The 144,179-nt window shown below is 34.3% G+C and overlaps 5 protein-coding genes, 1 long non-coding RNA gene and 1 other non-coding gene across 7 annotated transcripts; 2 read left to right on the top strand and 5 right to left on the bottom strand.

Annotated features, from left to right (window-relative positions):
- The first annotated feature begins 23,424 nt into the window (after positions 1-23,424).
- LOC120277528 (histone H1-like) lies at positions 23,425-24,230 on the top strand. Its single transcript, XM_039284388.1, has 2 exons — positions 23,425-23,545; positions 23,635-24,230. The coding sequence occupies exons 1-2, from the start codon at positions 23,459-23,461 to the stop codon at positions 24,022-24,024; spliced, it is 477 nt and encodes a 158-aa protein (XP_039140322.1). The 5' UTR covers positions 23,425-23,458; the 3' UTR covers positions 24,025-24,230.
- A 20,438-nt stretch (positions 24,231-44,668) lies between these two features.
- LOC120278338 lies at positions 44,669-44,774 on the bottom strand. Its single transcript, XR_005541674.1, has one exon. It is a non-coding gene; the product is annotated as a small nucleolar RNA R71 (small nucleolar RNA).
- Positions 44,775-63,874: 19,100 nt separating this feature from the next.
- Positions 63,875-64,498, top strand: LOC120277669. Its single transcript, XM_039284525.1, has one exon. It carries the CDS (start codon positions 63,875-63,877, stop codon positions 64,496-64,498), a length of 624 nt encoding a protein of 207 aa, XP_039140459.1.
- Positions 64,499-77,866: 13,368 nt separating this feature from the next.
- Positions 77,867-78,461, bottom strand: LOC120276714. Its single transcript, XR_005541358.1, has 3 exons — positions 78,424-78,461; positions 78,225-78,329; positions 77,867-77,924 (listed from the first exon to the last, which is right to left on the bottom strand). It is a non-coding gene; the product is annotated as an uncharacterized LOC120276714 (long non-coding RNA).
- An 11,945-nt stretch (positions 78,462-90,406) lies between these two features.
- LOC120276712 (E3 ubiquitin protein ligase DRIP2-like) lies at positions 90,407-98,963 on the bottom strand. Its single transcript, XM_039283391.1, has 7 exons — positions 98,588-98,963; positions 97,448-97,541; positions 96,210-96,546; positions 95,319-95,734; positions 95,146-95,196; positions 91,854-91,926; positions 90,407-90,895 (listed from the first exon to the last, which is right to left on the bottom strand). The coding sequence occupies exons 1-7, from the start codon at positions 98,820-98,822 to the stop codon at positions 90,722-90,724; spliced, it is 1,380 nt and encodes a 459-aa protein (XP_039139325.1). The 5' UTR covers positions 98,823-98,963; the 3' UTR covers positions 90,407-90,721.
- A 686-nt stretch (positions 98,964-99,649) lies between these two features.
- Positions 99,650-103,208, bottom strand: LOC120277914 (exocyst complex component SEC15A-like). Its single transcript, XM_039284780.1, has 2 exons — positions 103,084-103,208; positions 99,650-102,289 (listed from the first exon to the last, which is right to left on the bottom strand). The coding sequence occupies exon 2, from the start codon at positions 102,272-102,274 to the stop codon at positions 99,905-99,907; it is 2,370 nt and encodes a 789-aa protein (XP_039140714.1). The 5' UTR covers positions 102,275-102,289; positions 103,084-103,208; the 3' UTR covers positions 99,650-99,904.
- Positions 103,209-108,010: 4,802 nt separating this feature from the next.
- LOC120277369 (magnesium transporter MRS2-I) lies at positions 108,011-117,943 on the bottom strand. The gene is made up of 11 exons (XM_039284184.1): positions 117,561-117,943; positions 117,400-117,429; positions 116,719-116,860; positions 114,925-115,046; positions 113,492-113,566; positions 110,304-110,531; positions 110,150-110,194; positions 108,924-108,968; positions 108,789-108,818; positions 108,563-108,682; positions 108,011-108,479 (listed from the first exon to the last, which is right to left on the bottom strand). Exons 1-11 carry the CDS (start codon positions 117,789-117,791, stop codon positions 108,393-108,395), a joined length of 1,155 nt encoding a protein of 384 aa, XP_039140118.1. The 5' UTR covers positions 117,792-117,943; the 3' UTR covers positions 108,011-108,392.
- Positions 117,944-144,179: the final 26,236 nt, after the last annotated feature.

Genomic DNA, 144,179 nt, shown 5'->3' with positions numbered 1-144,179 from the left:
AAAAATGATTTTATAGTTTAAAAAACTTGTACTAGGGCATCATGAAATAAAATAATGATATAATATAGGACTAGAATAATTAGTATACATAGATTAAATAGTCATTCTTTCTTTCATAACCTTCAAGTTCAAACCATATAAACCCCTAAATCCTAAAAACTATAAAATATTATAAAATACTAAATCTAAAACCTTTAAATCCTAAACCCAATTATTGTAAAACCTTATACCTAAAATCCTAAAACTCTAAACCCTAAATCCTAAACCCTATATGGTAAACCTCAAAACCCTTTTACGGTTTAGGGAGGAGGTTTTGTGGTTTGCCATTTAGGGTTTAGGGAGGAGATTTTTGGTTTACTCTTTACGTTTTAATTAGGGTTTAGATGATGAAGAGAAACTAAGTTTTGTTTAGGAAAATGAAAAATATTAGAAGAGAGAAAGAATGATGTGGATACCAATGTACTTGGTGTCCATGTAATTTTGGAAAGCTATTTGGGAACCCCCTATCATGTAAAAATTTCATTACTCCAATTTGAATATCAAAATTTAATAGATAATTTTGCATGCCAAAAGGTTAGAAAAGTGAGTTTTAATTGAGGTTTTGGATGAATTGTTGGTAAATTGATTTTTTTTAAAAAAAAAATAGATTGAAGAAAGGTCTCAAGTCTCTAAATATTTTTTCTAAGTTTAATATTTTATTTTGGAATTATTAATCATTATCTATATTTTAATTATTTAGTTTATTAAAATGATTTTTTATTACAATTTTGCCTAGGGCTCCATTTTTATGAAGGCAAGCCCTAAATTCTCCTTAATAGGAGGAAAACTCTTTTGAGATCAATAATGATTATTGTTCTCTAAATGTGAGGATCAAGATCAAAGATATTGGATTCTTGAAGAGAAGCTCTTTGTAATGTGGAGTGACAAGCATCTCTATCTTTGTTACTTCCTTAAGTAAGAATGTGTTCGCATGATATGAGAACAACCTCAACTACCTAAATGTAGAAATCAGATGATAAAGTGCAAGTAACAAATTAGACAAAATGTTTAGATAACAAGAAACATAGGTTCCTGTAGATGCTGACATCAGATTCTTCTTCTACTTATCTTAAGGATATCTACTAAGAAAGATGAGCTGATAATATAGGTCATCAAACCATATTATAATGTATATATTCCTTAGATTCTCACTATTCCACTTCTAGTAGGGTTTAGGACACTGCTGATCAAAACCTACAATGGTACATTGGATCCTATTGATCATCTTGAATCTTTCAAGGTGATGTAGCTTCTCCATGGAGTTCTTGATGACATCATGTGCAGGTTGTTCCTAGCTACATTGCAATGTGATGGCTAATCGTGGTTCTCCAACTTACCATTAAAGTTCATATATTCTTTTAAGAAATTAAGAAAAGCTTTATCAACCACTTTGTCATATTAGCAAGAAGTAGAAGATAGCTCTTGCTAGACCAATGAATATGAAGTAGTAGCAAGGAGAGAGCTTGTGGAATTACATATTTCACTTTAACCTTGTGATACTAGAAATTCCAAGCCTTAAGAAGACTTTTATCATAGCCAAGTTAATGGGAGGGCTTCATCTATCACTTTTATACTATTCTTTGTCTGAGAATTAGCTAAAAATTTGGAAGAGTTCTTTATTAAAATTGATAAGTAAATTAACGCCAAAGTTGTGATATCGGTGGAAATTGATATACCAACCTATGATCATATCTTCAATTGAGAAGCCAACCAAGAAACTCTTAGATAAAAATTAGACCTCCCAAAGGAGAAGGAACAAGGCATTCCTAATTAAGATGGTGGTATACTAAAACATGTTTAATGATTTTATAATTCCAAACCGGGGGAGATCGTATTCTATCCTTGCCTTGTTAAAGAAGAATATTATTCTAGGAAATGAAGGTCAAACTAGAAACCTCAATTCCAATTAAAGTGGTCTATATACTACTACAGAGATAGTCCAACCTGGCAACTACAAACAACCAACTTAGGGGCAAGCTGCATAGAAGAACATTCATCACCCAACACCTGAGAAGATACTAATAGTAGCGGTTTTGAGGAGTTCGTTAAGATTAATTTCCCCCAACTTTTTCGCATTTGTTCATGTGTAACAAAGAAGTCCCCATTAGAGATATCAGATAAGAATCAATATTTTATATATAAATAAGGGATTTTTCTTAGAAATGTTTAATCATTTCTTTCTAGAAATAGTAAACTAAAAGACCATCTTATCTCTATCTTTAAAGAGATAGTCAGGTGCGCTAATAGCCCAACCCATGTTCTCCCTAACTAAGGTTTAAAGCAATGAATTATCATAGCTTGAGGGCCTTTGTTCTCTAAGAGTAGCTTTATAGTCTACTTTAGAGATATCTTCATTAGGATATATGAGAACATACTCCTTGGATATATTGGAGCCCTCTTTCATACACCCAAGTTATAATTAGCCATCTAGGCCTCGATATTGGTGGATCCTAGTACTTAGTGATCTTCCAAGCAACGAAAGCCTCGATCTCATATCAGAACTTGTATGCTCCTTTATACCATTTGCCACTTAGGGGTTGTTTGGTTAGATGTAAGTAGCTGTGATGTAAAAAGTTTTACATGCGAAACTTGCTTTTGGGTGTTTGGTTAGATGTAAAAGTTACTTTTACATGGGAAAAGGTTTACATGAAACCCTTATTTTACAGCATTTTAACCCACAACAACTTTTGCTATGAGTTAAAATCCTGTAAAACAAAACTTTTATAGTCACCATCTCACACTCTCCAACACTGTTAAAAAGCTCCACCCTTGACGATGATCTCTGCCACCAGCGACGGCCTCCGGCACCGATCGAAGAGTTCCTCCACCATTGGCGACGAGCAGGTAGGCAAGATCTGTCTTTCTGTCACACACTCTCTCTCTCTAGATCAATAGATTTGCTTTCTACCTCTTAAAGGTTTTTGGTTGATTGTAATGTGTGCAGATCTTGTGAGGAGAAAGAAAAAAGAAGAGATTGAAGGAACCTGTCAAGATCTCCTCACAGGTAATTGATCAGATCTCTGCTTTCATCTCTTGATTTTAGTTGGATCTATGGTTTAATTGAAAGAAAAAGAAGAGATTGTTGTGATTATTGTTGCTCTTACTTCTTGTTGATCCTTGGCTGAAAAAGAAGAAGAAATAAAATCACAAGACACTGAAAGAGGAAGGATCATGCATTGAGCTTTTCTGGATATCCCACTAGTTAGTGTCTTTGATTTTTTTTTTTTCTCATACATCTCTTACTGTTCACAAAATAACCGGGTTGAAGAAACACTGAAAGGTGTTGAAAAAAATGAGAATTAAGAGATGCTTGAGTCGTGCTTATTAGCACTGTCCTAAAGAAACTATTTCGAGATACTGAAATATTTCCCCAGGATAAAACAAGCTTTCCTCAAGATCTCTATCTCAAGGGATCATGAACAACAAATTATTTATATATCCAGATAAGTACTCACTTAATTTTTTTTTTAACGTTAGAGGGCTAATAAAATTGAACGTTAAAGATCTAACGTTCTCCTAAAACTTAGATAAACATGGGAAAAGTGGTAAAAGTTAGTTGAGTGATAAATAAAAGTGGAAATTGCCAAAAAAAACCCTTTAAGTTTGTAAAATTGCCAAAAACACCCCGTTAGTTTTGCAATCCCTAAAAACCCCCTCCTTTTAAACTCTATGTTTTTCAAACCCCCAAACCCTGTAACGGATGTGAACGGAGTGAGTTTCAAATTTTATGGACGAAAATGCCCTTGCATGGGGAGTCGTGGCTGCAGCCATCTCGGCGATTTGACAGGAAGTGGGGTGATTTTCCGTAGGGTAACTCCGAGAGACAAATTTATTGGAGCCGCTTTACTTTGCTTTTTTTCTCAACTCGCGTCTTCGACTCTTCCATTTCCAAGTCGTCTCCGAGTTGTCTCTACTGCGAAAGCCTCCGTATTTGCAAACTTTTTCCTTTCCACCGGTATCTCAAAGGAGAAGTCCCCCACGCAACTAGTTGGCATTTCATCAGTTTGCAATCTAAGGTATTGAGTATGGTTTTATGTTAACTGTTCTGTTACAAAGAAAGATTTTTCGGTTTTGTTTTGTGTTCCTGTTTTTGTTGGAAGATATTGAAGTCTGCAGGGGGATTTCTCGGCTGGGGTTTTGTTAGTCTGCCGGGAGATTTCTCGGCTAGGGTTTTGTTTTGTTTTGCATTTTCGTCTGTATACACTATCGAAAAAGTTTTTTCGATTGTTATGATTTGTGTAATATTTATAATGTACATTTCCCCTTTCATTTGATATGGTTGCAGTTTTACAAATGAGGTTGACGTTTAAGAAATGAGATGTTACAGTTTAAGTTTTGTTGTCGCTGTTTAAGTATTCTCGTCTCTGTTTAATAAGCTGGGTCTCTGTTTAACATTTGATATCTCTGTTTAATAACTGAGAGGTTACCGTTTAAAACCTTAAATTTGCGCTTAAACTTTTGTGAATACTGCATGTTGAATGTGTTGTTATTGTCGCAGGCTGGTGATTATGGCGGTCAACCTAGTTAATGGGCGATGCTATTTGACACCGGTAGTGGAGACTTTAGCTGAATTGAAAAATAACATGACCCCTCGACACTGGGAGATTATTCGGACGGACACCGCTTGCGGCGTTCGACGACCGGAAGCTATATACCAAGAGAGGGCCCTTCTTGATTCTCTTTTTGCAAATGTACGATGGTCGCACCAATAAATTCGTGGATCGGGGAAAAGCTCGCTGAGTTTCGGACCTCAAGATGTGGCCCTCGTTCTTGGTCTGCATTGCGATGGCGACGCAGTGGTCTTTCGAAGAAGAAAAACCCGGTCAGCGTCGAAGGGAGGTATCTATCAAAAACCTCACGAGAGACACGGAGACTCCATCAAGAGCACTCGTGCAACTTGTTCGACTGGAGGGAGAAGAAGATAATTTTTGTCAAACTCCTGATGGTGTACCTCATGGGTACAGTCCTCTTCCCAAATACGTCATGCTCGGTTCCGAACTGGATCGTTGATGGTGTACCTCATGGTGTACCTCATGGGGCGATACGCATGGGCGCAGGCGACGCACAAGTGGCTTATAGAGGATATTCCACAGCAGCCGCTCGAGTGCAAGATAGATGCTGCGGGAAGAAGACCAACACGAGGTACATTAAGGGTTGCTCGGTCGCGCTTAACGTCCCTGGTTTTTATGAGTGACCGAACAGGGGAAGAAAGTCCGTTTCGGCAAGATCCCAAGGATGTTGTGCTACGGTGAAAGTACTTACCGGAAGCAAGCGACGGTAGAAACCAGCTTGTCATCGCTCGATGGAAAAGAGGTAATAAATCATGGACAATGTTTAACATAAGTCTTTAATGTTTAAACATTTTATTTCGCGTTTAACTTTAGTATTTACCGTTTAACTGTTATTCATACTGGTTTAAATATTTTGTTCTCCGTTTAATTATATTCTATAACGTTTAAATATATAAACACTCTGTTTAAATATAGTTTTTATAGTTTAAAATGAATGATTTCGCTGAAATTGTTTGGTTTACATATATTAGTTTCCTGAGCTAGTTTCGGCAAATGCTGAAGAAGAAATATTTGTTGGGGCCAACCGACGGACGGATGCTATTGCTCCGGAACCACTTGCTCGAAGGCAGGATGAGAGGGCAGCCTCTATCGTGCGCGCTGGACGCCGTTCTCCTACTTCCAGCCCACCACGCGCACGCATTCCTCGACGCCGGAGAAGCCTTCCCCTACCCCGGCAGATTGCAACAACCCCCCCTACCACGACAATGACAGTCCCCCCAATTGTGGCAGCCCCTCCGACAGTGGCAGCCCCACCGGCGACATTAGGCGAAGATGTCACCGTAACTCTTATGCAGGCATGCCAGATATTGATGACCGAGTTTTCTCGGCTTGTCGCTCGTGTTGAGGCACTGGAAGGACGTTCACAACCGGCTGCGTCATCCCTCCAAAGAACTGAAGCACCCGGGACGAACGAGGCGTCGGAATTTGACGACGACGACATCATCGGGAAGTTCATTCCAAGGCGGCCACATTCGAAGAGACTTGCGAAAAAGAGGAGAACAATACTGCCTCTGTCTCCACCGCCGGTCGACGATGAAACAATAGCAACACCATCGGCGGTCGATGTCATTCATCGAGTCTCGCCGTTGATGACATGGCCATGACGGTGGAGGATATCGTAGATGATGTGGCCGTTGCCGCAGTTGAGAAGGTCGTTAACTCTCTTCTTGATGAATCGATGGACCCGTGGAACCGGGTCACGAGATTGCGGCATCAAAGATGGACACAATACCTGAAGATCAAGAACAAGTTAAGGGTGTGTCTCCCAATGATGATGTTGTCAAGGCCACGGTTGAGAAGATCGTTGAATCTATTGCCGCGGGCCGTGGCGGTGCCGACAAGACACGCATCCAAGCAGGACACAATCCCACCACAACAAGAACCATGTAAGGATGTGTCTGCAGTTGATGTTGTCGCCGTCGTCCCCACATCGAAGCCAGACACAATCCCACAACAAGAACAACCATGTAAGGATGTGTCTGCAGTTGATGTTGTCGCCATCGTCCCCGCATCGAAGGAAGATGATGCTGAAGACCCCGACCGAGCAACGAGAGAGATGATCAAGGCTAATCAAAAAAATGGGACCCGGACGGCTCGAAAGCTTTTTATTCAAGAAGAAGAAATGGGTTGGCCTCGTCAGCGTTTTAACAAATACTGAGCAGGAGTTGATGAAGATCTTCCTCAACTGCTCTATGGACGGGTAAGTTTAAAGTTTTTATGATATTGTTTAAAGGTTTTGTTATAGTGTTTAACGATTTTCTAATAGTGTTTAATGGCTTTATGTTATCATTTACTTTGTCTGCTTAACGTTTAATTATATATAATATCATTTAAATATTTACGATATGGTCTTATTATATCTGTTATCGTTTAACCTCAGCACTGTCGTGTGGAGGAATGACGCTGTGAGCACCACACGCGACAAATTATACACGCTGCTTGAGGGGAAGGAGATGGTCACTGATGATGTGATGGACGCTTTTCAGATGCATAATACAAAAGTCGCCGAGCAAAAAGCCATATCCTTACAAGAAGCGCGCTCCATCACCGAGACCGCTATACTGCTTTATGTCAAAGCAGACGACGCACTATGAAACAATTATGGCTATGGTCGGGGATGCCGTGCCCTAACCTCGCATGAAGTTCAAATTATCATCCTCCCGATAATCATGAATGGCCACTTCCATGTCGTCGTCTCCCGGACAATGATAAACAAGAATACAGTCATTATTCTTCATGTCCTGGTACGATAAGGACGCGTTGGACATGGTAAGTTCTTTAATTATGTCCGATTAATATCTGTTTGGTATTTAATCGGTATTCTAATCTCGACTTGCATATCTCGACAGCAGAATTTATTCGACAATTGTGTCGATATGGAGTTCGGAGAGTCGGCGACGGCAAAGTACCCGCTCGTGCACGACTTGAAAACCCCACGCCAAAAACAAGGAAGCGTCGATTGCGCCGTCTATGTCATGCGGTTTATCGAGCAATTACTTTGGGGTGAGAAGTTACGGCCACTCGCAGATGGATCGCTCCTTACCTTAGATTAAGGTATGTTACCCGCGATACTTAAGGAGGGAGGGCAACGGTGTCCATGACAAAGGGGGTCGTCACAAGTCGATTAAATTTTTGTTTTTTTGAAGAACATGTCCCGTATATCTCAATATCAATTTTGTTTTCGAGTGTAAACTCGGACAAATTCAATTCATTGTTTTTTTGTTTTTCAAGAACATGACTTGTATATCTAAATGTAAATTTTTGTTTGTTTTGAATTGTAAAAGGTGTTAAATTCCATTCGGGCTTTCATTTCATTGTTTAATTTACGCTCTAATTGTGTACATTTCACTTTCATTGTTTAAATATACTATATATCGTTTAAACATCGATTGAAATATTTCAACTTACAGATGTATCCGCTTTAAAAATAACAATGTCTCGCTTTAAATACATTCAATTCGGGTTAAAGAGTAAGAGTTTAAATATGGAAAGTTGCCCATCAATACACAATGTTTCCCTGTCATCGTCGGCTTATTTACAATGCCTAGTCGGCGACAGTTTCATTGCAAGATCGTCGATTGTGACCGGATCCATGGCAGCGGCTGCAATGTAACTCGCGGACATCTAGGACGCTTTCGGATGCGACGCCGAACCTATGCCACCACCGCAAGTGTGTGACGGGTTGATTGTCTTGATTCTGAAAGTATTTTTGTTATACTCTTTTGATGCATGAAGGCGCCAATGACAACCATCGGCAGCGCATTCCACAGTCACCCGATGTTTTTCGTTCTTTATGAATTTGAAGTCAAAATTCCTTTTGATTGCCCGATTTGAGTACATCCCTCGAAATATTCGACACCGCCAAAACGTTGTCCAATATCTAACGACAAGACTTCGTAATGATTTGACGAGAAGGAAGACATCCCACGCCGTGGTCACCATGGGGATGAATCGGAGCACTCGCAGAATCGAATTCATCGCCAACACTTCAGTCAAATGAAAAGATCAATATGTTAAGCGGAGAATATAATGTTTAAGTGATAATGACAATATTTAAACGTTAAATTAAATACTTAAGCGCTTAACTAATAACGTAAACCACTAGTACAATATGTTAACCAGTGACGGACATATTTAAACACTAATGGCCCCGCATAACCCGGAACAATTAAAAAGAGAAGGAACTTACAACGAGTAAAAACTCGCTTTTCATTAGGATTCAGCAATGGCACATTTTTCTGCTCCCTCGACGACAAGATCAACTACAAAGACATTTGAAGATGGAGTGCACGTGACACATCCACTGGAAGTCAACATCGCTTTTCTATTGGGCAAACCGCTTTTATATCCATCCGTGTGATGAACTTAACCCTCGACAAGAGAAACTTCGAGACCCCATCGCTCACATATCTCACCTAACACCAACTCCCAAGAAGTCTCGAGCCGTGAACATTAGCACTCTTCCCTCCCCGCTGAATCTAGCAATACAACAAAAAAACTCTCCATAATATATCGGCCGAAAACCAAATCGTATAAAACCAAATGAAATGAAGAACAAAAAAATAAGTCAAGAAGAAGAAGAAGAAGAAGAAGAAGAAGAAGAAGAAGAAGAAGATGTAAACAACAAACAAAGTGAGTCGGATAGGGCAAACAAAAAAAGTGCATATATATATATCATCGCCGCGATGAAGACCAAAAAAAGTGCATAGAGGTTAGACTAGACGTGATGTGATTGGGCGGTATTTTTTCCTCCATCAGAAGGGCAAAAAAGGAAAAATATATGCCATTGTCGCGATGAAGACGTATTGTCATCGCTCGACATGAGTATCTATTTAACCGTCAAGTTTTTTATGTTTAAACAGATACACATAGTGTTTAACATAATGGTTACCGGTTTAAATAAAGTCTATATCATGTAAATAATACGTAAAAACGCTTTAAATATAGTGACTTAACTGCTTAAAAATATATGTTATTGTTTAAATTGAATGCTTTCACCCGACATCGCGTTGAAGATGGGTACCTCCTCGCCAATCGCTTTAAACATCTTTACGTATTTTCTTAAACACCGTTGTCATTGTTTAAAGAGTAACTTGAGTATTGTTTAACTATTTCTATTGTTTACAATGACGTTCTTTTGTTTCCCATATTGATTTTACTAGGTCTCTGTTTAAATTTTAGAAGTTCACATTCAAATAAAACATTCGTTTACAACATTTACAAAACATTTACAAAACATTTACAACATTTACAACATTTACAAGGACTTTGGACACTCACGACTCGACCCTCGTATAACGAAACAGGTGTCTGTACATTCGAATGCTCACAGCAGTTGCATAACATGCGCATCAACTTGAACCTGCACAACATACAACATTAAAAAAAAGGTTAAACAAACACATTCATGAAAACGACTATTAATCAATGTGTCATGGTCGGACTTAAGCGAAGATACTGGTAGTTAAACACAGAACGCCATAGTTGTACACTGACGTAATGTTCTTAAACAGTAACAAAAAGTCTCAAGTGATAAATATCAACCTCAGTCTTTAAAGGATGTTTCCCGACCTCCCTCCTCTAGAATCCTCCGCAATCACACAATACGTGAAAACTTTCTTTTCTTACCCAAGTCAAAAAGCTCGCTTAATTGCTTCCCGTCATCCATCGCTGGAGAATCCTCTGCATTCAGGCAATTATGCGAGTATTTCGCTTGGGCAAGAAAAAGATAGTTTCTAACTTGTTGCGTGATTACGGCTGATTGATTCTCAAGATAAGGAAGGAGGTTCACGAAACATCCTTTCAGATAGAGTGGTTGTCCATGGGAAGAGGAGTAAGAGGAGGAGGAGGAGGATGATGATGAGGACGACGATTCAGAATTTAAACGAAAAAGATCACCGTTTTACGTAGAGACTTTGAGAATTTAAACGTTAATATGAAAAGTTATACATGTAAAGATAATGTTAAACGGAGATGACAAGTATTAAACGGATATGACAATTATTAAACATATTAGTAATATATTTAAACGGATAATAGCAAATAGTTAAACATTATTTAAAATATACAAAAAGATAACAATAAACGAGAAGAACTTTACAACGAAATGAACTCGTTTTCAAACGGAGTCTACAATGGCACATGCTCTGCCTCGACAATAAAATCGAATACAGCTCATTTGAAGATGAAGTGCACTTGACCAATCCGATGGAAATCAACTTCATTTTCTGTTGCAGAAACCGATTTATATATTTCGGGTATGATAAACTTCACCCAGACTACCACAAATGAGATGCCATAATAAACTCCGGCTGAATGGTCAAACTGATAGCAACGAAGAGATTCTCACCAGACATGCAACCGGCGAATCGAAGTCGAACAACTCAAATGAGGGAGAAATGAGGAGAACAACAAGATGTAATGCAACTCCCTATACATTGTCTCATCGAAACCAAGCGAAAAGCCCTGAAAAGGTTGAACATGATGATTTGGCGCTTTCCTTTCCCACCATTTTCAAGGCCAAAAATGGGATTTCACAACATGAACCCATTTGAAGTGAACGGTAGGGGGTGATAGGGAAGTTAAACACTAACGGAAGGGCTGTCCGGGGTGTGTAAAAGTAGGAGGGGGTTTTTGGGAAGTTTTGAAAATTACGAGGGGTGAACAGTAATTTTCCCTAAATAAAATCTTATCAATAATAATAGATTGAGTCAAATTAAAATTATATTATTAAATAAATAAATATAAAATATCATTTGATAATTCAAAATACTTATTACAAATAAATATTATCTTTTGAAATATATTCAAAAAATACAACAATCCCCCACATATTTCAAAAGAACTAATGACACGGGTAAAAAGTTCTGGAACTATATGGGTGCAACATATTAGTTTAGTGTCTTTTAGACTATGAACTAAACCTAGATTAATGAAGTATGACTTAGTGAATTTTTGGTGAAATATGATATTTCTATGAACCAACAATTCTTGTTGTATGTCAGAGACTTCATCAATCATATTGCGATCCCATAATTTGCTGTTCAACGCGTTCTTGCGTAAATAGGCCATACGTGTGCCTGGTTATTCATGAGAGCTCTAAAGATTTGGCCAAAAAATCTTATAGGAGCGGCCCCACTCCACTCTCATATAGGTGAATTCATCAAGTGTATCCTGCTTTAAATACACCATCTTTAAGGATTATGAATTCATTAAGAGTTCTTTAACTCATCCTCACAAATTATAGCAGTCAAAGCACTCACTATAAAAAGAACTTAACTTGAAGTGCTGCAAAGTCAATATTGACTTGTTATTACCCATGTGAACCTACTTCATGGGGTCTCCAATCATATAGGTTGGGTTGCCATCTTTATTGACTACTTGTAGGCCTAAGTCCCATTTCCCTAAAAGTTTGAAGAACTAATTTTCTTCCCGTAGGTTTAGTCAGAGGATCAGCTAAATTGACTTCTGACTTCACATATTCAATGGGAATTATTTCATCTTTCAACAGCTGCTTTACAACATCATGTCTCAATTTCAAGTGTCTACTTTTACAATTATAAGACTTATTTTAGCAATAGCAATAGCCGCTTGACAATCACAGTGTATAGACATAGGAGGTAATAGATCCTTCACTGAAGGAATGTTAGCTAAGAAGTTTCTTAGCCAATCAGCCTCAGACCTTGTCAGCTCTAAGGCTACAAATTCTGATTCCATAGTTGATCTAGCAATGATTGTTTGTCTAGTTGATTTCCATGTTACTGCACCACCACCAAGCGTGAACACATAACTACTAGTGGATTTTGTCTCATTTGAATCAGAGATCCAATTAGCATCACTGTAACCTTCTAATACAGCGGGATATCCACTATACAGAATACCATAGTTCATGGTACCTCTCAAGTATTTCATTAGTCTAACCAACGCATACCAATGTTCACGATTGGGATTTTGAGTATATCTACTCAGTCTGCACACAACATATGCAATATCAGGTCTTGTAAAATTCATTAGATGCATCAAACTCCCAATAATCTATGCATATTTAGAATGAGCAACTGGGTCACCAAGATTTTTCTTCAATTGAGTATTTTAGCATCATAAGGAGTACTCACTGGTGTCACATCAAAATTTTCAAACTTCTTAAGAAGTCGCTCTACATAATGTTCTTGTGACAACATAATACCATCATCTCTCCGCATGATTTTAATACCCAATATCGTTTTTGCTTCACCCAGATCTTTCATATCAAAATTAGAAGATAGAAAATATTTGGTACTTTTTACAATATCTAAACTAGTACCAAATATGAGCATATCATCCACATACAAACTAATGATCACATATTGATCATTACAACTTTAATGTAAACACATTTATCCACTTCTACAGATGAAACCCATCATTTATCAAAATTTGATCAAATTTCTCATGCCACTGTTTAGGAGCTTGTTTTAGGCCATAAAGAGATTTAACCAATTTACAATCTTTATTTTCATGTCCAGAAATAACACATCCCTCAGGTTGAACCATATAAATTTCTTCTTCTAAATCACCATTCATAATGCTATTTTAACATCCATTTGATGAACATAAAGTTTATGGATAGAAGATAATGCAAAAAGAACTCGAATAGAAGAAATTCTTGTCACCGGTGCAAATGTTTCAAAATAATCAATATTTTGCTTTTGAGAAAATCCTTTTGCTACTAAACGAGCTTTATATTTATCTATGGAGCCATCTGGATTATATTTTCTTTTGAAGATCCATTTACAGCCAATTGGTTTTGCACCAGAGGTAAATCTACTAAAACCCAAGTTTTATTTTTCATAATAGAATCAAATTCATTTTCAATTGCTTCTTTCCATAATATGGTATCGGAAGAAGAGATAGCATCTAAATAAGTTAATGGATCATTGTCAACAAGAAAAGTTTGAAAATCATTTCCATAACAAAATTCTTTTCTTGTCCCCTTGCTCCTTCTTAATTCCTCATTTAAGGTAATTTCTGTATTAGTCTCAACTGGTGCATGAGAAATTTTATCAGACTGTGGAAAATTATGTTCAAAGAATTCAGCATTCTTTGTCTCAATTATTGTATTGCAATCAAGTGCATCACTTTTTAAAACAAGAAATATGTATGCAACATTATGCTCAGCATATCCAACGAACATACAATCAGAGGTTTTAGAACCTATTTTTCTCTTTTTAGGTTCAGGTGATAACACTTTAGCAAGACACCCCCACACTTTCAAATATTTCAAATTGGGTTTATAACCTTTCCATAACTCGTAAGGTGTTTTGCCAGTTCTTTTATGTGGAATCCTGTTTTGTAAGTGACATGCAGACAAAATGGCTTCCCCCCACAAATTGTTAGAAGCATGAGAGCTGATTAACATGGAGTTCATCATTTCTTTTAAAGTTCTATTTTTCCTTTTAGCTACTCCATTAGACTCTGGTGAATAAGGAGGTGTTATCTCATGTATTATGCCTTCTTGTTCACAAAAATTATTTAGAAGTAAATAATCACCGCCTCTATCGGATCTAATTCTTTTAATTTTCCTATTAAGTTGATTTTCTACTTCAGTTTTATATGTCAAAAATGCATTATAAGCATCATCTTTATTTCTAAGTAAATAGAGTTTAGAGTATCTAGAATAGTCATCTATAAAGATAACATAATATCTTTTACTTCCTCTAGTCATAGTTTGCTTTAAATCACCTAAATCAGTGTGAATTAAATTTAATAATTCAGTTTCTCTATTGACAGTTATACAAGTTTTCTTTGTTATTTTGGCTTCAGCACATATCTCACATTTCTCTAAGTTATCATTATGAATGCCTGATAGTAAACCAAGTGATTGCATTTTCTTTATATAACTAGCATTAACATGCCCTAATCTAGCATGCCATAAATAAATTAAATCAACAATATAAGCAGAAGAAGATGCATTCTCCATTATAACATTTGAAATATTAAGTACAAAAAGTCCCTGGTTACAATAGCCTTTTCCCACAAATACATTGTTCTTAGTCATTACAATTTTGCCATACTCAAATGACACTTTTACCCCAATTTTTCCTAACAGAGCCACAGAAATCAAATTTGCTCTGATATTTGGGATATGCAGTACATCATTAAGGGCTAGTTTTTCCTGAAGTGAACTTCAAGAGCACTTTTTCCTTATCCAAAGCCTTAGTAGATCTTGAGTCTCCAAGGTAGACCACTTCTTCATCATCCCCTACTGGTGTATAGGAGGAAAATGCTTCTCGATTTGCACATATGTGCCGAGTAGCCCCAGAATCTACCACCCATTCTTTCACATTAGCTACAATGTTCACTTGAGAAACAACAACAACAATAATTTCATCTTCTTCAGCCAAATTAACCTTAGGAGGATTAGCCTTGCTTTTCTCATTTTTATATCGATTTCTGCATTGAGGAGCATGATGATCAGATTTCCCACAAACAAAGCAAATTCCTTTCATTTTCTTGAAATTGGGATTATTAGGCTTGTAATTTTGGGACTTATGTTTGTACCTTTTATTATTGCTTTGCACCAAATGCGCTTTGAAGGTCATCTCCTTGGCTTTGGCAGCATTCGACTCCTTTCTGTTAGTGTCTTCAATCAGTATGTGAGTCACGAGCTCCTCAATAGTGAAGGCCTTTTGCTTGTGCTTTAAGCCATTCTTGTAGTCACTCCAGGAATCAGGCAGCTTTTCAATCAGCACTCCCGCAGCAAACTTTTCTGGCAATATGATTTCATCACTCTTCAAGTCTTCAAGCAATTTTTGATATTCATTGATTTGAACTTTCATCTCCTTGTCATCAGTCATTTGCCAGTGGTAGTATTTTCCTACGATGAACTTTTGCTTGGTTGCATCTTCAGCAGTAAACTTCTTTATTAATGCTTCCCAAATCGTTTTAGCTTCCTTATAGCTGCAATAGATGTCGAATAGTTCATTAGAAATAGTCTGTCAGATAGTGTGACGACATACCTTATTGGCATGTTGCCATGATTCTTGTATTTTCGCATCATCGGTTGAAGGAGGTTGCGGATCAGTTAGAGCATAGGCAACTCCATGAACATCAAGCAGCCGAAATACACGTTCTTGCCGCCTTTTGAAGTTATTGTTTCCAAAAGCTTCGATCTTGGATATGTCAGGAAAAGGCTTATCATATGGTAAGTTGATTGGGACAATATCTTGTTGAGATTGAGGTGGTTGAGCAGTATTGGAAGAAGGATTAGCAGAGGCCACAGTTTCTTTAGATTGTTGGAAAATGAGAATTAAGAGATGCTTGAGTCGTGCTTATTAGCACTGTCCTAAAGAAACTATTTCGAGATACTGAAATATTTCCCCAGGATAAAACAAGCTTTCCTCAAGATCTCTATCTCAAGGGATCATGAACAACAAATTATTTATATATCCAGATAAGTACTCACTTAAATTTTTTCACCGTTAGAGGGCTAATAAAATTGAACCTTAAAGATCTAACGTTCTCCTAAAACTTAGATAAATGCGGGAGAAGTGGTCAAAGTTAGTTGAGTGATAAATAAAATCTTATCAATAATAATAGATTGAGTCAAATTAAAATTATATTATTAAATAAATAAATATAAAATATCATTTGATAATTCAAAATACTTATTACAAATAAATATTATCTTTTGAAATATATTAAAAAAATACAACAAAAGGCATAGAAGGTGACTGCAAAATTAAAAAGAGCAAAATGACAATGTGTTAATGGACTCAAGCGTGCACTAGCATGTGGTTTTGAATGTTAGGATGGAGATTAATGTGAGGTGCTCTTGTAAAAAGTTTGGGTCTTTACTAGGTCAACTCAACCCTTTGTAGTTTTGACCTTGGGACTTGGCAAATTTGACCTTGCTTCTGTATTTTAGGTGCTATTTATTGACTCAATTGGACTCTTGGGAAACTTGGTTACAATAATTTAAATAATTAGACTCTTGAGAAACTTGGATATAATAATTTAATCTTGGCTGTTAATCAAGAAATGCTCCAGATTTTTGCAAAAAAAAAAAAAAAATCTTAATAATTTTTATATTTCATTTATCTCTTTGAGTTATTTTTTTGCATCCTATATATATATATATATATATATTACTCTATTGGTTCTAATTAATCCATAACCAAGGTTTTAATCATGCTTGAGGTTGCATAGATATATAAGTGTGAGGTGATGTAATAGAACAAGTTCAATTAAATCTATATACCAAACTCATTAATATATACAAGATAATGGTCTAATAGCAATGAATAATGATAAAAGGTTATGCTTTTCTTTCATTCTCAATAAATTTAAATGAAAGAACTAAATACAATAATTTAAAAATAATTATATTAAACAACTCGTATTGGATTCTCTTTAGATTGAACTTTTAAAAAAAGTATTTATAATTATTTAATTATATAAAAGAATAATATAAAGATGAGTGTTGTAATAGTAATAAAAGCATTACTTTTTGCATTACTTTATCTGATAGGTATGATAGTATGGGTTTTTGGTATAATGATATTTTTCCCTATATTATGAACTTGTTTGATCTGTATTAATATTTTTCCCTGTATTTTTTTAGTATATTGATATTTTTCCCTATATTGATATTTTTCCCTATATTGACTACCACAACATGATTTATAGATGGATACAAATTTTGAAGATGAATATGCTGCAGTTGCCTCCGCTGTGTTTGTTAGTATTCTAGCTTTAATGTGGTATAGAGGAAGAAGACTTAATTTGCCATAGGAACCTTACTACAATAGAGATGAACAACGCACCAATTATATTTCAAGAATTATAAATAGTTCTGATGCCGCTAGTATATCAATGCTAAGAATGAGACGAGCATCATTTTTTAGACTATGTGATATATTAAAGACGAAAGGATTATTATTCAACACTTTACATGTAAGTGTTGAAGAGTAAATGACCATGTTCCTTCATGTTGTTGGGCATAATGTGAGAAATAGAGTCGTTGGAATGAATTTTTTACGATCTGGAGAAACTATTAGCCGATATTTCCACAATGTGTTGCATGCTATTGGAGAACTTCGCGGTGAGTTAATCATATCACCTAACACCGCTACTAGCCCGATCATAGCACAAGATTCAAGATTCATGCCATATTATATGGTAAAAAAATTTTACAATTAATTATGAGTAAATTGGGTAGAAGAATTACTACGCCTGCTAATTTTTCATTACTAATTAGGATTGCATTGGAGCATTTGATGGCACACATATTCATGCCTCTATTCCTAATGATATTGTGGCACGTTTTCGTGGGAGAAAACCTTATCCCACTCAAAATGTATTAGCTGTAGTTAATTTTGAATTACGATTTACATATGTGCTAGCCGGTTGAGAGGGCTCAGCTCATGATACACTTGTTCTTCGGAATGCCTTGGAAAGAGAAGATGGGCTTATAGTGCCCAAAGATATCATGCCATTCTATAAAAATTAAAATATTTAACCTATTACAATTATGTAATAATTAGGAATTTTTTTTTGTTATAGGGAAATATTACCTTGTTGATGCAGGGTATTCTACACGACTTGGTTTTATATCACCTTTTCGTGGTGTTCGATACCATCTTAAAGAATTTAGTGCACATTCTCCATCAAATAGCTAAGAATTGTTTAACTATAGGCATTCTTCTTTGCGTACGTCAGTAGAACGAGTTTTTGGAGCATTAAAAAACCATTTCAAGATTTTGACGTCTAGGCCATTTTTTCCTTTTGAAACACAAATAGATATTGTGATCGCATGTTGCATTTTACATAATTATATTCTACAAGGAGGTAGTGATATGTACGTACCAAACCTTGAAGAGTGGGGACCTTATTCAAATGTGCGTGAGATAAGAATACAATCCCAAGTCCGTGAAGAAACAAGATAATGGTTAGCAATACGAGAAACAATCATGAATGGCATGTGGAGTAATAGATGAAACTAGCTTCTTATATTGTAGTGCTTTTTTTTTAAAAAAAAATGTGTACCTTCATGCAATATTTCTTTTTTTCTTTTTTTTGCATTATGTTTGTAAGTTTTGATGTTTGCTTGTACAAGGAAAATTAAGTATTGTTTGATATATCTTCATTTGTGAGTTATGATTTTTTTGCATTATATTGTAAGTTTTGATGCGTACCTTCATTTGTGAGTTTTTTTTTACATATTACTTCTTGTAAGTTTTGATGTGTACATTCATTTTTGAGTAATGATTTAAAACAACCTTAAGATGAGTATGTTGTTCTTTGTGAGTGTGTTGTCTTCATTAATTTTATTAAATATTAATATTTTTAAATAATTGCATTTATGCTAATTACTCATTATAGATGGAATCTCAAGATATGACACCAGAAAGCTATAACTTGACTGGGAAGAAAGCATCAACTAATATTCGATGGACTACAATGATGACATCTTTCATGCTAACATCTCTTGTTGAGGAAGCAAATCTTGGGCTTAAATCTGATGAGGGATTTAAGAATGTTGCTCTCAACGCAATTGCAAGAGCTGTAAGTGCGAGGTTCAACCTAGCTGTAAGTGCGAGGTTCAACCTAGCTGTGAGTGACACACATGTCAACAATCGTCTTTGGCATGTAAGAAAAATATGGTTAATTATTAAGAAAATTAAGAGTTTAAGTGGTGTGTCATGGGATGATGTGGAGAAAAAAATAGTCGTGGGAGAAGAGAAATACCAAATATATATACAAGTAAGTCATACATTGTGGTTAATGATTAATAGTTCATATTACATTTTGCACATTAACCCTAATTGTAGAATGCAATGTTTATTATACAGGCGCACCATGGAGAGGAGATTTATATCAATAAACCAATACACGATTATGATGAAATGACTATTGTATGTGGGAATAATCAAGCAATGAGGTCTTTTGCAAAAACGGGTTCTCAAAGCTCTAGGAGCCTAGGTGCACTCATGGATCAACCACCAACATCACCGGTAATTAATCTTGACAACCAAACCCAAGGATTTGATGATTTTGATGACTTTGCACCAAATGAAACTCCTACTAATGACACACCAACGACCGCCACTTCCACCGCAAAAAAAGGTAAAAAACATGCGAAGCATGCTAATGCGGATGAAAAAATCATGCGAGATGTATAAAGTTTGAACTAGGAAGAATTGCAAATGCGCTAGAGGCGGATGAGAGCAAATTTATTAGTAAAGAATTGCTTGATGAAATCATGACCTTAAGTGCTCACTATAGTAAATACGACCTTGGATGAGCATATGACTATTTGCTCCAAAATCTCCCTTTAGCAAATGGATTTATGAATAAAACCCATTCTCTTCGGTGTAATTGAATGGATGACTTTCTTGATTGTTTGAGGGATGATCGCCGAGCATGAGTTAAATTGGGCAAATATTAGGTTGTGCTTTGTTTGTTGTTTGGACAATATTATGTTGTATTTTATTTTGTTGTTTAGACAAATAGTATTCATGTTATATTTTATTTTGTTAAACTCGTGGACCAATGTTGTATTTTGTTTTGTTGAACATATTATGATGCTAAATTTGGATTAATGTTGTATTTTTTAGGATGTTACATTTTGAATAATGCTAAAATGTAATATGAACTATTAGGGTTAATGTGCAAAATGTAATATTAGGGTTAATTGTAACCCCGATGGTGGGGTTAGCCGTAACCCCGATGCCGGGGTTATATCTCCGATATCGGGTTTAGTTACCCCGATGCTGGGGTTATATTTTTTTCTCATTTAAAATCCTAGTAATAACATGACTATAAAAATAGTAATTTATGCTTTATTTAATTTGATATTATATTTTAAAATACCAATTGTTATTTAATTTCGATAAGAAAATATATTTATGGCATATAATTAAATTGTATTATATTTTTTAATTTTAATAAATCACCACTAAATTAATTAATTTTTTAATTAATCTTAATCCTAATTAATGCGAGTTAAATAATTAATAGTTTTTGAAGATAAAATTGAATCATAGGATATAATTAAAATTTTTTATAAATAATATTAAATAATTATAGTATATCATTATAGTCTTAACAATATGTGATAGGGGTAATCTTACCACTTCACTTACGTGGTAATTATACCTCACAACTTACATCAAACCAAACAAAGAAAAAACAAATACAGTATTTCAAATTACAGCAAACCAAACAGATATGATGTAAGTTAAAATACAACATTTTTACTTACACTGTAATTTCACTTAGATGTAAGTTAAAATACTGACAACCAAACAACCCCTTAGTGTGAAAGGTCTTAATCTCCATATGAACTCTTGGGACTCTTGGTACTTTGACATGGTAGTTTCTGTTGGTGTTGTTGCTCTAAACTCTCCGCTATCTTTTCTATTAGAGTCAGCTACACTGTGTATGTGCATGGGGAGGCCAGCGGCTGATTGGATGGAGAAAAGTAAAAGCTGAATTTGGATTGGATGTTAGCAGACTTTTCTTTTAATTCTCTGTTGTTACTTTTTGTTTCTTTGTACCTTTTGTATGCTGCCTAACTGACAAAGTTGTTTATTTTTAGTCTCTTTATATTCAGTCATGTAGTCGATGCTAAAATCAAGCTCAATAGAAGAAGCTTCATTAGCTATCGTCTTTCTTCCAATATACAGAGAGCTGTGAGGAGAAGAGTGCAACTATCTTTCCTCCAAATATACAACCTTGTCTTAATCACTTAGAAACCTACAGTTTCGGTTGTCTCCTTAATAGCATGATCCTTATTTTTTTTTTCTTGTGGGAGCAAGCATAGGTTCCTAAGGTAATCAGTAGTTGATTGACACTTTTTTAGACTTCTCTTCACCTCGACTTTCTTCTTTGGAGCCTTACAATTTCCTATAAAGCCTATGCAAGTGACGTAGTTATTGTTGCTTGGCTGTATCAGCCATGCATAGGAAAGCTTGCCAAGGATAAAAGTTAAAAGATGCACTAAGAAGAATTGAGCAAGAAAGTTAGTCAACAAGAAAGGTATATACCTTTGTCTCGAGAATGACTAGCAAGAAGACTGCCCTCATGTCAAATTAACCATCAAAGATAGAATAATTTGAATCTAATGTGTTAACCTCAAGAGCATTCAATGGCATAGTAGGGTTGATAAAAAAGTGACTGCACCTCAACAGTCCTCTTCTCAAGAAGGCTTCTTTTCCTTGGAGGATTTTCAAGATAGAATAGTCAGAATTGGAGATTTTTTTTTTTGGTAAGAGCTAAAGAGGATGCAATCACATGAGAGGCTGTTCTCCCTCACTGGTCATAACTAAAAAGACTAAAAACAAGTTAAGTACTAACAAAAAAAAAAAAACTACATGTAGATTGGCATAGCAAAAATTAAAGTAATAGAGTAACAATAGTGCACTTAGATCCTTAGGCACAAGAACGTGAAAATAGATCCATGGTTTTACACTCTATTTTTGTTATAAATGATGTCTGCAACTAAGATTGTTGTAAAGTAATTAGTCGCAACCTACCTGGTCATTGACTCTACTTATGAATTGCATTTGGCCTGATGTGACCAATACCCCTTAAAATGGCATCTCAGTATATTGTTCATGCTCTTGACATGTTCTCCATCTTATGTTCGTAATTCAGTTAAATGACAATTGGTAAGTGAAGCATCTAGCCAATTGGAAGTGGTAATCAATTGGCCAATTTTCACATTGCCATAATGGGCCCCTTAGCTTGATACACACCTAGATAACATTCCAACATTTAGATAATCAAAATAGCAGCCACTTTGGCTTGATGACCATAATCCATGCCATCATGATAGATAAAAATCAAAATTAACTAATAAAAACCTTTCCGGCAATCAAGCCTAAGTTGTCAAAAAAGAGTCATATCTACCTTAGGTAAGGAGTAAAAAACTAAAACCTTAATTAATTTTCTCTATTGAGCAACAACTTATCTTACACATTGGAGAATCCACTAAGCTCAAACGCTTAGAAGATTTTGCTACTTGTGTTTTTTTATCCTCGGTAGAAAGTCCAATTCACCTGTTTAGCCACTAGGGTTATGCTAAGAAAATCAAGAAGAGACTCATCTCTAGCCAAGAGTTGCCTCCAAACCTACTGATGTTATTAACACCACCTTCTTCTTCTTCTTCTTCTTCTTCTTATTATTATTATTATTATTATTATTATTATTAGACCCATCATTCACGATTTGCTCCGTCATCAACTTATTTATACATAATTTTTATGTTATCCACAAATTTTTAACAAACAAATTTTTTCTTCAAAAGCAAATGATTAACGTCTTGGTTCCTCCATGTTTCATACAAGCATCGCAACCCACATTTTCCGTAACCCAAGTTTTGGTTTTCAACTCCAAAACTCACATAAATCCTTGGTCAAACTAATACAATTTCAACATCAAAATCTTCCCAAATCACTAAACCAAATAGCATAAATCTACTTCCATTCAAAACCTAAAACCAAGACCTTCAAATCAAATCAAACATAACTAAATTCCGAAACTCCTACACAAAATTATTATTAATCAAAATCCAAAAAGAAACACACAAACATTGCTAAATAACCACTACTTCCAAACCACTCTCCCGTTGGTGCCCCTCAATCCATCGTTAACCACCATGACCATTGTCAACCGTCGATTTTAACCTAATCTAAAGGTCCAAATTCAAAGAAAAGTAAAAAGACCAAAAAAAACAAATCAATCCAAAGATTAAAACTTAAACCAATCAAAAACCACCACTTGGCAATCAGTCCTTCATTCCCCTCCTCTATATAAACCACCAGCCCCTCAATCTTTTGTCTCATTCATCTCGCAGTGCATCAACAATGGCGGAATCGAAGCCAACGACATCAGCAACGAAGGCGGCCAAAGCGAAAGCAAGAAGTCCTCCCTCTCACCCTCCTTATCTCCAGGTAATACTACGATCTCAATTGCAAACCATCTCATCCTTGCTGTTATTTGATGTCACACCTAATTGTTCTCTTTTTTTTAAAAACCCTAGATGATCGGAGAAGCAATCACAGCGCTGAAAGATCGCACTGGATCAAGCCAATACGCGATTGGAAAGTTCATTGAAGAGAAGCACAAGGCCAAGCTCCCTCCCAACTTTGCCAAGGTTCTTCTCATCCAACTTCGCAAGTTCACCGCCTCTGGAAAACTCATCAAGATCAAGAACTCTTACAAACTTCCGTCGGTGCCGAAGAAGTCAGCGGTGGTGACTAAGACGAAGAAGCCAAAAGCATCTGGGAAAGTGGTGACGCCAAAGAAGAAGAAGGTGGTTTCAGGATTGAGGAAGAGGAAGAGTGTGAAGTCGATTGGGAAGTCGCCGGTGAAGAAGGCTGGTGCTGCTGCTGCTGCTGCTGCGAAGAAGAAGATGAAAGCGAAGAAGTGAGGATTTGTTTGATGTGTGTGTTTCTGTGCTTTTTCTAATAATGTTGGGAGTGGTTTGTAAATTTCTTGAAAAGTTAGGGTTGTCATTGTAAATGTGCTAAACATTTAGAATATAGTTTTAAGTATTGTAGTGATATGATTTGATCTTGTTGGAGTCTTATCTAATCTTGTTATGAAAAACTGATCCAATGTTTTTGGGGTTTGTTTTTTTGGGTTATTAAATTTTTTTTTTTTTGGGGTTATTTTTGTATTATGATTAAAATTATTATTTTAATTATTATTTTAATTAATTTAGTAAACTTTAGATTTTTTAAAATGATTTTATAAGAAGTAAAATTTTAATTATCTGACCCACTAAGACCCTTATCCTTTCATGTGTAATTGTAAAGCGTCCTCATCTTTCTAAGAACTGCATGTGAAATTATGATTTGTCCTTATTAATATAATATTTATTACTTCCAAAAGAATGCAGTTATGCACATAAACAAAATGCTCAAGAGAGATTATGACATTGAATGAAGGGTATTCATTAAAATCATTTTGCAGAATATTGTCTTAAATTTGAGGAAAGTGCACTTGACTGCAATATATATATATATATATTTTTTTTTTTTTTGAACAAACACTTGACAGCAAAATGTTAAGGGTCTTGGCATGTATTTAGGACTAGGGTTCGTTAAATTGTTTTATATTTTATGCATTTCTATCTTATTTCTAGAGAAGAAAGCTCTCGATGGTGGAAATAGCCCTAGTTTGCCAAATCATCAGAATATTTTTATTTCTCTATTATTTGTTTTTAAATTTTTTTTTGTATTATCTTTGTGGATAATGCACAATAACTGCTAGCAGAGTCTAGATTATTTTTGTGGGCAACTTGAAAAAGTTCAAAATTGAAAAGTTTTGATCATTCAAGTAGCATTAAGTTGCACAATAACTAGTAGCAGAGTTTATATTATTTTTGTGGGCAATTTAAAAAGTTCAAAATTGAAAAGTTTTGATCATTCAAGTAGCATTAAGTTGCACAATAACTAGTAGCAGAGTTTATATTATTTTTGTGGGCAATTTAAAAAGTTCTAAATTGGAAAGTTTCATCATTCAAGTAGCATTATGTTGTGGCAAGTCAAGGTGTGTGCTACTTCGTTGTAGCAAGGGTTGAAAACGTATTATTTACTAAAGCTAAGTTGTCCTATCAATAATCAAATGGTTTATTAGTAGTTGGATCCATATTAAAATTTTTTATAAGTGGTGAGAGTTCAAATGAGTAAAAGTATATTTTTAAAAATATAAGTAGTAGTTGTGTGTGTGGATTCTAGCCTTATTTACTCTGTTAAGACTTGTACACACCGTGTCTTTTGTAACTGCTCAACTGTTGGTCTTGAAAAACACCAAGTTAGTCTATGGAGATGACCAAGGACTGATAAGAAGATATGGATTTGACAGCTCTGCCAGCAATAAAGTTGTGTTTGTGTGATAAGGTCTTGCATGAGGTATTCAGCGAGGCAACCATTGTTTGTGACTCAAGTTGTAGTCATCTTATAGACCAATTCTCAGCCAGTTTGAATCATCACTTGTATATATTGGGCACGTTAGAAGGTACTTCAATAAAATTGCATCACAAGTATATATTGTGCATAGTTTTTGGATTCCGCATATTCATACCATATGTGCAGAGATTCATATTCGTTTGATACTTATGACTTATGGTGTTGGTACTCTCTTAATTGGTAATGATGCCAGATATAAAGCCCTCAAAAGTGGTACTATCAAAATCAGGACGTTTAATGTTATTGTTAGAACATTGAGTGAAATTGCACACGTTACTGATTTGAAGGAAAATCTTAATTTCTTTAGTTACTTTTGATTCTTTTGGTTATGGTTTCTCTGGAAAAGTGGAGTTCTAAAGACATCTAAGGGTGCTTTGCAGTGATGAAAGGTTAGAAAGCTAGGAATTTGTACATGCTAATTGGGAATACAATTTTAGGTGGAGCAATAGGCTCCACTCCTACAAAGCCTAGTAAGGCTGATTTTTTGTTTTTATTTTTTTTTATAATTTTATTTCTTTAGCAAAGAGCTCAAAGAGCTAATTTTATTAGAAAAAATAAAAGTTTTACAAGAGTATTGATTACAATCCAAACTAAAACTGAAAAGAAACAAAGGACTGCAAAAACTAAACCAAGACACAACAACAAAAGAAACAGAGAAACGACTACAACACCAACATCAAAGGAACACAGCAGCAACAATAAAGAGAAAAAACAAAGAACAAATCTAGAAGTGAAGACTGGAATTGATAAAGGCTCTCATAATCCAACGGGGAAGATCACGACCATCATGAAACAAATTTAATACATGAAGATTAAAGGGATGATATTTTTTTATGGCACAAGAGGGTTGGTCATTTGTGTGAGTGAGGTATGATAAAACTTTATAAATTGAGGGTTGCTTAAATGAGTCAGATCTTGTAAGCTTGATTTTTTAAGTATTATTGTTTGGGAAGCATTGTAGAGTTAGCTTCAAAAGAGCATCTCATACTATAGTGAGGGTGTTCTTGATCATATGGATAATGATGTTTGAGAACATGGTTTAGTGGCATCACAAAGTGGTTCACATTATTTTGTCTCTTTCATTGATAATTGCCATGGGAAATTTTGTCTGAGTCATTCTCATGAATCTCAAGTTAGAGGTGTTGGAATTTTGAAGTAGTGAAAAGCATAAGTTGAGAATCAAAAGTGAAAAAAAATCTTTGAAATGATAATATGATAGAATTTAAGAATTTGGAATTTATAAAGTTTTGCAAGAACTAACTTATTACTAGGCATTTTGTACTAAAAAAGCCTCCTAGGAGGACGAACAAAACTTTATTGGAGACAGTAGATGTATGAGAATGAGTGCATAGTTTCCTAAGAGTTTTTAAGCTAAGATAGTTAACAATGCTTGATGTCATCATAAATTGATCTCTTTTCTTCGCCATTGACTTCATCATAATTGATCTCTTTTCAAAGGACAAAACAACAATTTTTTGGGTTGCTCTCTTCTTGATTTGCACTCGTACTGAAAAAGTTATTAATTTACTATGATTCTTTTTATATTGCTCTATATTAATTAGCTTTGCAATAAAAAAAATTCAAAGGATAATATTTTTCAATTTCTCCTGCCTTTTATTATTCACTATTTAATTTTGTTATGATTAATAAAATTATAAATTTATAATTATTTTTTTGATTTCAAAATATATTGATTAATAAATAATTATCTAAATATTTAAAATAAGAAGTTGGGCTTTTCATAATTAATTCACAAAACTTATTTATTCAAAAGCTAAAACAACAAATATTAATTCATTGTCAATTAATATGAATTGGCATTGTTGTAATTTTTTATTTTAATGAGAGGCAATTATGTATTTTGGCTGTGCTATATCTCATTGAAATTTTTACATCATGGTTTTGGTGGTACAAAAATTTTACTCTCCCCTAATTTTATCTTTTTATGCTGCATTCCAACCTTATTTGCAAATCAAAAGAAAGACAAAAAGTTTGGTAATGTTGTAGCTCAAAATTTTGCATATTGAATGAACTCATAATTTTCTTTGCATTAAATGTGGGAAGTGGTCACTAATCTTATTACCAAGGAGCAATTTATAATTATGATTGTCAGGATGTGCCTGATATGTTGACTAATCTAGTTTCCATTGACAAGTTCAAGCATCGCTTTCATTACATCCATCTTTTCTCTTGTTAATCTTGTAGTGGTGGTGCATCCCTACACATAAATAAAATGTATGTTGTACAACTTTGCACCTAAGGGAGATGCCTTCATGAAGTGATTCGATGGTATTTAAGCTAAGGTGTAGATTGTTTTATGTTGGCTTAAATTTTGGAAGGATGCCTTTATTACAAGATGCATGATGTTAAGTCATAATTGCTTGTAAAAAAAATCTCTCTACAATAGAGATACGCCATAATTTGTTGAATCACTAGAAGATTTCGTGTCTCTATTTTTTATTTCTTTTTGTTTTCCACCTGTTATTAAATTTCTATTGGTGTGAATATTGCTATTAAATATTGATGAGTATAATTTGCACTTAATATATAGACCTTCTTTAACTCATAATGAATTAAATTTGAATTATTTTGAACCAATTTTACTCATAATCTTATTGTTATTGCATTGTAGGAAAGAAAGAAAATGATTTGAAGGAAGAACATGTAAAAGGCACAAAATTGGAGGAAGAAGAGCAAAACAGAAAATCTAGCGCCTAGGCGCTAGCATGCAGCGCTTAGGCGCTACAACATCAAGAGGTGCAAAACAGAAAGTATAGCGCCTAGGCGCTACAGTCTTTGGCGCCTAGGCGCTACCCCGATTTTTATGTTATAAAAGGGGCTAGGGTTGAGACGAAAAGGGAGGAGAATTTCGGAGATCAAGAGATCGGGAGCGAAGTTTCGGCGCGGATTCATTGCCAGGCTTTAGTTTTTAGTTTTTCTTTGTTTATTTTATTATGAACCTTGTTAATATGTCGAACTTTGCAATCATTATGTTCTAAATACTTTTTCTAGGGCTACGATGTAGCCAGACTATAAAACCCTAGATTCATCTTTGTTTAATTTAATTGATGTTTGTTTCAAGACTATGTTGGATATTTTAATCTATGCTTAATGCTTGTGATTGCTTGATCACCAATTGCATGATTATTAATTTGATTTGAGACCGAGAGGTGATAATTGAATTAGGTCTTGGTTGAAATATTATACAATCATCATAAGATAGAGATATTTATGAGGTTGTATGCATCATTTTAAATTTCTAGAGCTTAATGAGTTCCATAGGTTCACAGTTATCTCAGAGATGATGTTAACTTATCTAGTGGAATATGCTATTGATGCTTGAGAAAGATCAATATGTAATTTAGAGAAATTTGATGACAATATAAGAAACAAACCTTGATTGATTGAATTAGATGATCTAGGTGGAATTAGTCTAGGTGAACTCGGAAACCCTAGAATCTCTCGACATTGATTTCTCCTTATCTCTCTCTCTCTCTCTAGTCCTTGAATTATATTTTCTAAATTAAACTTCTTCAATTTCATTAATCAAGTAGAATTAGGGTTAGTAATTTTGGTAATTAATAGGCTCAATCCTCGTGGGAACGATACTCTTTTATCATTATATTACTTGTTTGCGATAGCGTATACTTGCGTTATATAAATCATAATCAACAAATATGGGAGGTGTTTTCTTATTCTAAGGAATATGTATTTGTCTTAATATAAGAAGATTAATTACAATCGCTTGCGAAGATATTCTCCCATTTTAGGAAATCTGTATTTGACCTAATATGCCCTTGTAAGATAATGGAGCTAAGTGCAACACCAATATTGGAAGATAGATAAGCAAAAGTTGAGTAGGGGAAAGTCTTTTATTAGAATATCAGTTAGCTAATTATGAGAGGACACATGTAATGTGGAGAACGCTATACTAATTTGTGCGAATAAAATGATAGTTAAGTTCAATGTGTTTCATGCTGAAATAGAAACATGATTAGTATAGCATAGGTTTGTACCATCATTGTAGATGATTATTGGAAGTGTCGAGCAACATGAATTTCCTTTAAGAGGGTTATAAGCAACAAAGTTTAATAGTGATGTTAGTAACAACATGATACTCAGCTTCTATCAATGATTGAGAAATGGAATATTGCTGCTTAAAAGACCATAAAATTGGATTTTGACCAAGAAAACTAATAGAATTTGATCATTATGATGAGTGCCCCAATCAGCATTGGAAAAGCCATAGAGAAAGAGAGTACTGTTGGTGAAGAAGAAAACCATGTTTAGAGGTGCAACAAGGAATCTAACTAAGAAGACATTTTAAGGCTTGTCTTTGATGAAATATGGGACAAGACATGAATTGAGAAAGCTTATTTATGGCAACACCAATGTTGGGCTTTATAAAATGGAGATGTTGAAACTTGACAAGAGTTTTGTAAGTTTTAATATCATCAATTAGAGCAATGTCATGAGTAGCAAGAAAGAAATTGGTAGAGAATGGTGTAGCAACTTCATGCCTCGACATTAGTCATTTTTTGATAGTCAAGGAAAACTTGTATGCATTTGTGTTGTGATAGAAAAAAACTAGAAGTTGATCTATTAATTTTAATCCCCAGAATATAATGACCCTTGATAGAGAAGCAAATACCAAGCCGCTTGATAACTTAGGTAAGCATAGTAAAATCATTCCCAGTATATATATATATATATAATAGTGGTAGCATGATATGAAGTGAATAGACAATGATCATGGTGCGAGCAATATAAGCTAGGAAAAAGAAAATGCTATTTAATTTTACTATACCATGCCTAAGTTGTTTGTTTGAGGCATTAAAAGCCTCGTAAAACTTGCAAGCATATGAGGGATGGGTAGAGCTAGAGATTATAGGTGGTTAAGCGATGTACACATCTTCAATATGTTCACCATGCAGAAAAAAACATTGTTGACATCATCATATTGTGTTAGAGCTAGGCTCTATATTTGGCATCATTTAATATGTGTCAATAGTGACATAACAACTGAAGGTGATGTGGCAAAGCGTGATGACGTGGAAATTATAATGAGATAGCATGATGATGTGTCAAGAGATGACATGAAGATATGAAGTTATCTTTAGAGGAACTATTTTTTGCAAGAAAATCAAGTTGGAGGATCTCTCTTGAAGTACAAGCAGTGGCCATATGAAGACAAATCTATATTTAGCAAGTAAATCAAGCTTAGGAGATCAACTATATAGAGGCCAAGATCTCATTGAAGCTGTCTATGTGTGGAGCTATTTGAAGAAACAACTATACATGGAGAAGATTAGAGGCAAGATCATGAAGAGCTAAACTTGGATGAAGGAGGATTAAGTTTGGAAACTAGATGATTATGAGAACCAAACTTGGATGAATGAAAATCAAGTTTGGAAAGAAAAATTTAAAGATCATTTGAAGATTTTTTGAAGACTATCTTTGGTATGATAGAGACGTTCCATATGGGGTGTGACCCTTGCGAGGGTATTGCTAATAAGATGTGAGGATACGAGCTAGTTGCTAGTAGGTCGAGATCGGGAGGATTTGATTACATTGACTAAGATTTGAACACAGTGAGGAAGACTAGAGGCATCTACAGGTCTCATTGTAATGGAAGCTACGACTTCGTCAAGGCTAGTAGGTGGGCCGCATTGCAAGTTCGGTTACAACAGGAGTTGCAACGTCTAATTTGGGAAGGTATACAAATTAAGAGCTGCTGAGATTCTAAAAGAGGGAGGTGCTATATTTGGGATATTGAGACGTCTATATAAGAAACCTTACTCTAAGATTTAGGAGGAGCCACAGGAGAGAACCAAGTATATAGGTGAGTGAGAGTGGGCATTGGACAATCTAGAGAGGGTTCTTGTTTATTTTTGTGAGGTTGAGTGTGAGAGTTGTACTCATTTTTATTCCTCTATTTTAGTGGATTTTTATCTCCGGGCTTGGCTCCCCATACGTAGGCACATGTTGTCCCGAATTGGGTTACCAATTTCTGTGCCTCCTTTTTCTTTGGTTTCTGTGTGATTGTGTGAGTATTTGCATGAGAGATAGAGTGATTTCTAACCCACGATACACCCGTCGGAATGAACATACTGTATAGGAAAAGAATAACACAAAAGACAATATGTTTGTTAATAATTGAAATTATACTTAATCTAGAAAATTATCTTGCTCAAACACCCGTCGACATGCTCATGTTACAGTCCACAAGAAAATTATCTTGCTTAAACATTTTAAAAGGTTTTCCAAAGTATGAGCATCTTAAACCAAAATGTCTAAGATGCCTACCTGAAATGATATTGAAAACCTATAACACACAATTGCAAAGTCAGGTGATATACTAAGTCTTGAGGTCCAACATGGTAAAGAACAAAAAATAGGTAGTCATGGTTTTAATTTTTGTTCTAAATTTACAGCAGGTTCCATGCAATATCATTTGAATAATAGTTTATTAGCAACAATATCAGCTGATTAAATATGGAAGTAAATTGACTCAACTTCCAATTCATTATGTTTCTTGCAAAGTTTTAAACATTGCCAAAGAAAGTCTTACCTTCTCAAACCAACTCGTCCGTCTGCAATTCCCTTAAAAACATAAAAAAATATATTAAGTGATATGATCAAACTATCATTAAATTCAAGGAAAATTATTAGTTATACACTTACTAATTATATGTGAAAAATCTTTAAAAACTAAATCCACCAATGCTTACATCATTAGTATCCAACGATTCTAACAAAAGAACATGTTAAATAAATAAAAAATTTAATCGGTATGGAAAATAATGTAAATATATTAAAAAGATACAATACCTACAGTGTCTAGATCTTCAAGATCGTCCAAATTATAGGTTAGATCATTAAGAGTTATAACTTCTACAATAATAGCAAAATGTTAATGGAAAGATTGATAATAATTTGTATACAAATGAAATAATAAATAATATACCTAGAGGATATCCTAATAACCAACTTTGTGTACACATCAATGCCTCAATGGTATTTGGCTGAAGATGATTTCGATGAGGAGTCAACATTTTTCTACTCATGCTAAAAGAAGAATTTGAAGAAATTGTGGATATAGGAATGACATGAATATCCCTCGCAATAGCCTGCAAGGTTGGAAACTTCATCCCATTTACCTTCCACCATACCAAAATATCAAAGTTTGTTTTTGAATTAATCACCACATCATCTTCAAGATAATGATTTAAATCTGTTGTCACCATTACTTTAACCTTTTTCTTCTTTGCCTAAATGCTAAAAACTTTTCATCATCAAAATTAGCATTAACTTCTTTTGAAGAAACATTACTCTCATAGTACTCTTATCCTTAGAAGTATCATAAGCTTTCAACAACACAAGTATAATATCTCGAATTTTCTCAACTTTCTCATTATATTCTGAACCAAATATCTTGGAGAAATAAACTTCAATTGTATAAAAAAAGGATACGAGGATCTAAAACTGAAGTAATTGCCATCTTTTCATGTACTGCGCCCCAATACTTGTCATACTTCTCCATCATCATCATAGCCATTTTACTAATCATAGCATCATCATCATCAAGTACCATTGGTTCAAAGCTACCTTATTTGACAAAATTTTCTAAAGAATAAATTTGCAGTTGGATATTTTGTGGCAGAAAAGATTTCAGTGGTTGTGTAAAATATTTTTAGCTTCTCACATATTTTTTTAGCAAACTCCCAGTCAGTTTCATTTGGTAAACATTTGAATTGAGATTCACATTGTCTTAAAGGTAAAAATACATCCTTATGGATAATAGCAGTTTCTAACGTCATATATGTGGAGTTCCATCTAGTTGGGCAATCTAAAATCAATTTTTTGATATTTGAGAACTTCAACTATTTTGCCGTTTCTTCAAATTTCTCAACCCTTTTAGGTGTAGCAGACCAATAAACAACACCATCTCTAATCTTCTCAATCCCATCCTTAATAACATCAAGCCTATGTTTAACAATTATATTCAGAATGTTTGCACAACAACGCATATGCAAGAAACAACCAGACAACATCAAATTATTTTCTTCTAATTTATTTTTAACCTTAACAATCATAGCATCATCAGTAGAATAATTGTCAACCGTAATAGATGATAATTTCGGACAATATTCCAATCCGACATATATACATTGAACCAATGCTTGAGCTAACACTTGACTAGTATGAGGACATGGCACATACATAAACCTATTTACAAAAAGAAAGTAACATTGTGTGAGGACATGCCATATTAATTTAAAATATTTACAAAAGCAAGTAACATTGTAAGTAAAATTGACTATATAATTAATTAATTATTTAATAAGTCATAAAACATACCCCAAAAGTTGACTTTGTAATATGCATGAGTTATCCATCAAATGTGCGGTAACCACCATATATATATATATATATATATTTGGTTGCTTGAAGTCCACATGTCAGTTGTAAGTGCAATTTTACTCTTATTTTTCTCTAAGAATTTGATTGCCTTTGCTCTTTCAAGCTTATATAACTTCAAAATATCACTTATAGTATTGCACGTTGGATCTTTGAACAATGGTTGTAGAGAACCACAAAACTCCTGAAAAGCATGATGATCAACCATAGAGAGAGGATAACCATGAATTGTGATCATTGAAGGCAACCTATTTCTTGCCACATCTTGATCAAAGGCTTGACTTTTGAGATCTTAAGTCATAACATCTTTTGTTAATATCCTTTGTCTTGTATCCATATTGTATCTCCTTGTACATGTTTTTGAATGGTGGCGTAAATGATTTGTTCCCATCTTTGCATTGGCCAACAACTTCTTGCATTGCTTATATTCAGCCTTAATAATCCCATTCATTATTTTCTCGGTAAAAGTTTGCCAAAAATCACTAACTTTTCGATTGGAGTTTTCTTCATTGGTAGTTTGAATATCAAAAGCTTCAATTGGCACTGCAATTGAACTATGTCTGTGTGGGTTTTCAGCCTCAAATGGGGTAGGAGTTGACTCTTGCGATTCAAATTCTACTGGAATGAGATGAGTCCTTTCACTTGTTGATATATTGACAAACTATAAAAAAATTAACATCAAAATTTAGATGAGAAAACCAACTATATGTACTAAATAATAAGAAAAACAACTTCATAGCAAATAATAACAAATAATGTACGAAATCAAAATTCAAATTCAAAATCCAATGAAGAATGTGAATTTATACCCTGAACCTTTGGTTCAACCCTTGTTGAGGAGGTTCCAAAACCAATTAAATGAAAATTGAAAATGAGAAGGATCGGGGGACAATTAGCGGTCTCTCGGACTCTGATGAACTCTAGTCCCTTTTGTATCGGAGAGGTGGATGTAGAGGAGGAGGGAGAGGAGATGAGAGAGTTTGAGGCAGTAGCTGCGATGGAGACTCCGGTGAGTCCTAAATGGAGGTTGAGTGCGGCGGCGAGGGTGATTCCGTGAGTGGCTTTGATGCTTTGTTATGCCTTGAAACCAAACCAAAGAGGGCTAGCTGAGAAGAGTCAAGAGTGTCCGAGTGAGGGGTTAAGGATTTGCCGATTTGGGGGATTTTGTTTTGTTGTTTTTTTTGTTATTTTTAGGGATTTTGTTTAGTATTTAAAATTTGGGGAGATAAACTATTTTAATTTTGTTTTTTAAACTAAATCATGAAATTTATATTATTATTTGATATGTATAATAATTATCAATATTATAATTGGAATAATTTTATTTATTTATTTTTAATTGATCTCATTTAAAAATATTTTAAAATAATTAAAATAAAATATTTATTGGCCAAAAAGATAAACGCATATTCATTTTTTTATAATGCTAATAGTCAATATTAATGTTTTAAAATTTTTTAATACATAATTGTTTATCTTAAATGATATGTTCACATAAAAATTATATGTAACAAATTGATTTATACAAGATAACAATTTGATTGATTTTCATTAGCATCTATTTATAATTATATGTACCAAAACTTTAAAAGAAAATTATAATTTAAAAAATATTTATAAATAAAAATATTGATAATTTAAAAAATTGATAAATATTTGATATAAAAATATTGTTGAAATATAAACTTCAACTAATTGTAGATTATTAGAGGGATTGTATTGCAACAACATAAAAATATTTGTAATTTTGTTTTAAATTAATTACAAATTATTCAAAGGATTGACTTGCTAAACCACGAAGGTATTTATAATTTAATCCTAAATTAATTAGGATTTATTGAAAAGAACAATTTATAAAAAAAATATGTAGTATGAATTCATTTATTATAGTGTTTTTTATTAATTTATGAAGGATAAATATTATTAAATGAAATTAGAGAATCATCATAATTATGAGAGAATTTATAAATAATTTTTAAAATTTAGATTCAATGTGTTGTTTTTAAAAGTTTGAGGAACAATATACTTCATTAAATTTCAATTTTCAAACATTATTATCAAAATGATCACAATTATGTTGGTGCAAATATTATTTTTAATATATATTTATCTCTCCCGTGTATAGCTTGGGCATAACACTAGTAAACTATTATGACATTATTTTTTTTATATTTATTTTATAATGTTTATTTTTTAAAAAAATTTAATTATAATTCTTAATATACATCCAAAATTCAATTTTGATAATATTATGCTTTATCAAATATAAATTTAAAAATTAAATAAAATCCAAATAAATGTATTAAGAGTAAATTTAAACTATTTTTTTTCCCATGAAAATGGATCTTAGGTTAATTGTTGGGTAAATGTTTAGCTTTATAAAAAAAATTATATATATATATATATATATATAAGAGTACGGGTATGGGTATGGGTTTTACCCGTATCCTCTTCAACAGGTAAGGGTATGGGTAGGGTAGAGGCATACTTTTACCTGACTCGTTTCCGCTAAAAAAATAACGGGTAATGCCCTTACCTGTATCCGTACCCGATCAAAGAGGGTAATACCCTCTTTGAAGGGATACGAATACGGGTATACCCATCGGGTAAAGTACAGATTGCATTCTCTAGTTGGGTATGATATCTTGGTTTGGCCATGCAACATATAGTTCAAGGGTGGAGTAAGGAAGTTCAATTTCAACAAAATCAACTTAACGTGTGAGATGGAATCTGGATGTTTGAGGATCATAACTTTGATATAGACTTTAGTTGAGTGAATGGCCAAGAAAGACATATGGAGTACAGTGAGGTTGTAATTTATGAGAAGAAATTAAGGGATGCAACCAAAGAAAGCATAGGCAAGTAAAGATTCTTGCTTTACTTTAATTTGGGAAAGAACAATAGAGGCGAAGGTAGGGAGAATCATTATGAGCTTTAAGAAAAGCATATGATCATAATTTAAGAGGGAGATGAGTAACATAAAGAAGTGTCAAACTTGTCTCTACAATATGGTGATGTTGTCTCTAGGCTGGCATTGTGTTTAGGGGTATATAGTGGAGTAAGAAAATGAGAAATGCCAATGATTTTAGGGTGGAAAATCTCCTATATACAAGAGCCAAATGTTATAATAAGGGTATGAAAATTTTTCTATGATGGCTGTAAGTTTTTTCATTTATTTTTCTTTTTTGGATAAGGTGGACAAGTCATTCATCTTAACCAATGTTATGAGAGGGAGTTAATCCCTCAACCTCTTACTTGGAAGGGAAAGAGAGTTACCATTTACACAAAAAATATTTTCTTTTAAAGGGATAGAAAATATATTACTTTATATCTTCTTTTAAGAGGATACAAAAAATATTACTTTAGATTTGCTACTTTAGATATAAACGATATATACTTTATATAATAATCAATAAACATAAGATAATACTGAAACCCATCAATAGACTAGATAGGAGAGACACTGCAAATGTTCGAATAAATGGACTGAAGAGGTTTTATACATTTTATAGATGATATAGAAAAGGAAATTTGTGCATTTTATTGCAATTGCAAAAATCATAAAAAAAGCTAGCTAGTATATATATACATATATATATATATATATATATATATTTAATAAAAGTGGATAAACCACCTATTTTATTAAAAAACAAGTACAAAAGAAAGAAAGCAAAGGAACATTCTTCTAGTAGTGGATACAAATTAATAAAATGTTAGTTTGATACAAGAAAACGGACAAATTGATAGTTGACAAATAGGAATATTCATCCAAGTGGCATGAGCAGGAGGATGGTTAGCTGCAAAGCTTTTGGTTTTATCAAGGGAAATTGAATAAAAAAATTTTAAGAACTTATTTGAGAACTTAAACGGATGGATGATTGAGATAATGATGTTAATTTAGAGTAGAAACTTTGACAGTTGTGAAGGTGGCTGACAGATTTGTTGAAGGAGAGAGTGAGTAGGCTATTCATAGACACTGTCCATTGGTTTCCCTTCCACTATATGTGCCTCAAAACAATAAACTAGTAATGTAAAATACCATTTATGGGTATTTCAATAGAAATATCAAAACAGGTTATTAGTTCTTTCTCTCATTCTTGATCATATTGTAATGGGATGATGAATCTATTCCTTAACCTAAGGATTCAACTAAAATATTCTTAATTAGTACAATATAGAAGACGTTATCTTATTCTAAGGAATATGCACTTGTCCTAATACTCTTCTTTCTTAAACAAATTTGTTGAAAGCTCTTTTTTTCCATTGATTCCAAGATTTTGTCATTCATTCTCCTCTTGATCATCTTCTATTACTGATTTAATATTATATGCTTTTGATTCAATTCCTTGAAATCTTCCACCAGAAGTGGGTCCATCCTTCTTATGAGCATCGGATGAAGTAAGACTTTATCTTCTGAGACCATGGGAAAGAAGTTTCTTGCTTTATAATATATCAGTTTTTAGTAGCATTTTAGGGCTAGGGCAATAAGCTGAGACCCTGGCTTAGATAGTTGGTGATCTTGAAGGCTCGAATGTGGAATGAAAAGAAGACTTGAAACTGTTGGCAAGGAAATATTTGATGTTTATTAAAATAGGAATTGGAACAACTCATAGGATGTTTGAAAAAAAAAATAGATCATTTATATGACATTGGTTATTATTTTGATTTGTTAAGAAATAATTATTTTGCAAGGGTCAAAGATCTTGAAGGTGTGTCTTCCATTTCAATACTTGTTCAAATTAAAATAAAAACCACTCTTAGTATTGTAATTAGTTGACACACCAACAATAGTAAGTCAGATATTCTTCATGGGATAAAGAACAAAATTTTCTAGAAAATTTGATTGTTTATGTGGATTAATTAAGTCATCAAGGGTCATTAGTGAGCTTAAATTCTCTCCATATATGGCCTACAACAATCTCAAGTTGTTTTCTAATTGTTGCACCAGTAATAGAAACAAATTCAAGTAATCAACCAAATTTTATATAAGATCTCTCTCTTCTTTTTCCTTGTGTGTGTCTTTGCCTCCATGGTTTTAGATAAGTGCACTAATACCATAATGAATTACTTCAATACAAGTTCTTCCCATTTCAATATTTGGAAAAAGAAAATATTTTAATGTTATATTTTTATTGCAGATCATATGTTCTTTTATCTTATTATTTCTGTCATACTTTCTCCAATTGGATCTCTATTTTTCCTATAATTCCTTCTCAAATTTTTTATTTTGGAATGAATTTTTTGGGAACCACCTTCACATTAGAAGGATGGTAACTTTTTCCTTTGCAAAGTGAAGGATTGAGGGATCAACTCATTCTCATCATTGATTTTTCAAAATGAATTTCTTCCAAACTGGTTTATGATAGAAGAATAAAGTTGCATAGTTTATTAATGTAACCAACTTGGCGATTCATGTTAGTGATAACAATTCCAAAGGAGATGATAAACGTCTTGTAAATTTTATTATGTATCAAGAAAGGAATAAGGAAAAGAATGAAGCAAGAAACTAACCCTCCTCAAATTATAGCGAAAAAAAGGACAAAGAAAAAAAAATACCACATTCATTGATTGAAAAAAGCAGGTTATCATACAAGAAAAGCAAAATGGGTTCATAACAGTGTGTGCGTGTGGCTGTGAATTGATTCTTGGGCAATAAGCATAAGACAATGTCATTGGATGATATTGAAAGAGTAGTGATCAATATACATGGAGAATGTGAGATCATGAAAGATCATGAATTATTCAATAGCAGCTTTGAAAGCACAAGGAATAAAGGTCTTTATTGGATGTATGTATCTAGCAAGCTTTGTTGTTTTAGATTTATATGTTCATCATTAATATTGTTAGTTCCTCCGGTGTGGTTTGTGGGTATTAGGTAACACTTAAGCACTCATAGAAGTCTCACACAAACCAATAAAGAAAGAGCACACAAACAAACACAAGGAGACACACAACGTTGGTAACCCAGTTCAGCGTCCACTCGCCTACGTCTGGGGGGCCAAGCCCGGAGATAAACAATCCACTTAAAGAGGTAAAAATAGATGAGTACAAACACTTGTCACTCACACTCTCAATAATAAAGATCACTACCCTCTCTAGATTGTCTGGTGCTCACACACTCTCCTCAAAGAGTCACCCAAGAGTCACACCTACAATCTACGAGCAAGGTAGCTTATATAGACGCCTCAACGTCCCAAATATAGCACATACCTCTTTTAGAATCCCCTGACTACTAATTTAAAAAAACTCGCTGAAATTAGTCATTGCAACTCCCGTTGTAACATGAATTGCAACATGGCCCCGATCACGACTTGATCGAGTTCGGTTACATTGCGGACGACCTCAAGACCCATCAACCTCCCGGTCATGCTTAGTCTGAGTCGATGCAGCAAAATCTCCCGATCCCGACTGCCGGCAACTAGCCTACCTCCTCAGTTCCTCATCACTCAGTCCCCTCGCAAGGGGTGCACGTCTTTGTGCGTCTTCCATGAAACTTGCCAAACTTAGTCTTCAATTCACCTAAATTTGGTCTTCAAAGATTCTCCAAACTTGATCTTCAATTCACCCAAGTTTGGTCCTCAAATCTTGCCTTCAATAGACTTCAATCAATCTTCATCAAGGATTCTTCAAATCATATCTTGAATTAGTCTTCGTTCATACCATGAATAGATCTTTCTTTAATTAAGCTCCACCATATTTAGTCTTCAATCATATCTCTCTAAGTATGGTCTTGATATGATCTTGTCTTCATGTTTCCAAGAATAATTCCACCAAGATCTTCAAGATAGCTTCACCATGATCTTCAAGATATTTGGCTCCATGTTAGAGACTTACTAAAAATAACTCTACCAAGATCTTCAAGATGTTTGCCTTGCACTCCAAGTCTTCTTGCCATGTCACCATGCTTGCCACATCATCAATTATGCTTTGTCACCTTAGTTGCCATGTCACTTGGTCTAGGTGTCAAATCATGCCAATAAATAGTGCGGTTGCACTAACAAATATTAATTGCATTTATGAAATGTAAAACATTAATATTTTAACATAAATATTGAATGCTTAAGCGAATGAGGATAGTGAATAATAATTAGACATTATTGGATTTGTAGAAATAATGAAAATTATCATTATTTTTTAGATCATTGATTCATAGAGTGGGTGATTTTTTTTTAAATTTTATTTACATATACAAAGGTTCAAACTTGAAACTATGTGCGTAAGCAACTCAAGTCTTTACCACTTGGATCAACCTTCATTGGTAAACTTTGGCATTTTTATACAATGTTTTTAGAATGATTAAGTGAATGTGGAGTTTGCATAATATGAAAGGGAAAAAAATATTTGAAATGTTTTTTAAAAAACATTTTAAATAAAATATTAGCCAAGCCAAAGGCTAAGGAAGTTTAATAGCTATAATTCCATGAAAGCCAAGAGGGTATAGACATAAAATCACAATGCTTGAGAAAAAAAATATAAATATAATTCTAATCCATATATTTAATAGTTTAGGTTTTAATAACTAAGAAACATCAAGATGCAACAGAAGAACATCCTAGAGATCATTTCTCCAACATTACATATATTGTCTTTGTAGCATGAAAATTGGATTTAGCCTTTTGAAAACTTGAAATAAAAGTTGAGGAACAAGTCTAACTAATTTCAAATCATGATTAGTTTTTCACAATGGCATTTGGAATTAGGGAATATGGCAAAAGAGTCCATGGTGCTAGTGTCTCTATTGCTGAAGACAGAACTTTTCTACGGTAGGAGAGGGTTATCACAAAATTTTCTGCCGGGGCTCCCAAATATATGTGCACTCTTTTTGATAATCTTGCAGGTAGCCAACAATCTATCAATTCATGCAAGGTCAATGTAGAACTCATTCGCCAGCCACAACATAAAATCTCCACCTGCCACAAGTTTAAGAGTTTGTCTATTCATGATTATTGAGAAATAATACATTATAATAGAATAAATAGGATTGATAACATCACATAAACAAGTGATGAGTAATTAGTTAAACCTATATACTCTAAATTCTAAAGATCACTTGGAATCTGTGAAGTATTCATAAAATAATTGGTTTTAAGATCTCATTTATATTTCAAACATTTTCTAAATGATTTGCCTTGATAAATATTGACATGACCAATGCAATAGGTTATATATATATATATAAAATTAATAAAAGCTCAAATTAACTTAAAAGATAAATCATAATTAATACCGAGTCGAGAAAAGCAAGGATCGAGCAATTTAAACCTTCACATAATTATTTCTAGAAAATTAGCTAGTAATTAACTTTGTAAAACATTGCTAACATTCAAATAAATCAAATTAAAAAAAAAATAAAGAAAGAGAGTTCTATTAAATAGTTATCAAAGTATTTTCTTTATGTCTAAACAACTTACCTCATTTTCATTCTCAAGATTGAGTTTTTTTTAGAGATATTTTTGGAAGAGAAAATTTGGTTCATTGGCATCTCTGAGACAAAAAAAAACAATACTTATAACAGGAGCATTAACTAGAAGACCATTAGATTATAGAACATTAAACAATAATATCTTTAAGATAAACCCATTTGCGATGATTATAAAAATTTTACTATCGAAATATGCATTATTTCATGTTAATTATTTTAGCATCAAATTTGTTCCCATGAAACAATGATCTAGGTATGTTGGTGGCATGCACAATAGTAAGCTTGTCCATATTAAAGTCATATATTGGTGTCATGGTTTCTGTTAAGTCTGATGATGTGGATTGGCATTATATGACAAGTAAAATGGTGACATGGCATAAGAATGATGACGTGGCTAGAAATGACTCATCAAAAGAAATGGTGACTAGGATGATGATGTGGCAAAGGATGAGGTCATGACATGTGATGAAGATCTAGGTGGAGATTTTATTGTTGCACATACAAATCACATTACCAACATCATGCATTTTTCCTAGTCTTTATGATTATTATCCTTTCTTTTTGTACAAACTACTCCTTCTAGTTGTTTTAATTGTAGGAAGCAGGAATTGAACCCTGGAGACTGTAGAGATACATAACTTGCCTGTGGACTGCGAGAAGTACCTGTGGTCTGTAAAGTGACTGAGGCCTAGCTTTTATCTTTTGGCTATAAAAAGGACCAAAGGGGCTTTCGGGTAAAAGGGAGAGAGGGTTAGGAGGAAAAGGGCTGGCGGCTAGAAAGGTAGAAAAGAAAATCTGAAGATTGGAAGGAGGCTGAAGGAGGAAAAGAGAGCTGAAGATTGGAGAACACACTCCTGTAGACATCATACGGAGTTTTTCAGCCTTGTTGTGCTGCTTTTTGTGAAATATATATTCTTTCTAGTTGTCTTTGTGACTGAGATGATGTGTGTGTGAAACTTTACTTAGGTTTGGGATTAGCCCAAGGTGCTATGTGTGTGATGTGTTGATACTTTATGTATGGATCTCTTATGTTTAATGGTAGATTTCTTGAGTTGATTTCTGATTTGTGTACACAGCTTGTGATTGTGAAAGCATTGCTTGCTATCTTAGAGATCTAGGTTAACTGAAAGGATAACTTGGGTCTTAAAACCTCATTAATCACACTGAACCTGCTGAAAGGTAGTTCTTAAGGGCTTATTACTTAATCACTGTATTTATTCAGGTTTTGAGAAGGGTTCATCTACCACGAAAGTAGGAGGTAGCCTTGATCAAGCCCAACTTGTTATCTCTTGAAAGAGAGTGACAAGTAGCTTAGGATGAATGCCCTTCAAGAGATCTACCCAAATCTAGTCTAGATCCAACACATCATTTATGTTAAACCTTGTGGTGAGTTCCCAAACCTAAGTCTATTTTAACCTGAAGCATAATCCATAGCCCTGTGTTCCTCTCGGCCTTGATTGTGTTTTATTCCCTGCTTCTTGTTATTTCCAATCCCTATCTTTTTAATTGTCTAGATACCCCTTTGTTGCAATAGGTTGGTAATCATACTTGGTCCTCGTGGGATCGATACTTATTTACTATTTGGCAAAACCGTGTGCTTGCGGTTGTGCAACAAGTTCTTGGCGCCATTGCCGGGGACCATAGTGTTGATATTAATTGATTTGCAACCTGGTTAGACTAGGCATTTTATTCTCTGTTTTTCCAAATTAGTCCAATTCACTTAACTTGTTTCGTTTCTTTGCAGGTTAATTCTCATTCTATGCAAAGAAATCGAAGTCTTGGAAGTTTCTTGGAACCAAATCTAGAATTTGAGAAGGGTTTCCGACTTCAATATCAAAGGAAAGAAAAGCTTAAAGAGTCCTCACAAGTATCAAACATGGAAGATAACAGTAAAACTTTGAGAGATTTTGCAGCCCCGAGTGCCCAAGGATTGCAATCCAGCATTGCAAGACCACCTGTTGAAGCAAACAATTTTCAGTTACAGCCAGCACTTATGTCATTAATTCAGCAGAATCAGTTTGGAGGATCACCAGTAGAAGATCCACACCTGCATCTCTCTGTTTTCCTTGAATACTGCGACACTGTTAAGCTCAATGGAGTCCCACAAGATGCAGTTAGACTCAGACTTTTTCCTTTCTCATTACGGGACAAGGCTCGAGCTTGGTTACACTCATTACCTGAAGGCTCTATCAAAACATGGGATCAATTGCTCCAAATTTTCCTTTCTAAATATTTCCCGCCAAGCAAAACAGCCTAGTTGCGGAACCAGATCACTGGTTTTTATCAAAAGGATGGTGAATTGTTGTATGAGGCTTGGGACAGATTCAAGGAGCTTATGAGACTATGCCCACACCATGGCTTGGAGAAATGGCTAGTTGTTCAAACATTCTACAGTGGATTAAACTATAACTCTCGCATTTTAGTTGATGCTATATCAGGAGGAGCTTTGATGAACAAAAAAGTGGATGACGCTTATAATTTGATTGAAGACATGGCTCTCAACTACTGCCAATGGGTAAGTGAAAGAAACACAACTCCAAAACCTGCAGGAAGACATGAGGTGGAGGCCTTAAACCTAATTGCAGCCAAGGTGGATGCTCTAACTCAAAAATTTGACAAACTGAATGCAAATGCTCCAACTATCACCAATGTCACATGTGAAATCTGTGGTTCTATAGGACACTTAGCTACAAACTGTCAGTTGATCGCATCCCCATCTTCAGAACCATCCATGGAGCAAATGAATTATCTAAACAACTTTAGTCAGAGACCTGTCAATGATCCATTCTCTAACACTTACAACCCTGGTTGGCGAAATCATCCTAATTTTTCTTACAAGAACAATCAACCTCATTTTGAGCAAAATTTCAGCTCTAATGTTCCTAGACAGCCACCAGGATTCCAGCAGAGAATTTCCAATCCACAACCTGTGCAAAAATCAAATTTAGAGGCTTTGCTAGAGAACTTTGTTGCAACATAAGCCAAGCAAAATGAAGAGTTCAAGCAACAAGGTCAAGTCATGAATGAAGCAATTCGGCAGCTTACTTCTAAGGTTGATTCCTTGGCTACCCACAACAAAATGCTGGAAAATCAGATTGCTTAATAAGCTAGTTTTTCATCCAGACCCCCAGGGATGTTTCCAGGAAAACCAGAAATTAATCCAAGTGAGCATTGCAAAGCTATAACTCTAAGGAGTGGAAACAATTGGAAGATCCCAAGTCAAAACAAGCTGAAAATGAAAACATTGGGGTGAATCCAGTTGAAAAAAATGATATACAACAGCAAATGGCTGAAGAAAATAGTGGAGATGCAGAGATAGTTGATGAGGCACCAAGATACACACCCCCAAAACCTTACGTGCCACTAGTGTCATTTCCACAAAGACTAGCCAAGGCCAAGTTGGACAAGCAATTTCCACCAGTGCCACCAGTCTCCTACAACATGTTGTCAAGAATAGCTGTTACAACAACATCCAACTGAAGGTTCAGAAGAAGAGCAGAAATCAGCAGTGTTGGAAGTGTAAGAAAAGGGGTCATCTTCAAAACAACTGTGAAGAGAAACATGAATCTGGACCTGACAAAAATGAAGGTTCCGTTAAGAAAAACACCATCAAATATGTTAGCTTCAAGACACAGACTGAATCAAATCACCCTAGTCAAAGAAGACAGAATAAGTCTGGGCATAATTCCTTGTGCGGAGTTGCATACACCTCTGCAAGGAAACCCTCAAGAGAAGACTGGTATTTTGATAATGGATGTTCAAGACATATGACAGGTAACAAAAGTCTTATTCAGAATTATAAACGGTGCTCAGTTGGGGAAGTTACGTTTGGAGATGGGCAGAAGAGTGAAGTCGTAGGTAAAGGAACACTATTGTTACCTGGTCTACCAGATTTGAAAAATGTGCTACATGTAGATGGGCTGAAAGTAAATCTTATGAGTATCAGCAAGCTGTATGATCAGAATATGATTGTGAAATTCACTAAAGACAAGTGTAGTGTATATGATACTACCGACAAGTGTATCCTAACAGGTGCAAGGTCTTTAGACAACTGCTATCTTCTTCAAAAGTCATATCAATGTTACAACACCTCTTGCAACATGACAGAAGTCTGGCATCGGAAGCTTGGGCATGTCAACTACAAAAGTCTAATAAAGATTATCGAACTTGGAGCTGTAAGAGGGATACCCAAGTTAAAAAAGATAGAGAATAAGGTTTGTGGTACTTGTCAGAAGAACAAACAAAAATAAGTTTGGAATTACTACACATGGACTTGGTTGGTCCTACACAAGAAGAAAGTATGTCAGGAAGCAGATACATATTTGTTTGTGTTGATGACTACTCCTGATTTACCTGGGTTGAGTTTTTAAAAGATAAGTTAGAAGCATTTGTAGTATTCAAGAAGTTGTGTCTTCAGGTTCAAAACGAAAAACATCGTCAGATTGGCAGAATCATAAGAATTAGAAGTGATCATGGAAAGGAATTTGAAAATAGTCATTTTTCAGAATTTTGTGAAAAGCATGGGATACATTATGAATTTTCAGCACCAAAAACACCTCAACAAAATGGAGTAGTCGAACGAAAGAATCGAACTCTCCAAGAGATGGCCAGAGCTATGCTGAATGATAAGAAACTTCCAACAAAATTCTAGGCAGAAGCAGTAAATACAGCCTGTTACATTCTGAATAGAGTTTATCTTCGTCCAGGTTCTGAGCAGACTCCATATGAAGTGTGGAAAGGCAAAAAACCTAATCTCAGATACTTTTATGTGTTTGGAAGCAAATGCTACATTCTGAATGACAGAGAACAACTGGGAAAGTTTGATGAAAAGAGTGATGAAGGAATCTTCTTTGGTTATTTCATAAACAGTCGTGCCTATCGTGTGTTCAATTCATGAATTGAGAAAATAATGGAAACCTACAATGTTGTTGTTGATGATATTTGTGAAGAAGCAACTGGCTATGAGTCTCAAAACATCCAGGCAGAGCCAGATAACCATCAGACCATCATTTCCAATGAGGATGATATTCAGCAGCATGTTGCAACACCTGTTCCAACACTAGGTATATCACCTGAAGTTGCTCTTGAAACTGCCAGACAAATGGAATAAACAGATGTTGTAACTCAAGAAGACACTACCACGGAATCCAATGAAGACAGTGAAGAAGACAATGATTGAGAACCATCATCCACAGTAAAGAAGAATCATCCAATCCAGGATGTGATTGGTAGCATCAATGAAGGAAGACGCACTAGGAACAGTAAGAAGATAGACTATCAGGAGCTGGTAGGATACATGTGTTATACCTCACTTATAGAGCCAAGGAACGTAACTGAAGCCCTGAAAGATGAATACTGGATTGTGGCTATGCAAGAAGAACTGAATCAATTTAACAGAAATAATGTCTGGGCTCTTGTTCCACTGCCAGTAGGTGTGAATATCATTGGGACAAAATGGATCTTTAAGAATAAAACTGATGACAAAGGGAATGTTACCAGAAACAAAAGCATGATTGGTTGCTCAAGGTTACTCCCAAGTGGAAGGGATAGACTTTGATGAAACCTTCGCCCCAGTAGCTCGTCTCGAATCCATTAGACTAATGTTAGCCATTGCATGCAGCATGGGATTCAAACTCTATCAGATGGATGTCAAAAGTGCCTTCCTAAATGGTTTTCTGAATGAAGAAGTATATGTTGAGCAACCAAAAGGGTTTGAAGACTATCAGCATCTTGATCATGTATTCAAGTTACAAAAAGCTCTCTATGGATTAAACCAAGCACCCAGGGCTTGGTATGAACGTCTCACAAAATATCTGCTTGAAAAAGGTTACCAAAGAGGAGGCGTTGACAAGACCTTGTTTAATAAGAAGATCGGGTCCAACATTATGGTTGTCCAAATATATGTTGATGATATTGTTTTTGGTTCCACATCACAGGACCAAGTTGATCAATTTGTTTTACAGATGCAGCAAGAATTTGAAATGAGTATGGTAGGAGAGCTCAGTCACTTCCTAGGATTCCAGATCAAGCAAAGCAAGAATGGTATCTTCATCACTCAGAGTAAATATGCAAAGAATCTGGTAAAGAAGTTTGGGTTGGAAAAAGCAAGACATGTCAGGACACCGATGAGTATCACTGAGAAACTTACCAAGGATGAACATAGGAAAGACGTAGACCCCAGCCTATATAGAAGTATGATCTGCAGTCTACTTTACCTCACAGCTAGCCGACCAGACATTTGTTTCAGCGTTGGTGTTTATGCTCGATATCAAGCTTCACCAAAGGAATCACATCTGACAGTTGTTAAAAGAATTATTAGATATATCAGTGGGACAACAGAGTTTGGCATTTGGTATTCTCATAACTCAAATACACACTTGGCTGGTTATAGTGATGCTGATTGGGCTGGAAATGTAGATGATCGGAAAAGCACCTCAGGAGGATGCTTTTATTTGGGAAACAATCTAGTTACCTGGTACAGTAAGAAGCAAAGTTCAATCTCACTGTATACTGCAGAAGATGAATATATAGCAGCCGGAAGTTGTTGCACACAACTAATATGGATGAAGAGATGATTGAGGATTATGGTCTCCAGCAAGGACAACTAACTATCTTTGTGACAACAAAAGTGCAATTCACATCTCCAAAAATCCTATTCAACATTCTCACACCAAACACATTGATATCCGGCATCATTTCATACGTGACTTAGTGGAAAACAAGACTATCGTGCTAGATCATGTTGTAACTGACAAGCAATTGGCCGACATTTTTACAAAACTACTTGAGGCTTCCCGATATGAATATCTAAGGGTGCCTTAGGTCTCTACCAAATGTAATTACTGGTCAACGGGCTCTTCAAACGAGTGTGTTTCTTTTCTAGTTTATTTTTCATTTGCAGTATGTCCGTCCTTGAGGGGGAGCCTGTATGGTGTGCTTTCTGTTTTTGAACATCCTTTGCCATACAGGGAGAGTCTCCAGCAGCAATGGAGCAACTTAGGGGGAGTTTTGAAGATCACTTTGCCATGACTCTGACACAAAGGGGGAGATAGGACTGATGTTGACTAATTTTTTTGTGTCTTTTGTTCAGTATGTTGGACTGGACTGATTACTGTTTCTGTTTGTAATATCTAGTTGATTGTTTGTCTGTTATGTCATGTATTCATCAACTAGTTGTTTGTAATTTGTTATTCAATCAGTCCTGTAATAGTCCTAAAGTCATGTCCAGTTGTCAGTACATGTTGTAACATGGTGTTGTAACAAGCATCAGTCTGACAGGAGCAGAATCAAGAGGGTTGTGTCAAATAATGCCAAAGGGGGAGATTGTTAAGTCTGATAACGTGGATTGGCATTATATGACAAGCCAAATGGTGACATGGCATGAGGATGATGACGTGGCTAGAAATGACTCATCAAAAGAAATAGTGACTAGGATGATGATGTGGCAAAGGATGAGGTCATGACATGTGATGAAGATCTAGGTGGAGATTTTATGAAGATCAAGGTTGAAGATTTTATTTGGTAGATATTCCTCTCAATACAATCATGTGATGATAAACTATTTTTGGTAAGTGCATCAAGACTATAGGATCTCTTCAAAAAGGGTAAGTTTTATTTTAGGTATGATTATCTATCCTTGGTAAGATCCGGGATGATTATTCATATCTTTGATAGATGTTCTTTTTAGAAAGATCTATTTGAAGAGAGAGGAATATTCTATTATTGGCAAGAGTTCAAGATCATGAAGATTATATGAAGCTATTAAAAGACACAAGATTTAGTTTGATGTGAAGCTATTTGAAGACACAAACTAAATAAGGTAAAGACATGCCAAGGAGATTATCAAGACCATATTTAGCATTACTAATTGAAGAAAGATCCAAGAGCTATCTATGGGTGGAACTATTCATGGAGACCAATCATGTGTGGAGATTGATTGAAGATTGCATAAGATATGATTAGAGATTTGGAGATCCAAGCATGGATGATTGAAGATCATGCTTGAAGATATTGAAGACTAAACTTGGATGAAGATGAGATCAAGTTTAGTAACAATATTTCATATGCCAAAAGAAGATCATTTGGAAGACCAAACTTGGGCCAAGTTTGGAAAGAAGATCGGGAGATCTTCGATGGCTATCTTTGGTGAGATGGTCGCATGTGCCTTGGTGGGCACGCCCCTCGAGAGAGGGAGATCTTCTGAAGTGATGTGAGGAAGGAAACAGTTGTAGGCAGGAGGAGCTCAGGTCGAGTCAACTGCTATGAGGCGGAATGAAGGAACCGGGAGGTTGAAGGTCGCAGATTTGGGTGCATTTGGCTAGAACTAAGTCATGTTCAGTAAGGTGGGTCATGTTGCAACTGGGTGTTGCAACATCTAACTTTGGAAGGTGTCCAAGTTAGGAAGCTGCGGAGAATTCTAAAAGAGGTAACTTTGTGGACGTGGGTGCGTCTATATAAGAGATCTTGCTTGAAGATTTAGGATGAACCAATGGTGAAAGACTCTTCGGTGAGAGTTGAGAGTATGGCCGTCGGGCAATCTTGAGAGGATATTCTTTGTATTGAAAGAGTGAGTGAGTGTTGTATTCCTTGTTCCTATACCTCTTTTATTGGATTGTTTCTCCGAGTCTGGCCCCCAGATGTAGGCAAGGTTGTGCTGAACTGGGTTACCAATTTGCTTGTCTCCTTTATCTTTTTTTTGAGTGTGTGTGAGTTTTTGATCTTTGAGTAAGTTTTTGAGTAAACTTAGCACATCACACCCCCACCAGAACCATCAGTTTCAATGTAAGATCATAAAGGTAACTACTGTTGTGCATTAATCTCGGTTGAGGAAACCTATATCAAGCCCTATAGTTGATCTTTATTTTAATATATGACGACTGGAATAGTAGGTGCAAACTATTCTTCAAGGCCAAAATATTTCTTATTTTGAAGGGTGACCGTGTGCCCTCTAAAGAATTTCTTAGAAAAAATGATTAGAAGCAAATGAAATGCATTAACCATTATTACTATATTAACCATTATTACTATATCATTCAATGACGAAAGTTTTTGTATGCATGTTTCCAATATGGTCTCATATGTTTTAAATTTTTTATTTTTAATTTTGTAATCCTTCTTCATATCATGTTTCAAACCAAGAAGATATATGATCCTAACTCTATCTAGTAAATAAAAAATATCCATTTCATTTCAGAACTAAATAATGAAAATCATTTAGATTTTTCAAGCCATTGTAATATCTTTTTTTGACACAATTATAAAAAGCCCATTTATTTAAGCTTGAAGGAGGATGCTTCTTTCAAAACTAGTTTACAACAAAATATCACCTAGTTGGAAAACTATTTAAATGTTATAATATGCTTTTAAGTTATGAAATGTTATTAAGTTTTGCAAAACTCTATTCTTTGGAAATTTTTAAGGGTACATTTTCATTATCTGATTTCCTTAGGCATGGATGTTTTGTATGTCTAATGATCTCAATTCCTTTTTCCAAACATAATTTTCTAATAATGGGAAACTAATATATTGTAGGGAAATAGCTCATTAAAACATTTTAAAATTATAATGTATTAGACACAATATAAAGAATTTTAAAAATACACAACCCTTATAATAATGTACTTTGTACTTTATTCCCCTTTCTATTCTAAGTTCAAGGGTTCGAATCCTACTTGTGGGGAAAGGCAAAGTTTTATTAAAAACCCATGGATTAAAGTCTTTTAAAAATATTATTTAAATATACATTCATAAATATGGGGAAGACAAAGAAATGACATTCCATGCATGCATGATTTTGACAGAAAAATAAAGCAAAGGCTCACTTAATTCTTAAATAAGGTGTAGATATTTGAGGTAGTGATTCATTGGCTTCCCTGAAAAACATATCATATTACATAAGGAAATAGTCTATTAGTAATTCAAAATTTCATAAAAACTCTCATAAGGAAAAGTATAAGTAAAGTAGACTGATTCTTACATAGTATTATATGCCACCAAATTAAACCATAGTGGGTTAGTCCTCCTATCTTTCCTAGTGGCTTCAACATCACCAAGTGCTTGAGCAGAAATTTGAGGACCAACAATCCTAATACTATTCATTTTATTTATAAGTTCTTCATAATCAGCTTTGTTTATTGTAGATGTTGGATTCAAAAAAGATTCTTTTTGTGAGGATTTCTGTGTACCATAATGTGTGTTGGTACACTAAAAAATTGAAATTTAGACAAATAGTTTGTTCTATACACAAAATTTTAAAAGAAACCACATATATTGCACAATATGAGATTTAAACAAATAGAATGCTTATATTTGAAGTTCAACAAATGGCAATTTGTGCATTAGTGTGAACATCAATAACATTTTACACACTTCAAAATTTTGCGACATTCAAATATTCATTTGTCAATTATAATAATACAAAATAACTTAGCATAAACATCAATTAATAAATATGTTCAAGATAATCTTGGTTAAGTCAATACAAAAAAGTTAAAGTTTCAGCATGTCTATAAAATGCTTAATTGTTGAGATGTCCATGATGCACATTTTTAAAGATTTCCATATTAGATTGAAGGCAATTAACATAGTAACAATTATGTTAATAGTTAATTCAAAATAATTATAAACATTGAATTATCCAAATAACATACTTACTTTTCTAGTCCTTTTGATGAAATTTATCTTAGCAAGGGTCTCCACTGAGATCAAGTTCATTTCATGGTTTATGTAAATCTCATGGGATCTTTGAGTTCTAGAACTGCTAGCACTCGATTGAGTTAAGCTGCCAGTTTTTCTATAAGTTGTTGTTCTTTTTCTGGTCACGTTCGTCTGGTTTCCTCTATTAAGAGTATTAACCAATAGAGATGAAGCCGACCTTTCTTTCATTTTATCAGAAATTGAAACCAAGGGCACAACTTTAGGAGAGTCAACATTCACTTTTTTACAAGGAAATATTTTAGGCATTGTTTTTTGTAGTCTGTGAATAGGCTTGTAAAAGTAAAATATTACAAAATCTAGTGAAACTTAAATTAACTGAATGCAAGACATCATCAAAGACTATTTCATAGCATCAAATAATTGATTTAGACAGAAATAATATCTTAAATATGTATATTATATGTAATATTAATATCTAGTTATTGTGATTTGTTACAAAATGATCTCAATGGGTGGATTAAAATTAAAAATAATTACAAAAAAATGCTATTGCAACAAAAAATCTAGAAATAATTTCAAAGTTTTGGAGCTAACTCTTGAAAACTAAAGATGAACATTAAGAAGAAAATAAAATTTTCATTTCTTCACTTCTAATTGTTAATGGAAGATGCTTGAAATATATAAGATATTGCTGGAAGTACGGTAACCATTAAACATAATTTTTTTGTAAAATTCTTAATTTGTTCTTTAAAGCTAGTGACTTATGCTCGTTGACCCGTTTTCCTTCAAGTGAGACCTTTAAAAACCAAAAATCCATCGCTTGAAAAATTACCAGAATACCCTTGTTAGGCCATGTCCCATTTGTCCAGAAAGACACTGGCTTGCTCCTCAATACGCCAAGCATCAATAATCATTTCAAACATATTAATTGTTAGAAATATATATAACAAGCAATAAAAGGTGAGAAATTTACAAGAGCTTTGTGGGTTCAGAATGGTGACAATAACTCCTCTTTCTTCTTTAATCCTGTCCGTTTTCGTAATCATTATAATTTTATTTCTAATATTACAGATTCCAGAGGTAATAGTCATACTGATCATGCGAGTATTGCTCGGACTTTCATTAATTTTTTCTCAGATCTTTGGAATGATTTGTTGGGAAGGAACATTCAGGAGATAATTGGTGAGATCCCGGATGAACTCCCTCGAGTTTCTTTCAGAGATGGAGAAGAATTAATTAAAGAAGTTACTAAGAAGGAAGTCTATGAGGTTCTTTACTCTCTCCCTACTGGTAAGAGTCCCGGCCTTGATGGATTCAACGTTGAATTCTATCGTTTCTACTGGAATGAGATTGGAGATGCTCTTTTCTCAGCAATCAGGTATTTTTTCTCTCATTCTTCTATGTGATGCGGACCTGATTGATGAGCTAGCTTGCGCCTACCTGGACAAGTGGGATGCGATGACCTAGGCGGGGTCATTTTCATAATTTTCCTAAAGAGGTAATTTTGGTGATCAGAGGACCCCATTAGATGGAAAACAGGTCAACAAGCAAAAGTCATTTATGGAAAGATTTCCTCATCTGGGCCTCGAAAACAACAATTTTGCCGTTTATGGAAAGATTTCCTCTATCGATATCTTGGGCTGAAGATCTCTGATTGAGACGCTGTTTTTGTCATTCGCTATGTTTGGTTTTTAATTTCTATTCTATGGTGTCAATTGCGAATTTTCTATTTTTGGAAAATTTTCGATTTATTTCTCTTTTAGTGTTTCTTGTTAGTATATTTATTTGTAAGCCTTCGGGCTATGAAGGCAGCTTGAATTTGAAATAAAATTGATATGTTTTTCCTCTAAATTCTTGGGTATTCTTAGACTAAACAAGATTTAGGTTTCCATTTCGTTGTTGACTTGGGTATTCATATACTAAACAAGTCCTCAACTATATCCCGCTGCGTCACTATGCCTAGCACTTGGGGTAGAACTTTTATTGCTCTGATCCCTAAGAAATCTAACCCTAAGTTTGCTGCTGACTACGGTCCAATCTCTTTATGCAATGTGTGCTATAAAATTATATCGAAAATCCTTGCTAATCGTTTGAGAAGCATTCTTCCTAATTTGATTGGGAAAGAATAGTGTGGGTTTGTTAATGGTCGTACCCCTTTTGATAACATTATTACTCTCCAAGAAGTGGCTCATTCGATTGACAATGATACCAACTCCCCTAGGATGTTGATTAAGTTAGACATTGCTAAAGCCTATGACACTATGAGTTGGTCAGCAATTCTTGCTACCTTAACTAAAATGGGTTTCCCTGGTAGTTGGATTAGTTGGATCAATGCTTGCATTTGCAACGTCTCCTATGCTCTCCTGATCAATAAGACTCCCACTTCCTGGTTCTCTTCTAGTAGAGGTCTTAGGCAGGGAGATCCTATATCTCCTTACCTATTTATACTAGTGGCCCAGAATCTCACCACAATGTTTAATTATGCTTTGAAAACCAACATGATTCCAGGCTTCAATTCAAGTCTTAGAGATTACTTCAATCATTTCATGTTTGCTGATGACCTCATTATTATTCCTGAAGCCTCTAGAAAGTCTGCTAGAAACATTAAAAAATGCCTATCTTTTTATGGTAATCTTACAGGTCAAAGAATCAATAATTCCAAATTTGAGATTATTTTTCCTAACCGTTTTAATAGGCATCTTTACAGTCGAATTTCCAGCATCCTTGATTATAAGGTTGGTTCCTTCCCAATCACTTACTTGGGTATTCTGATGTCCCCTAAAAGATTGGCACTCTCTTGTTTTACATAAATGGTGGACAAGATTGAGAAGTCAATTTCCTTTTGGAAGAAATCAAGAATTTCCCCTGCAGGGAAGACTACTTATCAACTCTTCTGTTATGATAGCTCCTTTATATTATCTTTCAGTTTACCCGGTTCCTAACTTTGTTCTTGATCGGATTACTAAGGCTGCCAAGAACCTTTTTTGGTCTAAGGATAGCAATTGAAATGGCATCAACTCAGTTAGTTGGGATGAAATGACTCTTAATCGATTTGAGGGGGGATTGTCAATCTGAAATCTGGGTTTATTGAAAATATCTATTATGGCCAAGAATCTGCTTAGCATGCTCAGTTTTAATAATATTTGGTGGGTTTCTATTATGGAAAACAAATATGGTACTTTTTATATTTGGAAGGGTTCTGCTCCTGCGAAGTGCTCCTGGTTTTATAGAGGGTTGTATCATAATCTTGTGGTTATTAGACCTTTCCTTTGGATCAACTTTGTTAATCCTAATATAACCTCTTTCCTCAATGATCCTTGGTATTTTGAGATTCCTATTGCTATCAAACCTACTTATTGAAATATGGAGCTTGATTATGAGAACACTCAAATTTCTGAGCTGATTGTTGACAGTCATTAGAACATATCCAAATTGCATCTTATTTTTGGCAAATATATTAATGATAATACTCTCGGTCAAAGAAGTATTTGTTTTGAGCAAGGTAACCACTGGGTCTGGTTCTCCAAGTCAAGGGTACAAAATTATCCTCTATGATATATTCTTGTTTTAATGATAAAAAAGTTTCTAGAGATGGTTGGGATGGTTGGGGTAAGATCTGGAGTCTTAAAGTTGCTCCCTGGGTTAAACATTTTCTGTGGTTATTGTTTCATAATACTGTAAAGACTAATGAGTATCTCTATCGTTTGAACTTGGGGCAGCAAACTTTGTGTACATTTTGTAATTTGTTTACTGAGACTGTGGAGCATCTATTTCTCAATTGTCATAAGTCTCAGGAGATTTGGAGCCTCTCAAGCTCTACTGCTAGAAAAAATATCAATATGTCTGATGGGGTTTCATCGGGTTTTTGGCTGAGCCAAGAACTATCTGGTAATGACATTTATACTCAGTCAGTGATAGCAGCTACCTTGTGGTTTATTTGGAAAGCAAGATGTAATGAAATTTTCAGAACCGAGGATCTGGATTGTCAGTTGGTCGCTAATAGGGCCGTAAGGCATACCAGGGAGTATTTCTTGACTTTCTCTCCTCTTGGGAGGAAAAACTTTATCATGGCTAATTTCTTTGATTCTGATAGTCCTATTATTCTCACAGCTTCAGTAGTTTCTGTAGACCTATCCATTGCGGGCCTTGGATTTATTGTCTCAGATCACACCTCCAAACTGTTATATGCTGGTTGCTGTGAGTGTCCTGTGACATCAGCTGAGGATGCAGCAGCTAAAGCTCTCTGTTTTGCTTTATAGGTAATGATCAACTGGAACCTGAACATCACTTTCAAGACCATTTTGTCTCCCAACGCAGAATTAATCAAGGCAATCAAGCAAGGATCATACTCGGAAGCCTGGAGAGTGAACCTGCAGATTCAAGTCATTAAAGGCCTCCTTGTGGAGTTAGGCGTATCCTCTGCGCATTCTATTCCTTTAAGTTGGAGTCGGGCCCCCTCTTCTTTAGCCATTCATGGCCTCAATCACCATAAAGTATGTGAGAGGATTTTAAAAATGAAAAGATATTAATGTAATAAGCACCACTTGTAATACAACTAATGAGAGCTTATCATTTGTAATTTCATTAATTAATGAATGATTATTTTATTCTATTTGAAAAGATGTCTAATTAATGAAATAGTGTCTCATTAGTAAAGTGGTGTGTCTATTTAATGAAGTGGTGTCTCATTAATGAAATAATGTGTCATTTTATTGAAGTGGTATAATGAAATGATGTGTCTTTTTAAATGACACTCATTATTGAAGTGGTGTGTCTCTTTACTAAACACCACTTCATTCCTATAAAAATAATCTCCTACCATCATTCAAGTGAATTGAATGAAAAACAAACTCCTCACAAGTTAATTTGCTTTGTTCTTTGAGTGCACAAAAGATAGAAGCAAACTTTCACTTTGTAAAAACCATTGTTGTCTTTGCTTGAGTTTGGAAGTGCAAACCATACTCAAGGGTCTTCATTGTATCCTAAAGGAAATTCGCCATTCAATCCATTTTGCATCCAAGGTTTGAAATTAGGTGGAGGCGAATTAAGCCTAAAGGAAAGTGTTTCCCACGCCTTGAAGACTTGTGCACTACATTCTTTCTAATCTCTTCCTCTTTATTCCTCAAAGAACCATCTCCACCAACAATCTTTAGGCTTAATTCCTCTTACAACAAATGGCTTCTTTGAAGGATTTAACCATGAACTTTGTGAAGTTGGAGAGGTTTTGATGCGGGATGTATTGAGGAGATGGCATGCGCGTTCATGCGGAAGTGGGACTCGAAGTAATAAGGGTATTTTAGTAATTCGACGGGCAGTGGAGTTTTTAGGTTACTTGGGCCTAGTCTGATGGGAAACGGGCCAACAAACACAAGTCTCGTGAGTCATGCATGATTTCGGCCAAATTCCATCGTTTAGGCCTCGAAAACCCTGATTTTGCTATTTTTAGTAATAATTGATTTCGCCATTTCTTTGGCTAGAAATCTCTGATTTGTAAGCCGTTTATGGCGTTAGTCTTTATTTTGTTAACTCTTTTATTTCTTGCCGGTATTTGAAAATTTACCAATTTTGGTATATTTTCGAATTATCTCCGATTTAGGATTATTTTCATATCTTTGATATTTTTTCTTATTTAATGTAAGCCTATGGGCAAGAGAAAATCAGTTTTGTAATAGTTATTCTCTTGAGTAATAAAATTTACTCTCTTTTCCAATATCTGGCTATCTTTGATCAACAGGTTTTGAAGGCTTGTACTGGGTATTCGTGCGTGAATCAACAGTTCGAGTATATCGCTGCATCAGTTTGGTACCAGAGCCGAAGCGATCATGGCACCGCGAGGACGTGGTACGGGATGACCTACACAAAGGGTGGAGGAGATCTACGATCGTGATGACGATGCTAGATTTGAGCAGCGCGTTGGCCGCATCTTGGATGTTCGAATGGAGCGGATGATGGAGGAATTGACTGAACGGATTGCCCAATTGACGGGTGGCTGCAATCAAGGGCGTGTCTCCGAGAGTGGGAGTGATGGCACCATCGAGGAAGACAATTGTTACTTTGCTGACATCGCAGGGCGTCGGGGAGGACGGGATCGTGGGGTTGACACCCGTCATCACCGCGATGAAGATAGGCGTTGGGAATCGGGCATACGGGTAGACATTCCGGAATTCCATGGTGGACTACAAGCGGAGGAGTTCCTTGATTGGCTTACCACGGTCGAGGAAGTCTTGGAGTTCAAAGGAGTCCCGGAGGATAAAAGAGTGGCGCTAGTGGCAACACGATCGCAGTGGGCATGCCACCACTGGTGGCAACAATCGAAGCTCAACCGCAATAGGGTGGGAAAAAGGCAAGATCAATTCTTGGGAGATGATGAAGAAACACATGCGCTCTAACTTCTTACCCCACAATTATCAGCAGATAATTTTTCAAAATGATTGCACAATCTTCGCCAAGGAACGCCAAGACCGTGGAGGAGTACACCACCCGAGTTCTACCAGTTGTTGGCTCGAAATGAAGTTCAGGAATCCACAGATCAGTTAGTGGCAAGGTATATTGGTGGCTTGCACACTCAGATCCAGGAGACAGTAAACCTGTTCGATCCAATCTCCATCTCGGCGGCCCATCAACAAGCACTAATTATTGAGCGACAAACGAACGACGATCATCCTCTATGAGCTCGGGTGGGGCTCCCAGTGAGCAGAGCAGATCGGGCACTAACCCGAGTGGTGTGACTCGGGGAGTGGCTCCCCATCGCCGACCGGCGGATGCCACTACTGCCAGAGGAGGCAACAACAACAATATACAATGCTTCAGTTGTGGAGAGAGAGGTCACCGCCAAGCCGACTGTCGGGAAGGGGGCAAACGAGTTATGTTGGCGGAGGAGGAAGAACACACAACCGAAGTACTTCCACCACTGTATGATGAGGGTGACCTCGATGAAGAGATAGTTGAGGGAGACGTGGGGACAGCTCTAGTTGTGCGCAGATCTTGCTTGACGCCTCGAGCTACAGAAGACGACTGGTTGCGAACCAATATCTTCCACTCCTCCTGTACTATTCTTATTAAGGTATGTCGGTTCGTAATTGATGTAGGTAGCTGTGAGAACATCATATCTGAAGAAGCTGTGCAGAAGCTCCGGATTTCCACTGAACAACACCCTGCACCGTACAAATTAGCATGGCTAAAGAGAGGAGGAGAGTTGACAGTATCCAAACGAGCTTTGGTTACGTTCTCCATCGATGAGAAGTACAGGGATGAAGCATGGTGTGATGTCGTGCCCATGGATGCGTGCCATTTATTATTAGGAAGACCCTGGCAGTATGATCGGAGGGTTTTCCATGATGGACGCGCGAACTCCTACAGTTTCACCTACGGAGGAGTAAAGTTGGTGCTAGTACCCATCAAACCAATGGAGAAGCCACCATCAAACAACGTCAACCTGCTGTCTTATGCACCATTCGGAAAGGAGTTGAAGGAGACAGAAACGGCGTTCATCTTGCTCGGTAGGGCAGTCACTGAAGGCTTGGAAGATGTAGAGATTCCAAAAGTTGTTCTTCCTCTTCTGGAGGAGTTTCAGGATGTCTTCCCTGATGACCTACCGGAGGGCCTGCCACCTCTTCGAGACATCCAGCACCATGTGGATCTACAGCCGGGCTCTGTCCTACCTCACCGGCCACATTACCGAATGAGTCCAAGGGAGCATGAGGAATTACGGCGGCAAGTGGAGGAGTTGTTGGCGAAGGGGCACATCCGCGAAAGCATGAGCCCATGCGCGGTCCCAGCCTTGTTGACGCCAAAGAAGGATGGCACGTGGCGCATGTGTGTTGATAGTCGAGCCATCAACAAAATTACTATCAGGTACCGGTTTCCTATCCCTCGCTTGGATGACTTGCTCGACCAGATTAGTGGTGCTATGGTGTTCACGCGATTGGACCTGAAGAGCGGATACCACCAAATACGCGTGCGGCCTGATGACGAATGGAAGACCGCCTTCAAGACACGTGAGGGACTATACGAATGGATGGTGATGCCATTTGGTTTGTCCAACGCCCCCAGCACGTTTATGAGGGTCATGAATCAACTACTGCGGCCCTTCATTGGCAAGTCAGTGGTCGTATACTTTGACGACATCCTCATCTATAGTCCAAACCAAGAAGCGCACCTTTTGCATGTTCGGGATGTCCTGGCGGTTCTTCGATCCCAACAGTTCTATGCAGCAAGAAAGAAGTGTGTTTTCTTCACACCCAAGGTATTATTTCTTGGTTATGTTGTTTCAGGAACCGGAATACAGGTGGATGAGTCCAAAATCACGGCAATACAACAGTGGCCGACTCCAACAAGTATCACTGAGGTGAGGAGTTTCCATGGCCTCGCTTCGTTCTACAGACGGTTCATCTCACATTTCAGCAGTATTATGGCGCCTCTTACTGAGTGTATGAAGGGGAGCAAGTTCTTATGGACACCTGAAGCAGATGCGGCGTTCCACCTCATGAAGCAGCGCTTAACCACTGCACCGGTCCTGGCACTGCCAGACTTCAACTATGCATTTGAGTTGCATACTGACGCCTCGAAGGTCGGCATTGGGGGTGTGTTAAGCCAACAAGGGCGGCCCGTCTCCTATTTTAGCGAGAAATTATCAGGGGCCCGCCTGAACTACAGCACATACGACATCGAATTTTATGCAGTGGTCCAGGCTATCAAACGGTGGAGACACTATTTGATTCATCGGGAGTTTATCTTGTACACAGATCATGCCGCCCTCCGACATATCCACCAGCAAGATAAGTTGTCCGCGCGCCATGGCCGGTGGATGAACTTTCTCGATGAGTTCACCTTTGTTGTCAAGCATAAAGCTGGAGTCTCTAACCGCGTGGCGGACGCGCTCAGTAGGCGGAGCAACCTTTTGGTCACAATGAGAGCCGAGGTACCCGGTTTTGACTCTTTTAGTGATTTATTTGCTACTGACCCATATTTTTCGGAGATTTTCTTAGATGTCCAAGCGGCAAAGCGAACGGATTTCGTGCTGCATGATGGGTACTTATTCCGGGGAAATCAGCTCTGTATTCCAGATTGCAGCCTACGGTTGCAGATCATTAGGGAGTTGCATGGCGAAGGGCATGTGGGACGGGACCGAACACTCCACTTGATTCAGTCTTCCTACTTCTGGCCGGGCATGCGCAAAGAAGTGGAAAAATTTGTTCAACGGTGTCGGATTTGCCAGATCTCCAAAGGGGGAGCCACCAACGCCGGCCTTTATATGCCGCTGCCAGTACCCTTACGGCCGTGGACAGACATCAGCATAGACTTTGTACTTGGACTACCCCGTACCCAGCGTGGTAGTGATTCAATTTTTGTTGTGGTGGACCGTTTTTCCAAGATGGCGCATTTCATCCCCTGCAAGAAAACTACTGATGCTGTCAATGTCGCCCAACTCTTCTTTCGGGATGTCTACCGCCTCCATGGCCTTCCGTCCTCCATTGTCTCCGACAGGGATACTCGGTTTCTTAGTCATTTTTGGCGAAGCATGTGGACGATGTTGAATACACAACTTAACATGAGCAGTGCATATCATCCTCAGTCGGATGGGCAGACCGAAGTCGTCAACCGCTCCCTGGGCAATTTGCTGCGATGCCTTGTGGGGGACCATCCGAAAGGGTGGGACATGATGTTGAATCAGGCAGAGTTCGCTCACAACCATGCTACCAGCAGAGTGCAGTGATTCGACCCATTTCGTGTGGTGTATTCGGGCGCTTCCACGTGGACCACTTGACCTCCTTCCCTTCCCGGCAAAGACTAAAGTCCATGGAAAGGTCTGCGATTTTTGTCACGGGGTTACAAGACATTCACAAGATTGTCTTTGACAACTTAACTTCCTCAAATGCACGTTACAAGAGGCATGCTGACCAACACCGCCGCCATAGTGAGTTCGAGGGTGGGTGACTTTGTGTGGGCGTGTTATCTAAAGAGCGTTTTTACGTTGGGGAGTATAATAAGCTCAAGGCAAAAAAAATTCGACTCGTCGAGATTATTGAGAAGATTAATTCCAATGCCTCACCGCTCGACTCCCTAGCCATATCCGAACGGCGGATGTCTTCAATATCAAACATTTGTTACCCTTCTATGGAGACTCTTCAGATGATGAAAATTCAGAGTCGAATTCTATCCCTACTGGGAGAATGATGCGGGACGTATTGAGGAGATGGCATACTGCGTTCATGCGGAAGTGAGACTCAAGTAATAAGGGTATTTTTAGTAATTCGCCAGGGCGAGTGGAGTTTTTTAGGTTACTTGGGCCTAGTCTGATGGGAAACGGGCCAACAAACACAAGTCACAGTTTGCTACGCAAACTCGTGAGTTATGCATGATTTCGGCCAAATTCCATCGTTTAGGCCTCGAAAACCCTGATTTTGCTATTTTTAGTAATAATTGATTTCGCCATTTCTTTGGCTAGAAATCTCTGATTTGTAAGCCGTTTATGGCGTTAGTCTTTATTTTGTTAACTCTTTTATTTCTTGCCGGTATTTGAAAATTTACCAATTTTGGTATATTTTCGAATTATCTCCGTTTTAGGATTATTTTCATATCTTTGATATTTTTTCCTATTTAATGTAAGCCTATGGGCAAGAGGAAATCAGTTTTGTAATAGTTATTCTCTTGAGTAATAAAATTTACTCTCTTTTCCAATTCCTGGCTATCTTTGATCAACAGGTTTTGAAGGCTTGTACTGGGTATTCGTGCGCGAATCAACAGTTCGAGTATATCGCTGCATCAGGTTTGAAGGCGGAAACTTTCTAAGATGGCAAAAGAAGATGAAATTTCTCCTCATTACATTGAAGGTGGCGTATGTTCTCACTACTTCCAAACCCGAAGAAATAGAAGGAGAGACCGTTGCGGAAATTAGAGAAAGGCAAAAGTGGGAAAATGATGATTTCATTTGCATTGGACATATTCTCAATGGGCTTAGTGATGCACTTTTTGATGTTTATCAAGACTCAATCTCGGCAAAAGAACTTTGGGAGAAACTAGAAGCAAGGTACATGCAAGAGGATGCAACAAGTAAGAAATTTCTTGTGAGTCGTTTTAATAACTTTAAGATGATTGATGGAAAATCTATCATGGAACAAATGCATGAAATTGAACATATTCTGAATAACTTCAAGCAACATAACATGCATATGGATGAGTCTATCATTGTCTCCTCAATTATAGACAAGCTTCCTCCATTATGGAAAAATTTCAAAAAGAATCTCAAGCATAAAAAGGAAGATATATCTCTTGAGCAATTAGGAAATCATCTTCGCTTGGAAGAGGAGTATAGAAAACAAGATGATACAAAAGATATCAAGGCTCATGAGAAAGTACATGTATTGGAAGAAAGGGAGTCCCACAAAAACTCCAAGAAAAGGAAAAAGTACAATGGAGAGTTACAATAACAAGAAAAAGAAAGGAAGTTGTTTCTTCTGTAAGAAGGTTGGCCATTACAAGAAAGAGTGTCGCTTTTACAAAAAGATGCAAGAGAAGAATTCCTCCTCAAAAGACAATCTTGTGGCCGTGATATCTGAAATCAACATGGTTGAAGATAATGAATCATGGTGGGTTGATTCTGGTGCAACTCGTCATGTGTGCAAAAATAAAGATCTCTTCAAGACACTCAAGGAAGAAGATGAAAATGTGCTCTACATGGGAAATGCTTCAAGTGTCCAAGTCAAGGGCAAAGGGATAGTTGAAATTGAGTTTACTTCTGGAAAGGTTCTTACTTTGAAAGATGTGTATTATGTACCAGAAGTTAGGAAGAATTTAATTTCTGTATCTTTACTTAATAAGTTTGGGTTTAAGTCAGTCTTTGAGGGAGATAAGTTTATTCTCTCTAAGGGTGGGATGTTTGTGGGCAAAGGTTATTGTTGTGAGAACATGTTCAAGATGAACATTGCTAAAATTAATAATAATAGTTATGATTCTGTTTACTTTGTTGACTCATGTGATTTATGGCATTATCGTTTGGGTCATGTTAATTTTCGCAAATTAAATGATATGATGAATCTTGATTTAATTCCAATGACTTCTAAACAACATGAATCTTGCACTACTTGTATGTTAACTAAGATAACAAGACAATCTTTTTCTTAGGGTAGAAAGAAATTCTAAAAATATTAGAATTGATTCATTCGATGTTTGTGATTTACATGGTTGGCCTACTATAGGTGGCAAAAAAATATTTTTGTGACATTTATTGATGATTGCACTCGATATTGTTATATTTATTTAATGCATTCAAAAGATGAAGTTTTACAAAAAAATTTAAGATTTTTTTAAAAACTGAAGTAGAACTTCAATGTGAAAACTGTTATTAAATGTTTGAGGTCGGATAGAGGAGGTGAATATTATGATCCAAAATATTTTGAGTCTATTGGCATAATTCATCAAATAACTACTCCTTATTCACCACAACAAAATGGTATAGCCGAAAGGAAAAATAGGGTGTTAAAAGAAATGACAAATGCTTTGCTATCTTACTCTGGTTTGACAAGTGGATATTGGGGTGAAGCATTGCTAACTGCATGCTATATATTAAATAGGGTTCCTAATAAAAGGAACAAGATAACCCCATATGAACTTTGGAAGAAAAGAAAACCCAATCTTAACTATTTTAAAGTTTGGGGTTGTAGGGCAATAGTTAAAGTTCCGGAACCCAAAAGAAAGAAAATTGGTGAAAAAGGAATTGAATGTATCTTCCTAGGATATGCTAAAAATAGTAAAGCATATCGGTTCTTAGTAATTGAACCAAATGATTCTTATCCTATAAATACAGTTATTCAATCAAGAGATGCTATTTTTCAAGAAAATAGATTTAATTCTATTCCTAGACCAAAGGACATGTTATATTCAAATAACAAATGCAATCTAGAGGATAATATTTCTTCTAATGATACATTAGAAGAAGTAGAACCTAGAAGGACTAAGAGGGTTAGGAGGGCAAAAACATATGGCCCGGATTTCTTCATGTTCCTTATTGAAGGAACAAGTGAAAGAATTCAAAGTCATGCACCAATTTGTTTTAATATAGAAGGTGATCCTGAAACATTTGAAGAGGCTATGAAATCTCAAGATGCAGCCTTTTGGAAAGAAGCCATACAAGATGAAATGGACTCAATAATGGGGAATAAAACATGGAAACTAGTTGACATCCCACCTGGTTCTAAACCAATTGGTTGTAAATGGATTTTCAAAAAGAAAATAAAAGTAGACGGAACTATTGATAAATTTAAAGCAAGATTAGTTGCTAAGGGATTTACACAAAAGGAAGGAATAGATTATTTTGACACATATGCACCCGTTGCAAGAATTACTACTATTAGAGTGCTTATAGCAATTGCTTCAATGTACAATCTTGTAATACATCAAATGGATGTTAAAACAGCCTTCCTTAATGGAGAATTGGAAGAAGAAGTGTATATGAAACAACCGGAAGGGTTTGTTGTTTCCGGTCAAGAACACAAAGTGTGTAAATTAATTAAGTCTCTTTATGGGCTTAAGCAAGCCCCTAAACAATGGCATCAAAAATTTGTTGAAGTGATTCTAGCAAATGGGTTTAAAATTAATGAATCCGACAAATGTGTCTATAGTAAGTTTAATTACGGAAAAGGTGTCATAATTTGCTTATATGTAGATGACATGTTAATATTTGGCACCGATATCAATGAAGTTATGAAAACAAAAAAATTCTTGTCTAATAACTTTGACATGAAAGATATGGGAGAAGCAAATGTCATTCTAGGCATTAAAATAATTAAGGATAACAATTATCTTAGTATATTCCAAGCTCATTACATTGAGAAAATATTAAAGAAGTTTGATTATTTTAATTGTTGTCCTGTTTCTACACCATTTGATTCTAGTATCAAGTTGGAACAAAATAAAAGTTGTCCTGTGAGACAACTAGAATATGCTAAAATAATTGGATGCTTGATGTATGCCATGACATGTACAAGACCAGATATAGCTTATGCTGTAGGAAGGTTAAGTAGATACACAAGCAATCCAAGTAAAGACCACTGGCATGCTGTGTATAGAGTATTAAAATATTTGAAAGGAACAATAAATTATAATCTAATTTATAGTGGTAATCCTTTAAATTTAGAAGGATATACAGATGCTAGTTGGGTAAATCACACTGAGGATCATGCTTCTACAAGTGGATGGGTCTACACACTTGGTGGGGGTGCTATTTCTTGGGGATCAAAGAAGCAGACATGTATTGCAGACTCCACCATGGCATCTGAGTTTATAGCATTGGCTGCATGTAGTAAGGAAGCAGAATGGCTTAGAAACTTATTACTTGAAATTCCTATATGGCCCAAGCCAATGACACCAATATCTATACATTGTGATAATCAGTCTACACTTTCAAAGGCTTATAGCCAAGTTTATAATGGAAAATCCCGACATATTGGACTAAGACATAGCTTTGTAAAAGAGTTGATTATAAGTGGGGTAATTTCGATTAATTATATACGGTCTGAATTAAATCTTGCGGATCCTTTGACGAAAGGATTGACAAGGGATATGGTGTTAAAAACATCAAAGGGGATGGGATTGAAGCCCATAAAATCATAATTACCAATGGTGGAAACCCAACTCACACTTGAGTAACATCAAGTCTTGAGTTCAATGGTGAAAGTACACTATTAGAGTAATTGTAAGTACTTGATTTGTATACATCCCAAGATTGAAAAGTACTTGGTTACCATGAGTTTACAAGAGGAAGGTTGAGCTTTAGCTCTTAATAGACCTATAAGCATATATTTGTTGGAGTGCCTGTCATGGTGGTGCTCTTGATAGAGTCTACCTATGTGAGAGTGAAGTGGGGCCGCTTCTTGGAGTCTAAGGGCTTGACTCTAAAAGCTCTCATTAAAGGGATACTAGACACAAGGTCATCTTAATTGTGTCAACTTCAGTGACATACAATGGTTCGAGATCTTATGCGTAAGGCATGTACACCTGTTCAAATGGGATAATTGGTTCAAAGCTTGTCTACCATATTATTTCGGATGGGTGAAACTATGTTTTGCTAGGTGAAAGTTCAAGTCTTAAAGACACTTTTACTAAAAACATGAGATTTCCAAAGTGATCGGAATTTGTCTTCATTTTCAAAATGGTGGGGGATTGTGAGAGGATTTTAAAAATGAAAAGATATTAATGTAATAAGCACCACTTGTAAGACAACTAATGAGAGCTTATCATTTGTAATTTCATTAATTAATGAATGATTATTTTATTCTATTTGAAAAGATGTCTAATTAATGAAATAGTGTCTCATTAGTAAAGTGGTGTGTCTATTTAATGAAGTGGTGTCTCATTAATGAAATAATGTGTCATTTTATTGAAGTGGTATAATGAAATGATGTGTCTTTTTAAATGACACTCATTATTGAAGTGGTGTGTCTCTTTACTAAACACCACTTCATTCCTATAAAAATAATCTCCTATCATCATTCAAGTGAATTGAATGAAAAACAAACTCCTCACAAGTTCATTTGCTTTGTTCTTTGAGTGCACAAAAGATAGAAGCAAACTTTCACTTTGTAAAAACCATTGTTGTCTTTCTTGAGTTTGGAAGTGCAAACCATACTCAAGGGTCTTCATTGTATCCTAAAGGAAATTCGCCATTCAATCCATTTTGCATCCAAGGTTTGAAATTAGGTGGAGGCGAATTAAGCCTAAAGGAAAGTGTTTCCCACACCTTGAAGACTTGTGCACTACATTCTTTCTAATCTCTTCCTCTTTATTCCTCAAAGAACCATCTCCACCAACAAAGTATCTCTATTTCACCATGGAAGAGAGCTTCCCAAATGGCTGATGAAATCTATTAGTTCTTCTGGTTTTGCTTTCTAAGTGTTCTTTTGTTGTATTAGTTAGGTTGTGCTATTTTTTCTTGGTTCTGTATTCTTTTATTCTGTGTGGGTTGGTATTGATGGCTGCTTTGTAGACTGGTTTTGTTTTATTATCAATAAAATAGCTGTATGAGCTCTTTCCCTCAAAAAAAAGAAAAAAAAAAAAACATTGCCAGCTGGGCAACAACTCGCTGTATCAAGTTTTTCCAATATGAATTTTCTGCAGACAAATTGAAGATATGAAAATAGCATGTTCATTACTTTCTGAATTAATAGTTCCAACCTCTCAAACATTTAATGTATATATGCATATTTTAACCTTGAAAGAATGATTGTTGGTCTTCAAATAAATAAAATGTTAATAAGTATGTACATAAGTCATTAAAATTATTTACTAGTGAAATCGAATGAGTAAAAAAAAAAGATAAAAACTAAAATGAAAATTGAAAGTGACATTCTATACTAAGGAGAAAGCAAGGTAAGAAATTCCAAAAGCTCAAGTTCTATCACATGCAAATAATTTTGATCAACAACAAAGCAATAACTTATAAGAAACACATCTTCAGAATGAAAAAGCAAAAAAGCAAAGTAAGGTATATTTGTTTGTAAATAATGCAAGAGAATGAAAGAGAATAAGAACTTACAAGTATGGAGGCAGATGATGATTATAGTGGGGACATGGAGGTACAACAATTTGTGGCAAAGAGAGCAAATCACAAAATGTTTTTTCTTTCCTAAGCACATCCTTACTTCCTCTGACATGGCCATATTTGATGCTACATATACTTATAAGAGGTTGATTGTTCGGCTATAAAAACAAAGATGATGGCCTTTTTGGATGGACTTTTGTGCATGTGTATGTGTGTAGATATTGTGGGAGATTGAACCTTTAAGAAGGTAAATAAAGAAAGTTCTACATGGGATGAATGTGTCCATCTTTGGAGTTTTATATTTGTATCTTAATTATTGTTGTGTTTGGCAAAAATAATAGGCATTAATATTATAGCAAAAATGTTTTGTGAATGAATGAGTGAATATATAAAGTGATTAATAAGGAAAGAGATTTTTAATTATTTGATCTTTGAAGATGGTGACTATAAATATTTTGATAAAAATATTTTATGAATGACTAAGTTTTCTTTATAATTTTGATAGAAGTGAATGTTTAGGTGCATGGGGTGAGTAAAAAGTAGGGGGGAATTTTTATTTTAAAACATTTTCAAAACCAGGGAGTTCGTTTTTGAAAAAAAAAATAGAGAAAAACTTTGTTTTAAATTGGGGGTTTGTACTAAAAAGGAGAACATGGAAGTTTTATACTAACAATGATTAAGTGAAAGTGATGGATACCTTGAAACGTTTGCCATCGAATTTTTAATTCAATGTCTCTTGATTTGAATGCCAACATTAGTTATTATCCAATATTTTTCTATATCAAAGAGGGAAAACTCACTCATGAACTGTATATAAGTCCATATTGGATTCATTTTTTACTGTCATTTGATATTTAGAATCACAAAAATATGATTATAGTGTATGCTTTGATCAGTTATTAAAATTTTGACTTGACATGTCTTATAGAAGACATTTAAGTATGATCTCATTATGTAAGAAAAAAAATATTTATTATTGTTTTTGATGCTGACTCGTCATGTTGTTTTATATACAATTTTTTTTTTTTAATTTAGGTTTTTGCTTATGTGACATCTATTGTAGCTAAAATGGCATTCTAAGTTACATTATATCATATCATTTGACAACATATTAGGTTTATCTTCTAGCATGGCTATTTTTATATCAAAAACTAAATTATGAATTTTAAAATATATTTAAGGCCATATTGCATATGCTTTCTACATAACGTATGTTATCATTGCTATGAAGATTTTCCTATTAAAAAACAACATAGCAGTTGACATGGATAATCTTGTCATACAATAAAAATGCTATTTTTGGCAAGGCCATTGTCTTTTACATAAATAATAATTGCCACAAGCTAGTAATGAAAGTGACTTTGTTTTTCTCTTTTTTTTTTTTTGAAATACTTATTGAAATGGGCAACAATTTCAAGAGATCGATTCTTTATGTTTTTATCAAGAAAGATCTTTGTCACTATGTTTTCCATTATGTAACCTGTGATGTCGTCTACATAGCAAAGATATTCTACCCTTAAAATGGAATACAATATAACTCAAAGCAGACCATTATATGAGATCATGTTATTATTTAGAATATACTTATCTTAATTCAATTGTTATTCTTAGTTTGTTTGATATTTTGTCATTTTATCCTAAAATTTTTTTGGGCAATGGTATAAAAGATTTAGTCTTTTTATATTTTCTCATGGTATGTGAGAGTCATAGATTTTTTTTTTTTGAAAACTCTAATCAACTATTGTCACTTGGCAAGCCATCACTAAGCCTCTATATCACCTTTATGATCATGGCTACATGTTGCCATGCCTTTGTATCATCGTGCCTCCATGGACTTTGTCTTCCGACTTCACTACCTACTCTACTTTTTTCTTTCATTCAAGTTGAAGATTACAAAATTTTAAGTTGGGAATTATTTGCAATATGCTTATTGTATCATGCAAAGATGTTATTTTTTACCATAGTTTAATATTTTGTCATTTTATTTAGGTATTATACCTATGGCCTTACTTCTTGGAGGCTTCTCAAATATTAGAATAAATAATTTTGTTTTTTATGGAGTATTTCATCATACATATTTTAAATTTTTATAATTTATTAGTGGAAAATATTTGTTTAATTGCAAACTTTATAGTTCTTTGAAGTATGTGAATCATGGGAGTAATTGTTATGCTACGCGTGCATGCACCGCTAAATTTATGCCTATGTGTGGCATTATTATTTAAATGCATTGACATTATATCAATCTAATTGCATAATCATTAGTGATTATCTAACAATTTCCAAGCTAAGTTTAGTTTTTATTTTGTAGTAATTAGTACTGACAAACTTTACTCACATGCTAATAGCAGCTATATATTGGTGATGTTTGTTTGGGCTGATTTGAAAGTTCACTTAATTGAAATTAAAAAAATCCTTCAAAGTGATTTTTTGGCTAAGTGGATTTGAAAAAATAAAGGCATTTTGAGCTCAAAAGTTTGTGGAAAGGGTGGATTTGGAACTACATTCTTTTCGGTGCAGTTCATAGTGAAAGATGTTTAACTAGAAAGAAATCCTCACATGTCAATCATGCAAGCCTTGGATAGGGGTTACTATATCCCATGCAATCATATCATCTCTCTCACAAGATCTCTATCTCCATTGCTTTTTCTTTGGATCCCCATTGCAACCAACTCCTCACCCTTATGAGTTCTCCATCCCTTGTGCCTCAACAACTTCTAGGTCTTTCATATCCCAGCCACACAAGGCTTATATTAGGAATTACAAGATCCCCATTGCAGTGATTTTCAATAATTCAATGATCTTCATGTCTAGTGCTTCATTTCTCTAAGCACCAAGATATTTTGCTTAGATAATAATTTTCAGTGGGTGAATCATCATAGTATTTTGGGAAAAATTAGATGGATTTTTTTTCGTGCTATTAAAGTTGTTTCATGATAAAAATCACTTCCATTTACAATGTTATTTGAATTTGAAGTTATTTGTTATTAATTTGAGTTTGATTTTAATTTAGTTTTTGAATTATATCAACTTAGTTATCGTGGTTATTTTATTTTTTTTTAGAAAAAAGAAAAGCTTGCATTTTCAATAAGTTTTTGATGTGGTTGAAGAAAACTAAGGTTTTGATCTTTGAAATGACAATAGCAACAAAAACAGAAATTCTGAAGTAGAGACATATTTTTTGAGCTCCTATTGAATTGTAGATTTTACTATTGTTGTCATGTTGCTTCTTATTCTTTGACTGATTTGTAGAATCAGTCCATGAGCAAGTTTTGTTTCCTTGTTTCATGATATTTTTGGTTGATTAACCATGGTAATTTGATATATTGCCATGTTAGTGAAATAGTCTCTGAAGAGTATTAATGAGAAATATAACTAGTTTGAAAGTTAACAAAAGCAAATAACAACAATAGGCTTTTTTAAGAATTTATATGATTTTTGTTAGATATTTGACACATTTCAAAATTTATATCATTCATGGAGTCTAAAACAATTTAGTTCCACACAAAAAGGACAATAACTGACAAACATGTCTAAATAAAAAAAAAAACATACTTTGGGGGAGTAATTTTGTCATAGTTTGTACACGACCAAGCCTAATATTCTCCACCATTCTTGCAGAACAAACTGATTTAGAGTTGATGTTGTTTTGATAAAAATATCAATATTCTGAGCATGAAATTGTTATGAAGCCATTAGCATTGAATGAAAGCTCAAGTCTTTATTTAAAAGGACAAAAAAATAACTAGTATATATAAAGAAAATTAAATCCACATGTGGCGATGAATAATATTTTAGCTAGGATTAGAATGTATTAGCATGTATATTGAAAGCCTAAGGTTTTAATTACATCATCGCTTGTTTGGTTTGATCTATCCATGAGTTCATGATTTATGTTGTTGTTGTTACTTTTCTATTTTAGTGGATTGCTTTTAAGTGGCCATTGTTTTTTTTTACTATGCCACAAGACATAGTTTCATACCTCCTTCAAGTCTATTTTTTTATTTTATTTTATTTATTTATTTATTTATTTATTTTGTGCACATAATCATCTAGTTCTTCGCAATGCACTCGAAAGACCTAATGGGTTAAGAGTCCATGAAAGCAACCATCTTCTTCATTTTATAGACAACAAAGGCTAAAGAATAAATTAAATTTAACAATTATACTTATTAAAGTTATTATATCTCTTGTAATTACTAATTAGGGATGTACTTTTTGGTTGATCTCAAATATGCCACAAGACTCGGTTTCATACCTCCTTACATGGGTGTTAGGTCTCGCTAAAGGAGTTTGATTCACGGATACCTACAGATACTAAGGAACCTTTTCAACTACAACATTCTCTTGTGCAGTGTATCTCTCTATTGAGAATGTATTTGGTTATTTAAAGGGCCTCTTTAAATCCTTTTATTTTGGCTTTGTTTTTCTTGTTTAAATCACATACGGAACTCATGTTGCCATGTTTTATCCTAAGTAATTACATCCTTAGTTGCAGTCAAAATGATTTTATTCCCTATGAAGAAGACAGGGTACCATAATGACCTTCACCAACAACTCTTAGGGAGCAAAAAAGTGAGCTGATTGTTGTAATCAAATTACAACAAAAATGTGGGGCAACAAATAGTTATATTCCTAGTCAATATTAACTAACTAAAGCTTCATTTGTTCCTATGTCGCATATTGTTTTTTAATATTGTAATTTGGTAACTTTATCATGTAGATTTATTTCTTTTGCTTTTCATTAAACATTGTTAAGTATTTATGTAGAAATAATGATGTTTATTTTGCGATTGGCCTAAAGTATTGCAACAGAATATTTTTGGTACTTGTTCAATTTGAATGCTATTGTGCTTTGCTTTCATGAATTTACCCTGCTTATCATATGCCTAATTTACAATAGTTATGGATTGTTGCACATCTTTTTTTATTATAGAATGGAGAGGTTTGATGCATTTGAAAATAGCTAAACATCATCAGCCATGAGGACCATTATAGTAACATCAAGATATAAGAAGTGGATAATTAATTTTTATATTACTTGATAATATTAATTATTTGATAAGCTACCATATTGTGGCTTTTCTCATGATGTAAAGATTTTTGGATATGGATAGTTTTTATATAAAACAAAAAAAGAAAAGAAAAGAAAAGAAAAACTTAACAATGTCATCACCATAATACTTATTTAGGTTTGTGAAAAGAATAAAAAAACATTCAAAGTAGTCTGATCTCCTTTTTCTAAGAATGCCAATTCAAGCTGTTAGTAGTATATATCGTTAGTGTAAATGCTTGCAATTTAAATAGGAGACTCTTTGTGTGTGTGTGTTTTGTCACAATGACTGGACCTATATAAATAATGAATTAAGGTTTGGACGTCTTCTAATGTTTTGTGAAGTGAAGTAAAACAAAGCAAAACCAATAAAAAATAATAATAAGAAAAAAACAATCATCTATGTTGTTTTAGATCTTGTGACTAACTTTGAATAAATTTTTAGTTGTTCCTGTGTGTGTATGTATAAATATAGATAAATATAAAAAATTGTTTTATACATACATCTATAAAAAGTTTTTTTCCCTCAATGAAATATTTTGATCCTACTAAAAAATTAAATATACTTAAAATTATTATTTCAATTTAAAACCCCTATAAAGAGTACCCAAGCGGTTATTTTAATTTTACATTAACAAATATAATTATTGATCATGAATTTAGAATTTGCCTTTTTTTTGTTATCTTTAATTTTATTTTTCAAATGAAAATGTCATGCATCAAATCCATTGGGGGATGTGAACAGGCCGACCACATACGTATGGGGAGTGGGCCCTATATTGTATGCAAGGCATCAAATAAAAATTTATTAAGCTAAGTAGACAACACAACTACAAATACAATGTAAGAATACTCCTGGCTCCACTGAAAGAAGTACACAATAAGCCTTAGTTTTGGGAATATAGTGCCCATTATACAAGACATAACAATTTAAGTTTAACAATCACAATTCTAGGAAACAACATACAAAAAAAAGTTTACTTATTTGCCAATGAATGATCTATTTTTCTATTTTTCCAAAGCCACTTCTTATTTTCATGAAAATGAAATCTTTTCTAGGGATTGAATTCTAAATTAAAATAGTAATGATTTTTTTTTGTTTTTGTTTTTCTTAATTGTTTTTTAGAATAAGAGCCACAAATTAGATTTTATTAAAAAAAAAAAATCAAAGGTACAAATAAGACAACAGTTAAAACCAAAGATGGAACATAGGACCAAAAAGTAAACTAGAAACCGAAACAAAAATAAAAAGGATCAAATATAGAAGGCAGATTTATTAATGGTTTGCAAGAGCCATCTTGGAAGGTCAATTACAGTATGTTCTTTCACATGTTGAATTGCTACCCTACTAAACCATTTGAAAATGAAATCACCTGTGGACTTCTAGATAAACCATAAGGTCACAACTATAAGGGAAGCTCTCCATTTAGCTTTAAAGGATGACAAATTCTGTAGCCACATATTTGTAGAAAAGTTTCCTTGACAAAAGAATCGGGGTTAATTTTATGAATAGTCACCCAACTTTGCCTTTTTTTCATTTTAGTCATCCAACTCCAAAATATATCAAAGTAGTCACTCAAGTTTTTAAAAAGTCCACCGGTCAGTCACCAAAGGATTTCCGGTTAAAAAAAACCTATGTGGCAGCCGGAAAGTCTGACTCAGCCAAGCTATGTCCACATTAGCAACCACTATTCTCTGTCCACGTCATGATAATAAGCTGAGTCGGCAAGCACTATTACACGTCAGCTTCTTCTCTACCCTCATCTTCTTCTCACCACTGTTCTGGAGATTTCCAGCTCTCCCAAGCGTAGGCACTAGTGGACGAAGCCTTGTGAAGATAGCATAATCTCATCGGCAATGTTGCAGATATTCAACGAGAACCCAAGAGAAGATGATTTTCCTGAAGGACCTGGTTGAAGCTTCACGAGTTTGTAGAGATGTGCCCTAGTACCCAATAAAAGATGTTTTCCTCCTATGCTAGCTTCATTTCTTCAGAATTCAACTGTTAATATTAAGTTAATTGTAATATGTATTTTCGGTTAATTGTAACATTTCCAAAGCAAGAAACCATTTTTGCAATTGGTTTTCATACATGGTTTAATAATCCATAATGGCAATAGCTTGGCTATTCTCAGACACGGTCTACATATCGATTGCAATGGTTTAACACAGCTTGGTTATTAGTAGATGTCTGTGATTTGAGCATACAAAATTAATGGTAGTAAACAATTGTTGTTATCAAGGGAAAAAAAGCGGCAAAAATTTTTTTGTTGTCTGAAGGTTGTACACGACTTGGCTATTAGCATATGTCTGTGATTTAAGCATACAAATCCATTTCATTTGCACTTTTGTCGATGGTTGTCAACCATCAATTAATTCATATATAACAAACCAAAATATACAAATTTTTGGTTTGAAGTTTGTCAGCCAATTTCAAAATTGCATAACTGCATTTACAAAAGTATAATTTACATCTTTGGCTTCTGAAGATCTTCTGAAACACAATACAAAACTGCATAATTGCATTTAGATGAATGCATCTCATTCACACAATGAATACATCTCATTCACACATGATAAAGTAAAATACCAGAAAATGCAAAAGATTGGTTTATAAAGATCTCCAGCCAAATACCACAAAATACATAAGTTTTAGGTTTGTACACTATCTATTTTTTCACTTCTTTCCATGTTTAGCAGCTCCAACAGTGGAAGTTCCTGGGGGAACCCAATTCCTCTTCCTTCTGCTGAGATCCCCTTCTTTAGATCTATCCTCATTGTCCTTTTGTCTACCTTGACTTCTCAAGAAATGATTCCTAGCATTACTTCCTGTAGAATTTTTGTTTGTTGGCTCCTTTGCAATTTGTAGCACCTGTGCATAAAAATTGGGACAATATTAATTTGCAGTAATTTCATCATTATAATTACAATAGAGATTAAATCAGATGCATTGTCATTAACCTGTGAAGGATGTCCAACATTTGCAACATTTCTAGCTATACATTTGGATCTTATTGTAGTCAATTTTTGCCTTCCATTCCTCTCAGTTAATATAACATGGGAAGCCATGGTTTGGTCAGGTTCATTAATAATCTGAATGAATTAAGAAAATAATGACTAGTGAGAAGAGGATAATGATGATGAACAAAATTAAGCCCTACACTAGCATACAATGATTGATCTTTACCTGTGACAGTGGTTCAGATACATTCTGGCCTTGTCTAATGTCTCCTACTTGCTGGTTAGCTCCAACTAAACTATCAACCTGGTTGAGCATTTAATTGGCATAAAAAAAAACCCCTAGATGAATTGATAATTTGAATGAATTAAGAAAATAATGACTAGTGAGAAGAGGATAATGATGATGAACAAAATTAAGCCCTACACTAGCATACAATGATTGATCTTTACCTGTGACAGTGGTTCAGATACATTACGGCCTTGTCTAATGTCTCCACCTGTCTGGTTAGCTCAACTAAACTATCAACCTGGTTGAGCATTTAAATGACATAAAAAAAACCCTAGAAGGCATGTGAGATAATTTAATATACTGAACCTCACTCACCATTTCAAAATGTGCTTGCAAAACCTGGGGATCAACTATATCCATAGGATCTGTTGCTTCAACTGGTTGTTGATGTTCTTGCTCACCTGTGATTCCATCAATAACCTAGAAAACATATAGGTGAAAATTATGAAATTGCCTGCATACAGAATTGTAATAATAACATAACATATTGAAGATATACATAACTGAGACTCACCTGACTTACCTTATGATGCCTCTTATTGTGTCCTTTAGCACCACAAACACTACACTTCATGGAAACTCCTTTTTTGGAAACTCTACCATGTTTGAAAGCCACTTTGGTTTCCTCACACGCTCCCTTCTTCTTAGCATAGTCTTCCCTACCTCTTTTTCTTACGCATTGGATCAGGTGGCACCATTGGACCTTGATTACTCTTTGGCCAACATTGTCTATCTTGGGTGGGGTTCAATGTGTGCATATATGTATTTAAGAATGTGCTAACTTTGTAGCAGTCATTCAAGAAATTTTCTGGTTTGTCTCTATTGTAATAGATGGCTGAAATGGCATGGCTACAAGGAATCCCTGAGAGTTCCCACTTCCTACATGAAAAAGTTGCCCCATCCTTATCCACCACAAATTGTCCATCTGGCCCTACAACCTGATATTGGCTCCCCCCAGATCAAATGGTATTATAAGACCAACTGAGCTGCTTGAGTTTTTCTAGTTTTTTCAGTATTTTGGGGCAATGGACTGTTTGACATTTTTTCATATCATCCCTTTTTTTTTTTAATCCTAACCATTAATGTGGTCCTTATGATCTCATTCATGGTGACTATGCCTTTAACAATAGCCTCGAGAATTTGACTGTTAAAGCATTCTTGCTACCAATTCATCTTCATCTGTTGATGAGCAAGAATCCAAGTCATCAGATTCAGCATAGTCTGACTCAATATGCACCCCGCTAGTATGTTCATGAGGTTCTTTTTCCATATGAACCATATCCCTAACTGTTTCAGTGGCCTCCATAGGTTCTTCTTCAGACTCATCGCTGAAATTATAATCAGAATCCTGTAGATCACTATCTTCTCCATCATTTTTCCTATTACCATCCATTCCAATAAGTGAATCTTCCAGATCAATTTCTTCTTCTTCAACTTCTACTTCATCTGATTCCTCTTCCTCCACATTGTCGACTTTGTCATCAATATTCTGGCCCATTCTATTGCCCCTTGTATTGACTCCATTGGATCCATCTTGATCACTAACACCTTGTCCACTCCGAATGAACACACAGATCTCCTTATTGGAATTTGCTGCCATGGCCATATTAAGTGCATCTAGGTCATTCTTAATCTCTCTTAATTCCTTGGTTCCATTATTTACATCCAACCACCATAGGGTGCAACATTGTACATCTAACATAAGACTTCTGCCCATCGACAACAATTCAACTTTTGAAATTTGATCTGCACAACAATAATCCACAAATCCAACCAGCTGTTCTACACCCTCTGTTGTGTAATGCAACTTAATGGAGAACAACTCTGCTATTGGCACTGAAGCAGAACACACAAGGTTTATAGTTATTGTTTTTGCAATAGCGTAAGAGGCAACAATCACAATTTTGAACACTAATCCTTAAAAACTAACTCACATTGCCTCTTAAGACCTATGGCAAAAATTACTGCTGCACTTATATTTTTTCATTACAATACAAACATGTTCTCACTAATGATGCACTTATATGTTTAAGTACGATAAAAAAACACAAGAAGGAGATATCATTGGAAATTCATCTACATTGGAAAAAAATCATCATCAGAAAAAAAGAAACCAAGGAAAGAAGGTAAATGCAATAAATCTTCTGATGAAATGGCAACAATATATCTTAGCTAATCTATGTTTATATACAATAAAAATAATTCATTTATGGACCACAAAGCATTTTTTAAGTTCTGGTCCACTTGGGACCACAAGCATTCACACAAGTTATATTCCACATATGAGAATATCCAACATATTATATTTGACTAGTGTTCAGTCTAACAACAATTCACAATCTAACACTTGCACAACATCCACATTTTGTACAGCATCCACATTTAACACCAAACAACAAACCCTAACTCTTGAAAGTGACAACCATAAACCAAACAACAAACCCTAACTCCTAATCTACATTGGAATGCAATTCTACAAACCAAATAAGAAAGAAACTAGAAGCAAAGTTGGGGTTTCATTACAATACTCTGGTGACTTCTCCCCTGCTTGTCGAATCTCCCAATTGATCGACATTGTGTGTGATTTGTTATTTCCTTTCACGGGTTGTTTTTTCTCCCTTGATTTGTTGTTTTTTCCTCCCGATCACCGGTTCATATAGCCAGAGATGAAGCTCCAATCACGGATTCAAGAGTCTCTAGAACCGTGGTGAGATGAAGATGAGGGTAGCCAAGAACAAGAATGGGAAAGTAAGCTGTCGTGTAATAGTGCTTGCCGACTCAGCTTATTATCATGACGTGGACAGAGAATAGTGGTCGCTGATGTGGACATAGCTTGGCTGAGTCAGACTTTCCGGCTGCCACGTAGGTTTTTTTTAACCGGAAATCCTTTGGTGACTGACCGGTGAACTTTTTAAAAACTTAAGTGACTACTTTGATACGTTTTGAAGTTGGATGACTGAAATGAAAAAAAAGCAAAGTTGGGTGACTATTCATAAAATTACCCCAAAGAATTGGATGTTAAATATTTCTGCAATACCAGTCCAAACTAGCGTTGTCTTAGAGCAAGTATTAAAAAGATGGTCCAAAGTTTCATAAAAAGTATGACAAAAAAGACAATTAGAATTAGGAACTAGATTTAAATTGCACAAATAGACCAAAGTTGTGAGTCTATCATACCAAAAGAGCGAAATAAATAATTTAATTATGGGTTCCACCATGTGCTTCCAAAGATTTTTTCCAATCCCTCTAGTTATGCTCTTCATTGTTCCTTCCATTATGATATGAGTAGACTGCCAAAATAGTAGTAACGTTATTGGAACCTTGGGGCCATACCCAATGATTATCATTGTCTGAATTAATCCAGGCCAAATTCTTAGGAGACAAATTAACATTAACAATTAATAGGTTAATAAGAGCATCCCATTTCCATGAAGAACCGATAATATTATCTGAAAGTATGCAATTCATGTTAAGAAAGGTGGGCTTAGAGCTTAAGGGGAAGTCATAATACTAAGGGTTATTAAGAAGGGAAATAACTTGAGGATTAACAGATTTCAACCAAAGGTGTAGTCTAACAGTTTCTATCCCTTTATACATAGCTCTAAACATCCAAGAATATTTGGAAGGATATTAGAATTCCAAGGATGGAATCTGCCATATTTAAAGTTCATGATTCTAACCCAAATGGTATTGCTATTGTTCAAGTGTTTTAAAGCATTTTCAGCAATCTAAGCAGTATTTAAATTTATGAGATTACGGATTTCTAAACCTCCATCAACCTTATCAAGCATAGATCTGTTCCAAGAAACTAAATGAATGCCACTTTTATTACCACATTTAGACCAAATGAAATTCATAGACAAAGAGGATAATTTGTCCAAGATTGTGTTAAGGAATGAGATAAAAATCTAGGTAATAAGCATGGATTGCCATAAGAATGCCATTGATGAAGGTAACTCTACCAGCTTTTTAAATGCATTGATTCTTCTAGAACAAAGTAGGTTATCAACCCTGGAAACCATAGAATTAAAAAATGGTAAGGTGGAGCTTCCTAGGAGAAATTGAGATACCAAGATAAGTGAGAGAAAAATTACTAATCTTGAAGTCCAAAATGGTACTAATACTCCTAGAAAACCTCCTATCAAAGCCATCAGGAAAGTAAACAATGGATTTAGAGTTGTTAGATTTTTGCCTTATCAAATTAAAGTTAATTGAGAGGCAGGTATTGATGTTATGAGCCATAGATCTGGATGCTTTAGTTACAAGAATGAAATCATCTACATACATGATATGATTAAAATTATGGGTTAATCTATGGTTAAAACCAGGGATAATATCTAAGCTGAGGGCATCATTGAAAATTGTAGTGAGATTTTGGGAGACAAGGATGAAAAGGTATGATAAGAGGGGGTCTCCTTGTCTGATACCTCTACTATCAGTAAAATAGTTGGAGGGTTGACCATTGATGATAAAGGAAGAGCTGGGAGAAGAGATACAAGTCTGAATCCAAGTTATTCAAATGGTAGGGAATCCCATTTTTGCTAAAGTGGAAAGAATAACGACTAAGAAGAAGGGATTAAAAGGGCCTGCGAGTAAGAGAGGCAAAGTTGATGAGATTGCGATGCTTTTCCCTCTAATATTGCCTCGGGATCATAACTCTCTCATATTTACTTACTCTTGATCCAATCAATTAGATGCTAAAACAGAGTTTTAATCATTTGCAAGTGTTTATCAATATGCATATACAAGCTGAAATTAAAATAGTTCATCAAGAACATTATAAAAGATGAGAAATTTCATAACAAGCTTGTATATAAATTTAAAATTCTACTTATATGTACATTATATGTTTTAGAAGAATCAAACATTCCTCTTATAAATACATAGTCAAAATGAGCATATATATATATACATATATAAACAAAAATCGGATGCAACACTTCGTGGGATGTTTTTTTGTCTATAAAGATTTTTATCCAACTAAATAATGATTTAGTTAGATTTTTTAATTATTAGTATTTTAAACATTTCAATAACTATATAGATTATATATTTACTTTTTAAAACGGTTTGTTATGATATAAAAAATAAATTAATATTTTCAAATATATTGCACTTTTAATTAACTAAAATATTTGAGTTAATTAAAATTTCTTTGATATTTTGTGAGTATTAGCTTGAACATATTAAGATTTTTGTGCGGGGTTGGTTTTCAAAAACAATTCTCAATTGGCATAAAACATATATGACAAAATATTAATATTAAATAATAATTATTTTATTTAAAATTTTAATTTATAAAATAAAAAATTAAATATTTTTATAATTTAATATTTTCTCATAAAAATATTTTAGAATTGAAAATATTATAAAAAAATTAGTTGAGTTTAAGTATTTTAATAATTTTTAAAAATAATAAAATTATAGAAATAAAATAAGAAAGTAATCATACTAACTAAAATAGGAAAGTATATTAATTTTACTCTATTTATTTCCTAAAAAAAAATTTCATGGCAAAATCCGTTGCAAATCTATGACAACTATTGTTGCAAATTTGCAACAAAAAATTCCGTTGCAAATGTTTGTTTCCTGTCCATTTCAAATTCGTTGCAAACTATTTCCCACCCTATTCCCTCCGTTTTATTGCAACGGCAAATTTGTTACAAGTCTATTGCAAAAGATTGCAAAACCGTTTCAAATAACTTTTGCAACGGATTTTTTCCAGTCCCAAAATCTGTTGCAAATTTTTTAATCCTTCACAAATCTGCCACAAATATGTTATAAAATTGTAACAAATGTATTCCGTTGCAATTATCTGTTGCAAAATTATATTTTTTTTTTATATTCGGACGATATAGCATTGCTCTAATTTATATATATATATATATGTGTGTGTGTGTAGTCATATAACTTTTGTTCTTTAGGTTTTGCTTGTTAATAAAAAAAAACATAATATACATAAACATGAATGGCTGAATTTATAAATGCATAGAAGACTAACCATAACATAAATCTTCTTTTGATTCACTGGATAATTTTCAACCTAATAAAAAAGCACAAAATAATGAAAAACAAATATTTTGGGAATAAGGTTTAACTAGAATACACAAACACAAAATAAAAATAAAAATAAAACCACCAGTTTAGTCCTCGCCCATACACATAGCCTTTATATCTTTTAGTTGGATTTCAGTTCTAGCATCTTCACAATGAGTTCTCTTTCACTGTTAGATGAAGTTCACAATCGTACAACGATAATATAAAGCCTTCTTTGGAGAAAAGGAAGATCTAAAAAATGGAAAAGATTAGATGCAAAGATTAAAAAAAATTAAAAAAATCAAAAAGTGAAATTCAAGAAACCAAGAAGAGAGAATGTTTTCAAAAATAAATTTCCCACAATGGAAGGATGGTGATCTCTTTGGTAAACAAGTGGGGAAGATGAGTACTTGTGTCAAGGGGTTTTCTTGGGCCACTAATCATTTTTTTTTTTTTAATTGGTTTTTTTAAGAGATGGCAATTGATGAGATTGTGGGCTCATTTAAAATTTAAAACTTATAAAGAGTTTACTTTATGAAGAGGGGCATTGTTATCATTTTCTAGTAAAAATTAATCTATTAATTGATGGAATGATTGAAAAATAAGTTAAAGGGCAAGTAGGTTTTAATACTGAACTTTAGTGAACTATGTGTGGATAAATGAAACTTAGAGGGATCTTTTGTCAATTACAAGTATAATTTTTTACACAGACACATGTTTCAATCAATTAAGTTGCTAGTTTATTACTAGGCAATGAAGCTCATTCACTTGATTTTCTCCATTTTCAAATTACAAGTAAATGACTAAAGTACTTAGGCAACTATGGGGCCATATTATTTGTGGGTAATTAAATGGTGGGTGGGGAAGTGGTCTAACTTCTCCCACTTCGACACAAATTGAGCAACAATGGTAAGAAGTGGTATAATTTTTTTTTTTTTTGGTCAACCCTTGTGTTTATTATGATTTTTCAAATGTCAAAAATCTCCCCAAAAAACCTAAAAGTTCTAGTTATTTTTCACAAGATCTCCCCGGTGTTGAAATTTAATAAAGATGATAAAATTATTTCCTTTTTTTTAGCAATGTAAAAAATTGTTTAAACTCATTAAAAATATAATTCCAATTTATGTACGACAAAAAAATTTCGCAAAATTTTCTATACACATGTTATGTTGAATCAATTTAAATATAATTTTGAAAAAGGGAGAGTTGTGCCATCTTTAGGTTTTATAATAATGAATTAATTTTGAATATGGAGAAATCAGATAGAAAACGAAAATTTTAAGGTTTTTTTCATCTTAAATAGGATTAAATTAGAGGGGGGGTTTTAAAAAATAAAAATAATTAAAATTCTTAGAAATGTGAGTTCAATTGCACTTTCCTCACTTCTAGGAACTTTGGATTTTTCAAGGTAGTCAGACCCGGCCCGGGTATTAACCCAGTCAAGCTCAGGGGTCAGGGGTTGGTCGGTTTGACCGGGTCAAACCGAGGTTGAACCGGGGTCAATAATAAAATATTAAAAATATATATAATAATAATTAATAATGATAAAAATAATATAATCTATATTTTAATAATTAAAAAAACAATTAAATAAAAATGATATGTAAAATTTTAATTTATATATTTTCCTTAATTTTTAAAATATCTGAAATATAAATTTAATATTTAAAATTTTAGTTTTATAAGATTTAAAAAATATATAATTTAAAAAAAAAAAATCTAATGATAATCCTCTCACCCTAGGCTTCATCGGGACTCAAAAAAACAAAAAATTAAAATTAAAATATCACTTCCATTGGGACTCACAAAAGACAATGGACTCTCTCTCTCTCTACTTTCTTCTTCCTTCAACCCACCAAAGTTTAGGGGTGGCAATTTTTGACACGACACGTTTACACAACACGACACGACACAGTCTTAGGAGGGTTTGGGTTAAACGGGTTAGTGTCATAAACGGACTCGTTTATGACACGCCTAAATTAAGCGGGTTCGTGTCATAAACGGGTTGACACGTATATGACACGGTTAACCCGTTTAATATGAATAGGTAAATGTGTGTGACAGTAAACTTGATAAATTAATTGAATTATTCTCACGGCAAATAGATGTTTAAGTATTTTATGTTTAATGTTAGTTTGGATTTTTTAAAAAATGTTTTGATTAAAAATTCGTGTCGCGTGTCGTGTCGTGTGGCATGTTAAACGTGTCGTGTTTTAAACAGATAAACAGGTCGTATTGACCTATTTAAGACTTAAACATTTTAAACGTGTCGTGTCGTGTCGCCACGGGTTTTAGACGTATCGTGTTCGTGTTCTAAAAAATTACCCGTTTAATAATCGTGTCGTGTTCGTGTCAGGGTTAAACGTGTCAGATTCACAGGTTAACCCGACACAAACACGACCCGCTAACCCGTTTTGCCACCCCTACCGAAGTTCCCTCATTTTCTCATTTTCTTCTTCCTCACTATAGCTCTCTTACTTCGTTTTTTCTTCCTCACTTTCTTTTCACCGTTGTGGCTCCGGGTGTCTATTAGACCCAGCCGGGTTAATCACCGGTTCTCTAGTAAACCGGCCGAGTCGCCCGGTTTTTGACAGGGTTATTTCAAAGCCGAGCCAAGGGGTATACTCGGACCAACTTTATGGCCGGTTCTCGGTTTTTCTGATCGAACCGGCAGGGCCGGTCCGGGTTTGACAACATTGGGATTTTTGCCTCCTTGTATCACTTTGATTGTATCCTCCAACCGAGCCCGATTTAGTGCTTGTGTTAAAACTACAATAATGTTTTATTATTATTATTTTTGTATTTTTATTGATTTCTAGAACTTATGTGCTTATTGAGAACAAATTATTTTCAATAAATAAGCGATGTATGAGCAAAGGTTTATTTTTGGAATAATATATAAATAGTTGTAGTATTTACTGTCACTATAGGTTTGCAAGGCTATGTTAAAAGAGGTTTGAAGCCATGAAAGATTGTTAGGCCAATTCAACACAAATGCATGGTTGTTTGTTGAGTGTGTATAAATTCTAGGCCATGACAAAACCCTTGCATTCGTGCCCGGACAATTTATCAACATGTGATGCTAGGATCTTAAAAAAGATGATAGGGACCTTGAGACACCCTCGATGATGAGCGTATCTGGTAGCGCTCTTTCGAGTGGGCACACACTCCAGGAAAATTTAGAAGAAGAAGTAGTGGGATAGATTTAGAGGAGAGGAAAGGAGTCTTTATTAATTCAATGCTTTCTGGATGATCAACAATACTATAATGTGTGACTATATATAGCCACAAGATTCACTAATTGCTTGCCTCCTGCATGGCTGGCACTAATTGCTAAATGACAAACATAATTATTGCCAAATACCAATTTAAGAAGAATTGACAGCTACATAACTAGCAGCTACCATTAATGCTCCCATTAAGTGCGTCCATTATTCTCCAAATCCTGTCCTTCACGGCACCTATGTCTCCATCCAATGAGGTTGCTTGCGAACCCGTCTTGTCTTCTTATGTGTCCCACCGTCTTCATATGATTGTGGATCGGACCCATCATGCTCATGTTCGTCGTCATGCTCTCGTGGTACGACCTCATCACTCTTCTCATGCATGGGTGTTAAGGAATCCAACAAAAGTGGCAGAGTCGTATCAATTTCCCCGTCTTGAAAAATCACCTTGTCCTCAAGGTGGTAACAGGGATATAGTTTACAAAACTCCTCAAAAGTTTCCCAGGTGGCGATCTCTGGAGGAATGTTTTTGCACTGCACGAGAATTTGACAAACCGTCTTGCCTCGTTTTAACACCAGTCGGCTTGCAACCACGACGGTCGGCAACAGTATAGGTCCATCAATCGTTGAAGTTCTGGGTAACGGATTGGCATGGTGGAGCATGGTTCCTTTATATGGCTTCAACATAGAGATGTGAAAGACTGGGTAGATCTTACTCTCCGGAGGTAAATCTAGACGGTATACCACTACCCCTAGTCGCTCTATGACTCGGAATGGCCCATAGTACCTTTGGCTTAGCTTTGATGACTGGCAATGGGCTAGCGTGGATTGACGATAGGGTTGTAGACGTAGATAATCCTTCCACCCATGTCATCCCCACTACTTGGATTACCCCAGCCATTAAGCTTGCCATCCATGGTGCCAATCTTCATACTCTGAACTTTTTCCATCATGGTCGTGACCTCCCCTGTTGGATTATGAAGAGTTTCACTGCTTCTGATTTTGCTTTTTAAGTTGTCTATGGTTTTTCTTTGTTAATTTTTATTATCTCTAGTTGTTTTTCTTTTTCTTGTTCTTCTTTACTTTATCCTTTTTCTTCTTCTGTAATAAAATAGCCCAGTTTGGGTTCTTTCTTTAAAAAAAAAAAAGAATATGGCCAATATGATTCCAATCACATATGCCTTACTCATCCACAGTCACTTACATAACTATAATCATTCACACTAACTGAATCCCTATTGCAAAGAAGGTTTAAAGGGATATGAATGAGCCATCTATCCTACCAAACAATGGTAGAACCAGCACTCAATGGTAGGGGGGCTAAAGCCTATAGGAAAAACATAAAAAAATAAAAAATAATTATTTTAATTAAAAATAATGTGCTAATATAACAAAAAATTGAATACACATATTAAAAAAAATAAAATATAATTTAATTTTTTTTGTTATTACCTATAACAAACATATGAGATTTTCAATAATTAAATTAATAAGAAAACATCTCAAGTTTGTATTTATTAAAAATATAGTAAAATTGATCCCTCTCCCAACAAACAACCAAACTATTATTTATTAAAAACCTTTGTTACTTCACCCTAGTATATATGGTACATTATAACATGTACATATATTATTATATATTTGCTAGGCCTCATGATCAATTTTAACTTTTTTAAAATTAATAAAATTGTTATATAAAATTTTTTTAATTTTTTTATAAATTTTTAAATTCTAGTAATTTTTAAAATAAAAAATAAAATGTGAAAACAACACATGCACCGGAGAGGATTTAAACTATGGTGAGTGGTTTCATATTTTATAGTTAGACCCACTAACCAATCTTTCATGTGTCCAAATATTCTATTTTCATTTAACTCAAATATAGAAAAACCGAAACTATTAAATCTTCTAACTATGGCCAACGACCAAATGGTCTATTAGTATGCGGGTCGCAGATAGAGCTCTTCACCTAGTGGTGAGAGTTCGATTCTCGGCTGAATGCACATTTCTGGGAAATGTGAGCGGTGGTTGTGTGCGGGTGGTCCCAGCGCCCATGTGTGCGCGGCCCCACACTCACTTGCTCCGCCGAGGCTTGTGCACGCCCCTGACGGTTTAGCAAGGTTTTCGGGCTGTCTGTTCCTCTTGTCAAAAAATAAAAATCTTCTAACTATGGCAATTGAACAGTAATTTTCTCAAAGTAGCACCCACCACAGGTTTACTACTTAAGATGCTTTTCCAAGTATGAGAAACAACAGGTTTCTGAATCATTTGCAAAAACTCATTACCTTTCGTATACTTAGCATGAAGAACTCTAGACCACAGTACATCATCACCAACTGCAAGTTTCCAACAAAGTTTAGCAAGCATAGTTTTATTCATATTCTATTAAAAAATATTATTTATTCATTGGATTGAATCTTTATATTGATTCATGCAGAAGACCTCTTCACCCTTTAATTAAATACCTTGAACTTTCACTTCTTTTGATTTTCTTTGTTAGGTGTCTAAATATGTTAATTATAAACTGTGTAAAAGGTACTTCACCTATTTTCAATATAATTGTATAATTCAACGTAGAATTTCCATTTTTTAACAGCTATAAGGAAGAAAAAAATTTGTAAAGATATATGTGTGTGCGCAATTTGGGCCTTTTTTTACAGAGATATCTTCGCAATAATATATTAAACTGGTTCAATTTGAGCATTCAACCAATTTATTAAATAAGTTAGGTTTAGTTTCTAGGTCAAGTCTTAACGCAAATTGGACCTAACCTGCTATCACAATCCTTTTTTTTTTTCTTTTGGTCTTGGACCCATCAATTTCCCAAGACGAGGTAATGAAAGATCTAGGAAAAAAATTAGACCTCTAACAATTAGTTTTTAACATACATTAATATTGGAACTCAAAACCACATGTTTAAGTCACTAGAGCCACATTTTGAAACCCCTCCCATTTTTTTATGGTACATTCAACTCATTGCTATATATATATATATACAGACAACATTTATGCATATTGTGGGTGTGTGTGTGTGTATATATATATGCAATTCCAGTTTTTTTTGTATAAATCACCAATGAGCTGCAGATTAAACAAGATAATAGTTCTGCCACATTCTATGATCCTCTGCCGACATTTTAACCTTTGATTAATTTCTTAGAAAAACAAAAACCAATTCTAATGAAAGAATCAGGTTAAATGTCATCAACTGTAAGAGTTCCAAAATGAAGAACATCAATCAAGAACCATGCATCAGATACGAGCATCGCAAAAATTCGTTAAGAAATGACCCATATTTACATGTAGATCTGTCTGTTAATTTGGAAAAATGGGAAGCAATGAAAGTCCAGGGAGAACACTATCTGGTTCTAATCACAGTTAGACTAATTATCAGCGCAAATTGCAGCATTGAAGGAATGCTTATATCTATCTGATGATATCTACAATGGCACATGAAACTATGGAACACAAGCAAAAGAGTGATGGTGGTGATGGTGCCGATGTTACTGGAAACCCTTGTGTAAGAAAAATGAACTAATGTGGGTACTGCATTTAAGAAGACGGAACTTTGCGGCGGTAGGAGAGATATATCACGAAATCCTTTGCCGAAGCTCCAACATGTGTTTGCACTCGATGTGACGATGCTGTTGGTGGCCAAATATCCACCACCAAGTCATTCAATGCCAATGCAGAATTCAGTTGCTGGCCACAACACAGAATCTCCACCTGCAACAAGTTGAAGAATTTGTTGAAACTTGATGATCGAGAAATTATAAATTAAAATAGAATAAGCAGGATCAATAAAGCTTGGCATAAACAAGTTGTGTGTGATTGATTAAGCTAAAGAGGACTAAGTATTCTTTGGAGTAACTATCAGTCCAATACCAGGAGTTTTAGTTCCTGTCATTTGTATTTTTCTGAGGAGCTTTCTTGGTCCAAGTTTAATGAAAGTAATCAGCATAAACTATTGAGAGAATTTTCTGAATGATTTATTATTGACAACTACTGACGTGGACAGTGGCAACATACCAAATTCAGTACTCTTGCAGTAAATGTATAAATAAATGAGTCAAGAAAAATAAAGAATGAGCAATCGTGGAGCTTGGGTGATCACTGTTATTTTGATGCAAATGAAGTTTATTAAGAATCAAGGAGATCACATCGAGTTTGAATGCAGAATTTTCAGATAGAAACCACAAGACAAACAGATTTCCTAGGCACTACATCAAGACCGAAGAATTAAGAAACTTCAACCCTTTCAGGCATCTTATCCAGAACATCAATAACAATATTTTTAATCTCATATATTATAGTAAACCTGTTCTCACAAATCTCTTAGACCAGAAATTCTGAATTTTACCAAGGTAATCTAATAATGAAATCTTTGAAGATAAGAATAAAAGAAAAAATAGTTGAAATCAAATGGAATCTATTTTTCCTATGACAAACTAATATCTATGCCACCTTCACTAATACGTTATAACAATGTACAAAAGGCGAAAAAAAAGGTAGCAGTACTATTTTCACCTTAAGAGTAACCACTGCACAAAATTGTAAAGAGCCAACACAAACACAGAGAGAAAGAGAGATAATAATCATTCTACTTGACTAGCACAGCAGATTTAGGAGTTCTGAAAAGCAAAACAGTAATGAATATTGCTTTCTGCAAGGCAAAGCTACTCGCCTCATCTTCATTTTCAAGATCGAGTTTATGCGCAAGGTATTTCTGGATGAGAGAAACTGGTTGATTTCCATCTCTGAGACCAAAAAGAATTGACAGAATTAGAAGTGTCAACTTGACCCACAATTCATCAGACAACTTTAACTGATAATAACTTCGAAAAGAATGTAAGCTATAATGATTCTAAGAAAAGTAAGACCAGTAATAGTTATCATATGTTGAAATGATCAGGTTATATCTTTCACTATGTTCAAAATTAATGACCAAAATAGATATGCAAAACTACTTATTACTTCAAGACAAAAATGACTGTTGGATACCATGTAGAAACATTTACTAGAAAACAATTATATTCCAGAAATGCCAATTTCCTTGTTCAACAAAAAGCTGGCACACAGTTTCTACAAAAGCAGCGTTGGACCAAGGGTATCCCACTCATAATCAAAAGATTAAGCTCAAAATTGTTTGTATACAACAAGTTCAGGAGATGGTATCACATAGAAATGACAATATATGAAGTAACAAGTTCATCAGAATATCCAGGTGCAAAGATTTTTTTTTTTTTTAATGTTATATTGTTTCCATCAAGCAAAAGATAAAAAGGAATGTGGGTGGGAAAGCCACACTAGTAGGTTTGCTTATTAGAGACTAAGGTGTCATGGTTTTAAGGCAAGTTCACATTAGTGCAAAACTTCACAAAAGAGACAAGCAAAACAATAAAATGAAAAAAGTCAAGTAAAAAGTTCCAATTTTATTTCCTCTAGCAACCACCATAGCTCCTTTGTTGACCTTCCACAAGCTACCACTAAAGGTCACAACATGTCCTTCATCTTCAAGCTGTCCTACTGAAATAAGATTCCACTTCAATCATGATACATGCTTTACTTTGTCCATTTCCATATACTCATTCAACAGCTTCAACCGAACATCACCCGTACTAACTCCAAAGGTTTTCCGTCTGCCAAAAAACCATTACAGTAATTGACAGGAACATAATTCTCAAATAAGTCATGATTTGCAATTACATGAATCGAAACACCTGAGTCTAAAACCCAAGAATTAACAGGACTATAAACAGATGATAGTAAAGCATCTTGTACGTCCTTAGTTACAGCATTAGTGTTGTTCTTGTTATCATCCTTTTTCAGTGATGTCAGTTTCTCTTTTGGTGGCCATTCTTGCCACAATTCTAGCACTCCAGCTTCTTTCCATATTTGTTCTTATTCTTATTGATCTTTGACTTGGACCCACTGCACCCTCAGTTAGAATTTTTCTTGCCGTTCCTGCCTCTATTCTCACGATTTAGAGTAGTTTTGTCAACTGAAACCATCTTTCTAACTTCTTCAACCAAAATCTTATTCCCAACATCATTGAATTACAGCTTTCCCTTGTCAACAGAATTACTAGCAGCTACCCACATTGGCTCCTAAATATTTAGTAAGGATTCCAAAAGGATATGTGCGCAAATCTCATTATCAAAATTTATGTCAATGGACATCAACTGTAAAATGATTGTATTGAACTCATTGATGTGTGCCACCGCTGAAGACTTTCTCCCATCTTCAAGTTGAACGACTTTTTAATGAGATGTATTTTGTTGTTTGTCGATGGATTCTCATACATGTCTGACAGGATAGATATCATCTCCAACATGGTTTTTCACCTCTACCATGTCATGTGCTAGGTGTCCATAAGTGTCAAATGAATTACACCTAACACCTATCTAACGAGGAAGTTTCGTTCTTCATCCTCCTTCTCCAGTTTCTTTCCAGATAGAGGTGACGCAACTTCTTGCGATACAGATAATCCCTAATATGTAATCCTCAAAATGAGAAATCTTAACCAACGAACTAGTTGATTCTAGCTCCCGATCAGGTTTCCGCAGCCATAATTTGACACTTCTAGCTTGAATCCAACTTCTAAGAAAGTTCCTAAAACTGGCAAGTAGGAACAAGACCCTCGTATCAACAATCAACCTCCTTAAACAAAACTTCCTTAGGCCACCACCAGCCTTTCAAACACCATAGTTCTAATATCAGATGTTATCGCAAAACCATGCAAAATAGACAAATGAAACAATAAAATGAAGAAAGAGAAAAAAAAAAAAATTAAGCAAAGAGAACAAATTTATGTGGTTCGCCCAATGTAGGGTACATCCACATAGCTACTGTAGATTTTCAGAATTTTTCTCTTAAACTTTTCTCTGTTTCTTTCAATTGTTTTGTGAAATTTGACTTGCAGTTCCTCAAGATAAGAAGTTCATATATTAACAAAACTTCTAGAATTAGTCTTAAATTCCTCAATGTTTCTTTAAGTTATTTAGCAATGCTAATCCTTGGTTAATGATTTTCATCAAGTTCCCTATGGGAGGAAGCTTACTTCAATTAAAGAAGAATAAGCCAATTAGTTCTTATCAACCAAAAAATCAACCTCCTAACACAAGACAATAGCAATCCAACTTACCATTCCCTTTTTCATTACCTATAAGAACGTTTCACAATTTTATTATTTTTTGGCTACTACATGATATGTATAAAATTCAAGATTTAGTACCTTAACAATTCCATTTATTTAAAAAGCATAAGATGGCTACACATTTTAATGCACCATGGATTTATGCTACAAGAGAAGCATCACAAAAGTTTCCGATACACATCTGTAATCCAGTCTCATCTAATTTAGACATTTTAATTTAAATTTGCTATTGCTCTCATATTATGTTTGAGCCAAAAAATTGTATGACTTAAGCTCTAAAACATAATCAAATAAATCCATTCCATTATAACGAGTTGCTAATGATGATCATTTATGTCATTGAATTATTGTCTCTCTTGGACACAATTAACACTCATATTAACAGCCGAACAAGTTTATGCAGATTCATTTATTTCAGCTGAAAGGAGGCAAGATGAAGGTTCTTTCTAAAATTAATTCCCCAAAAAGAATCACAAGGATAACATGCTATCAAATATTATCATACGCTTTTTAGTCATAAAATGTTTCCATCATGTTTTAAACTCTCAGCTATTGTCCCAAACACAAATTTCTGATGAAGCACAACTAATATATTTTAAAGGGAGGACTCACTGAAACATTTTATGCCATCAAGCATATACCTTTTTGGGGAAAAAATTAAAATGTCATGCTGGAATTATTCATTAAAGCCTTAAGTAAATATTAGATAAACTGAGCAAACTCATAAATATAGTCAAAATAAAAATGAAGTGTTTTTTGTTACAAAATAAAAATAAAGTTACTTTCATGCTTTTGATAAACAATGAGATGAAGGGCTCACTTAATTCTCAAGTATGGTGAAGATGTTTGAGGTAGCGAAGCACTTCCTCCTCTAAAACCATGTCAAAGGATATAAGCAAATAAGCTATTAGTAGTTATAAATTTTACCAAAAAATAAAAAATAAATAAATACTCGTTAAGGGAAACTTTTAATTAAGATAGGCTGATTCTCACAGATTAGTAGATGCCACTAAATAAAACCACAGTGGAGTGAGCCTTGTTTCATTTCTAGTTGCTGAAGTATCAACAAGTGCTTGTGCAGAGATTTCAGGCTCTCCACTCTTTGCATTATTTCCATGAGATTTTCTAGCTCTTCTCCTAACCGGAGGCAAGGAAACAGTAACATTCTTGTCATTCAGACTAACTGTAGTATTGCCTTCATAGTTATGTACCATGTTGTCAGGACCAGTAACTGGCTCTTCCTTGATAACTGGACCCTGCGTACTATATGTAAGAGCAATCTTTCTCTGGGCAGCTTCAACCAGGCAATTTAATGGTTTCAAAAGCTCAGATTCATCAACAAGTGAAACCTCATGATTACCCTGGTTTCTGGTTGGTGCAGAATTAGAAGATTCTTCTTGCGAGGAATTCTGCATAGCATGTGCCTCATTAAATGAGAAGGCAGAAACTTGAAGGAAACTTAAAATTTTAAATCAAACAGTAAACTCCCATACTCAAAACTTTGAAAGAGAGCATATATGTTACAAAATATGAGTATTTAAACAAATAGAGTGCTTTATTTTCAGTTGTAATTGGTAGTTTGAGCACTCCCAAATCTTTCAGTAACACTTTGTGGCACTTCAATATTTTTATTCACATAAGAATTTAATTATCTAACCCCCACAATACAAAATAACTTAGCAAAAGCATCAACTAAAAAAATGCAACAGATGTGATCTTTGGTTATGCAGTTTGGAGAAAAAGGTCTAAGTTACAAAATGCCGATACAATACTCAATTACAGAAATGTCCAAGTACTTTTTAAGGTTCACACATCAAATTCAGGGCAACTAACAATCGTGATTATTTTTATGTTTGCCATAAATTACCCCAATGATAAGCTTACCCTGAACTTTTTTCTGATGAAAGTCATCTTGGCAGGTGTCTCAGACAAGATTAAGTTGTCTTTACAGTCTGCAACAGTCTCAAGTGGTTTTTTCATTGTTGCACTGATAACAGGACTTAATCTGCATAAACCAGCAGCTTTTCTAGAAGTTTTTGTTCTTCTTCCTGTCAAGCCTGTCTGACTTCCTATTCTAGGAGTGGTGACCACAAGCGATGAAAGTGACCTTTCTTTCCTTTTGACAGGAATTGAGACAGAAGACCAAACTTCAGGAGCTTCAACCTTTACTCTTTTGTAAGGAAAAATTTTTGCCCTTAAGTCTTGTAAATTGTGATCAGGCCTGCATAGCAAAGACATTCCACCATTCAGTGAACTTGCAATGATTCATGGAAAACCATCATCTAGCCAGAAATATTTGTTTAAATGTCAACTTGATTGTTCTTTGAAGCATGTACACCTTGTGGAGAACTGCAAACAGATACACACTAAGTCTATGCTAATGATATGGTACTATTCATTGGATGCATTGGCATCATTCTTAGCCGCTAGTGACTGCAATTGGCTGTAAGAAAAACCTCTATAGTTGGAACAGAAAATCAGTGAAAATGTTCACAAGGGACAGTGAAGTCATTGCCATTGATAAAATTACTGATGTTAGGCACCAAAGGAATCTAGATGGTGTCGACAGCATCTTAATAATGAAATTTGGTAGATTATTTCTTCATGATTTATCAGATCAAAGTAAAATGTGAAAGATGACATTGTCATGCACAGCCTAAAGGAATTTCAAAGTTTGCTAGCTAAGTCTGGATCTCATTCTAAAAGAGAAAACTGAAGTGGAATATAAAGAAGAAAATTAAGTTTTGATTTCTTCACTGCAACCTAAAACTATTTACCTTGACAACATTTTGTAGTAAGAACAGAAGAAATAAATCATGAATTGCTGCAAACATCATTTCATTTTCATTGGAACTTTATACAGAATGTTAGTCAATAATCCATATCAAGATATGGCATTTTTCACATTCCATACATTTCTTTATACAAAATCAAACAAAATTGCTAGTGCACAGTACCGCCTTAAGCAGAGTTCAAAGTTCAAATTGATGCCATATAAATTATTGCATGCTAAATGCACACACACTGCATTGTCTTAGAATAATATAGTTTAATGACAAGCATAAAGTAAAAAAGAAAGGATACAGAATATGTACGAGCAGTAAAAAAAATAAGAAATTGACCTTAGCTTTTCCACTGGAACACAACCAAGATCAATGTTGCAAATTGGGCAGCTATCCTCTTCATTGAGCTTTTCCAAGATGCATTTTCTGCAGACTGTTTCAGGATTTTTTTTTTTTTAAAAAAAAAAGAGTGTTATGCAAGTTTGTTACTATCCAAATGAGGAATCCAATAAGCATAAACATCTAATATTCATGTTTAGATGAAAACCAGTTCTTGACTTTAAAACAACATGTAGAATAGTTTAGAGCTTTCAGAGTAGATCTGTACAGATGCCAAAGGCCAGAAAGAATAGATCATTTTTATGTAAATAAGTAAACCTTCACAAATGCAAACGCCGTAAAATTTATTTACCAGTGATAACAAGCAGTCACCAAATGGATGCAAAATCAAGATCAACACTAGCGTGTAACAAGTTGGTCTTCCCATTCATGTCATAAGTTTCTAGAAAGGGAAATGATAAAATCAAAAACTGAAATTAAGATTCCACTTCAAGAGTGGGCCAAGGAGTACAGATACTTCAAGATTCACTTCAAATGTAGAAAGTAGAATGCAAACAACGATATAATTCACAGAAGGGAACATATATCCAAGAAAAAAATCCAACTAGAAGAAAGAATCTAAGAAGTCAAAAGGTTCCATCATATGCACCAAATCTTGATCAACAGCTACAGAAACCTTACACAAGATTACGTCATATTCAAGTCTCAAGAACACTTTATACAGCAAGAAACATTGAAAATGGGTTGCGAACAACAGAGAAAGAGACGATAGAGAAGAAAATGAAGCAAATCAAGCCTTGGAGCACTGAAACCAATGCAATGGTTATCCTCTCTCATTGGTTCTCTATGCCTGAAAACTCCAGGAGAATTCCACTTGGAACTTACATTGAAGGGAAGGCACACTCCAAAAGAAAAGCAACCACCTGTCCCTTATAACAATGCTGAAAACCTCTAAGCTTACCATGCATAGCAAGGAGGGAACAACAAAACACAAAAATCAGAAACAACCAACCATTCTTGTAACCACAAGTCACGCCCTCTCTCCTCAAATTACACCAAAAAAATAAAAAAGATCACATCTTTGGAATCAAGAACGAAGCAAGATATCATGCAAGAGAAGCAAAGAAGAAGGGGACGAACAGGTGTGGAGGCACATGGATATGGTGGTGGCGTCACGGAGGAGCTTGTGGCAAAGAGGGCACGTCAAGCACTTCGCCACCGGCTCTCTCTTCACTCTCCCCATCATCTGTGGCGGCTCCGGCTCCACCGCAGCTTCCTCGGAGCTGGCCATGGCGGAGGGGGAGGGGGATGGGGAGTTTTCCTCGGAGACTCTTCCGCCATGCATGCGAGCGCCGGCGGGATTCAGAGGTCGCATTAATGGCGGGGATACGAAGCAAAGGTTGGATCTTTGAGGAGGGAAATGGAGAAAATATAGGAAAAAAAAACTTTTTTTTCAAAGAAAGAGAAGGATTGAAGAAAGAAAAAAAGAAGAAAGAAAAAAGTGGGTCCTAAAGAAGGGCATTGATGGCTTGCTCATAGTTATGAGTGACTGATTCTTGGGTTATAAAAACAAGCAAAGGTGATGTCTTTTTGGATGGAATTGACAGAGATGGAAATGATAATTTTGAAAGGTTGGATCTTTATGAAAGATTAAGTCTTTGAGATTATAAACAAAGAAGGCTTTGCATGGGATGGATGTGGCAAGCTTTGGGAGTTTTATATTTCTATCTTAATTGTTGTTAGATTTGGGGACATTATTTGGCATTAATGTTTTGAAAAATATGTTTTTTGAATGATTAAGTGAATGTGAAGAGTGAATAACTAGGAAAAAAAAAACTTTTTTTTATTTGAAATGATTATGAAATTTTAGAGAAAATTTGACCACCTTGTTGTTTGATTTAATTGGTATGGTTTTTATGTGTTGAATAAATTTTAGAGTTTGGTTTGTATATAAATATATAACCAACCCAACCCCACAAGACTTACATGGTTAGACAATATTTTGCCATCATGTATAGGATCTTGCTACTTTCCTTGTATTGCTTGTCTTGCTGTTTTCCTTGTATTGCTCATCTCTAGTCCCTGTTCATTCTTATTCTTATCTGGTAAGAACTCCAATATTCATGGTTTCCATCTGTTCCTCTGCTAAGTATTGTAAGATCATCTTTTCATATTTGAGAACTAAATGAAAAAAAAAAAAAATATCTCTATATTATACATAGTCTTTGATTTAAGATTTTAATCATCAAGATCATATAATTGCTCTCAAACAAGCTTCATTCTGCAGATGAACATCGGCAGAAACCGAGTCAAAACATAGATTCAGCGGTACAAAAATTGAGTAGCAGTACAAGGATTTGGTATCCATGCAGACTGCTAATATACAAATTTTAAGTTTGATCTCTGATGCAAATGATTTATGCAGAAGGAATTAGGTACTCTGATGAATCATGTGTATCAGTTGAGCTCCTTTAGTCTTTTTTTCAACATATCCATGGACTTCTTGCGAGCACTTTGCTTAGCATTTTTGTTTGACAGGCTTCCGAATAGAGTGTCCGGTGAGTCCTTGTATTTCTCGCAAATAATGCTGACTTTTTTATGGTCTAAAGCACCATAATGTTTCTCTCTTATTTCAGGGTTCATGAAGTTATCAGGCTGATGGCTCAGTAAAAGATTGACCAATTGCCGAGCTTCTACAAGGTAGTCCCTTAGGCTGCCTCCTTCCTTCAAATCAATCAAACCGCTGTTTTGAAATTGATCATCAGCAAATGATTCTAACATCTTGAGGTCATTGTCAATGCCGACGACAGCATTGAGATTGAATTTCTTGACATTCTCACTGAGAAAAGCAGTCACTATAGAATGTGAAATGTGATCCAGAATCCCGCTTGCAATCTTGTAAAGAGCATCCAGAGACAAAATCTGCTGAGCTGTGGATAATAAGGAATTGAGATAGATAAGGACCTCGTCAATATACTCATTTTCATTATCCGGTTCCTCATCTGGCATCCAATTAATTTTGCTCATGAGAACCATAAGCTCATCTACCTTTGACTTGACTAAAATGAGAAGTGAATTATAGGCGACAACTTGTGTTAACTTCAGAGAAGTTTTGGCAGTCAAACTAGAATGAGGCCTTTCAACTAAGCGCAAGGGGATACTGCAAAGATGTGCAATTTGTGAAAGAAAATACTCACATGCACGTTCAAGGGCAGCGGTGTTGGCTGCAATCTGCATAACCTGTGAAGCTCCCGATGAACCACTTTGAATCGCTTTTAGCAATGCCTCATTCAACACATCAACCAAGAGTTTGTCTACATACTTCTTTACAGTATCATAGAAATTAATCTGACCTCCGTGTTTCAAATAACTCACTGAATCCTTAATGAAGGAGCGCACAATACGACAAGCCTCAGGAACTGAAGAGGAGAACGGCGCTACATAAGGGAACAGTGGCATCACATCAGAGACTTGCAGACGAAATGACAAGATATTTGCGTCATACTCATTCTCCTTTCTTATTACCACCTGCTCAAATGTGTCACTAGCAAGTACCTCTGTTATCTGCTTCCTGCAATCATTTAGAAGAAGCTCATGGTACTTATCTCTGCTGTTATCAAGAACGTCAAGTAGAGGACCCACTTTGTACCCGTAGCGCCTTAGAGCCATGGCTATGAGTGTTACAAAATCCTTGATCAGGAGGAGATGGCTTGCAGTATCCATACGACAAAATTGATCCTCGAGAACTGATGTAATGTTCTGAAGAGCTGTATCCCACATTGATTCTAGTTGACTCTCAGAGAGAAACCCTACAACTGTTCGTAGCACACGATCCTCAACAATGAAGAACCCAGCTATCTGTGCAAAAAAATTTTGGTGAGACTCCAGGAATGATTGTGCCTGGGAGATCTGCAAATCCAAGTTGAGCTGCGCCAGTCGTTCCTTATTGTACTGCTTGCGGAACATATCCTCTTTACCAAGACAAGCATGGATATGATATGCTCGATATAAGGGGGTCAGATCAAATTCTACAAGTGAATCATCTTCCATCTGCTCAGTGTCCAAAGCATAGACAAATTCATTCAAACCTGAATTACTCTGCTCCTCATAATCTCTTTGTTTGTCACGCATTTCCTCATCTCTTTGACGAGCTGAGGCAGCTTGTCGGATTGCCATCTGTGCAATATCCCTCGCTTTGTCCCTTATGTACACAAGCCAATCATTGAACTCACCACAAACCTTCTTCTCAATATGCAATCTTACCTCTGGTATTTGCTTCTCAATCACCTTCCTGAGTGCCTTAAGAGGTACACCCTGCAAATATTCCTTCTCAATGAGATCAACCATCTTCAGTGCAGGGTGAAATCGGCAATCTTTGATTTGCTGGTTGCACTTCAGACATAAAGTCAAGACCTGGATACAGACATTTAATGTCCGTATAGCCTCAGAGACATTTTTCTTAACCGAATACATCTCAAGAATTTCATCAACCTTCATTAGAAGGGAACTGGCCACTTCTTGAAGCTGGGAATTCTCACCAGAAAGCATGCTTTTGAGTTGATATGTATCATTCAAAATACCACGGAGTTCGTCAACAGCGAGAATGAAATCCTCATAATGGAGTTTGCACAACTCTTCTATCTCAGCTTCCTTCTTTTTCACAATGTTCCTGAGCTGATTCAAGATCAGTTCATGCTTCCCCGCTTCAAAAGCAAGTCTAACAACAGGTCCCAAATCATCCCCATTCGCAATCGAGGTTGCTAAGCCCAACTCTGGCCCTCCATCCCCATTTTCTGATATAGATCTTCTCTTGGGCTTGGCATTCATTCTTCCAATCAGACTCTGTAAAGGCAGGTAGTATACCATAAAAAAAACAAACTAATATAACAATCAACAGCTATATTTGCAATTTAAACATATACAATTAGCATCAAGAGCAAAGAATAATGACAGATAAGGAAATACAAAACAAACTACTTGAATCATAAAAGAATTAAATCAAAAGTGAAAAATTTCTTAATGAGGCAAATCATTGGACTCAAATTTCTTGCTGAAGAAACATCCAATCAAGAAGCCCTGGAACTCCAAAAGGCACCAGTCTGTTAAACCACAACTTTGAGGTCCAAATGGGGGTCCATCCCAAACCATGTGAAACAAGAAACCATGAATTGTCACTTCTGTTCTTAAAAAAAAAAATTGCATATAAATTTCAAAGAATCCACACCCAAAATAATGATGATGCTGATTGAAAAAAAAAAGTGAAAATTTTCATCAAATTCTTATCTTGAAAGAAAATCAAGTTAAAAATCTACTGAACTAAAAATAAAAAATCACAAATTACAAAAAAAAAACTAACTTTGTCATGAATTTGTCACTTCTGTTACCCAAAAAACAAATATAGCATATAAATTTCAACAAATCCAGACAAAGCTTATGAAGAACATGACGCCAAACAAAGAAAACTTCCTGCTTAAAAGAAAATCAAGGGAAAAACTCATGAACTAAAAAACCAACAAACCAATCAACATGTCAAACAAACAACAGATGCACCACAAACAAATGAGAAACTGAAGAACAAGAAAAAAAACACATTCCAAAGGTCAAATCAAACCAAAAAAGACACTTTTCTTGCTCACCAGTTAAAGAAGAGTGAGATAGACAGAGATACAGAGAGAGAAAGGAATCCTGGAGAAGCGTTTCAAGCAGGAAGCTCTCTTCGTTTCAAAACCAGAGGGAGAGAAAAAGAGAGAGATGGGGTAGTAACGGAGGACAAGGTGGTGTTCTGGCATAGTAATACTTGACAGAAAGTTTTTCTTTGCAGACATACCCCTATAGAATCTAATAATTACATATGTACTGCTTTACATTCTTTTAAAGCTTTGCATATACACCCAGTAACTTTAGTCTATAAGGTACATATGAAATTGCAAAATATGGAGGAGTATATTTGAAATTATATATATATATATATTAGTAGGGTTCCTCTTCCTAGTACAGTCGTACCTAGTGCCCTTCACGAATTCTTAAAATTTTAAAGGAATCCCCTTTAAAAACACTAATCATATATATTTATATATATATATATATATATATATATGTATTAATATATTTGGTAAATGGTGATCATATTTTGCTTCAAAATTTTATATTATGCCAAAGGGTTTTTTTTGGCTCCGCGGCATTAGTTCTATTGGAAAAAGCATTAATGTGAAACATTAAAAAAAATTCAAAATTTATGCCCTATTAAACACAATAATATGATGGTAAAATGTCTCTTGGTGTAGATGTAGGGTTACAACTCTCACCAGTATCATCGAGTGAAGGTGCATCAATTGAACTTTTAATTTTTGGCCCGTGTGTATACTGTTATCAACGCTTATTACATTTGTAAAAAAAATTGTAATAATATATATATATATATATATAAGATTTTGTATAAATATGATTTTTTTTTAAAAAAAATAAGGATGTATATTTAATTATGTTATTGTATGCACACAGGGGAATCCCATGAATTTTACTTCTACGTCCCTCATATTGTGCGATTTTAACAAAATTATTATGTTTATATATAAAATATATGTTACTTTTCTTTAAATTCCTGAGCTATGTTTAAATTAATGGAATAAAATTGATTTCTCTTTAAGCTTTTAAGATATTATATAATGTTTTTTTTAATAAAATACTAGCTTTTAAACCCTATAATTTAAGATTTTATGCTTTATTTTTTACAATAATTAATTGGTGGTGGCCAAAATTATTTTGATGATTACTATTTTTCATAGAGAATGAGTAGTCTCGTTCTAGAGTTTTTGAAAACCCAATTCAGAAAATGATAGCTTGGCGATGAAAAATAGGCTAATGACACACAATCCAATGAATTTGGGAGTTCCAAATTCAGTTAATAAAATTGAAATTTCAAAGACCAATATAATAAATAAATAAATAAATTATAGGTCTAAAATATTATTTATTTTTTTATTTTATATTAATCAAATATTGGAGTTTTTTACAATATTGATAATTTAGAAAATTAAAATAAGTGAGGTCCGGAATTTTTATATATTTTAAATTTAACTCCTAATAAATATTCAATTTAATCAGTTCATTCAATTCAACTATGGCTCCTCAGGGTCTAATTTGTGGCCTAATTAGTCAGGTAGAATTTCTTTCTTTTGGAAGGAGTACTGTCTTGCTTGCCGGAACTGTTACACATGATGTAACTACTGGCAAGGATACTCTTTTTTAGAAAGACGGCTGGCTTGAGAGCCATGCTTCAATGAACGTATGGCCTGAGGAGTTTAGGGCCAGCCACTGCCCTAACGGAACGGTTCATGAGCTTCTCCATCTCTTGAATGAACACTCGTTTACTGTTAACACTTTGATCAACCAAGCTGGTGTGAGGGTGGGGGCAGCTGATGGTAGGATAGCGGATTCAATCATGTGGAGATGTAACGGGAATGGGTTGTTCTCGGTGAAGTCCTTCTATAATTTCTTAGTAGACGGGGGGATTCGTTGCCCGATTTCTCGGTTCTTCTTGCGGGGTGGTTGCCCAAAAAAAATCAATCTATTCAACTGGCTGGTGTGGAAAAACAAAATTCTGACTTTGGAAAACTGGCGAGAAGGAGGTGTAACAAGTTGCCGACTGACACTTGTGTTCTTTGTCAGGCTGATACTGAATCGATTGACCACTTGTTCATCCACTGTCCTTTTGCACACCATGCATGGGATTACTTTGTGACAATTCTAAGGCTACCCGGTATCCCGTTATCTATCGATGATATTTGGGGTCGGTGGAGGATGTGTTTGCATCATGATAGAAGGAATTTTGGAGACTTAGTAGCAAAAGCTTTAATTTGGAACATTTGACTTGCTAGGAATGATTGTCTTTTTAATGCCAATTACTTGCCTGCTCACGGTCTCATTATGAAAATTGATCGCATTCTTGTATCATGGTGCTCTTCCTTTGCAGAGGGTGTTAGAGCGAAGATGGAGGACGACATCAGCACGGTTAAAAGAAGTCTAGAGTTTCTTGGGACTCATGCTCAAGATTTCGATGAGACTCGGGCCTCTGTGGAGGAGCATGTTCCTGACTCTGGCTAGGTTATGATTGAGTGCTAATGTTCCTGTGGGTTGTTGCTCTTTTTGTTGCTCTTTTGTTGTTGCACTTTACCACAGCTAGTGGTTGAAATCTTCTGTATTTTCCTTTGTTTTAATGTGGAGTGGTTTATCCACTTTTTCAAAAAAAAAAAAAAATCTTTTCAAAAAATATAGTCTGTCAAAAATACAAACAAATACAGATTTAGGCTAGTTATAAAATACTCATTTATTATTTTAATGAGATACCAGTAGACCCAGTAGTTTTTAAGGTTCAAATTATTCATTTTTATTCAAATCAAAGACTAAAACAAATATTATCTTATAAAATCTCTAAAAAAAAAATAAATAATAAGTTTTTGCGTACACACCCAACAGATAATTAAAAAAATTTCCAAGGCTATAAACGCAAATATTTGAGCAATTAGAAGCTTGGGCGGTCTTGTGTTTTGTCAGGATTCTTTTGTTAGAACTTATGGAAGTGGTGTTACTGTTACTTTATTAAAGAAAAGAGAGAGAGAGCGTTGTGACCGAGGCCATGTCCGGGTGCCGAGCCAGACGACCAAAACCTAACTCATCTTCTTTTTTTGCATCTCTTTGTTGTGTTCTTGGCTTGGTTTTTTTTTTTGAGTTATTGTTAATGCTAAACATGAAAAAACATATTCCTTTTATTTAGGTAGTTTCCTCTTGGCCTGGTCAACTAGTCAACCAATTATTAGCTGGTCAGGACCGGCTATAACTACATGACTCTATATGTTTATATTAACTAGTACTAAATATGGAGAATGAAATTTGGAATGGTCAATGCCATGTAATTAATACATGGTGAAGTAGGTTTATTTATTTATTTCTGTACAGCAACTTTAACTTATTTACATCATTTAAAAATTTAATTACAATTAAATGACAGTTTTTTTTATAAAAGTGATAGACGGAATCAAAAAGACAGATAAAACATATATATATATATACGGTATTATCAAATGAGACGAGTTTATACATGGATAATGACGCCCTGTCATATACGCCATATATAAAAAGATTCGTCGAGATTAGCCGAGTACCCAATTGGTGAAATAGCATTGAAGATGGGTCACCATTTTGATATAAATTAATGTTTGGACCACAAACTAATAATTCACTATGGTTAGGTAATTTATCAAAAAATTTATCTGATATATAATTGACCATGTATTATAAAGTGTTTACCCAAAACTACAAGTACCTAAACCCAAGGGGTTTTGATCGCTGGGTTGCATCTAAAAAAGAAGGTTTTCTATTTTTTTTTTAATTACTGTTATTTAAAACTCCATCAAAATTCTATAATGATGCTTTATGTTTTTTTAAAAAATATTCAAAACAGTAAAAATACATTAAAGATAAGAGTAAATTTTGGAAAAAAAATATATTATTTAATCCTTGGGCAAATAAAAATAAGAGAAAAAAAAACACACATATATATAATGGGTGGTTGTTTTTTCATATTATGGGTGATCCAGTTTTGGCTAATTTTTTTTTTTCTATTTCAAATAAGAATATAATAATTATTTTTTAAAAAAATGAACACATTTATTTATTTTAATATTTCCAAACAAACATATTTGGCCTTGGCAACTGGATGCACTAAATGTGCATAACGTGAAATTTATTGGCTAAAATGAATTTATCTTTCTGCATTATTTTCTAGAAAACCAACTCAAAATTGTAAAAAAAAAAAAATTAAGTATTTATAACTTGCTAATGGACCCACAGACATATACTCCCTCCATTTTTTTTTCTCTGTTCTTAAACATTTATTATTATTTTTTTAAAAATTTACTTTAATACTTTATTTAATTTTTTTTACAAAATTTAATATAAGAGAAAAATGTGAAAATATAAATTAAAGGTAATTTTGAAAAAATAACTAATTTTTTATTAGATTATGTAAAATAATCAATTTTTTTGGTACGTGAAATTCAATTATTACAAAAGGAATGGAAGGAGTATTATATATTTGAGGTAAAAAAAATTAAAATCCAAGTCATTTAATTTACCACCAAGAATTAATAACCCAACTTTGTGTAACTGTCTCTGTTGAATATAATCTAAATTCAATTGGACAAGAAAGCATCCAATTAATATCATTAGCTGCCAAAAGGATTATATCTACAAGATTATTAAGTTCAGATAGCAACATTTCACAGACAAATTCTTTGTAACCAGTAAATTAAACCAAAAATAAAAAATAATAATAAAAAATAATAATAATAATTAACAGCAAATGTGTCTGTTCTAGCACTAGTTGCAAACAAAAGCAGAGTCTTTCCTGCAACTCAAAGAAATAAGAATGTAACTTTAATTGATTTCAACCTGATCATAAACTGAACAAAAGACGGAACACAAACTGATACGAAACAACCATTTTTGAAAGAAATGTGAATTACCAGAGAGGTTATACTCAAGTGAAGCACGCTGCGAACTCGGTTGAATATAAATTCTTGTACTAAACTGATTTGTATTGCTGCAGAAAAGGAATACAAATTGATACAGAATATTTATTTAGCAGTAAAAGTTTCAAGTATCCCTCTGGATGTATCCAACACCTGTTATGATGAAGTAATAATTGCCATCACTGATAAGATATTGGAGAATCAAAAGAATGCCAAAATTACAATTATAATGGCAAATGAAAGTCCGGTATCATCTGTGAAGCAGGCAAGTAGGTCAACAAATTAAGACAGGTTGGCATTTTAAGCAGTTGCAGTGATTTTTAACTTTGGCATTTATCTTGGAGAATCATCAGTATGGACAATAGAAGGGTACAGTTGACATCCCATCTTCCAAATTGCATATACCTCAATGGTGTTCAAGAACCGACAAGGCCTTTGTAACGAGCATAAGCGACAATAAAAATGAAAAGCAGTGCGGCTACTACACCAGAAATGATCACCACCTGCCAAGCAATATGATACAAAAGTAAACAACATATCATAGGAATAAGCACCTCTAATGACAATCATGTCTATCAAAATTTACCCATTTGAATATATATCCATGGTTGTCATTCCATGAGTATGGAATGTTCATTCCAAATACCCCGGCTACTAAGGAATACAGGGAGAGACAAACAGTGCCTGAACTCAAGAATAGCTCCAACTGCCAAATAATATGTTATTGAAAAATAGATAAGCAAAATAAGGTGGCAATGGAGCAAGTTTAGACAAACATTTAGATTGATAAAGTGGAAGAAAGGAAACCTCACCTGAATCAGTTGATTACGATGATTATCAAGCTGTCAGAAGGAAAAAAGAACATGACTTCAGATCACGGCACTCATCATGGTAACTCCATAAATCTAAAACACATAAGTAACAATTTCCACATTTTACGGATGTACCTGAATATTAATGTAGTCTTCTGTGTCATCGATATATTCACGGAGCTGGAGATGATGTATAATTTGTGTGAACATACAGAAGAATACTGAAGCAAAATTAAAGAAGAAAAAGCACAAGATAAACTAGAATGCACAAATTCCTTCCAACTAATAGTGAATAAAGTAACAAAGGAGGTACAAGATATCTAGTCAATCAACGAGGATGTGTGCAAGAAGCAATTCATGATTTAAGGAGTGTTTTTTTTTTTTAAATGGAAAAAGAAAACTATGAAAAGCCTAAGCATAAAACAAGACCAAAGTCACCCCAACCAGATCAAGCAAGTGCTAATATTTATGATTCACTCATTTGTTCAACTCAACGGTCATGAAATGTGAAAAAAAACAGTATGCTATGTCATCTTCCAGAAATCATCCACAACAGACTTTGACAACCACCAGCGGAGGAAAGTTAGGTATATACTTCACTGAAGTGACTGGATTATTCATGTATAGTACCTCAGAGTGGGGGAAAAAATCTTTAGGCAAGAATAAGAAAGAGAGCTTCCTTTCTCATATATGTTTTTATCCATTTAAAGGTAGCTTCGTATGGCTTGTTCAACAGCACATAGCCTTTCCTTTCTCATATATGGTTTTATTCACTTAAAGGCAGTTTAAATCAATTTAAGTGCCCCTACCCTGCAAAATTTGGTAGAGAGCTTCCCTTACAACTAATTTTCCAAGTATTCAAGTGCTTGAACTTCTCATTCCAAAAGATAATAATTGGATGTGATTATTGACCATTCAGCCTCAACTTCATTATCAAAGAAAACTTTTAACCAAGAAAAGTAATAATTAGACGGAAGAGTACTGATCATGTTTTCACCAAGCATTCAATATGTTATCTAAAACTACACTTATTTAGGAGAGGTAGCAGCACCAGAATGGGTTGCCTGAGGGAACGAAGTGGATAGAAAGTCATTGTTTGCTAAAGGGGTCACTTTATTCCCTTGTGGGAGATTCAAAGATTGGATGAGTGAAGGCTAGACCGAAAGGTGTTTATCCCAATAAATTGATACATAATAAAACCAGTGGAAAAGAAAATTTTTGAAGCATTTCTTAAGCAAATTCCTTTTACAGAATATAGGCAGTTCCATTCTTGATGGAAGTTCAATTAAGCTACACAAGCAATATACCAAATCAACAACCAAATATGTTAGTTACTTGCATAGTTATAGTCATACACATACCGTCGTTAATTTGTTTAATGTGGCATCAATCTGCATAAAGTATGCCTGCACAGCAGAAAGTAAAAGATGTTAGAACTTTATTCTGAAGCATTTTCCAACTATAGAAATAAGCATATATAGATACATATATATATGGTATCACTTCATATATGACCTCAAGTAACATTTCAAGCTCCTCAACATCATTCTCATTTCCATGAATGGTGGCTGCACTTGCTCTGCTTGCTCTAGATATCTTTGACCCAATTGTTGGAGAGGCAGCAAACCAATTGGGTGCACCAGAGCCACTGACAGGTGAGGATGCTCCAAACAACTTTCTTGATAGGTAAAGATCAGCCATGTCATCATCATCATCCAATAGTTGCTCAAGTTCATCTCTTACCTAAATGAAACATATTGGACACAACAAAATTCAACAAAAACTGCAAACTCTTTAAATCATCTAATTTAACCATGTGAAATTGAATAAACACCATTTTGGAGTCTTGACTATATCTGGTGATCAAGTACACTAAATAAGAATAAAATGATTGATGCAAAAAACCATGAACTATATTTTGAAAACAACTTAGACAGTTCGCAAGTTTCACATTCTATGACATATTGTATGCCTAGGCATCCCATGGGTATTTGACATATGTACAATGCAGCGTATGCATTTATAATAACAAAGCATTGCCATATAGTGACCATCTTAGGATTCAGACTGCTAGTTGGCCCATACATAAATATGTGATATGTGTGAAAATACAAAATCATGCATCAAGTTCTCAGGTAAAAATTATTGATGCAAAATTAGTTAAGCATATGTCCTGATCATTTCCAGTGTAAAAATAAGTCTATTTTCTTGGCTCATACCTAACATAAGTTATTTGAGCCCATAAAATACAATGCTCTTCTTCTAACACATATAAGAAGAGGCTTTGAAGTTCAAAGACATATATATATTGCAGCAGATAAGCTGATTTGCCAAAATGCATCATTGGCCATCCAAACTGATGGGCCACGCAGTTCATGCAATCTATGTCCTAATGCACCTATGAAGAAATATTTACTTAAGAGTATCCTCTTTACAAAGATTACATGGAATTTCTAGTTGGCATAAAAATCATAGTTATATAATTCTTCAATAAAGGAGTGGCATGTTTAAAACATATTAAGCCATTAGGATATACTCGGTTGCCTTTTTTTGTTTTCATGCTTATTGTTTATATGCTTAGATTTGTTTTTTTAACCGATTTCAGTTTCTTGTCTGTTTATCCTGTTTCTCTACTTGGACATCATGCAATTGTTCATATTACTTCTTTTAAAAATAGAAACAGAAAAACAAAAGAGCAGCTAGATTACGAGAGTGTTTGGCCACGTGTTTAAAGACCAGCAAACGTACTTTTGTTTCCATAAGCATTCTCGAGTTACAAAACAGTCGCTCAATGGAACTTTTAAAAAGCAGTCTCAAGATCCTAAATGCTAAAAACAGTTTTTGCCAAAAGATCCTTTTAGGAGCTTATGGCAAAATAACTTCTCCAAAATCAATTTCTGGAGGTTTTTCATTATATACTGATTACTGATCATAGTTTCTCAAAAAAAGCACTTTTGAAAAGTGCTTTCATAGAAGCCTGACCAAATTGGCCCTTCGAAAACATGTTGAATCATTAATTGTAGATTTCACAAGGAAAAACAAAGTTCGTACTTGCAAAAACCAAATCCCATCCTACATAATTGGGAGAAGCTGACTGCTCATCAACATAGCGAAGCCGTTTGAGCTCGCATCAATTTTCACTAAGCCTTTTCCATTTGCATTTTCTTCAAGGTCCGTCACCATCTTCTCAATTATGTACCAATTTTCCCTTCATTTACTCCTTTTTTCTCATTTACTTTTCCTCTTAGCTACATTCCTTCTTTTATTCTCAGCCAGTAACTTCTAGATGCCTAAATTATGCACACAATAGAGTAACACAATAATAAAGGAGATCAACATAATATATCTATGTAACAGTGTAAGCAAACATTTAAATCTACACCAATATAAAAACAGCATCTAGCCTGTCATTGTACAAAGACTTAAAGCTAAAGTAGAAGAAACCTTAGAAACTAACTCAATCACACACATTGATGCTTTTGGAATTTCATAGATGTGTGTACCTGTATGCGCACACCTGCGCAGTCGTGTCTATGTGCATGTGTATCTGATATTCTAACATGAGCAAGTAAAAGAATGTAGTAGATTGCACAAATCTCACAATATGGCATGCTATTAAAATGGAGTTATCATAAGAAACCCACAATTCCTAATCTGTTTATTCCAATTTTCTTACAAGATAACCCAAAACAAGATATAAAAAATTAAATTTAAGTATGAGGTCAGTTGATATTAATTAAACTTTAGAAGAAAAACTAAACAGAGATTCATCAAAGCTATTGCATTATATTTTAATAACTTTAGAAACCATTAAAACTTAGTAAAATGATAGAAGTAAAGTTACTGAAATGGATAAAACCCAAGGGAAATTTTATGTACACATAGCACATTTGCACCACATGCACAGGAAACATGAGATCGAACTTTATGTTTGTTACTTGAAAGCAGCATTTTGGTTTTATGTTATTTCCTTACCATTTCAATCTCTATTTATATTCTACTTTTTTCATTTAACTTTCAATCTCGATCTTCTATTCTTTTTTTCTTTACTTTATTCATTAGATATTTTTTTTAAACTTCATAAATATTTTTATTTTTTATTTTTATAAATTAGTACCTTTCAAAATCCTGTTAATAGTGATTTTGGTGACTGTAAGAAATCTATTTACTTTAATTAGTTATTTAATTCTGTTATCCTAGGTTCTATTTCTCCAATAACATTTTATACCCACACCTAAACGGAATTTGTTCGATTGAAATGTTTTGTACTTTTCCAAAAACAATGTGATTATGTTTACACAGGCACATGTATCTACTGTTGTGTTCACATATCCAATTTTTATTAAAAACTCAGAGAAAAAATGAGAGACAAAATTACCATATAAAACCATATTGATTATTTCTTTTAACTCATTAAAACTTATCTTTTGAAGTGATAAACGATGATAAATTTTGAATAATTTTTTTTAATATACTGTGTTAAAATAATTAAAATATCTTCTTCTGAAAAATTATAAAATTGAAGATGTTAATCTAAATATATACCTACATTGTAAAGAGATATTTTAAGAACTACAAAATATTCTTTTGATTAATTTAATACTACTGATTATTATCAATTTAACACACAAGTTAACAAAATGCATTGTAGAGTTTGGTTAGTGGCATGTCTAAATGTCCTTTTAAAGATATAGTTTCCAAACCTTTTGAACTCGAGCAGTCAATCTCGTCATGGCACTTTTCAGTTTACGCACTCTATCCAGGTTACGGCTACTAATCTGTGAAAAAGATTGTGAATTATAAGAAAACACCAATCAACTAAATCATTAATTTGTGGAAAATAGTGTCCAATACCTACTTCTAGATGTAAAGAAAAAAAGCATACTCATAAAAAATTAAGATGAGTCCTGACATAATGGAAATGGATGATGAACCAATTATTCACATAACATACAAAGGACAGAGAGAGATTAAATAAAAAGAAGAAAAACAAAAACAATCATAAAAGAGGGAAATAAGATGGAAACCATAAAGATACTCATGAACTCAGACCACATCAGATATTCCCTCAACTTTCAGAAAGAAACTTTACAGGTTGACTTCACAAGGAACATTAACAGAAACTTGATCATCAAAAGTTTGATCACTTTCAACCTCACCTAAACGGAGAATAGCTACATAGTCCGGCAACTTTTTGACATGGATTTTGTAGCCCTATTGACTCTGCCTTACTCAAATGCAAATAATCATTTTTTTTTTTCCTTTTTCTGTGTAGATGTACCTTTTCTGACTTCAACAGTTTCATCCTCAAATATGGAATGTTTGCAGGGTATATAAAATAACCTTGTAAGAAGTGAAACATAGGGCCTATTCATTTGGGGGAAAGTGATCTGAAGTGGGGAAGTGGGAGAAGTACCACTTTCCTGAAGTGGGAGGAAGTGATATCACTTCCAGCACTTTTGGTGTTCATTTGTCCGAAAGTGAAAATATAAATGGAGAATTTAGGTGTTATGTGAAGTTCTATGTGTTCAAAAAAAACTTTGGAAGTGAGAGAGAGTTTTTATAGATTGGCTCACTTCCCCGATTTCAGTAAAAAAATTGCCGAAGTGGATTTAATTCAAAATTCACTTTAGACGGAAGTAAGGGAAGTGTTACTCCCCCCACTTCAGGACAAATGAGCACATGAAGTGGGGGAAGTCAGCCCACATCCCCCAATTCCCTAGCACTTCCCCCAAATGAACAGGCTCATAATGTAATTCTCAAGATGTTACCAAGAAGTCATCAAGAATTCTTTTCATAGGAGAGCCTTGTACAAGAATTTTGGGGATACAATCCGCAGATAAACCTCTTATTGGGGTCCACATGTAAATGAATTGGTTCATGTGTCCAAGAGAGTTATTTACTTAAGACACTAGATCCTCAGAAAAATATGTGGGTTCAAAAAAAGCACAGCAACCACAGTATCAAAGGCAAGAAATAGATATACATCCATTTGCTTACAAAACAGAAAACCTTTCAACCCATGAAAATTGATATCAGTAGGACATTAAACAACAATGACGTAACAGAAGGTCAAAATAGAACTTAATTAACATGTAAATAATTGAGGGAGATAGTAATAGAAGATCTCATGAACCTTTGAGGTCAGCTCATCCAAGGCTGGGTAGGCAGCAGTTTCCAGTTCGGTGGTACGGGCATCAAGAAAGCTGCAAATAGCTTCCAAAGCAACTTCCAGTGCTCGGAATTCAAATGGAGACTCTGGATTGCATGATAATAGCATAATTAGGATCTCAGCTGTGGCACACATTTACAAAAGGGAAAAAACAAAACCCTGCAGTAAATTGCAGTAAATAGAAAGAACGAGGATGCAATATCAAATGCTCATTTTGTTTTAAAATATGTGCCTTTACTGAGCATAAAAAAAAAAACACACCGTGGTCGCCGTCATTATAGTAAATATCAAGGCCACAAGAGTAGAACAATTACAATTAAAGGTCATACCAATTCATTCAGAAAAAAAGGAAGAAATAAAATCCTTGATATTAAATATAGCTCATCTATTACAAGATTGAATTTTACCATGTTCCCAAAAATTTGATAAAGCTACAGAAATAATCAATCCTACAAAATATTGCAGTGCTCTTTATACAAAATGTTACACAAATGTCACCAACATCCATCCATTAAACACTAAAATTCCCACAAATCAACAGAAGATCTCCTGTATGCAGTACAAATTCAAATTCTCTACCCTTGTATCCATCAAAATATTAAATTACTCTAATCAAAGGCAACCATGAATCAGGACAGGTATTAATGGTTGCCTTTGATATCTGTCCAACTTTTTTCTTTTTTAATTTTAATTTTTGTTTCTATTTAATTTTTGTATCTCATGCCACTTGAAATTTAAGAATCCATGATCTTTTTAACGTTAAAAGACACAGAATATAAATAGGATAAGTAATATACCATCCAACAAGGGGCAATGGTGAAGATTATGCCTTCGAGTAAGCTATAGACTGATATGTGACTGACATGCATTATCATTGGACAGATATGCATGTTTCACAATATAACTAGAACGATAAGCAAGATATGCTAATCAATATATTTTACGCTGCTAAGCAAGAAACCAACTTGGTTTCTCATTGAATATTTAAAAGGAAATTCACCTATGTTAGCTGAATTTTGCAGTACAAACAATTCAATTTTCGCAGCTGAATGCTAAAATGTAGAATTCCAGACCTGAATCAGAAGTGAATTTTACATATTCTTTAAGTGTAAAAGAATTTAAAGGGAGCAAAGAATATGAAGCACAAGCATAGTTCATTAGGTCGTGTTGTCATAATAAGATATCAATGCACCAACCTTTATGTAGCTTAACAAGTGGAAACACATCTTAAACATTTAGTTTTGCCATTGTATGATCTGCTATAGTTAAATTTCATGATATGAAAATTGCAGTTACAATTTTGTTACTTGCAGTTTTTTAACTTAGTCATTCTGTTCACCTGCCCCACGTAACCTTTTCCTTTACTTTCTTATCATTGCTTATTATATGCATCCCCATACCCTTTTCTTTTCAAGAGGGCCACAAATCCACTTTGGTGAATGAACATTACCACCTAAATGCCTTGAAGAGTTTGATTTATTTTCTAAACAATTTTGTGGAAAACGAATGATCAGTTGCCATTAGTCATTGCAATGCCGGTAATATAAAAAAGGATCTCTATGAAGATTGAATATTTTATAAACCACTTGCATTCAATGTATGAAGATTGAATATTTTATAAGCCACTTGCATTCAGTGTGTGCTGAAGGTGAAACATCTATAGGCATTAGAAATAATATCCTATAGAATCTCATGCATAGCATTAACTAACATGGTTGATGATGAATTGAACATGCATAAAATTAAAGTACAACATACCCTCTTCTTCAATGGCATCTGCATCATGGTGCTCTCGACCTTCACCCTGCGTTCTTTCAGCCACAGTTATAGTTGGTAGACGCCTTCTGAGCTCCTCTACAATCGGAATCACATTCTCTTCCGTTGGATCCCTAAGCAAAACCTACCCAGATGGGAAAACAATATTTCATACTTGATTGCAAAACCCATCAACCATACTTCTAGACCTTAAAATTCTTCCCAATTAACAGAAATTGCAGAATATTTCAGCATTACAAACTTTGAACACCATCATAATTAAAAAATTTCACATATTCATCCCTCCCTGAAACACACGTCTTCTACTAAACATTTCTAAGCTTTCAAGCATGAAGACTAGAAAAAGAACACAAGATCTTTTCCAAACATAAGTTTCAGTCAACAATTCACGTCACGCATAGTAAAAATGCACCCAAAATGTCAGAGCAAAGTATACCAAAGATTAAAAACCATCCTTACCCCTCAGTTTCTAAAAAAAGGACATACAAGAAGTATTTGAACACACTAAATGACGCAATACCATCACAATTGCAACAAAAACCAACCAAAGCACTCATCTTTCAAACATTAACAACAAAAGAGCACAAAATTCTTCCTTTTTAAGATCCACTGGAACAGTTCAAAGTTCAAAAGCGATAAAGAAAACAGAAGAAATGCCCTCACCTCCTCTGCCGTGATTATCGCTTTGATATGCTGTTGCTCGAATGAACACACAAACCAAAACCCATCAGCAAACAGCAAAGACCAACAAAAACACACAATTTTACAAAATAACAAAGAAAACTAGAAATTCAAAATAAAATAAAATAAAAACAGACACACACTTCGAGATTGAGCACTATAGCCTGCTCGCGTCCCAAGATGGTAGAAGGGTACGAAAGCAGAGGATCAAGGATCCTCAGATCCCGGGCATGGATCTGAACGCGGTGCATGATCGCATACTTATCAGCATCGAGAATCGTAGTCTCTCCGGTGGAATCCAGCAGCACCCAACTCCTCGGCGCCACCACCTTCTTCTTCACCGACACCTCCACCAGCGCCGCGTCCCGGGCCATCGCCGGAAGGGCACCGGAACCCTAAGGGTAGTTCGGGATTCCCAGAGGAGGCGCGGAGGAGAGAAGGATCGAAGGGGATTCGAAGGAGAGAACGCGAGAAGGAGAATTCTTGGACTTTCATATGCGCTGGAGTTGGCCTTGCGCTTATGGCTAAAAATAAAGAAGCAGGTAAAGAGAGGTTAATACTTTATTTGTTCTAAAGAATTTTTTTTTTAATAATTTATATATTTTAAAGGGTGTATTCGAATATTACATTTGATTTTTTTTAAAAAAAAATTTAAATAAAAAAAAATTATGTGATGTTTAAGGTCATGATGCTCCTATATTATTTAAATTTTATTTTACCTGGTGATGGTTGTAACCTAGAACTTTTGGGATTGTTATTAAAAAATTATAATAATAATGAAATTTTATATTCAATTATTGGGTAGAATTTTAAAATTTTGAATAAATAATTAAAATTTGTAATTTAGATAGATTTTTTTGTGTATTTTTGATTGGATGTGACAAACCTAACTGTCAGCATAAATGTAGGTATAACTGTATTAAAAGATGATAGTTTTATTTATTGCTATGATTAGTCAAACAAAATTTTTAAAACTTTTAGGACAAAAAAAAAGTTTTATAATTAACTTTATGAAAATATTTTTGTGACAATGAACGATATGACAAGTGAAAAAAAGGAAAAAGATAAAAAGGAAAAAAAATAATTCATATTGTTTTCGAATATACAGCCAAACACTATATTGTAAATTGTACTGATTCTCTTTCTTTTTTTTTTCACAATCTCTTTCTTCTTTTATTCTATTCGTTTATATATATATATTTTTTTTAGAAAGACGACAACCGCCGGAACCCAAGGACGAACACGTAGAAGAGCCGCGTTCACCACCAAACCATGCTTTCACCTTGCGCGAGATAGGGATCGAACTCGGGGAGCCACGCTCGACACTCAAGGCGAACACCCTATGCAAGGGACCCGATGCCAATAGACCAAATGGTTGTTGGTTATTCGTTAATATTTTTCCAAAGATTGAAAAATTAAAATTAAAAATTCAAATGAAAAAATTCCAAAATAAAAAAATATATATAATATGTACCATACTGTTTGTTACCTACTTCATTCAAGTAAACAATCCGTTTTAATTCTTTATATACTACTCCCTCAGTGTTTACTTTGGAGTGAATTGGAATTCCCTGTCATAGTGGTAATTAAAAATCATAGAAATAAGTCTTTAATATTGGAATATTTCTTATTTATCACATTGATTAACAACATTTATTATATTTAATTTTTTTTATAAATTAGCTTCTTGGTTTGTTAAAAACTTAAAAGAAAAAAAAACTCCATGGTTGATTTTGATTTATATTCAATTGTTCCATATCTTTATCACCAAAATATTTATCATAATCTTAATTTGTATTTTTGTTATTGATAGAGTTAAGAATTATAAATAAACAACACCGGGTTTCTATTATTAGTAAATATCTTACCATCGATAGCCATGGTTTAAGATATTGAGAAATGTTCTATTTATTCATCCATTAAATGTGGAGATTGAATGCAATGTTTAACTGACTTAATGAGCAGAAGAATTTGGATTAAATTAGCTGTAGAAACCATGATAAATTAAAAATTGCACCCTCTCTTCAGTTACTATTTTTTATTTTTTTAAAAAGTTTTTAACAATATGTACACATACATTTTTATTTTTATTTTTTTAACAAGATAAGCGGTTAGTAGTTAGAGAGGCAGGGGTACACATGCCTCAGTTGTAGTCTGTGGGGCTATACACACCTGAGTGGAGGAACCATCCACAATTCATACTCACAGTTCTTAGACGGTTAGATGTGCCCTCACCAACTGCGAAGCGACCAACCTCACGGGGATTCAAGTGCTAATTGACTCGACGGCTGTTAGCAACATATATACTTTATTATGAGGCTTCAATCATGTATTAGGCGAACTCTCAACCTCTGCCATGGAAATTAATGTCTTAACTAATAGAGTATTGTCTTCTTTCCAATTTTTTTTTTAAACCATAAATTGGATTTACATCATTATTTCAATTTATATCTATATTTGCCTTGATGGACTTTTAAGATAGCTGTTTTTTTTTTAGTCTTTAATCAAATATCTACCTTGATTTCATTGGATTTTGAAAACTCTATTGATTTGAAAGTATTGATATATCACACAAACACACACTCCATTTGGCTTTCCAAGTGGTGCCACCAATGGTGACAGTGGTGTTGTTGATATAGAATGATTGGACATCCAAACAAATAGTAGCATATGATATTTGCTTTCAAAGAATGCCAAGATAGAATGTTGAAACTCTTTTCATGTGTGGGGTCAAAAGGTGTTCTTGTCCAACTTGTGCACAAAATGGAAAGACAAGCCCCCCTCTTCTCATGTCCCTAGAGACTAGAGAGGGCTCAATTATGCTATGGAGATGGGAATATTCTAGGATTTGTTAATTATTCTTTATGATTTTTTTTCAAATAATAAAAAGATTTTTTTTAATTGTATTTTTTTATATATAATTTATTACAATCAGAACAAAACTCAATTGAAATGTTTAGTTTGAAAAAAAAAACATGGACTAAATTATTCCAATCAAATGGACGAATCTAATTTCCTGATAAGCCAAAAAGTTATCTTATTGATTGTATTTATATTGATGAAAGTGATGATATTAATGATGACCTTGATTTAGAGTTTTTAAGTATGACAATTGTGCTAATTATGAATATGACACAAAAAATAGAATAACATGATACCACCTTTCAACTAAAATTAGCAAAAAGAATATCTTCGTAATATGTATTCTAAATATTTATGGTCTCCTTGTGAATGCACAATTAGAACAAACTTATATTTAGTAACATAATTTAATTAATTAGAATGATATTGTTAGGGTTAAAATACAATATTTGTTACATAATAAATTAACTAAATTTGATGGAAGTGAGAGGTGAATTTTCTATTTGGTGATTGGAATTATTTTTAATTAATGAGAGTGAAATAAGGGGATATATCGATTTATTAATTGATTGGAGAACCAAGTTAAGCTAGAATCTATTTATGGAGATTGTTTAAGGAGGTGATTGGAGTTTATTCTTGATTGGGAGCTAAATTAGCTGAGTGCCAAAATGGGTTGATTAATAGAAAATTATATTTGATTTATTGAAGATTATATTGAAGGTGATTGAAAGTTATTTATGATGATTAAAGTTTTGGGTGTTTGATTAAAGACCATGTTTAGTTCATGCCAATGTTTTAAGAACTGAACCAAGGTGGCCGGTTCAATCAATTCAACCGGGATACCGGTCATCTGTCCGGTCCAATAATTTTAATAAAACTATTTATCTTTTGAACCCTTATTGAACTAGGTCGTACTGTGAACCAACAAATGGGTTAGACCTTTCCATGTAGTCATTAAAAGAAAAGGCAATGTCTTTATAGCTAAAAACCTACTTTTTGGGGCTTCCAACTCCGAAATTCAGATCTTATTTAGACAATGACCTCTAGTTTCCTCCTAAGTCCTCAACACCTTCTCATAAATCTCATCCTTGAACAATGATGCCATTAATGTAATAAGTGTTTGATTATACATATTTTTTTAAGCACTTTGCTTGTATCCTTTAGGGGTGGCAAAACGGGTTAGCGGGTCGTGTTCATGTCGGGTTGACCTGTGAATCTGACACGATTAACCCTGACACGAACACGACACGATTATTAAACGGGTAATTTTTTAGAACACGAACACGACATGTCTAAAACCCGTGGCGACACGACACGACACGTTTAACACGTTTAAGTCTTAAATAGGTCAATACTACCTGTTTATCTGTTTAAAACACGACATGTTTAACACGCCACACGACACGACACGCGACACGAATTTTTAATCAAAACATTTTTTTTGAAAATCCAAACTAACATTAAACATAAAATACTTAAACATCATATTTGCCGTGAGAATAATTCAATTAATTTATCAAGTTTACTATCAGACACATTTACCTATTCATATTAAACGGGTTAACCGTGTCATATACGTGTCAACCCGTTTATGACACGAACCCGCTTAATTTAGGCGTGTCATAAACGGGTCGACCCGTTTATGACACTAACCCGTTTAACCCAAACCCAAACCCAAACCCTCCTAAGACTGTGTCGTGTCGTGTAAACGTGTCGTGTCAAAAATTGCCACCCCCTAGTATCCTTGATGGATTTAGTGAATTATAGAAATTAGTCTATTTTTGTTTTGTATTCACTCCAAAATTTACATTTTTGAAGCAAAATGAATGAATTTGGAGCATTTTAGAGTTGTTTTCGAGCAAGAATTGAACCTCTAGGAAGCTACATAGGTGGATATATGACTATGCTTATGGTTGTGTTGCTCTCTGCTCTTGAAAGTTGATACTGCATGATAAAGTTGAAAAGAGCTGTCCATCCATAAAGATGCATAGCCATTAACACGCCTGTGTTAGTGAGCTTGTTTATCAATAGGCCTAGGGGAGAGTTACATGTTGGTGTATTTTGTTGATGGTTTTACACTATATAACTTGCGGATTATGTACACAACCATGTTAAGCATGTGCTTTGTTTTATTTCTACAACTATAAAAAGAAGAGACACGAGGGTTTTGAGGATTTATTTTATTTTATTTTATTTTTTATTTTTTTTTATAGAGTAGAGGGGGAGAACTTGTCCACAAATTGTTATTGAAGATTATTTTTGGGGGCCCACCTGAGGAGAGATCCTTACTAGCTATTTGAAAAGGATATCGGAGAGATTGAGCCCGATTAAAGGTAGAGGCTCACGTCTCCTATGGAGATTGAAAGTTTATCATGTTTTCTTAAGGTTTTTGTTTTTTCTTCGGATTTGATATGAACTCTTCTATAATGAGAAATGAAAACATCCTTTGGTTCTCAAATATCAATAAACCCTAAGGGCCTAAGATGTATTTTTTTTTTTAAATTTGACTTCTTTTACATTGGAATATAGAATTTCATTATGATTAGATTGTGTATTCTTTGTTGCCATGATCTTATATTGCTAGCCTAGATTTTGATGTTTAAGTTCATATAATTGAGATTGAGAAATTCTCTTGTATGAATAGATCTACTATAAATGAAAGGACTTAATTACACCTAGAGATAAGACAACATAAATCCTTTAGATTATGGTGAAACCTAATTGAGGGATTTTCAACTTGAGTAACGCGATCTTAGAGAGATTAGATTAGAAAAAGATTTTGATACAACCTAGGTTTAGGTGCTAAAGTTTTGAAAATGATATTAGCATATTTAAGGAATTTCTATGATCTGATGAACTAAAAAACAAGCTTGATAGTTGAATTCTTGTTGCAATACGAACCCTAGGAAGATTTGCTATCTGGATAATGTCTTTTTATGATTAATTATCTCCTGATTAACTCTTTGTTTGTCTTGGTTTTGCTTGATTTTATTTTCTTTCAATTTAATTCTTGCAATTAACATTGTTTTATAGGCTAGATAACAAAAGGATAGTTAGTAACAGTACTCAGAGTCCTCATGGGATCGACATTCTTTTTATTCACTATATTACTTGAGTATCTAATGTACTTCCTAGCTCACTACTTGATTAGCCGTTCATCATAACGCCACAACAATCCCAACTTCCAACATATTTCTTAGTGATCTAGTCCCATTCTCTCCCCTGTATCAACACAGAACACAAACCAAATTTTGCTTCACTAAGACTTCTTAGAGCTTTGAAGTTGGAATCATTCTCTTAGCTGGATCTCAAATTGTCTCAAGGAAACTAGGGCATTGACTCATTCTATTCCATTTATCCCTGTAAGCATCCCAAATCCTAGAAAAAAAAATTTGGATTTTTGGTGGTTTTCATTTGTTTGTTGTTATTTATTGAATGATAGAAGAGATTGATCTTCTTCTATATATCCCTCATTTTAATAATGTCTTCACCCTTGAGGATTTTTTCTTTTTGGGAAAAGGCCATACTTCAATGATTTACTAGAAAAATAAAATAAATGTGAAAAATAAATAAAAAAATAAAAAGAGAAAAGAAAGAAAAAGAAAACCATTCCATGTAGTTCAGGATTGAAAATTACACAGACTCATCCTTGGGGTTGTTTTTTGAGATGACACTTCTATTTCTTTCTTTCTTTTTAATTTAGGGGTTTGGATGTATTTTGTTTGAGATCATGGGTATGAATAGGCCAATAAAATTTGATTGAACTTTGGTGATGCTTACATTTCTAGTATATTTTTTGTTCGATCTATTAAGGATATTGTACAGATTCAGGAGGCACTTAAGAGAACAACTACTAGTAGCAACTCTCAAGTTGGTTCTATTTATCAGATTCTACAAACAAGAGAACACCCACCTACATTTTTTAGGATAAACAAATTCACAGTAGCTTTTTAGGAAAATATTTAAAAATTTGCCATCCCTAATTATAAATAAAGTTGTCATGATCTAGTTTCTCTATTTGGTGCATTGAACCAGTAAAGATACATTGTGAAAATTGTTAACCTCTCTCCACCACCTCATTTGCTTTTTAGTTGAAAGCCAGGACCTTTGTTAAAATTTGGGAATGGACGGAACTTATGATAACTCAACACTAGCAAGTGTAACACCATCATCAATTTTGACACTGCCTAGTCAAAAGTTATTTGAGTAATCTTCTCGATTTGTTCATCTAAAATTTGATCAAGCATGGGTTTATGCCATTGAATCACAAAGTAATGGTGGGGAAAATATCTATTTGTAATTTTTATGCTAAAGTGAATATATTCATAGGACGAAAATGCATCTTGCTGGTGAAAAGGATGATATAGGGCCATATAAGAAAGTTCCTACAAATATTCATTATAGCTTGCGAGAAAATTTAAAAGAATTTCAAGGAAAAAAGAGGCTAATGAATGATAAGCAATGAATCCGTTTTGTGTGTATTGTACATCCATTTGAAGGTGATATGACCAAAGGTTTGAATACTGAACTTCTTCAAGATAATGGACTTAGTGGTTTATCAAGTAAAATGAGAAAAAAAAAAAAAGAAGAAAAGCCCCAAGCTTCACTTTATTTTTCTAGTTGTAGAAAACTTAAATTACAACCCACCATCAAGGCAACATTGCAAAGCAAAGAAATGTGGAATGAAGTGGATTTAGCTGTTACTCGATTTCTCTATAATTTTTGTATCCCAATAAATAGTGCAAATTCATTTATTTTTTTTCCAATCAATGATGGTTGCTATAGCATGTATGGGTTTGCGATATAAAGGTCCTACTTATTATGCTTTGCGAACTAACTTGTTAGAGGAGTCAAAGAAAGAATTGCAATTACTTGTTGTCACTTATCGAAATTCCTTAGATGTTGAAATTATTTTCTTTACATTTGATGATGAAAGATATTGCTAAAATGCTTTCACATAGAGAAATTAGCTTAGTGTACCTCTTTCAAAACTATCTTTATTTATAATCATAAGTGGGACTTTGAGTTGGTTATGAAATAGAGAAGGATTGATAAATAGTAGTGATACTCATTTTGCCACAACTTTCATTGCTTTGAAGAGTCTATAATAATGTTGGGGGTTTTCCGGTTTTAAGAATAGTGAAAAATTCAGCGGAAGTCACTGTAGCAATGTTTCTGTTCACTGTGCGGCCGGTATGTGGCCCGCGCACCTCACTGGCAATTCTACGCAGCCCGTATATAGCCCGCGAACTCCACTGGCAAACTTGCGCGACCCGTGAACATCCCACGTAAACTGCAAAAAAACCTTGAACTGGATCCTTGAGGCTTCAAAATCTTCCCAAGTGTTCAACAAGTCTTCAAAGCTTCAAAACAAGCTCAAAACACTATCAACCCCCTAAATTTTTGTTAGAATGAGATGAACAAACATACAACGATTCAAGACAATGATTTTTAGTGTGGAAACCCTACAAATCGAGGGAAAAACCACGGGACTCCTTAGAGCCTCTTAAACATGCATCCACTAGGTCAATAATGAGTTACAATGGATCTTCTCTAGCTAACTAGAGGTTTACATGCACAATGACAAAGGTATTCAAAAAAGAAGAGTTCTCATTGACAAACATCATCATCATCATCATCATCTAGATGGCTAACACACAACAAGTAGGGGTAAAAGGAAGGATCAAACTTAATCAATAGGTAGTGCTTCTTGTAAGGAGTCTCCTCCCGGAGTTTGAGTGAGATCTGGCGATGAGTCTCCTCCCGGAGTTTGAGTGAGATCTGGGGATGTTTGGCTGTCCGATCTCCTTGCCCTAGCTCCCTCTCTTCCTTTTCTCCCTCTTTTCTTCTTCTTCTTCTCTCTCTCTCTCTCTGGATGAACCCCCACCCCCTTAAAGATGACACCTTCTCATTCCCGAGAATGAGAGAATTTTACATTGTGAAGTTACCTACTTGCCCTCCATCTTCTCCACTATTGACCTAGCTTCATTTATTCATTTTTTTTCATTATGAGCATGGAGCCCAATTATTCATCCAACCCAACAAATGGGTTGGACCCAACAAATCATTAGTGTGATTTGCAAGCTATGATTATTTTTGACACTTTCTTGATCTGAATCGGTTTAAGATAATTACTAATTGTTATGTTCTTTTCACTAAATGTATTGCCAATTCTTATGTCCTTTTCTTTTATTTTTATTGTTGATAATTACTAATTTAAAAAATTGATGATCCACCACCACAAACCAAACTGATAGGTATTATAAGTATTAGGATTGTAGATAATCAAGTTTGATCGGGCTTGCTTAGCTTGGGCGTGGCTCAAAATTGAGTAGTTCAAACTCAAGCTAGTAAAGCTTTGTTTGAGTATTTTAATTTTTAAATTAAAAATTATAAGTATGTAAAATAAAATAGCAATTTTTTTTATTAATACGGTAATATTAAATCATAAAAATGCTTACTTAATTGGAATATAAATTCAAATAGAGTTTTCTGCAGAGAATTTGAAGAATAAAAGTGTAAGACAATTTTGTAAATATAATCAAAGATTAAATTTGACAAAAAAGAATATTAAGTTTTTACACAAAGAACTTATTAGTAATTTTGAGAGTATTTATCAATGGCCTTTTGGCTTATAAATATCGAGTCTTTTGCCCAAGGTGCTTGTTTCAGGGATAACTCAAAATTGAACCCATAGACCACACAAGATGAAATGCATGTTGATCTAAACTTGTGCACATCTCTTGCACGTATCTATCACATTTTATTTAAAAAAAAAAAGATGAAAGGTGGTACTTTGTAAAAAAAAATCTCTTATATATTTATAATTTTATCTTAGCGGAGTATAAATTTAAATATTTTGAAGATTCTGTTAATAAATTAAAAATTAAAATCATAAAGATAGGTAGCAATTTTGTATTCATATAGAAATATTAAATCACAAAAAATCTTCCATAATTTGATTTTTCAAGTTATACCATAAAATAACAAATATGGGTAAGTAATTTATTTTAAATAGCAACTTCTATTTACATTGTCAATTTATTGATAGAATTTTATATATAGTATATTTGATAACAATTTAAGATAATAAAATTGTTCTTTTAATGATAGAATTAAAAGAAATTAAATTTGGAGTTTGAATTTTTCTAATTAATGCCTACAGAATGGATATTATTATCACCTATACAAAATTTTGAATTTGATTATGAAATTTTTAGGGTTTTTTTTTATCTGTTTTGCAATTCTTCTAAATTTTTAACATAAAATAAAAATTATAGAACTCTGGGCGACCACCTGCGTGGGCCGTGATTGTCTCGTATCAATTCTTTGTCTGCACCTTTCCACGTTATTTTTTTAAATAGAGATTTTCACAAAATAAATTATTGTTTGTTGTATAAAGTGACGGCATTTGTCTAGGGAATGAAACCATTGAAGTATAAAGTGAATCATTCGGGTAGACTTCACCATATTATTTGCTTACGCAATAAAAAATGAGATTTTTTTTTTTTTGCTAAATACGGTAAAACCATATTATTTGTATAGGATTTAAGGATTGGATAAGATTAAAAAATGATATAGACATCGACCAGAGAAACTAAAAATATAAATAAATGATTTAAATGAAAAATGACTTGATAGGATATGGGCGTATAGGATTTAAGGATTGGATAGGAGTCGGAAACGATATAGGCATTGACTAGAGAAACTAAAAATACAAAGAAGTGATTTTAACGAAAAACAACCTGTTCAAGCATGAGATCGACGAAGAAACCATTTAACTGCTTCATATGCTAGAAGATCTACTTAAAAGTAGTAAAATCATTGTGTTGACAAACTTCTTGTTGCAAATCTAGAGTTTAAAAACCTAGACAAGTGAGAGAAACCAAATAAAATAAAAAGATAAAAAAATAAATTTAAATTTTTATCATATTATATCCATCATATTTTCAGTAGGATAAAATGGGTTAATAAGATAATATTATCAATCACAGAGGATAATAACAGCATATGATAGTCTATTTAATCTTATCGTTCTTATCTAACAAACAGACTGTATTTTAACTTTATGTGGGCTTTAGAGTTTGAGATCTCGTATCTTCTTTGAAATAAATATTTACACAAGAAGTCCGATATTATTAGGCCCAAATGCCATGATAAAAAGTGAGATTTTTCAAAATATCCACTTTTATTAATTGGCTTTCTTAAAATTTTTATAAAATTAGATTTTATTAAATTACAATAACATATCAAAGTTCTGATTTTTTTAATATTATTATATTTTTTAAACCTATCATATGTACATCTCTAACAAAGTTAAAATTCATTTTTATCTGTCTAGATGATGTATTTGAATGTAAATCCCAAAAAGATGAGGCTTTCATACAGTTATATTATTCACGTGCAAATAAAAGGGTAATTTTTTTTTTTTACTAAATCACTAAACTTTGACTCATTTTCACTTTGATCACCAAATTTCAATTTACATCAATTTGATCACTCAACTTTAATTTGATTTTATCGGGCAATAAATCAAGGATTTCAACCCCCAATTGATTACATAGATGTTTGAAAATCTACGTTAGTCCTTCCAATGACACTTTATTAAGTCTGTTGGAGGTGTCCATGTCATCGAAAAAGAGCTGCATCGTTTATTTGGGGGCCGAAATCCTTTGATTTACTAATTAGTGAAATTAAATTAATGTTGAGTGATCAAATTGATGCAAATTGAAGTTCGATGATCAAAATGAAAATGAGCAAAAGTTTAGTGACCTACTAAAAAATTTACCAGCAAATAAAAATTATACAATCATTTTTACGAGGGTGTGTGTAATTTTTTTTACAACAAAATATAAATCTAATGCCACATTCATCAGCCGCATCTAATTAAATTATCAATTAGGTTTTTTTATAAGTTTATGATTGCGTTTGGTTAAATATAGTTAAAAATATAATAAATTTTCAAGTACAATGTATTTATAATTTTATGTATTTAAAAATAGAGGAGAATAAGATCGAGTGTTTGGTTGAATATATTTTGAAAATATTGAATTTTAGAATTTTGTATTTATTTGGAAGAATTTTTAAATCTGGATTTTGAAAATATATATTATTTGTATGCTATAGACATCTATAGTGAGGTTACCCATCTTGGATAATAGGTAAGTTTACTTAATTATATAATACCCTATTAGATGTTATTAATGATAGCAAAAATAGCTATGTATATATTTAATTAATTTAAATTAAATCACATTATACTTTCATTTTACTAAAAATGATTATGTTAGTTATAGTCTAATTTCAACTTCTAGCCAGTAAATCTTATCTATAGCTATTAAACAAATTATGTTGTAAGGTTACAAATTAAAATTTCTGTAGATCATAAGTAAAACAATGGAAGCATAAGCCTAGAACTAGTGAGTTTTATTTACTTACGCTATTGAAGATCAATTTACAATTTGGTTAACAGTGTTGAACCTAACAATAGTTCTACTCATCCTCAAATAAAAAATATTAACATAAAAAATAAACTCAAACTATCCATTACCCAAAAAATTCAACTAATAAATTGAAAAAGAGACTTTTTTGTGATGATTTCTAGTTGGGTCTAAAGAACAAAAGCAAAGAGGAGACAACACCAACTTGGATCACCTATGAAGCAAAATTAAAGAAGTAGGAGAATGGCCGGATCTACAACACAATATAGAGAGTAAAAAAGGGAAGAGATCATTGGAATGGTTTAACACAGATACTTACACTAGTGAACCTTGGAATGGTTGGAAAAAATTATTGGCTTTAAAGGATACTCATATAGTTAAGCATTTTGTTTGGTTGCTCTTTCATGGCAAGATTAAAACCATTGATTACTTGTACTATTTGAATCTGAGCCCGTAGTCTCTCTGTGTGTTATGTGGTCTTTTTTATGAAACTGCAGAGAACATATTCAACCTCTGTTGTAAAACTCAGTGTTTTGATGTTATTGAGCAACTTACTTGTTGGCACTCAAATCTCCTTTATAGAAGGTATTTGCTCTTGATCATGGCTTGAATCTCCCTAGCACAACTACTCTCAGTATGTATGTGCATCTTGTCGGGGTTACTTGCATTGAAACAGTGGGAAAGTAATGTGGAAGTTACTACAACAAAAGCACTGTTTATGATACTGTAGCAAATTTACTGTTTATGCATACGGTCTCTATACGGCTTGGATGCCAGCCATATGATTTAATGTAAATTCTTAGGAAAAATATATACGGCCTCTATAAGGCCATATGGAGCCCGTATGACTTAGGCAAAAGTTCTTGAATTGCCATATAAAGCCCAAGTTTTATTTCATCTAGCCCAAATGGGCTGAAACCCAACACATCTATTGTCACAACTATTTGGATGCTTTGGAAATCTAGATGTAATATTGTTTTCAGAGAGGAGCATCCTGATTTTACCTACATTCCTAGTAAGCCAATGCCCAAGTTTAGGAATCTTACGCTGCTTTGAGCTCTTAGAAAGGGAAGCATCTTATTCTGATGAAATTTTCTAGCTTGGAGGGTCCTTTCCTCTTCTTGACGGCAACACATGCTAATGACGACTCTCTAGGTGGGGTGGGGTTCTATTTTGCCAATGCTAACTATTGCATTCTTTTGGCAGGATACAACCCCATTCACAAGACTTCTGAACTTGATGCGGGTATTAAGGCTGTTAAAGAAAGGAACTTTCATATCTAGCACCCTTTCATTACTTCAGCCGATCTTCATGCATTGTTGATGTCAGAGCAACAAGTTTATAATTGGAGAGCGAACGAGGCACTCAATCACCACCAAGTAACGCTCTTGGATATAGGCAACCCGAAGATTCATCTAATTCCGGCAAATTGGATCAAAATTGCTATTAGCTTGGCCTATCATAGCATGAATCTGCATACTCTCTCCTTATTCCATCAATGCAAAGATTTGCCAAGATGTCTATTGAAGGCTGTCAACAACAATGGTTACTCTAAATAATGTGGTATTTGTTTTTTGGTGTTAGTTTTAGTTTTTTTTTTCTCTCTATTCTTAGGTTTGTTTCTTGTTTCTGGTTCTTGTTTTCTGTAATCTTTTTCTTGTTCAATAAAGTTAGCTACATAGCTCTTTTTAACAAAAAAAGAAAAGAAAAAAAAGAAAAAGAAAGAAGAGATCCAAATGTTTTGAGAATAAAAAGGAAAGAGATTTGAAAAAATGGACATTTAAATATGGAAAAGTGAAGGCCTTGAACTTGATCGTTGGCAGAAAAACTGGGGAAAAAATGAGAATCATATCCAGGTCTACCTTCTTATCACATTGCACCCTTTGGCTGTGAACCCAACTTCTCCTAGCCTTCTTACCAAATCTCAAATCCCTTGTGTGACTATCATGTGAGATATTTTGGAGAGTTTAGGATTTGGTATTATGGCTAATTTAGCCATAAAACAAAATCCCACATTTTCACTGTTGATTTGATTTATATTTACTATAGGAACATAAAATCTTTTCAAACAAAAAATTTATGGGTTTGGAGAGATATAGAGTTTTAAATCATGCCAAATAGACACCACCAAAGTGAATTTGATTTCTCTTTCTTTTGTGAGGATACATGCGTGTGCTTGTGTGTGTGCATCTATATGTATAATTTTTTTTTAGACATTTTTATATACATATTTTTTTTATAAAATTATTATGAACATGTTTAGTTATAAAACATCATTGTAGAATGTCACTTTTATTTCTCTATCTATTTATTAAATAGTAAAATGTAACGTCTCAATTAAAAGAGATATATGGAAGCATACCTTCACACCTCCATTTTTTTTTTGTTTTTGTTTTTTATACAAAGGTGGACAAGTTACATGTTAAAGCATTCACACCACCAGGAATAGATCTTCTGCCTCATGCACATTTGTCTAGTAGACACAAGGATTGAGTAGTAAGGCCTTTGCCAGAGTTAGTACCCTTTTTGACACCATTGCCTCAGATATACATTTCAAACCTTGGATTAAAGTTCTCAGAAGACAGTTTTTTTTTATAATAAAACCAATACCACAGACCCAAGGTCCTTTAGTACTTCTCACCACTTCATTGTTATCTCCAACGAACCAAAGACCCATTAAACACCTATAAAATTAAGCTTATATTAAAAAAAATAAAAATAATTAAGTTTTTTTTTTGGAAGAGAGCAAAGAGCTCAAAAAACCAAACAAAAAAAAAAACAAAAAAACTGGAAGAAAGACTAGGAGACAATGTTCATAGAAGAGCAAGCATTGTAAAGCCAGAAGGGAAGTTGCATTCCTTTAGCAAAAAGAGAGAGCCCAGGATTGAGGTGAGCATGCTTGGAGAGGGCATCAGCAACCAAGTTGTCTTCTTTGTGGATGAATTCAAGATTTGGATTCTGGAGCTGATGAAGAAGTGAGTGGAGCCGACGGGCTTCCAGGTCAAGATGCCAGGCCACAGAAATTTGGAAGTTCTTAACCAGGTTGAGGAGGCTAATGCAGTCAGAAAAGATGTTAGAAGGCCACCAGCGACGTTTGAGACATTCCTCCAAGGCCAAAATCATGGCAGCAGCTTCAGCTTGAATCGGGGATTCAAGGGAGGCAGCGACAGAGCCTGCCAACAAGAGATAGTTGTCGTCAATGGTGATTAAAAAACCTAAGCCAGTTTTTCTATTATCATTGATCCAAGAAGCATCAGTGAAAATAGAAATAGAAGGATTGAGAGCGCAAGAGGAAACATCCCTAATAAAATTTTTCTGCTTCTTTGAGTATTCCTTAGCAAGTCCCCTGGCCTAATTAGGTATCAAGTTGAAATTTGGAGGAATTCTCTTGAAAATGGCATTGCAGCTAGCTTTCCAGATCAGTCAAAGTGAGAAAGCGATGACAGCTTTAACAAATTGATGATCGCTAGAGTGATTGAAATGAGAGACAAGCCAAGCACCAGTGGATAGAGTATTCATGTTTAAATTGGACAAGCCCAGGGAATTCAAAATGTTGCTCCAGCAGCTTATAGATTTGCAGTAATCTCAAAAGATATGGTAGGTAGTTTTAGGGACCAAGTTGCAGAATACGCAATGAGTTTGAGGTCCAAAGTTTAAATTGTAAAAAATATCACAGGTTGGAAGACGGGAATGGGCCAGTCTCCAAACAAAGGTTCTCACTCTCGGAGCTACCTCAAGCTGCCAAATTTGCCGCTAACCATGCCAATGGGCAAAATTCGAGTCATCATTTAGAGTGGAATAAACAACAGAGACCACGGAAGTATGAGAGGTTTTGGGCCACCAGATCCAAGTATTATCCAAATCAAAAGAGATTTGGACCTTGGTAAGCCAGTTAAAGTCAACGTTGGGACCCATGAAATTACCAAGAGCATTAGAATTCCATTGAAAATCAGAGATAAAATCCAGCAAGGAAAGATTTTCCACAGAGAGATCCATAGTAAGATAGGTAGGCTTGTATACCAGAGGAACATCATGCAGCCAAGGGTCAAACCAAACATTAGTAGAGAGAGGGTTGCAAGAGATAATTTTGAAATTGAAACCGAGAGAATCAGCAGTTTTAGAAATAGTTTTGCAAAGCCAAGACGAGGAAGCACTACAAGAAATGTGACCAATATCTACAAAAGCAATTCGTAGCTAAATATAATGTAATCGTAGGAAAAAATTATTTTCTACGAAACTAACTCGTAGACCAAATCGTAGAGAACACCCTGTAGGTAAAAGTTTTTTTCTACGAATTTATGTTTTCGTCGCCAAAAGTAACTTCTTTCTCAACGTTTGTTTTCGTAGAAAAATGGATGGAATTTCGTTGTTAAAGTAGAGAAATTGTAGAGGAAAAAACATTTTGGCTATGAATAAAATTGTAGGCTATGGTTCCTTTCTTTCCCGACGATTAGTATAATTGTAGGTAATGAATGATCCTCACCTACGATTATTGAATCGTAGGTAATGAATGATCTTTTACAACGATTACTTAATTGTAGATAATGAATAATCTTTTCTCTACGAGTATTTAATCATAGGTAATGATTGACCTTTTCCTACGATTATGTTATTGTAGCAAATAAGTGTTCATTGTCTATGATATTCAAAACGTAGCAAATTTGAAATTTAGCTACAACTTTTGCCGTAGAAAATAGTGATGTTTGTCTACAATTTTCAATGTCGTAGTGATTTTTTCATGCTTTTTTTAACTTTTTAGCCATGATTATTTGCGTAGTAAAAGATTTAACTTTTCTCTATTTTCTCTACAATATCAAAAATCGTAGCAACATTGGACCCAAAAGTGTGCCTATAAATATTCATTTCAAAAAGTTCGAATCCATACAAATACCTACGAATACTCAATTGAAGAATTAAATGTTTCATTCAACCATTTGTTTGAAAATATTTAATTGAACAATATCAACCAAACCATTTCTCCACAAAAACTATTTCCAAAATCATTAATGCCAAGTATCAAAAACAAAAGTATTAATGTCAAACAAGATCTCCATCACTTGTATCATAAAAGAGAATAACCCATGCCAATTGGTGAACCACTTCTTCATTAACAACACCTAACTTCCTGCAATAAAATTAGAAATTAAAAAAGGTTACCAACCGTATTAGATATTTAAGTTAGAAATTTGAAGCCTTAACTCTCTATTCAAATGTTACTTTCAAAACAATTTTGTTATGCACAAATAAATTGATAAATATCAAATATGACAAACCTGAAAGAATCCAACAACCATATAATACTCAAGCTGAATGATCTCCTTGTTCATCTTCACTGCACAATAAGGAAAATGAATGTCAAAAACCTTTACTTAGTTACAACACATTTATAGTGTGTGCTTTTGTACAATTCAATCCTATGACACTCATGTTGCTCTCCGGTTTCATCATCTTTCCTCATCTATTTTATAAAAAAAATGAAGTGATTATGTATAAATTACACATTAAATAAGATTAAAGATTAAGTTCGTTTCTTACGAGCTCATGACGAACAACAACGAAGGATTTAGATCCTTGATTGTGAGGTGTTTTCATATATGATCTACTAACTTTTGCTTTTTCAGCCTTTTCCTTTAAAAACAAAAGTTTAATAGATTATTGACATAAAAAATATATAAATCCATTATTTGTAATCATTAATAATAAAATACACGTACCTTAGTTTTATCATTGTTCCAATAATCACATAAATCCTCCCAATTCTCTTGAGTAATAAACTCATTGGGTTTCTTCCTTTTTGCATCTTCATAGCTTGGAAAGGTCAAATAGTGCTTCTTCAATGATTGACGATGATCTCTAATTCTATTTTTTAGTATGTCAACAATACAATCAGCTATCCTCGGATTTGTCTCAATGCCAATAACATTCAATTTCATCTATAGAAATTTGTGAGCAGACAGAATACACAAACTCCAGTATGTTACTTAATATAAACCATACCCCAAGACGATCAAATGTCGAGCTTTTTATGTGCTCCTCCCAATCAAGTTTTTTGATTGATCGTGGACAAAGGTAAATAAGTCCGAAAGCAATAATACCTATTTCATTTTATAGCTTTGCAGTATTGCACCGAATCCAATGGTCTACCTTGATCCGAGTCTATATGAATAGGAAGCCTATTTTTGATGAATTCACCAATTTTTGCAGATTACACCCCGTGTCTTTACCTCTACAATTTTTTTCTTTTATCACACTAGAAGCTATGGAAAATAAAAAGAAGATACAAAAATGCTATGAAGTTAAAAATCAAATAAGCAATCACAATTATCTACTAATCACACCAACTCAATGTAAAATATATAACAAAAATTACCAGAAGAATCGGCTTTAAGTGAAGCATTAGAAGATGGTTGTGTAGATGTGACTGATGGAACTACATGTTGTTGTGACTCAATAATTCTTTCCTCTTGCTGCAAACTACTTGATTGAGAAACTCTTGAAATTTTATTACTTCTTTGACGTCCTGGTGCCATATTTCTGCAATAATTAAAAAAATGAACACATTAAAATAATTAAAAAATAAGCTCGTAATCATCATAACATATTCGTAAAAGGTATCATTAACATATTCATGCAACTTTAAGCAACATAAACAAAATGCAATTAAAAATATGTGTGCCAAATTTGTACATTAAATCTTACACAAATAAAAAGCTTATGCAAATACGTGAACTAATCATCACAGTCATCATTAATATCATCGTCATTATGGTCATCATCAACCAATACTTATGTACATATAAATCATTGTTAGATAACACATCAACCAATACTGAAATATTAAAATACTAGTATAAACTAGAGATTAAAAAAAATTTAATATGTGAGCATTTCTCTATTCTAACTTATGATTAATGGAAAAGACATTCTTGAGAATTCAAACTCCAACATAGTCTATAAAACTCCCAATGATTTGAAAGCATGGGAAAACAGGTGACAAATTTGTCTCATCTAAACTCATGCACATACGAATTTCATATGTTTGGAATTCTCATTGATAAGGTCCATTGCTTTAAATGCTTCTATTCACGCATGCATGCATTGATGCTCAATTTCTCATTGCTCATAAATAAGTATTCATTTATTTCTCTTTCTACAGTGAGAGAGAGTGGGGAGTGAGAGAAAGAGACGCATTGTTTCATTGATTCACACAAGGCCTCATCCTTAACTAAATCAAAAAGCTTTTAATGTAATGAATTGTGGTCCTCATAGAGATATAGAGAAAAAGAGAACTAAAAAGGCTTCAAGATTATTATTAAAGAACTAGGGTCCACATTATAGCATCTATGTTACTTGGCGAGAAGCATGTGGAAGACAGCTGGAAGTATCTTATACTATCACAAACCAAGGACATAAAAATATAAATTCAGTAAGCTTAGCACGGACAAGACCACGCACTTAGACTTTTTGACTAAAACATGTAAATAATCAAGAACAATGCCAACATGGAAGACCATACCTATCACTTCCACTAAAAGTAATCTAATAAACCAAGCAACAAAAATAAACTTGAGAAGTGGGACCTCATTAGCATCAACAAAAATAGGATTAAAAGCGAGAAGCATTGCATACCTAAGCAAGCAATTAAAATCGAGCATAAAAAGAGATGAAATCATGTATGACCAAGAGCTTCCATGCCGAAAGCAAACTCCAAAACCCTAAAAGAAACCCTAAAGAGATGAAATCAAATCTGATTTTGGGCTAAAACAAAATAGATATTCATAAATGTAACCACTCACTAGTAAGAGATGTAATGATAAAATCCTTGGAGAGCAAAAGGAGCACAAAGGGATGAGAGATTGAAAACCTTTGAAGAGCAAAATGAGTACAATAGGGATGAGAGATTGAAAACCCTAGATTTTGGAGAACAATGAGCAAAGAGAAGAACAAATATCTAAAGAGGGCCAAAAATTTAAAAAAATTTATTTATTTTTAATTTTTATACATTATTTTTAAAGTGAAATAAGACTTTTTTATATTATTTGGAAGAGCATAATATAAATAATTTTGGATATATATTTTTGCTATTGGTTAGATTTAATAAAAAGATATGAATTCTTTAAAAAGAAACTAGATCATGGGCATGCAACTTTATTTAAATATTTTTAGTATAGTTTATAAATTTATATTATATTAAACTATTTTTTAATTATAATATTAAATTATTGATTGATATAATTATATTTAATTCAATATAGCATATTACAAAAATAAATGTCAAAATTTATAATAAATTAGGTTGTTATAAATTTAGAATAATGAAAATGAAAATTTTTGAAAAAGCATAAAAAATATATTAATGATGATGAGGTTGTTCAACATATAACAAACATCTTTTCATTATAATATTAACTCATGGTATTCTTTGGATCTATTCTTTTGGTTTACCTTATGATGATGATGATGATGATGTGTATACCTTATTATTATTATTATTATTATTATTATTATTATTATTAATGCCCAATAGATTTCTCTTGGTTCTAGATAAGTTCATATACACCCAACTCTACCCATTGGTTTGTTAGGTAGGACTTTTATATATATATATATATATATATATTTATGTTTAACCACATTATATGTTTGATTGGATATTTAACATTTCTTATAATTTATTATTATCATTTAAGGTTGCAATAAACTTTGATTTAATGAATATGATGTTAACCTTTTCTCAATATATATTCTTTGGGGATGTCAAATTGTTCATTCAATTTTTATTTTAATGTTTCTATAATTGGTTGGCCATCTTCCACATGTCATGTTGATTTAATACTAATTATTTGTAGAATTAAATGTGTATTAAAAATACTTAAAAATTAATGTACATGAAATTAGAATATCTTTTTCTCTCGATATATTTACGTAGTAAAAATGTGTTTTGTTACTTACACAAAACTAATTGTAGCTACTAAAAATCATTTGTAGCCCATGATTTTTCCATGAATAGCAAATACTTTTGGTGCCTTATAATGTTTATTTTTTTCCCTCACGAAAACTAAAAATCGTAGATGATGGAACATGCTTGTACTTACAGTTCTGTGTGTAGATGAAAACAAAATTATTACCTATGTTTTAAAATTCGTGGTCAAAATTAGAATCACTTTTCTCTACAATATATTTCATAAAACGAAGGGTTTTTCTTTACTTACAAAATATAATTGTAGCTACTAAAAATCATTCGTTGCCCATTATCTTCCCGCGAATTGGAAATATTTGGCGCCTCATAACATTTATTTTGCCCTACGAAATCTACAAATCGTAGATACTAGAATATACTTGTACCTACGGTTTCATGCGTAGATGAAAGCAAAACTATTACCTATGTTTCAAAATTCGTGGCCAAAATTATAATATCTTTTGGCTACGATATATTTCATAGATAAAAGTGTTTTGTTTTATCTACAAAAATTAATTGTAGCTACTAAAAGTCATTCGTAGGCCATGATCTTCCCGCGGATGGAAAATATTTGGCGTCTCATAATGTATATTTTGCCCTACAAAATATATAAATCATAGATAATGGTACATATTTATCTACGAAAGTTACTACGTAGCGAACAATAACATAGAGAATAGCCAAATTTCTTGTAGTGAAGATTGATAGGGATGAGAAGCAAATTTCCAATTAGGGTATTTAAATTTGAAAATATCAACCCACAATTTATCATCCCCGCTAAGAATAGCAAAAAGGTTTTTGGCCATAAGCGCATGTTTGGCAATCAACAAGTTCCTGATTCCAAGACCACCCTCAGATTTGTTTTAAGTGACAGTTTTCCATCCAATTGACTGGAAGCCACGTTTATTGCCACTAGTGCCCCAAAGGAATTTCCTAGCCAGTCTGGATATGTCATTGATAATAGAATCAGGCAAAGAGAAGACAAAAAGAAAATATGTGGGAATGGAGAACAAGCTACTGTTAATCAGAACAATTCTGCCAGCAAGGAAAGGGTAAAATTATTCCAGGAGTTAACAGTAGTAGCAATCCGATCCACCATGGGCTGGCAGTGGGAAACAGTTAGTTTTTTTAGGGGAAATAGGTACACCAAGGTAATGAAAAGGAAATTTTCCCAGATTAATGTTAAGAATTTTGGAAATAGATTTAGCTAGGTGAGAATTACACCAGGAAGGAACAAACAAGGCAGATTTGTTTAGGTTTGGACTTTGGCCAGTGAGATCTTTGAATAAATTGAGACAAAGAATGCAATTTCTAGCTGTTTTACGAGAAGCATTGGTGATTAAGAGAAGATCATCAGCGTACATTAAGTGATTAAAGTTATGCCGGATGTGGTGATCAAAGCCAGGAACAAGCGCCAAAGAAAGAGTGGTTTAAGATAGTTGTGAGGTTTTGGGTAACAAGATTGAAGAGGAGAGGGGACAATGGGTCACCCTGTCTGAGACCCTGAGAGCTGGGAAACCAAAGAGAGTGATGATCATTGACAATGAGGGAGAAAGAGGGGGAAAAAATACAGTTTTGAATCCAGGAGATCCAGATGGGGGAGGGGGAATTCATCTTGAACAAAGTGGCGAGGATGGCATTCCACTCAACAGTGTCAAAGGCTTTTTCTATGTCCACCTTAATAATCATCCTAGGGGGCAACTTGGAATCAGATTCAAGAGAATGCACAATTTCCTGAGTAGCCAAAATATTATCGAAAGTAGAACAACCGGGGATGAAACTACTTTGCTCATGACTGACTAAGTTGTGAATAACAAGCTTTAAGCGGGAAGCTAAGATTTTGGAAATCACTTTATAAGAGACGTTGCAGAGAGAAATAGGCCGAAAGTAAGAGACTTTTTTAGGGTTGTTGGTTTTAGGAATGAGAGCAACATAGGTTTTGTTCCAAGGGGGGGGGGGAGCTTAGAGGTGTTGAAGAAATAATCAATAGCATTGAACAGATGGTCACCCAGAATATTCCAATAAAAGAGGTAGAATTCAACAGTAAAACCATCCGGACGGGGGGATTTACCATGAGGCATGGCTCGGAGAGCACAATAAACCTCCCACTTGGTCACTGGTTTTATGAGTATCTCAAAATCATGAGTGTTGAGCGTGGGTAGATCCCCCGGGAGAGCATAGAAAATCTGGTCAAGTATTAAGAGAGTTGTGTGGACTTCTAGGAGTGATCCACTTCAATTAACACTAATTCCTAATAAAAATATAATTATCAATTTTTAGAAAATACATCAAATTTAATAATTACATATATATATATATATATACATATATATTTGTTAGTGCAAAGGCACATCGTTGCCATTATTGACAACTAGTCTAGCTTTACAATGATGCGGTAACTAATGGTGATGTGGCATTGATAACAAGGAATGGTGACATGTCATTACATCAACTTAAAGATAAGGAGCTATTTTAAGAAAGAGCCATCTTGGAGTGCAAGTAATGACTATGTGGATGCATAGCTAAAAGAATACACTAGCTATTTTTGGCCAGTTCAAGATTAAGAAGAAGATCTCAGTTTATATTTGGCAAGTGGATTGATTTGGAGTGCAACTACTTGGAGGCCAAGTTTTATATTGAAGCCTAGCTTGGTACATGACTAAATGAAGACACTATCTATGTTTTGCTCTAGACTTGGAGAGAAGGCAAAGCTAAAAATGGTCAGAGATATTTTAAGACATGATTAAATATGTAGATGATTGAAGAATATTACAAAGACTAAGGATGAATAGAAGATCAAGTTTGGGAACTAAAAAATTGTGAAGACCAAACTTGTATGACTTAAAGATCAAGTTTGGTAAAAGATTTGAAGATCCTCTGAAGATTGTTGAAAACTATATTTGGTTTGTGAAGATGTGCCATGGTGGGGTGTGACCCTTGAGAGGGTATTATTGATGGAATTATGATGAGATAGCTAGTTGCTGGCAGGTCAAAATTGGGAGGATTTGAAGACATCGATTCAACCACAACTAGGAGGATTGGAGGTGTAATACCCTAAATCTTTGGATACCTGTAAGAAATTATGTTCAGAGTAGTTAAAGAGAAAAGAAGGGTTTGGATTAGCTGAAGCTTTTTCTCTCCATCAATGGGTCTCTAAAGTAGTGAAAGAAAAGAAAAGAGAAAAAAGAAAGAAAAAAGAAATTGGAGGTTTTGAGGAGATGGGCTTAGAGATCGTCGAAGAGAGTTTGCCGGAGTAATTGCTTGCTTGGTAAGAGTCTTCTTGTTGGAATAATGCATGATATTTGATTAAAAATCTTGATCAGCCATGCTAGAATTTTAACATGTTTTTGTGAGATTTGGGCTTGGATTTGAGTGGCAAAAGCATGGTTTATTGTTGTAGTTGATGGATGCTTCAAATTGTTTTGGGAAAACCCTTGTATATTTGATGGATTTTGCTTGGAATGATGGAGGAATTCTCGGGTTTACTATAGATTACTGTAGTAACAGGGATTAGGGTTCATTTTGGTTAATTAAGTTGTTGTTGTTGTTGATGATGATGATGATGATGATGATGATGGCTGGAATGGAGTTGGTTAAGTTTAGCCAAATTAAGATGAGATGTTTTGGTTGTGGATCAAACCAAGTGAGAGTATGGTTGGATTAAACCAAGTGGGAGTATGGTTGGATCAAACCAAGTGGGAGTAAGTTGGTTGAGTTTAATTGATTTGGTTGAGTTGGGCTTGATCAAATTAAGTGAAGTGGCTTTGATTTGGTTTAGTCAAGTTCTTTTGAATGGGTTTGAACCTAGATGGTTGAATTTGGAGTTAGGTTCGGCTAACCAAGTTGATGTGACTGGGTTCAATTGAATTGATTTGGTATAAGTTTGATCAAATCAAGATGAGTTGTGGTTGGGCTTGAACTGGTTTGGCTAAGTTAAGTTGGTTGAGATTGAATTGAACTTGGTTTAGTGAAATTAAGGTTGGTTCAGGATGGTTTAGCCCAAATTGAGTTGGTTTAAGTGCAAGCTGGAGGCTAGTTTGAGGATGGTTTAGCCCAAATTGTATGTTATTGTTTCTTGTATTTTCTTTTGGGTTTTGTTTTGTTATTAGTCTGTATTTATTTTATTTTATTTCGTTCTCTTGTTAGGTGGAGTTCAGGCTTGGAAGGGAGTTCCAGGTTTAGAGGGAAACCCAAAGGAGACCAGATGAGTTGGTAGTGGCTATTATCTTGAAATAATTGGCTAGCTAATTGCTACTATTTTAATATAATTGCTTAATGACTATTATTTGGAAATAATTGTTTAATTATTTCATTATATTATATTTAATAATTTATATTGTTGAAGGATACTTATATTTATTTGGAGTTTGCCATGTCATAGCAACCGTATTAGTACATTCGGTTTTGTATAATTATAGGTAGTTTCAATTGTGAAAAATACATGTATATATAATTTAATTATTCATTTAATGTATTTATGTTAATGGTTATGTATGCTTTTGACTTTGAATGATTTGTGAAATCATGTGGGCATATTAAAATGATTTTTTACCATCAATGTTTGTGAAATTGATTTTCATTCCTGGTATAGGGATGGTGTCCTGGATTTGGACTTTACGGGTATTATGTATGTATTGTGCTATTGAGCTTTCACTTGTTTTTGATGGTGATTACGGACATTAGTCCGACACTGCAGTGGGATCCCATAGTCTGACCTGATGGGAGATGGCGTGGTTAACCCTAATTTTACCCCTGGTCAAGAGGAGTGTAGAGCCATTGACAGGGTTTATTTATGTGAGAAACTCGGGGTCACCACATGGGAATCTCAATGGCCAACGTTAAGGTTATGAAGACCTTGATGGCTCTCAACCTAGTCGCAATGGCGGCTAAGTAGAAGAGTGTTTTTAGGCCAATGATTTGAGAACGGTTTTACAGTTCAATTGTGCAAAAGATGTTATTTTGGATTGTGACGAGGAGGCGAAGGCCAGTTGTTGCTCTTAGAAAGGCAGTCTCTCACAAAAATTATATTTCCTTGGAAAATTGATTTGATGAAGATTCGTGATGAGTTTTAATGGTCTTAAAACTTGTATTTTGTCAAAATTCTGGTATTTGTGAAAATTGTGATATTATTTGAGAAATTGATCTTTATATACTTTATATACGCTATATTTAATTGTTAAAATTATTGAGCCACTATCAACCATTTGAAATGTGTTACAGTTACAGGAGCAGGACCCTACGAGATTGCCTATGTGAGTATAGAGCCAGTCAGGGTTGTAGTAGGCCTCGTTTCTTTCTATTGCTGGTGTGGTGATTTTGTAGCGCTTGTACCCGTATGTTAGAGTAATTATGTGTCTTGTATTCATGTATTTGAACCTACAGTTGGTGTAAAAATTGCAGTCATTTTTTGTAAGTCTGTTTTTGTTTTACAGGGGTGTTAGTTTTCTAATTAAAATGGGGTTTTAACTGATTGGTAAAAGGGGTGGGTGTGACGAGAGGTG

The sequence above is a fragment of the Dioscorea cayenensis genome, chromosome 15, assembly GCF_009730915.1.
Source record: "Dioscorea cayenensis subsp. rotundata cultivar TDr96_F1 chromosome 15, TDr96_F1_v2_PseudoChromosome.rev07_lg8_w22 25.fasta, whole genome shotgun sequence".
NCBI lineage: Eukaryota > Viridiplantae > Streptophyta > Magnoliopsida > Dioscoreales > Dioscoreaceae > Dioscorea > Dioscorea cayenensis.
This window is presented reverse-complemented; position numbering and strand designations above follow the sequence as displayed.

Bases quoted from the DNA above. Each gene is read 5' to 3' on its own strand.
- LOC120277528 (XM_039284388.1), top strand. From the start codon at position 23,459: ATGGCGGAATCGAAGCCAACGACATCAGCAACGAAGGCGGCCAAAGCG. The intron at 23,546-23,634 runs GTAATACTACGA...TAAAAACCCTAG, and splicing joins CTCACCCTCCTTATCTCCAG to ATGATCGGAGAAGCAATCAC.
- LOC120277914 (XM_039284780.1), bottom strand. From the start codon at position 102,274: ATGAATGCCAAGCCCAAGAGAAGATCTATATCAGAAAATGGGGATGGA.
- LOC120277669 (XM_039284525.1), top strand. From the start codon at position 63,875: ATGAAATTTCTCCTCATTACATTGAAGGTGGCGTATGTTCTCACTACT.
- LOC120276712 (XM_039283391.1), bottom strand. From the start codon at position 98,822: ATGCGACCTCTGAATCCCGCCGGCGCTCGCATGCATGGCGGAAGAGTC. The intron at 95,197-95,318 runs GTGAGAATCAGC...ACATGGTTTTAG, and splicing joins TTAGTGGCATCTACTAATCT to AGGAGGAAGTGCTTCGCTAC. The intron at 90,896-91,853 runs GCGAGTAGCTTT...AACTTGTTGCAG, and splicing joins ATCTTGAAAATGAAGATGAG to GTGGAGATTCTGTGTTGTGG.
- LOC120277369 (XM_039284184.1), bottom strand. From the start codon at position 117,791: ATGGCCCGGGACGCGGCGCTGGTGGAGGTGTCGGTGAAGAAGAAGGTG. The intron at 116,861-117,399 runs GTGAGGGCATTT...CCATCTGGGTAG, and splicing joins CGATAATCACGGCAGAGGAG to GTTTTGCTTAGGGATCCAAC. The intron at 110,195-110,303 runs GTCATATATGAA...TCTGCTGTGCAG, and splicing joins AGCTTGAAATGTTACTTGAG to GCATACTTTATGCAGATTGA.